The sequence below is a fragment of the Mixophyes fleayi genome, chromosome 7 (genome assembly GCF_038048845.1).
Source record: "Mixophyes fleayi isolate aMixFle1 chromosome 7, aMixFle1.hap1, whole genome shotgun sequence".
NCBI classification, from domain to species: domain Eukaryota; kingdom Metazoa; phylum Chordata; class Amphibia; order Anura; family Limnodynastidae; genus Mixophyes; species Mixophyes fleayi.
The window spans coordinates 37,018,449-37,154,755 of NC_134408.1; the positions used below are offsets into that span (position 1 = coordinate 37,018,449).

General features: G+C 40.6%; 2 protein-coding genes across 2 annotated transcripts in view; both read left to right on the plus strand.

Moving 5' to 3' along the window:
- Positions 1–58,709: 58,709 nt before the first annotated feature.
- LMTK2 (lemur tyrosine kinase 2) lies at positions 58,710–121,562 on the plus strand. Its single transcript, XM_075179673.1, has 14 exons — positions 58,710–59,118; positions 78,442–78,563; positions 80,483–80,621; positions 86,393–86,466; positions 87,310–87,428; positions 88,055–88,142; positions 97,297–97,430; positions 102,270–102,354; positions 103,878–103,999; positions 104,453–104,602; positions 106,065–108,648; positions 109,290–109,422; positions 114,208–114,456; positions 117,967–121,562. Exons 1-14 carry the CDS (start codon positions 59,022–59,024, stop codon positions 117,993–117,995), a joined length of 4,125 nt encoding a protein of 1,374 aa, XP_075035774.1. The 5' UTR covers positions 58,710–59,021; the 3' UTR covers positions 117,996–121,562.
- Positions 121,563–133,211: 11,649 nt separating this feature from the next.
- Positions 133,212–136,307, plus strand: part of BHLHA15 (basic helix-loop-helix family member a15) — a 14,346-nt gene continuing 11,250 nt past the window's right edge. The window contains exon 1 of the mRNA XM_075181493.1: positions 133,212–133,420. The gene's annotated coding sequence lies outside the window, so the exon portion shown is untranslated. The remainder of the gene's footprint in view (positions 133,421–136,307) is intronic.

Sequence of the window (136,307 nt, forward strand, 5' to 3'; positions counted from 1 at the left end):
TGACCATACAGTACTGGTTTATCATCTGGAGAGGGTGTTACGTGCAACACAGAAATGGAAGTTGCTCAATCAATTTATAAGTTCACAGAAAGTGATAGAGAGGAGAGTTTATATATAGAAAAACAGACACATAAAAAGAAACAGCACCCTGCTGTGAACCAGTATGAGAGGTGCTATACTATTTGTACATAAAAGGTAGGAGTCTTAGTTGCACACAAGATAGTGCCACATGCCCAGAGCCCCATGTTACTCCAGGCAGGCCCTGCGCTCCCATTAGGCAAGGTTAGGCACTTGCCTAGGGCGCCGGGCTCTGGAGGGCGCCACAGAATGGTAAATTACTTTAAAACTGTGCGGCGACCGCTGACCATACCTGTCACGGCTGCCGCACAGCATTCAGATGCACGGGGAGGGGGGAAGAGGCTATTGCTCACGACCGCCTCTCCTCCCCTCCACTCACTGAGTGGGGGGGGGGGGGGCGCCGATTTTGTAAAAATGCGTAGGGCGCCATAGACCCTAGCACCGGCCCTGACTCCAGGCACCTCTTCCCCCTATGCCTCTCTGGTGAACCCCCCCCCCCCCCCCCCGATCAGTACATTGCAGAAGAGGGAGGGGAGACAGTTGGCTGGTTCATTAAGGTGACGGGTAGGTAACTAGAACTTTGGGAGTCCTGTCAAAAAGTGCTTCGTTCTTGTCTGTACCAGCATTTGTAGATATCACATGCCTGTCTCCAGCACTCATCAGGCCACTGGTGGCTGCACTTTCCAAATAGAAATCTTAACAGAACCCAGCAAGGCTCAGTCTCAGGCTAGAGATGAGATAACCCCTCTCTCAGGTGTTACCACTATCCTCCAGTACTGATGACACATGTGGTGAATCACCAATCAACCAGCCATTATAACAACCTGCTCAGTGCACTCCTCAGTGGCAGAGTACCAACTGTGTCCAATATAGATACTCCCACTCCAAGACTATACTAGGAAGTATAGCAGCGGAGAGACTGGACACAGGAGTCGAAGATACACTACTACACTGTTCAGGACCTGGTCCTCACTAACTAAAGTCCATATCCTCTTGTGGGGATCCCTGGTTAATTTTGGTAGGGATCTTAGACTCTGCGCCAGTGTATTTGGTTGTGCCAATCCTGCCTGCTAGTTATTGTCATCTGGTCAACCAGTGCCAACACATATCTCTACCTCATTACACGCTATGGGCTGTTTAAACAGTGCCAACACCTCCATGTACCTTATTGCACGCTATGCGCTGATCAACCAGTGCCAACACCTCCATGTACCTTATTGCACGCTACGCGCTGTTCAACCAGTGCCAACACCTCTGTGTACATTATTGCATGCTACGCGCTGTTCAACCAGTGTCAACACCTCATGTGACGATACTGGGTTTTCTGGCCCAATTCTTCCCACTTCACGCTGGTTGGCCACCCAGGGGTGCATTACTATGCCAGGAAAGCCTACCCCAGTACCTTCTAAGGTTTGTATAGCCACTCAGGCAAATGCAGTTAGAAAGTAAAATAATACATTTATTGTAATAAAAACAATCACTAGAATATTATATACACACAGTAAATAAATACCAGACAGGTTTACCACATCCTCTGTCCCTTACCCCACTAGCTTAAGGAGTTACAGTCCCCTGGCTGTCTTGACTTGACGACCCATGGATCTACTGATATATTTCACTGGTAGAGAATGGCAACTCAACACCAGATCTTGCACCTTCCAGGAATCATTTCACAGAATGAACACCCCCTACCCCCCTGGAGTGGCTTCTTATATCTAGGGTCAAATTTTCATAGTGTTTTCCCCCACCCTGGGCAAATCCCCAGGTCTCGCCTTCTTAAACATTAGTAAGTGCTTGACTGGGGGGTTGGAAGGGGAGAGGAGATGAGCTGTTATTTCACAGTGGTTCCACTGCAGTTACCCAGACAGAATGTCTCAGGCAGTCCTGTGGAGGACAATAGGTACTAAATGGCCTTCCTCACCTCCAAATATCAGATAACAGTTAACCCCTTCTGAAATTAACACTTTACACTACTTTGTGATGTTGCAGGGTCCTCAGCTGTTCCATGCTTCCTGTAGAGAAAGGAGGGGGGAAATTAATGCAGCTCCAGCTCCCTCACCTGTATCCTGTACAACATCTGATCCTTACCCATAACCCACCTGGCTTCAATTTGAGAACAATGTATTAACAACAAATACGTTTTTACAATGGGTAATATGGAATGAAGAAGTCTCTTATCTAGGCATGGCTACAATGTCTACTTATCCACATGTAATTAGACACCGCAGTTGTACTCTGTTGAGCTGGGGAACAAAAGCAAGGGTTATAAATAGTACATGCTATAATCCACATTTTGTGAGAAATGAGGGACAGGCTGGTTAAGGTGTTATCAAACTCGTTTCCTCACACCTCCGTGTACCTTAGAGTCTACAAACTTGGTGTACTCCATTTCTTGTTAGCAAACCCTCAAACTTTGTGTACTTGGCTGTACCCTCAGCGCTTTGTCTACAGTGTATTATACCTCAGTATATTGCGATGGGACAAACTCTCTTTGTATTCCAGCCATACATCTTCCGGTGAGTTCCCCCATAGATTCAAAATCCCAAGTTCTCACAGTTCTTGTCACAACCCTGACTATGTTAATAAATATTACATACTGGAGTCACTTTCCTTTTGCCAAATGTTAGCTCTGAACAATTGTTGAGAAGTTTAGTTTTATATATACCCTGTGGTTTCACAATCAGTTTTAAATTCATCCCACTCTCAAATGCAATGAACAGAGTGAAGCTTGCTAATACAACCCACACCTACTTTCCCATAAAAGGTTCTTTGTCAAGACAACAAGCACAGGTTTTCTAAATGGGGGTTTGAGAGCACATTTTGCACAGTTATCTGTGGACTAGTTTTCTGCTATATGTGATGTAAATTTGCAGTGTAAAGCCATGAAGAGGAGTTCTTGTCAGTAATGTAAGAGGGAAGACTGCCCTCATTACAAGGTACAGCAATGTCGCCTATGTCAGAAGCTTCTGTTAATCTTGCCCTTTGGGAAAAAGGTATGTGGTTGCCTTATTAATTTCCAAGGACCACACTACCATTCTACCATTACATTTTAAAAATTCTATTAATTTCAGAAGTGTGAAGAAAAAATCCCACCTCAGTTTAATTTATTCTTGTAACCACAACTGATCACAAAATGGCAGCACACAGCCCTATCAATGTTTTTCTACATCTCAATAAATGTCTTTCTATGGCTCAATATGCATCACCGTCTACTAAGAGAAAGTTAAATGTCCACTGATACAGATTAAATGTCATTTGTCAGGAATCTACAGTCCACCATCCCCCTCCACTATTTTGGTGATGGGCCTTTTCCAAAGGGAATACAGTTTTATAAAGATTTATTTATTTCAAGGTTGACAGAACCATGAAAAACACACACATGATAAGTGAGTACAGACCATAGCCAAGGAACCATTATCTAGTACCATATACAATAAAGTATAAAGCAGGTCGAGAATCAGTCCAGAAGGGCTGTCAACCAGAGATTTAACTACAGGGGAGATGATGTATTCAAAGAGGAATAAGGGGGCATAAGGAAGGGCGAGGCAGGGAAAAGATGATACATGTGATGTATTCCATTCAGAATGTGTCCAAGATTTTGTAGAGGACCTCCTGGATGTTGGGAGCTGATGGTGACCAGTCCACACTAGCTGGCAGGTGGCGCTAATACATTCTTTATTTCTTAGGCCACAAGTGAATTTTATAAAGCTTATTTTCATGACACACTATTATTGGTACCATATCTGGAAAAAAAAGGTAAAATTATTAAAACAAACTTACTTTCACGCAAATAGTGAAACCATAAATATTTATCCCCAAATGTAATAAGAAAATTTCCAAAGACAAAAAAAATGAAAGCAAACATATTATTGGTTGCTATTGGTTATTATAACATGCTGCTTATGCTCTGTTACATGGTCTGGCAACCTCTCTCCCGACATTGGGTTTCTGCTTATTCATTTTTGTATATTGACTTAGCTCAGTTACTATAGTGAAGTGTTGGCAGCCACCACCTGGCAAGGTCTAATAGATAAAATCAAGGATAAATTCATAGGTCGAGATATTTTTGTATCCCTTGACAAACTTATCTCTCTGTATAATAAAACATGAGGCAAATGAGGACGTTACAGGCATTGCTTACCACAGGTGCATGTCCTTTACTGTACCTGCCATGCCGGTACCTGCTCCAGTAGCCTCTTACTTTCATATTGCTTTGGCACCTCGTTACAATGGGGATCCAAAGGCCTGTAGAGATTTTCTCAACCAATGTGCAATCCAATTTCAGTTTCAGCCTGGGAAGTGTGTCTCAGAGTGTGCCAAGGTGGTATATGTCTTCAGCCTAGGTGAAGCTCTTGCCTGGGTTCACCCTTATGGGAAATGGGAATAATCCACCTACTAAACCTGGTTCGGTATACTCTGCTACACTGCATCTGTTACATTTGCAACAGGGAACCGTTAGTTTAGTATACGCTGGCCTTGAAGCTCAGCTGGAGTAGTGAATCAGCAGTGAATTTTACAGCCAACTTATGGCAAGGTCTCTGAGACGAATTCAAGGAAGAGTTGGTATGTCTACATATTCCAGCATCTCTAGACAGTTTCATCTCTCTTTATAATAAAATTGATATTCTTTTCCAGGAACAGCCACAAGAAAGAGAACGTACAGCAATTCTCCAACCTGGCACCAAACTTCCAGATACCTCAGGATGTTCCTAGAGAAGAACCTATGCAGCTGGAACAGGTTCACCTCTCTGAAGAGGACCACTTTTACAGGAAATTGACAAAGACAATGACAAAGCCTAGGTAGATCTGGCAAGGCCATCCTAATCAATACAATAGCTCTCCAGTCAGTTCATTTACTTAAAAATAACTCTTTTAGTATTGATTCTGAAACATACTTTAAATACAATGGATATCTGGAAGGAAAATTGTGATACTCTCCTTAAACCCTGTACTCGCCACAAGACATACACTGATAGGCACCATCGGTCATAATCTCCTTTATGTCCATGAGATAAAGTATGGCTCCCCACTAAAAAGATGACATTCTTATAAGCTCAATCTTTGATTCGTTGGCCGATATAAGATTATAGAACATATCAATGTTAATAGGTAACGTTACCCTCTTTTCTAATGTTTTCCAAGTCTCTCTTCTGAAACCAGTTGTAATTAATCACTTTTTCCATGAAATCATTCCCAAAACTCCTAATGGTCAATTATCACCCGGAGTTTAAAGTTAAACCAAATATTGAATTCTAATATTTCCCGAGGAAGATTATTTTATTTGGGCAATTGGAATGGATATGGTCCTGGACCTCTTCAGGGCTTCTCATGTTTCTGCCCCCATTCTCATAAAACAAAGTTTGGTTTGAAACCCTGAGCTTTGGTTTGTATTCTGACCAACCCGTTGGTTGGTGATCCAAACCCCTGGCCTGTACTTGATTACGCCTGTGTCTCAACCCATTACCATCTTCTGTGTGTACTGTCTGCTGCTGTATAGTGGGGTTTCAACCTGTGGATGTTTTGCAGTAAAGACAGTTACCTCCTTGTGGGGGTATCTGGTGAAGACCAGTCACCCATTAAGACTCTGCTTCCCAGGTGAGCCAGTGACAAAGCTGATCACAGTCAACGACATTACCTACAGTCCATGAAAGCTATAGCACATACCATTAGGTTATTAAATAAGCACAAATGTAAGTAGGAAAATTTGAAAGAGATCAAGTACACCTAATTAAATTAATGTCATGTGAAGATTGTATACTTCTTCTATTTTGCAAAGGCTACTTTTGCTGTGTGTATGCAAAAGGTGGACTTCCACATGTTCTCTCACTGAGGGTGGTAAGCGAATCTGAGACATTGCATTCCAGATAATATCATTTCTTATGCTTGTCTATTTTACTAACTGCACAAATTGATTTCCTAGGAGTGAACATTGATGTGGCCGGGTGCAAGTAGTGTCTTACTAAAGCGAGAAGATATTCTTAACTTTACAAGTTTGATTTAGAAGCTGTCAGCTTGTTGGGCCTGTTTCCAGCCACCTGTTTGAAACCTGTGTGCCAAGCAAAAGATCAAATCGCTCTTCAAACACTTCTTCCTATCAGCCATGTCTTATTAGTGACTCTTTGTGCTTTATGCAGTGACTGGATACATGCATACATGGGAGTAAATCAACCTATGATCCCCTTTCATAACATGTTTTCACACTGGATTTATTCGAATATGATTCATAATGGCCAGCCAAAGAAGTTAGCATGACATGTATTCAAGTTCTTTTTCAGTCTAATTGTTTAGCATATGGAGCAGAGGTAAGCAACCTATTGTCCGACTATGAATCCCAGTATATCCTGATGGAAATTGTAGTTCAATGCCGGCTAGCTTAAAGAGGAGTCCATCTTCATAGAATTCTTTTGTCCAGGTAGATTTGTTTATATACATTTCCATATACATTGCCGTATGATAACAGTCAAACTGTGGTCTGGGCATCGAATACAATTTTATCTACATAGCAGATGTGATGCCATATCTAGGCAGTGCTCTGTATAGCTGCCGGAACCCTCAAAGTGCAGGTAGCTGTACCTCCAATCCAGAACACTGCCAGGTGCAATGTTCTGTGCTTTATATTTTTGTACTCTGGATTCCTTGAGCTTTGCTTGACCCTGACCATTCTGTGGATAGCCGAGTGCCCTGACCTCTGCCTGCACTCTGCCCATTCTTGGATTATTTCCTGCCCTGACCTTTCTTGTATTGCAGCCTATCCTGTCTTTGGCCCTGGATGTTTTCGGCTATGGACATTCACTTGTGGATATCAGTATTATTTTTTTCTATTTTTGCAAAGCATTCAGATTACATTGTATCTCCTCCCTCTTGGCCAGTTATCACTGACGTTATTGCTTAGTGTCCCCCATTTTCCAGTGTCAGTACCTCCAATGATTAATGGCCCAGCTATTATGTGCAGAAGACCTGGGGGCAAAGTACTGGTGAGCATGTTCAGCTCTTAGGGAAATGGAGATGATATAGGTGAGGACCATGACTAACCTTGTTCTAGGGGGTCAATCTATGAACCACTACTTGGCATCACAACAATAGAGCTGTACAATATATATATAAATCCTGCTCTAGAATGATTGGCAGGTCATGGTGTCCTGGCACTAAAACTAAGTGCAAGATAATCTACTAAATATACAGTATATAGGTAAAGTTCCCATATAAAGACAACACAAAGGCGTTGCCACCCATTTTGCAGCCTAAGGTGGCCCTTGTACACTGCCGCTCCCCTTCTCTACCCATTGGTCAATGGCAGCTCACAACAGGAGAGAGTGTGCAATTATCACAGTGTGAGGAGTAAGTGCAGAAGAAGAGCTCCTCCACTATTTCTCCCTTCTCCACTCATGCTGTCACACACCGAGGCTGCTCCTGCAGTGACTCGTGTAATGGGGAAGGTGGGACAGGCCTTTCGCTTCTCTGCCTTTTGGCTAAGATCAAGTGCATTTGTGGCAGAGTTGCACTTGGTCCTCTGGCCAGGGGCTGGGTATGCTGCTTTAAAGGCCTGGGACAATTGTGCCTCCGGAGTGGCGACCCGGGGGTGCCAAAAAATCTCGGGCAGAGAACCTTAAAATAGATATCATGTGATTATGTTGGCACTCACACACTTTTGACCACTTTCTTTAAAGCACCGCCCTTATTTTTTGCCCTGGCCTTTTGGCTGTGCGAGAAAATTTTTACAATAAGCCCAGCCATTAGGCTTGGGCTGTACCCACTTGGTACTATTTAATTTTCTTCACGTTTGTCACCTTCACTTTGATGTTTTTTTTTCACGGATCTTAGGGTGCAGGTAGACCCTTTTGGGCTCTGTCCCCAAAGATCTAGGGGGGGCTGTGGGCCCTAAAGTTCAGGCCCCCTGTAACCATTGTCTGCCACCCCTTCCGGGGGTTGGGCCAGTTGCTGAGCCCTGGGTGAAGTTTTGGTGGATCCCAGGGGCTAAATGGACCCCCCTAATTTTGCAGCAAAGGGGGTCTCAAGATCCTTGCCCTCAAAGGGACCTTTTGGTTTCGGGGGTTGAGGACTAGGGCTCTTCCTCTTTAGAGGAGGACCACGTTCTGCATCCCTTTTACACTTTTTTATGGTTTTGCACCTTTTTTGGGCATTTTGGATCACAAAAGTAATGGGGAAGGTGGGACAGGGTATGTTGGGGGCCAGGAAACATGTTGAGAACCTCAACCCTGCTGCCCTTAGAATGGAGCGGCTTTACAAGGTCCTTATCTGGAAGGAATGGCCCTGTGACACCGTTTCAAGGATGACTAGATCTAAAATACAAGTTGTCCTACATAAAAGAGCTACTAAAACATGCTCCCTACAGTTTCCCTCAACAGAGTTACTACAAAAAAAAAATTACTTCTATGGTTAGGAAAGGGCTACTACGGTGAAAAATATTAGGTGTTGGCTTATATTGGATAACTTTGCAGTTATCCAAAGATGGACTTTACCATCTTACACAATTATGTGATATGCAATGATATGGCTCCATTAAAGATTAGTCATCTGAGATTGATCATTGGCCATGATGTGGAGGATTACGCAAATGGGAAAAGTTTATTTTTATGTAATTGTTTATTGCAAATCAAAGTCATTAGCAGTTGAAAACAACTTTGTTACAGTCTTTTTTATTAAACCATCTTCAATAATAACCCTTACAGTAATCAACATATGTAGTCCAAGGCTACCAATATTATACGTCACAAATTTGCAGTCACCAATACCAAGAAAGTGTGTCCTCTTAGCACATAATGAAAGTCGTATTATAGTGTTGCTCTAAATATGCTTAATAAATCCAGTGGAGGACCAAGGGGGGCGATCGTCCCCCTAGTAGGGGCGGGCTGCCTGCGGCCGCACACTATACACGCACACTGGCCGAACACTATATACATGTGCCTGTCGGCCATTCAGAGTGATCGGGCATCCTTTTCCTGCCCCTCAGCTGACAGACATATGCATATAGTCTGTGGGCGCAGGCAGCCCTCCCCTGCTAAGAGTGAAAAAAGGGGGTTGGCACTAAATCGCTTACCCCTAAACATATTTACAGATATTCCTGGTTGACAAATGTTTAATATGCCCTCTAATGCACACCAATTTTTTTTTTAAGTGTATTAAAAATGCTGGAGTGAAACACATCCCTACTTCTCCAATATGCGTTTTTTCATGGCAGAGCCGAGGGTAAATTTCAGGAGCTCGAACTCTTCAAATATTATTTTCTATAAAACCTGATTTTTAATTGTTTGGGAAATGTTGGGAAGCTGAATGACCCTCCTAAAAATTACCCTTTGGGTCCATCCTATGTTTAGATTTGCAATAGGGGTGTGACCTGCTTAATCAGGGCATGGCCATGGTTAGGCTGAGTGGATCAAGGCACGACCAAGCATGTTCCAATTTTTAAGAAGGAAATGTTAAAGATGTAGGGAAATAATTTCTCATTAAAATTATTTTTATGCGCCTGAGACCTGTCACACTGAACTTTTTACATACAGGGGTGACACCACAATCATCCTTTGAAATCTGTGACAGGATGGACCGCCTATGCCACCCTGTCTGTTGTTGCTGGGAACCGGCTGAGCTTACTTTGCCACCGTTCCCTTTCGTTATCCCAAATGCGCCCTCTTTCCGCAGTAGGAGGGGCTTACACGTGCTGCCACCACTGGACTCCTTACCGGCAACCAGTACCGGGTTTCTTCTGGGTAACTGACGCCACGAGTGTACCCCGGTGTACGTGGGCTGGTACTCCTGACTTCTTACTATGGATCAGGGTTGCTGTGGATGGATCCCTCCTGGCCTATCACACTGACCAGGGCTGCATGGGTAGCAGGCAGAGCGGTGGTACTGGAAAAGTTTGGGTCCAAACCTCAGAGACAGCCGGAGAACGGATTAGATTTAGGGTCTACTCTGCAGGTCACAGGAATACAGCAACATTGAAGATGTTTTCATGCAGGTCTTTGAAGCAAGATGTTTATTTGCTCTCACTGGTTAAAGGTACCAGTGATCAGGTCAGTTGAAATCAGAAGAACAAGTTTCCAATTAAGCTAGGGACTTTTATACAGTTTAGACACCGGCTATTTTAGCATCAGGATATAACCTGTTTACACAAACATGGATTTACATGCATTGCAAAGCCAATAATATTTACACTTAGCTATGAAATTCTTAAAAAACTTGCTGTGATATCCTGCTGCACACGGCGGTCTTTCGGCTTCCATAACCGAGGGACGACACGCTCACCTGTCCCTCACTGATTTCATTCTTTGGCTGCTGGCGTCCTGACTCTGGCTCTGCGCATGCGCGGACCCAATCCTTTATGTCCTCTGCATGCTCACAATTGGTTAACCATTCTGGCTCCAAACTTTAAAAGGCACTTCCCTCTTCTCCTCAGTGCCTGTTGATCGAGTTACCTGCCTGGTTATAGACTTACCGTCTTGCTCCCTGTGTGTTCCATTTTGGTCTTCAGCGCTCCACCTGTCTTCAATGTGCCACTGGCTAAGAGATTTCACTCCACCTGTCTCCACTGTGCCGCTGGCTAAAGAGCTTATGCTCCATCTGTCTTCACTGTGCCGCTGGCTAAAGAGCTATGCTCCATCTGTCTCCGCTGTGCCGCTGGCTAAAGAGCTTATGCTCCATCCGTCTCCACTGTGCCGCTGGCTAAAGGACTTACGCTCCATCTGTCTCCACTGTGCCTCTGGCTAAGATCTTACGCTCCACCTGTCTACACTGTGCCGCTAGCTAAAGAGCTAACGCTCCATCTGTCTCCGCTGTGCCGCTGGCTAAGAGATTATGCTCCACCTGTTGCCACTATGCAGCTGGCTACAGGGCTTGTGCTCCATCTCCTCTGCTGTATCTTGTCTTCCTCACTCAGTTAATTCCCCTAAAGAGTCTCGCCTGACACTCCTGGTGAGGGCCGCGACCTGCGGGTGGACGCAACTAAGACCAAACCACCTTGCGGAGGTCCCTGGTGAAAACGGTCCGTTTGTTAGACTCCACGCATTGCTAGGAGTAGCGTCAAGTTGGGCAGATCAAAGAATCCAATTTACCAAACCGGGACACCTGCATCTTATTTCAGAGCCAGTAGACCCACTAGCAAATCAAAAGGTTTAACTGGCATGTATACTTCAGACAGTCGCCGAATACACATTCCCAAAGAAAAAGTACAAACCTCAAAACAAGCCATTTCCTCACATCACAATACACAAAAGGCTTCGTAAACAAAGACTCATTGTATCAGATATATACATCAGAAAAGGCATTTTCTATAGAAATGTTAAACAGAAAAAACTAATTTTCTACCCTGGTCTCAGAAATTAAAAATTTCCCTTACCAAAATATACATAATATTAAAAATAAGTGCATTGGCAATTTATATAAACAAGCGCCCTGCGCTATTTGCCTTAAATAAATTTATACCATAAGTTATTTATATATGATCCAGTCACAGTAATGTTGTGGAACTTGTTCTCCATTACCTAACTTTCATTGTATAGTGTGCACTACTATGAACATTCCATTGATCTGATTAGGTTTCACTGTGTTCTTCTCTGCCCACCCCAAAACAAGGGGCATAATGGATGAACATAAGATAAAGATTTGATATAAAAAGGTGCAAGAGGTAAGTCTCCCTAGCAATATAAAAGAAAATAAGTAAATCACATTGCCTCTGCCTACCTGTACCAAACGTTTAGGGTATCTAAACTATGGTGGTGATGAGTATGTCCATGCCCAAAATGCCCCCAATGGCCTCTGTTCCTCTTCTTGGAGGGAGGGTGGTTTTCAAAGATAAATAAACACATACCTTTAAGTATAACAGTGATTACTTGTAAACACTTGCATCAACTTTTCAAAAAATGCTTTTTTTTGTTTGAATTAAACAAAAATACTCCCATGAATGCTGCTTGAAAAATGTATTGCAAGTACCACAAACAGGTATACTGTTTTCCATGATAATCTGACTAGCATTAGTGACATATATATCTAGATAGAGCTTCCTAGTGACTGCTATACAATACAAAAAGCATCCTTGTAACCGATAGACAATACAGAGAGCATCCTGGTGACTGATATACAATGCAGAGAGCATTCTACTGTTAGATATACAAGACATCATCCAAGTGATTGCCATACAATACAGAGAGCATCCTTGTGACTGCCATACAATACAGAGAGCATCCTAGTGACCACCATACAATACAGAGGGAATAACCAAGTGCCCACTAAACTATATGGAGGGCATCATTGTGACCACCATACAATACAAAGAGTATCTGTATTGTATCTGACCAACATACATATAGATGGCATCATAGTGATTGATATACAATACAGAGAGCATCCTAGCAGCTGCCATACAATAGACAGAGAATAGTGCCCACTAAACTATATAGAGGGCATCCTATCCTAGTGACCACCATATAATATAGAGAGCTTTCTAGTGACCTCTCTTTGGTTCCACTATACACAGCTCTCACCAGGGGAGGGCATGCAAATTTTAGGCCAGGGGGCAAGACTTGACTCAGCAGCCTATTGGGAACATTTTAAAGGAACAAAAACACAGGTGGACCAGTGACCCAGCCCTAGATAGCCCATTATGGGGCCGGCCCGTGGGGCAGATATCCCCCTACCCACCAGTCCAGCCTGCCCCTCTAACCCACAATCATTTTCTTGCAGTACTGCCAAAAGAAACAGCCTTGAGCAGAGCCAGATTTAGACCTCATGGGGCCCTAGGCAAGATACTGCTTTGCCCTCCCCCCCCCCCTTCCCCGCCCCGAAAAGACAAAGAAAGCACAGTGAAAAATACTTTTTTTTTTTTTTTTTGGGTGTGGACGGGGTGCACCTGATAATTCCATGCCTGGAAATTTAGTTTGCATAACATATATTTATGGTATATGATATTTACCATAGCACTCATGCTAAGTATATTGCTGCAATAAGTATGTTGGGTTTTTTTTGTGTTTGTTTTTACACAACCACGTACGTCAGGTGTATATTTTATTCATTTTGCTGTAAAAGCATGCTAATCTAATATTTTGTCAGCACGCCATACTACTTTACATTGTTATATTACATGTTCAGCGTGCCACATATCATTTTGCCCTAATGGCATGTTCATTTACTAGTTTCTTTCAAATTTAATACATTCCACAGCATTCAACCTACTCTGCATGCACAATCTTACTGTAAAAACAAAAAAAATATGGCAAGTTGACAGGCCTATTAACAGTGGTGTCCCTGTGTTCCTTGGCTGCAAGCATCATCATGAAGTCAGCCTTGCAAGCACCAATTCACAGGGCTAGCAATCAGAATACTTCTCACGTTCTAGAGTACACTTGTCTGTTATTATATAGCTACCCAGGGGCGGATTGGTCATAGACCTTACAGGGAATTTTTCCGGTAGGCCGATGGCCTAATGAAGCCGTACATAGGCTGCTTTTTTTTTTTTTGCTTTTTTTTGTCCATTAATTTTTTTCCTTTGAATCACTGGGCATCCGGATCTGCTTAGTCCTGGCAACCGGAAACTATGCCGAATTGGGGGGGGGGGGCAGGGGAGGGAGCAACCCCAACCAGTCCGAGATGCTGACCCCGTAGTATAGTTGGTGGCTGACCCTTCCCTGGGACCAGCCACCTTCCCCCTAGTAGCTGCGAATGCGATACCTTACTCCTCTATGTGTGGCTGCAGAGGTCACATGGGACGCGCACCACATGATAGGTGCCGTCCCATGTGTGCTGAGAAGCCCACCTACAGTTGATTTGGTCCCGCCCATACGAGGCCTCTTCAAGAATTTTTTCCAGGGCCACTTTAAGTTCCCAATCCGCCCCTGTAGCTACGCTGACTACACTGCACATGAACATGAAACAAATAATTCTATACTAGCACTGATTGCAATAGCCTGTGGCAGAATGAGTTTCAGCTAGACGATACTGATTTGGGACAGGAGTCAGTATTCGGTGACCATTGAGAAATGTTACAGATGACTACAGAAGAACATGGAGCATATCCCAGCTACCTCCCAGCAAAGACCCCATCCCTCACGTTACTCACCGGCCACCAGACGCACTTTTCAGTCACACCACTGTCTGCTCTCTCATCCCCATGGTAACCCCGGTAGAACCCAGTTGCCGCCATCCTGATGCCAGCTCTACACAGTACAAATAACAACTACGGAGGGCATGCACACCGATCGGCCGACTCCACTTACTTATTGGTAGCTTCTACTGTCAATTGACAGTGAAGTCACAGCGCTACAGGATACCGGCTGGATAGGCTGCGTCTGCTGTATGTGAATGGGTGTGATCGAAGCTGCGGCCTCAATCACGTGACTGCGTTTTGATGTTTGCATTTGAGGTGAATGACATGGTCACATAGGTCAAGCATAGGCAGCCTCACTAGAAGTACCTGGCTGGCCAGATGCTGGCCCAAGGCATATGAAATTGTCTCTGAAGACATGGGGAAGCTTCACTGAGGCCTCCCGTCGAAGACGTGATTGTTTTAGCTGGATTTAGGGCTTTTCACCAATTGATATATAGACCCCTTTAAATCTGCCTACGTTTATAAAATCAAGTAAAACAATCCAATACAATGTATTGGAACAATAGTTGTTGATTGTTGGAGCGTACACACTAATGCAATATCAGGCTGTACAGTCGTTTATCGCGTGATTGTCCTGATAATTTTATATTTATTGAATAGGTTTATTTCAAATTAAAACTATACATACAGTCATGGCCAAAAGTTTTGAGAATAACACGTATTGGTTTTCACAAAATTTGCTGCTTCAGTGTTTTTAGACCTTCTTGTCAGATGTTGCTATGGTATACTGAAGTAAAATTGCAAGAATTTCATAAGTATCAAAGGCTTTTATTGACAATTACATTAAGTTTATGCAAAGAGTCAATATTTGCAGTGTTGACCCTTGAATGGTACCAATTTTTATTCATGGCTGTGTTCTTAGGCAATGACTGTACATAACCAAGTTCAGTAAAACATATCATGATGGGTGCTATAGTGCGAGGTTCATTTAGACAGACCACAGTCATTTAATTCTGCTGTGTGGCGGGCTTGTTTTAGGACTTGGAACACCAAAGGCATAATTCCACCAGTGATATGTGCAAAATTTGGGTCCAAGTGCAGAATAAAGCTAATATTTTTGCAGAATACTTTAGAAAATGTTGCTTATCTCTACAACTATGCATTTACAATGTGTTTGGACAACAGACTACTAGGCAATTAAAGTTTCCAGTGAATACTTTGCTGGGCCCCAAGCCTATCTGGGCTAGTAAGGCATGTGTGATACAAGGAAGCATGTGAAAAGTGACTTTAAAACCTTCAGATAGCACAAAATAAAAATTAACCAAATATGTCCATATTGAATATTTATGGTAAAAAATGCATTTCATAAACTGTTTTCTAATCTACCGTTTGTTCTTTTAAATGGATTCACTACTGGGCCCTAGCACTGCCCAGCTTTGCAGGACAGTTAATGACATTTGCTGTTTGATTGCCTCCTTAAGAGCTAAAGCATAATGTAAAAATACAAAGTCACCGATTTTACACTGGTAACAGCATTTTCACACTTTTAAAGTGAGCTATAGATAGTAGATGAAGCACAACAGCTGTTAGTGAGGACAGAATTAATCAGCTCTAGCACAGCAGGGGGAAGTTTAAATACAACCTTGGTTCTGAAATCAAGAGCTCATTACTGTACATTGGTGCAGACAGACAAGTACAGGTGAAATCACCTACATAATATATTATCTTCATATTTATTGCTATTTCAATTCAAACCCAACCAAAGAACACAGCCACTACATACATTTTAAAGAATCAAAGTTGCTCAAAATTCCTTTATGTTACATGGATAGGACACAATACAAGAAGAAAATGTATTTATTACACAGGTCTAGGTTAAAGGGAAATGATATGCAAATTCAAAGTTGGTCACATGGTACACCTGTCAAAACAGAAAATTAGACAGATAAGTCCTGCCACAAATGATTCAAATGGTCTAGAGTTGTATGGTGCAGTATAGCATGGACAGGGAGGTTAGAAGGGGGCCGTAATTAAAACTTGTCAGTGACCGTCTTCTCAGTAAATCGTCTTAATATTGCCAATGCAGAAGTCTCAGCATAGGGCTAGGTCACAAAAGGGTTAAAGAACGTTTTACAACTTGTAACAGCATACATGTAAAATGTTATATTGGACAGAACATATTATATATGCAATTGAGTATGTTCTGTAGTGAGAGTATACTTCCTTATACTGAATATGTATCTATTTCTGACTGAATAATCAGAAAGCTTGAAAATTCTGAACCAGTTTGACATGCAACTGATTTTCTCAGTTTCAGCCACAATCATCAATAAACTGAACAGATTCAAATTTGTGGTTCGATAGTTGCAGTTTGAGTGTGAGGTTGACCGTCCAACCTTCGTCTTTAATTATTTTATTATTATTATTTGTAAACACTATTTTAATTTTTAATTTTAGTTAATAAAAAAGTATTTTTTTACATTAAACTTAAAACACTTCTATTTTCAAAGTTTGCCGTTCCAGTTCTATTACAAAAATGAAAACCCCATTAATATTTGCAAGGTTACCATTGTGTTGTCAGATGTAAGAAAAACAAATATTTTCTTACATGGATGAGTCAAAAAAGGACGTAAAACTCCATTAAAAGGACTCTCAAAATATTTCCATATTTTGGGACCTTGACCACACAATTTTTCACACAACACAGCCCCTCTATAGAACTACTTGCAGGTATCTCACTTCTACACATCATCTAATCAGGATTACTGTCCAATTTAACTTGTGAGTGTCCAAACTGGACAAGATGTGGTTATTAAGCCCCTGGATCACTTCCTGCTTCACTGGAGCTTGTTAGTAAGGTTGGAAAATGACTACACTTTCCCGTGTGCTCCATAATTTACAGGCATCACACTTGTTTTGGGTGGAGACATATGTTGCTGTACTGGACCAGCTGCCTGATACCAGCAGTGTGTGTGGCCAGCTTAAGGTTCTGTATAGTACAGGACTCTGGGGTGCAAATCTCTGCTTTTACTCCACCATTCCACACTATGGACCTGATTCATGTTTGGACATGAGTCCCTTTGCATGCCATATCTTGCATGAAACAGTTCTGTGCATGCTCAGAAACAGGCCTTACGCCAATGGACGCAATTGCATGCAATTTATGTCCAAGAGCAAATTACTCTTACAACTGCATTAAGCTTGAAAGGCGTAATGGGGGTGGGAAGGGGTGGACGGATGTAGGCAATATAAAATACTGGCGTGCCTAGGGCATTGCAACGCAGATAATTCTAGTCCTGGCTAGTCCTGGGTTTCTCTAAAGTACGTGTTTTTATTCGTATCATTTGCAACAGGGCAGATGGAGGTGCTCAAAGTGATGATCATCTTTGTATTAAAAACTACACAGATTCATGCCACTAGATAGCGGAGAAGATGTGTTTAAAAGTAAGAGAGAATATAGAACACACTGTATGTACAGTAGACATTAAGAACATCCTGATTTATGTAGTTAATGTAAAAAAAAGTTTTTTTAAAACACATTTTTATTAATTATTATACTATTATGAGTTAATTTTTTTTTTTGTGGCATGCGTTCTGATGGGACTTTATTTTGTACATATGCTTGTTCGTATCCTGTACTGTGTTCTGTCTTCATATAGCAAGTAACGTTTAGCCACTGCGTACTTACACCCAGATTCAAATTGAAAGTATCTTGAGATTCTCTTGGATTTCAATACAGAACTATGATCAACTTCCGTGCTTGTTTTTCAAATGCGGGTTGTGTCTGGACATGAATCAGGCCCTCTATTTGTAAATTTACCCTGCACGTAACTTAGTGTATACAGCGTCAGACTGGCCCAGCGGGCTACCGGTAAAATCACTGGTAGGCCCGGCTACCTTACGGCCACACCCCCTTTTAGATGTGGGCGGAGCTTACCTGGAGGCCCATTGTTCTAGCAGTCCTCTCCTCTCCGGCATCCCCGCTGCTGCAGATGACTGGCTGTCACTGACAACCAGTCATCTTTCACATGCGATCACAGCTGTGATCATGTGACCCGCCCCCTCCCCCTGTCAGCTGATGTTCCCGCGCCGCTGAAGGGAGAAGAGCAGAGAGGCTGCAGCAATCAACTTTTGGGTAAGTATACTGGTTCTAGTGTGACCATCTCATTGTTATTGCTGAGCCTATTTCTTTTTTTAAAAAATATGTCTGTGCATGTCCCTGTTTTCTCGAGATTAACCAAGTAAGCAGTATAGTTCCTCTTTTTCTGTAAAGTAAATGCAATTTGTATTATCTATTCATATTTCCAGAGCTTTATAAGCTAATATGTCTTGCCTAGAACCATTTCAAGTAGAAACCATGACATTATAACTAAGGTCAGTGAACATATCTTTATGCTAATTGTAGCTCACTAATGCTCACCTACACTGTACCATGATAGGGTTTGGTGCATCTGTTCTGCAGCAAGGTGTCCACAGAAAATTATTTTAGAATTTTAGCAACTATGCGTTAACAATTAATATGTCATCATAGACTAATACTTCAGTAACTACCTATATAATTCTAGACCAGAAAATGCTTACTTTCTTCTTTAAACTATCTCTTCCATTTTTAAGTTGTTAAATTGACAATAAATGATGACAATTATATGACATTAGTGTAAGAAGTAGGTATTCTAGTAGCTTAAAGTTAAACTAATCTGGGAGTGGAATGGAAAGCCAAACTATAGGGAAGGGGTGATGGGACCTTTAATGCTGAGTTGGTTTGGGTCTATAATTGAATGTGGGGCTGAGTGTGGGCTATCTATTAAATATGAATATTAATTATTTAATGCTAGGAATGGTCGTGGGAAATGGATGTATTAAACGTAAATGCTAATAATTTATTGCTGGGACTGTTTGGAGGGAGGGTAATAGGTTTATTTATTAAATGGGAATACTATTAATTTAATGTTGGGGTTGGTTGGAGGGAAATTGATCTATTCATCAAATGTGAGCACTATTACTTTAATGTTGAGGCTGGAGAAAGGCCTAATTATTAAATGTGAGTGCTGTTTATTTAATGGCAGGGATGGTTGACGCTTCTAAATGTACCCATTATTTTTTCCAAATAGGGCCCTCAACATTCCAGGATCCAGACAAGCTGCAACTAAAGAAACCCGCAGCCACAGGTGGTAAAAGTGACAACAACAGGTAGGACAGTCTGTCAAATGATCTGAGTCTAGTGCAGGCTTGGCTAACCTGTGGTACTCCAGGTGTTGTGAAACTATAAGTCCTAGCATACCCTTCCAGCAATAAGCTGCTATATATTGGCAAAGCATGCTGGGGCTTGTAGTTTCACAACACCTGGAGTGCCACAGGTTAGCCAATCCTGGTCTAGTGGGACAATCCTGATTTTTGGTGACTGTTCTGCCCAATCTAAGGGGCAGGTCAACACTGTGTATTCTTTATACACACACTGCATTCTTTATGTACTGCACTAAGGTGCTAGCTGTCCTTTGTGGGCTGACCACTCCCCCTCTAGTGTCTGGTCCCGCCTCTATGATGGTTGACCACACCCCCTTTGGTGGGCCCCTAGTGTTGCATTCCCCGATGGGCCCTTCATGCCCCAGTCCGACACTGAGGTTATATATAGAGCTAGGATAACGATGATCAATTCATTCTGTTGTGGGGTGGTTTGTGTAGGGATGGGAACACTTAAGGCCAAATTCTCCAACAGCAACATGCAAAATACCCCTGCCCCAAAAGAGCTTACAATCTATATACTGTATTATTATTATTATTATTATTATTTATTTGTTAGGCGCCACAAGGTTTCCGCAGCGCCGTACATGGCACAAACAGTACACTATACAGGGTAAAACAATACAGAACAATAAACATAAAGAACCAGAACTTCAGAAACTCCAGGCAGGCAAATACTGTAAAGACGGAGCGGAAGAACAAGTGTGGAGACAGGAGGGGAGAGGGGCCCTGCTCATACGAGCTTACATCCTAAGGGAGGGTAAACAAAATCAGGCACAAGAGGGAGCCAGTGAAGCAAAGGGGAGAGAAGAGGAGCCAGGGACATGGGAGAAACAGAAGAGGTGAGAGGTTAAGTGGATGGTTGGTAGGCCTTAAGGAACAGGTGAGTTTTAAGTGCCCGCTTGAAGGAGCACAGATTGGGTGAGAGACGGATGGAGCGAGGGAGGTCGTTCCATTGAAGGGGGGCAGCTCGGGAGAAGTCTTGTATTCTAGAGTGGGAAGAGGTAATCAGAGTGGAGGAGAGGCGGCGATCATTGGTCGAGCGCAGGGAGCGGGCGGGAGTGTGAATGGAGAGGAGGTTAGAGATATAAGGGGCAGTAGACTGGGAGAGAGCCTTGTAAGTGGTGGTGAGGAGTTTGAAAAGGATTCTGTAGAGGAAGGGGAGCCAGTGTAAGGCAAGCCAGAGAGGGGAGGCAGAGGAGGAGCGGCGTGAGAGGAAAATGAATCTCGCAGCCGCATTAAGTATAGAGCGGAGGGGGGCGAGGTGGGAGCAGGGGAGGCCAGTAAGGAGGAGGTTGCAGTAGTCGAGGCGGGAAATGATGAGAGCATGGATGACAGTTTTGGTGGCATCTTGAGAGAGGAAGGGACGGATGCGGGCAATGTTACGGAGTTGGAAGCGACAGGCTTGGGCAAGGGATTGAATGTGGGGGGCAAAAGAGAGAGAGGAGTCAAGAGTGACTCCTAGGCAGCGGAGTTGGGTGACAGAGGAGATAGTGGAGTTGTTAATGATTATAGAGAGGTCATGATGGGAAGGGAGTCTGGGTGGGGGAAAGACAATGAGTTCAGTTTTGGAGATGTTAATTTTAAGAAAGCGTGAAGACATCCAGGATGAGACGGCTGAGAGGCAGTCAGTTACACGAGAGAGGATGGAGGAGGAAAGATCAGGAGAAGAGATGTAGAGTTGAATATCATCAGCATATAGGTGATACTGAAGACCGAACGAAGAGATGAGAGCTCCAAGGGAGGAGGTATAGAGCGAAAAGAGTAAAGGGCCAAGAACAGAGCCCTGAGGTACTCCAACAGGGAGAGGGGAGGGGGTGGAGGAAGAACCAGACGTGGATACAGAGAAGGAGCGGTTAGCAAGGTATGAGCTGAACCGGGCATGGACAGAGCCAGAGAGGCCGAGAGAGAGTAGAGTTTGCAGCAGGAGGGGGTGGTCCACGGTGTCGAAGGCCGCGGAGAGGTCGAGGAGGATGAGTATGGAGTAGTGATCCTTGGATTTGGCTGATAGGAGATCATTAGTAACTTTAGCCAGGGCTGTTTCGGTGGAGTGGAGGGGGCGGTAGCCGGATTGGAGAGGGTGAAGGAGGGAGTTGTCAGAGAGGTGTTTGGTGAGGCGGCTGCAGACAATCCGCTCAAGTAATTTGGAGGAATATGGGAGAAGAGAGATAGGGCGGTAGTTAGCAAGAGAGGTGGGGTCAAGATTGGGTTTCTTGAGGATAGGGGATATAAGAGCGTGTTTGAATGAGGATGGGACAACACCAGAGGAGAGTGATAGGTTGAAGAGGTGAGCGAGGTAGGAGAAGGCAGTGGGAGAGAGAGAGCGAAGAAGGTGGGAGGGGATGGGATCAAGAGGACAGGTAGAGGGTGGAGAGGAAAGAATAAGGGATCGAACTTCTTCACCTGAAGTGAGGATGAAGGAGGACCACAGCTGGTTAATGGCGGGAGGTGATGTGGAGAGGGGGCGGGAGAGCAGTGGGAGGAGGAGATGTTCTGTCTGATGGCTTCAATTTTGGAAGAGAAAAAGGAGGCGAAGTCAGAAGCAGAGAGGGAAGGTGGTACAGTGGGAGGGGGGGGAGAGGAGTGAGTTGAATGTGGCAAAGAGGCGGCGGGGATTAGAGGACTGAGAAGAGATAAGGGACTTAAAGAAGGATTGTTTAGCGAGGGACAGGGCAGAGCAGAAAGAGGAGAGGATGAATTTGAAGTGAAGAAAGTCAGCCAGGGAGCGAGATTTCCTCCAGAGGCGTTCAGCTGTGCGAGAGCACTTTTGGAGGGAGCGGGTGAGTTTGGAGTGCCAGGGTTGGGGAATAAGGCAACGACGGCGGATAGAAGAGGCCGGGGCAACGGTGTCCGGGGCAGTAGCGAGAGATAGGTTATACAGATAGGACGCCTGATCAGGGCAGGCCAGAGAGGGAAGGGGTGATAGGAGAGTATCAAGGGAGGAGGAGAAGGAGATGGGGTCGATGGCGTCAAGGTTGCAACTGGTGAGGGTGGCTTTAGGCGGAGTGGGAGCAGGGGCAGAGGACATAGTGAAGGAGAGGAGATGGTGGTCAGAGAGTGGGAAGGGAGAGTTGGAGAAGTCAGAGAGATCACAGAGGTGATCTCTCTGACTTCTCTGTACCATACAAACCAGTGTGTATCTTGTCGGATGCCAATTAACCTACCAGTATGTATTTGGGGTATGGGAGGAAAGCCATGTGGACACAGGAAAACATACAAACTCCACACAGTTAGTGCCCTGGTCGAAATTAAACCAGTACTGCGAAGCAGCAATACCAACCACTACGCTCAGTAATCTCAACAATGCCTGTATAGTACTTAGTTCAATTTAGGTGCTGTTTACATAGCAGTGTTACACAAGATTGTTTCTTAATCAAAATCTTTGTTTATTTACATCTTGTAAAGAGAATGTAAAGTTCTTGTGTTTTTGTGACAGGGTTGCAATATTGACAACATCTGTGTTTGGCTAAACTAATCTTACATTTTCATACAACTAGGCAAGGATGATTAAGCACAAAAGACATTCAATACCTCAAATCAGAAAACAAAACAAGATAATTCAGTATTTAGCATATTTTTTGGAGAACAGGAAGTCTGGGACTACACAATAAGCAGAATGTGTATTCACTGAACAATGAAAAGAGAGAAACCAGCAGATAAGGAAGTGAGAATCATATTCATTAGGGCTGTAAGACAACAATGCACGCTAAACATTTAGAATGGACAGGGTACACAGGGGCTAGCACAGTAAAGTTTTTTTGTTTTTTTTACCAATGCAGAAATTGCAAAAACAAAAAGTAAAAGTGCAATTGGCCAGTAGTCCACACCAATGGATCACTGTTTATACACAACCCCTAGGCCTATGGAGTTTGGTAGATCTGGTGGCTAGGGATTATGGTCTAAAGCAGTGATGGGCAACAGGCGACTCTCCGAGCCTTCACTTCCCTCCCCTACCGACTTTATTGTCAGCTTGTAACAACTTGTTTAATATGACTGCTTATATGTTTTTAGAGATAAGTGTTTCTTTGGTAAGTATTAAGGTAATATGCGACCCTTTTGAAGTTAGAGAGCCGCCCACGCAGCCCTGAAGTGTATCAGACTGCCCAACGCTGGGCTAAAGTAGCCCAATTTTTATTCTATTTATTTAATGTTGGGAGTCAGACAACATTACTACACACAACTACTATGAGGTCATATAGTGGCAGGGGAACAGGTTTGTATTTTTAGCTTGTGTGCTAAAACACCTTATTTCACCACTATGCCCATAACTGCTGCTCACTACATATAGAAATTTTCTTATGTGGTTCCACTAAAAAAAGTATATTGAATTCTGCACATTTTTAATATAAAATCTGGAATTAATTAATAAAAATCACACACAGCTGCTGCATGGGGGATTCAGGTAGAGTGGTGTGCTATATTTATATAGCCCTAGGGTATAGTAAGCATACCTGAAGTTATTAAAAAGAGATTACAGATCTAAGTCTCCCTGTAAATCAACACTATGCATGTCTAGAACATCACAACATTTCCAGTTATAATCTGTAAATTAAAAGACAACGTAGCCGCTGGACTTTACTGCTTACAGTTTCTATAGCTGTTTATAGCACGTGAATGCTGTCACTTATCACTGTGACACACCCTCCGTGTTTGCAGAAGAACCTGTGATATAATCCTATACAGCTGCAATCTAACCTGAAGGTTCACCGATGTAGTCACATTCCTGAAATACTCAGCTTAACCCCTTCAGTAACACAGTGAAACCATGTTTTTTTTTTTTCTTTTAAAAGCAATGTCTCTTCAGCTGCAGATTTATAAGCCTTTGTCCATTTGTGTAATATGTTTGAAGCCTCTTATATAGTTTGCATCAAAACTATAATAGTTTGCATGCAATGTAACGCAAAGCAACCAGTGGGATACTTTACTTACTTTGATTTGCACTTAACTAGGGGTTCCCATATCTGGGACTCATCTCTCAACAGATCATGTCTTGAGGATTTCTTTAACCATGCACAGGTAAACTAAGCTGGATAAGTAATAAACTGTAGACTGCTGATTCCCTCAGCTTTACACCATACATTAATAATGTTAATCTTAACACTCTAAAAACATAACCATAATAAAGACACAACAACTTTGTAGTGGCAAATAAAATAATCTTTTTATTTATTTATTTTATTTATTTCTTCCTATAAAGGGTGGCGGCGAGAGCGATTCAATCAGCTAACAACTAATATCTAAAACTGAACAGTGTATGGGCCACAGGCACTAACCACTGGTCCCAGGCACCACAGTCCTTTACGATCGGCCGGTGCTAAATCTGGCGTCATCGTGACCACTCCCCTCTGGGCTCCCCAAGACATACGCGCACAGTGCAGGTCAATGGGTCCTCGCACAGAGGTACCAAGAGCCAGGGTGCTTCGAAAAGAGCAGTGACGTTCGGCCAATCAGCGGTAGCACCGTATGGAGGATGGTTATTGGGTAAGTTATTTTATTTTATTGCTTGTCTTAATTTTGAAAATGTGTTTATATTTGTTATTCCGAGGTGATTCTGGATATGGTTCAAAACCTGACTGCTAATTCTGATATCCAGACCGTGCATTTGTGCAGAACAATTCTACAACTGTGCCCATATTGTACACGTGGAGTAATAGAACAGACATTTGGAATTTTGAAAAGTCGATTTGGATCTGCTTGGATCGTTCTGGAGGAGCCTTACAATATTCTGCTGTGAAAGTGTGCAAAATATTCACAGTATGTTGTATGTTGCATAACATTTGTATACAACACAACCTTCTAGTTGCTCCAGATCCCAATATCCTGGGGGATTCAGAAGTACTGCCTGAATCTTCCAAATCGGTAACTCAAAACATGTCTTCATTTTCTGAAAAGCTCAAGGTAATGTATACATAACATTGCCAATTCTTAACATACAGTATGATGTCATACAAGGGATTTTTAAAAATAAATAAATATTACTTTATATGCAAAAGGTAATCCAATATAATATAATCTACATCCGTTTGAGAACATTGCACAGATATCTCATCAGCATTGATGGATGGATCCTGGAGCAAACCTTTTTTGTTCCCCTTCAGTGGAGTCATCTTAATCCATTTTTTGTGGAAATCTGTACCTATACGTTTATATTTGACACTTCATTTCTATGGTTCCATTTAATGGTTTCTGTCTCATATTTCTGTATTTTAATCAGGTACCTCCGAACATGAATGCTTCCATCGGTAACAGGAGCACAGGACGGATCACAGTTCTTTTTGCCAGGGCTTCATCGGGATAAACAAAAAGGCCATGTTTACATGATTAATATATTGTATGTGAGTGTACACATATATCAAATTATTTTTTATGGAAGTGCATTTTTCACTGTCAACAGGTCACAAATTTGGTAATATGGATTTTTTGTTAGTTATTTCTAACAAATGTTAAAAATGTATAATTCAATTTTAAGTTTGCTTCCGATGAGGTAACAGTTAAACATATTGCCAAATGCAGGAGGTATACAGCTGTACACTTCAGTAAAGTGCATTGAAACAAGTTGGAAAGGAAACAGGTGCTCAAACAGAGTACTATACAGCTAACAAAAAGTAATCTTTTCAGGAATTCTGACTGTACAAACAGGTGGTATAATTATTGACCCAAACAAATAGATTAACTGAAAGACAGTTGTTGTCAGCGTTTATCCTTAACCCTGCATATCTGTGTGTATCTAGCAAAATGAAAACATGAGATATTAGTTCATATGTTGATCAAAACATTTAAGCCTGCATCCCAATGTCAAGGGTACCTTATATATGCAAGTCCTACACTGACCTATAAGCTTTAAATACCATTAAAATGCAGTTAAAATCAGATGCACTCACCTCCCAGGTATAGGGGCTTACATCTAGCAAGGGCTGGCTTGTGTGCCACACCCAAATGTGCCTTAAATAGGCTTAATGGACAACTGCTAAGACAACATAAGGCAATATTTTGAGGAAAAACAGAGAAAGAATAAGCCCGCGCTCTGTATAGCCCATATTCTATATGATACCAGCTGGATGGCAGTATAAATGCCCATATATGTATACAAAACAGAATGACAGTTGTTGTCAGCGCTTATTTATAATACTGCATATCTGTGTGTATCTAGCAAAATAAAAACATGAGGTATTAGTTCATATTTTGATCAAAACATTTAAGCTTGCATCACAGCGTCAAAGGTACTTCATTATATGCAGGCCTGCAATGTTAAGGATAAGCATCATCATTTGTTTATATAGTGCCATGATTCCGCAGCGATGTACAGAGAACTCACTCACATCGGTCCCTGCCCCATTGGAGCTTACAGTCTAAATTCCCTAACATACACCCACACAGAAGCACAGACTAGGGTCAATTTGATAGCATCCAATTAACCTACTAGTATGTTTGTGGAGTGTGGGAGGAAACCGGAGAACCTGGAGGAAAACCCACGCAAACACGGGGAGAACATACAAACTTCACACAGATAAGGCCATGGTCAGGAATCAAACTCATGACCCCAGTGCTGTGAGGCAGAAGTGCTAACCACTAAGCCACCGTGCTCCCAAGCACTGACAACAACTGTCTTTCTGTTTTGTATACATATATGGGCATTTATATTGCCACACAGCTGGTACCATATACAATATGGGAAAAAGATTAACCCACCTGTGTATGATAAAAGAAATCCTGAAAACATAAACTGTTGACAGCTCTCGAAGGACTGAGTATGAGCTCCCCTGCTTTAATAAAAGTGTAAATGGTATTGTCATTAAAAGCCATCATATAATGGAAGATGCTCAGTCTTTGCTAACAAATAATTGTGTCTTGTTCACCATTCTCTTTCATATTCTTGAATAGATATATGTAACCTTATATTAAACCACTGTTCCATATTCCTGCATTGCAAATTGCCTTGCTATGGTCAGTGTTGCTTCCATAAATAATTACATCAGACCTCTTCTGTAATCCATTACATAACTTGTGCACTTACCACCGATCATTGAGTACTCAAACTTCCAAAGGCAATACAAATCACGCTTACTACTGTACCACCGGCTACTATATTACTTTACACTTCATTACTGGCAAAAGCAATTCTAGTTTCATGCAGTTTAATTAGCATCCTAATAGTACCTTCAGCCCATTACATGTAAATAAACATGATTTACATTTAAAGGACTGAAGATAGAACATTAGATTATCTACATATATATTGTTTAAACAATAACATGGAAAACCTGATATATGGCAATTGAAATTCACATAAACTTTATGTGAACTTGGATGGTGCTTGTAAAACCATCTTGATTTAATCCACTGGCAAGGTGTTTGAAAATAATAACATAGTTGACTTTATTTCTTTCGGAATTTGTTTTTTTTTTACATTTATTTATAAATGACCATATTTGGCAATTTACCTGTGCATTTTCAAAATGTAAGAATTTCAAAATGCGTTATGCATATTCTTAACAATAAAAGTGTGCTTAAAAGCTACATGTGTCTATTTATACTCCTCAATAAAAAAAAACAGAGCAAAACATTGGAAATCAGATGTTCTGCAACAATCAAGTTATGCAACTTTTAATATTGTTCTACTATAGTTATGTTCAACTGAATAAAACATTATGCTCTTATATATATTATGAAAGTGTTTCACTCAAGTCATTAATCATGTAAACCCCAATGTTAGAAATGTTGTTTTGTGGTACACCTGTGTAACCCTTTAAAAAATTAGGAGTTGAAAATTGTATTAAACCCATTAGATTATATGATGGTCATATCTTTAGATTATTGTAGTTTTCTAAAAAAAAACATGTCTTCAAAAATATATGTATTTGGACAAATATATTTTTCCTATGCTGCCATTACTGAATGGTATAGATTTGAATGAAGATTTCAACTATTTTAATTTAATATAATATTGCTCCATTTATTTTATAGATTATATATATATAGTAAAGCCAAAATGCAATTTTTAATTTTTGGGCTTGGTCCAGACCATTTTCTTGTACCAGCTCTATGACCATGAATAACTTTTTGTTAAATCACCTGTAATAAGAATTTTGGAATGTACAAAAAACACACAAATTACATGTTTCTGAACTAATGGTTTCTGCATATCCTCACGTTGGAAAAAAACAATTATACACCCAAAACAGAACTTGCATTCAATTGACCATGAGACACATTATAGATTTTCCAAACTAATATCATTTGTAGTTTTTTAGTATAATATTTAGGTACGTGACAGACGTAATTAAATTTTGCACAAAAAGCTTAGCAACAAAATTTCAAAGAAATAACACACACAAAAAAGTTAAATTTACTATTTTATTTAAAATATATTGTTCAAAGATATTATATCCAGTAAACCGTTCAATATTTTTATTATTGCACAACATTTCCCATTTTATAAATATTTAATAATAACTATTACATGTAAAATACAAACATACAAATACAATTATATAACTTAAATTATTTAGCAAACATAATATTTAAAGTTTAAGAAAATATATACGTGTTAATGTCCTGAAAACATTATTCTCACTATTTAATTAAGAGAGGTTTCGCCATTTTTAGGTTTGACTATTACATTGCTGTCAACCATTGTTGAAAGATCTGACTTTGAGGATGTTAAGGAGTTCTCATCCTCTTTCTTGGAAGTTACAGCTAAGAACGTACTCTAGGATACTAAATGTATGTAAATCTTCCCTTAATTGCAGTTGATTGTTTTGTAGGATGTTTGCTATCCTATCCATATTTTAGGACATATCCCTTAAGAATGACTTCATGCTTGAGTGGTTTTGATCATTGAGAACTTGGGCCATGAGCATCTCTGCCAACATAATAATATATTTTTTTATGCAGTTGCTTTATACTCAGGGTGGAAAATTAGGTTTAAACTGAAGGCAAGTTGTGGTTTGAAATTCCAAATTTTGTGTGGTTGTGTCCTTTGGGACAGAATACAGAATTACGTTACAGTCTTCAACTTCCAACTCGCCTTCTTTTTGTAATTCCGTGCTTACAACTGTTTTGGGAGACATTCGTTCAGAAAACACATCAGAAAAAGGACGGGTATCCCAAGGCGCACAGAATAATGGTAATAAATGGTGTACTGAAAAGACCTCTGAATAATATATTACCTAACAAATGACAATAAGGGGCATATTCAATTAACGGCGGGATCGCCTGAAAATCCCGCACTCAATAAATATTACCGTTAATACGGTAATATCTCGCTGGATTTCAGCTCGCAGCTCCCTGAGCTGCGAGCTGAAATCCAGCGAGTAAATTACTGTATTAACGGTTTTCCAGCTCAGGATTACCGTAATAACGGTAATATTTTTTAAGCGCGGGATTTTTGGCGATCCCGCCGTCAATTGAATATGCCCCTAAGAGTAGGTTGACAAATGCGAGGAAAAAATGCAGCAGTAATGAGTACATGCAGTTGGTGAAATTAAAACAAATGTTTTGATTCAGTAGAGAAAATGATGCAAAGTCAAACCAATTGTATTGTCACTCACCGGACTGTGAGTGCCATTTCCCGTGTATCCAGGAACCGTGGCCGTCCGCCATCTTGAGGGTCTGCGCATGTGCAGCCCTTTCAAACCTTCAGTACCTGTTGCTTTTAATTGATTGGATGATCAGGCAACCCTCCCTATTTAAACCACCTGTGATCATTACCTGGTTGCCTGATCTTGGAGTCTCATTCCCCATGAGCCTCTGAAGGTGTTCCTGTGTTCCTCGTGTCTGCACGCAGCTGATTCCTATCCGCTGCCTCCGTTACTCCTACAGAGTTCCTGCTCACTTCAACTCTCCTGTGTTCATCGTACCTGCACTCAGCTGATTCCTATCCGCTGCCTCCGTTACTTCTACAGAGTTCCAGTTCACTTCAACTCTCCTGTGTTCATCGTACCTGCACTCAGCTGATTCCTATCCGCTGCCTCCGTTACTGCTACAGAGTTCCTGATCGTCTCAACTCTCCTGGGTTTGATCGTGTCAGCTCTCCGCTACCTCCACCTCTACTACTGGATACCAGACAGCCTCAACTCTCCCGTGTTCTTCATGTTTCCAGTTTCACTTACTACTGCTTCCTGAGTATTGCTTTGTGGATTCTGGATTACCTGCCGTGCGCTGCACCAACCTGATTACCGCTTCCACCCTCCAGTGGTCTCTCCTCCTGCCGGCCTTCAGCCGTTCAGGTATCCCTGCACGTCTCTCTGACAGCCTGCTCTCCTGAATAGCGATATGCATACTTTCCATTGACTTTGCTTGTGTATTGCATATCCATCTGGACTGAGTTGTGTTCTCCTCCGGAGCCTCCTATCCACTGAAGCTATTGTTACTATTGACTTTGTTTCCTATTGCCCGGATAGTTATTGTGACTTTGTATACCTCAAGCAGTGCTTGTCAGTTATCGTTGTATTGTGGATATCATCGTGGGATCAAGTTCTGTGTGCCCCGTGTATACTCTGCTTTACATTCATCTCCTCGTGCCCCTCCTCACATATATATAGCAGTGGTACAACTTGCTGACACAGACCACTGACTCCTGTTCCCTGTGACACCAGTTTCAAGTATCCTCTCACATAAGCAGTGGTACAACTTGCTATACGCAGACCGCTGACTCTCACTACCTCCTCGCTACTCCTGGACATTCCTCCTCACTATAGCAGTGGTACAACTTGCTATACGCAGACCACTGACTTTCCTCACGTTCCCTTGTCCATCTGGTTCCTCGTGTACATTTATCTACTCATTACCAGCTGCTGCTAGTCATAGACTTTCCTCGAGCATTCTCTCACCATCTGCTGTTTCTCCTGTTCCGTTGTCACCCTGCTACCAGAGAACCATAGCACCAACTCTATTTCTCTGGTAAGTCCATCATCTGGTGATATCCTGGGCAAAGACTCCTAGTGCCCGTGACAGTAAGATCAGGCAATGACAGACCCAGGTGCGGAACCTACAGCTAAAGAGATGCTGCAGCATCTGGTTACCCGTATGGAACAACAGGATGTTCGTCAACAACTTTTGCTGCAATGTTACCAGGCGTTAGCCTCCCAAAGAACGTCTGTGCAAAATATCACAGCTACCGTTGATGCTCCCATGCCTTCCTCCGTTTCCCCAGTGCCATCCCAGGTGTCTACTGCTTCCACGCTTCACCTGCCTACTCCGTCAAAATATGATGGAGACCCCAAAACATGCAGGGGTTTTCTAAATCAATGCTCAGTTCATTTTGAGCTCCAACCTCACAATTTCTCTACTCATCGTTCCAGAGTGGCCTATCTCATTTCCTTGTTCTCCGGACAAGCTCTCGCATGGGCTTCCCCTCTGTGGGAAAGAAATGATCCTTTTATTACAGGATAGTGCCAAATTTATTTCCACGTTTCGAAGTGTATTTGATGAACCTGGTCGTATTATTTCCGCTGCATCCAGCATCCTCCGTCTACGTCAGGGTTCTCATACAGTAGGCCAGTACGTCATTCAATTCCGGATATTAGCCTCTGAACTTCAGTGGAACACTGAAGCGTTAATTGCCGCCTTCTGGCAGGGGCTTTCCGATAAAATTAAAGATGCACTGACTACTCAAGAATTACCTACTTCTCTAGAAGATTTGATTTCTCTTTGCCACCGTGTAGACATGAGATTTCGTGAAAGAGAGTCTGAAAAAACAACTTCATTTAAAGCACCTCTTCGCTCAAGTCCTCAAGTTCGCCCAGCTTCATCTCCGGTGATACCCATGGAGATAGGTCGCTCCAAATTAACTTCAGAGGAGAGGGACAGAAGAGTAAAAAATAGACTTTGTATCTATTGTGCTGATTCCACTCACATGCTCAATTCATGCCCTAAAAAAATTGGGAAATGCCAGGCCCTAACCAGTTCTGGAGAGGTGAAGTTAGGGTCCCTGGAGTCCTCTCCATGTTCTACAAAATTAAAAGTTTGTGCTTTTGATGTTACAGTTTCCTTTGCTACCAAATCCTTTAAGTCCCAAGCACTTATTGACTCTGGAGCTGCAGGAAATTTTATTTCTAAATCCTTCGTGAATCAATGGTCCCTACCAGTGATTACTTTGAAGACACCTATTACTGTGACTGCTATCGATGGATCACGCATTATTAATGGTCTCATCACCCAGAGTACGTCTCCAGTAACCCTTCAAATTGTTGTATTACACCAGGAAGAAATTTCATTTTTAATTCTCCCTGTTACTACCAGTCCGATTGTATTAGGCCTTCCATGGCTTCAACGTCACTCCCCTCAGATTGACTGGCACACTCCTCAAGTTACGTCTTGGGGGTCTGAATGTCATCATTGTTGCCTCTCTCAAGTCGTTCCTCTCAAAATACAGCAATCCTCCATTTCACCTTGTTCACCGGGACTTCCTCCTCAGTATGCTTCATTTGCCGATGTATTTGATAAAACTCAGTCTGAACGTCTTCCTCCTCATCGTTCGTGGGACTGTCCGATTGATCTTCAACCTGGCAAGACTCCTCCCAGGGGACATGTGTATCCACTTTCGTTACCTGAAACTCAAGCTACATCTGAATACATCCAAGAGAATCTCCAGCGAGGATTTATTCGACCTTCTACCTCTCCCGCTGGAGCAGGGTTTTTCTTCGTAAAAAAGAAGGATGGATCATTACGCCCTTGCATAGATTTCCGTGGACTTAACGCCATAACTATCAAAAATCGGTATCCCATTCCACTAATTACTGAGTTATTTGATCGTATCAAGGGAGCCCAGATCTTTACCAAGTTGGATCTTCGTGGTGCCTACAATTTAATTCGAATCAGGTCCGGTGACGAATGGAAGACAGCTTTCAACACCAGAGACGGGCATTATGAATATTTAGTAATGCCCTTCGGGTTATGTAATGCCCCCGCTGTTTTCCAGGGTTTTATTAATGAGATTTTCCGGGACTTGTTATATGTTTGTGTCGTCGTCTATCTGGACGACATATTGATCTTTTCGCAGGACCTGCCTTCTCATCATCAACATGTGGCAGAGGTCCTTTCCAGACTCCGGAAAAATTCATTATTCTGCAAGTTCGAAAAATGTTCATTCGAGTGGCCCCAGATTCCATTTCTGGGATATATTGTCTCCGGAGTTGGTCTTCAGATGGATCCAGAAAAGGTGAATGCTGTGTTACATTGGCCTCAGCCAACTACTCTTCGTGCAATTCAGCGTTTTTTAGGTTTTGCCAATTACTATAGACGCTTCATTCAAGATTTTTCCTCGATTGCATCTCCTATTGTGGCCCTAACTCGTAAAGGGGCCAATACTAAACAATGGTCCTCTGAGGCTCTTCAAGCCTTCCAGTTTCTCAAAGAGTCCTTCTCCTCTGCTCCTGTTCTTCGACAGCCTGATGTGACGCTTCCCTTCTTCCTGGAGGTAGATGCCTCTAATGTTGGTTTAGGAGCCATTCTCTCCCAAAGATCGGAGCAACAAAAATTCCATCCTTGTGCCTTTTACTCTCGGGGTCTTCTGCCTGCGGAGAAGAATTATACCATCGGGGACAAGGAGTTGCTGGCTATAAAAGTAGCATTAGAGGAATGGAGATATTTGTTGGAGGGAGCTCGTCATCCTGTGACAATTTTTACTGATCATAAAAATTTGTCATATTTACAGTCTGCTCAATGTTTGAATCCTCGTCAAGCAAGATGGTCTCTTTTCTTTTCTCGTTTTGATCTAATCATAACCTTCAAACCAGCTGCAAAAAATAAAAAGGCAGACGCTCTATCTCGAGCTTTTGTGACGTCCTCAGACGTTGAAGATGGTCCCAACCACTCTATATTAGATCCCAAATGTGTTTCTCTGGCTGCTTCTTCCACTAAGGTGCTACCATTTGGGAGAACCCTCGTGCCTCCTGCTCTTAGGAAGAAAATCCTTTCGTGGTTTCACTCTTCTCGTTTTTCTAGACACTCTGGTGAACGCAAGACCTTTGAAATTCTTTCTCGAAGTTACTGGTGGCCTTCTATGAGGAAAGATGTCAAAGATTTTGTGGCTGCGTGTGAATTGTGTTCCCAGTTCAAGACTCCCCGCAGAACTCCAGCGGGTTTGCTTCAACCACTACCCATTCCTTCCAAGCCGTGGACCCATATTAGTATGGACTTTGTTACTGATCTTCCTCCTAGTAAAAACTGCAATACTATTTGGGTAGTGGTGGACAGATTTTCGAAGATGGCACATTTTGTTCCTTTGACCGGTTTACCTTCTTCATCTACTCTGGCTGATTATTTCATCAAAGAAATCTTCCGTATTCATGGATGTCCTTCTGAGATTGTTTCAGATAGAGGAGTACAATTCGTTTCCAGATTCTGTCGGGCCCTCTGTAAGACCTTGGGTATCCGATTATCACTCTCATCCTCCTACCATCCTCAATCAAACGGACAAACCGAAAGAGTCAATCAAGATCTTGAGACTTTTATAAGGATGTTCTCTTCAGCCAACCAAGACAACTGGGTAGATTTGCTTCCATGGGCTGAATTCGCTCATAACAACATGTATCATGAGTCATCTTCTAAAACTCCATTCTTTGTGGTTTACGGTCACCATCCGTCTTTTCCGGAATTTCCTGCCCTCCCTCCAACCCAAGTTCCTGCTGTAGAGACTGTTTGTCAGACCTTCAAAAATATTTGGTCTCAGGTCAAAACCTGTTTAAAGAAGACATCTGCCAGATATAAGTCTTTTGCAGACAAAAAGAGACGGGCTATTCCACCACTGAAAATCGGAGATCGTGTTTGGTTATCAACCAAAAATATTCGTTTGAAGGTCCCATCTATGAAGTTCGCTCCTCGTTTTATTGGTCCGTATAGGATCATTCAAGTGATAAATCCAGTTTGTTTCAAACTTCTACTACCTAAGAACCTTCGTATTTCCAATGCCTTCCATGTGTCTTTGCTCAAACCTCTTATCATCAACCGTTTCTCGGTCCCTCCTTCAGCACCGCGGCCAGTTCAAATTCATCAAGAGGAGGACTTTGAGATTACTCACATATTGGACGCAAAAATTTTGCGAGGAGTTCTTCGTTTCCTCATTCATTGGAAGGGCTTTGGTCCTGAAGAGCGGTCATGGATCAAAGCAGAAGATCTTAATGCTCCAGCTCTTCTTAAGAAGTTTTATTCCAAGTTTTCGGACAAACCCGGTTCCAGGTGTTCTGTGCCCACCTTTAAAAGGGGGGGTACTGTCACTCACCGGACTGTGAGTGCCATTTCCCGTGTATCCAGGAACCGTGGCCGTCCGCCATCTTGAGGGTCTGTGCATGTGCAGCCCTTTCAAACCTTCAGTACCTGTTGCTTTTAATTGATTGGATGATCAGGCAACCCTCCCTATTTAAACCACCTGTGATCATTACCTGGTTGCCTGATCTTGGAGTCTCATTCCCCATGAGCCTCTGAAGGTGTTCCTGTGTTCCTCGTGTCTGCACGCAGCTGATTCCTATCCGCTGCCTCCGTTACTCCTACAGAGTTCCTGCTCACTTCAACTCTCCTGTGTTCATCGTACCTGCACTCAGCTGATTCCTATCCGCTGCCTCCGTTACTTCTACAGAGTTCCAGTTCACTTCAACTCTCCTGTGTTCATCGTACCTGCACTCAGCTGATTCCTATCCGCTGCCTCCGTTACTGCTACAGAGTTCCTGATCGTCTCAACTCTCCTGGGTTTGATCGTGTCAGCTCTCCGCTACCTCCACCTCTACTACTGGATACCAGACAGCCTCAACTCTCCCGTGTTCTTCATGTTTCCAGTTTCACTTACTACTGCTTCCTGAGTATTGCTTGGTGGATTCTGGATTACCTGCCGTGCGCTGCACCTACCTGATTACCGCTTCCACCCTCCAGTGGTCTCTCCTCCTGCCGGCCTTCAGCCGTTCAGGTATCCCTGCACGTCTCTCTGACAGCCTGCTCTCCTGAACCGCGGTATGCATACTTTCCATTGACTTTGCTTGTGTATTGCATATCCATCTGGACTGAGTTGTGTTCTCCTCCGGAGCCTCCTATCCACTGAAGCTATTGTTACTATTGACTTTGTTTCCTATTGCCCGGATAGTTATTGTGACTTTGTATACCTCAAGCAGTGCTTGCCAGTTATCGTTGTATTGTGGATATCATCGTGGGATCAAGTTCTGTGTGCCCCGTGTATACTCTGCTTTACATTCATCTCCTCGTGCCCCTCCTCACATATATATAGCAGTGGTACAACTTGCTGACGCAGACCACTGACTCCTGTTTCCTGTGACACCAGTTTCAAGTATCCTCTCACATAAGCAGTGGTACAACTTGCTATACGCAGACCACTGACTTCCCCGTTACCTACCTTCACCTGGATTCCATTCCTTCACTATAGACAGCGGTACAACTTGCTATACGCAGACCGCTGACTCTCACTACCTCCTCGCTACTCCTGGACATTCCTCCTCACTATAGCAGTGGTACAACTTGCTATACGCAGACCACTGACTTTCCTCACGTTCCCTTGTCCATCTGGTTCCTCGTGTACATTCATCTACTCATTACCAGCTGCTGCTAGTCATAGACTTTCCTCGAGCATTCTCTCACCATCTGCTGTTTCTCCTGTTCCGTTGTCACCCTGCTACCAGAGAACCATAGCACCAACTCTATTTCTCTGGTAAGTCCATCATCTGGTGATATCCTGGGCAAAGACTCCTAGTGCCCGTGACATGTATTGTATCAGTGCACTGAGTGTAAAGAAAACAATCAGTACTCTGTACAAAAAATAAGGATGTAGTATGCCACTGCAAAGCAAAACAAACTAACATAATGTCCTCCAGAAAAAATTAGTCCAATAATCAAAAGAGTCCCAATGTTCTAATATAAATACCGATGCTGATACAGACATGAAACCATGTGGTGGTTGGGGGTCAAAGCATAAAGGATTCTGCCTTAGCCAGTATTAGCATCCAGCCGGATGAAATATGATGGTAATGGAAGCTTCTTAGCTGCTTTGAATGAATTCAGTCTCATTAGATAAAACGTGGCAGTATCAGAATGGGCTTCATGAAAAAACTTACCCCCTCGAGGCGCTGTTCATGGGGCTCCCGGTCCTCTTCTGTCACTCCGTCCACAGCATATTTAATAGGTGTTTGCCAGCGGGTGCGTTTCAAATGCCGGAAGTGAAGGTGCACGCAAGTGCACTGCGCATGCGTCCCAACCCGAAGTGTTATTGAACTGGTCCAGAAAGTTCAATAACTTTGAGTGCACCCACCAGCAAACACCTAGGAAACATGTACATACAGATCATTGGATAGTTGTTAAATTTTTATTATGTCTTCTATGGTAAGTATAATAGTTTGTAGATGGTTCTGTACATGACCCACCTCGACCTGAGTGAAATTTCTGTATATTAATACAGCATTATTTAACATGTTATCTATTTTTGACATGGTGGGGATAACCATTGCAGGCTCGGGAATAATTATCTCACTATTGTTTGGACTCTATATCACTGTTATGCCTGGTTTGCAGAACAGTTTGAAGATTCATCCTCTCTTTCTATTGACCCATCGGGCAGTAGCGGATGGAGGCTTTGAGTATTTTGCATCTCATCTAAATACACTGATGCGTCTGAAGTGTTTTCAGTGGTGTCGACTGGAGAACAGAAAGAAAAAAGGGGAAGTGCAAAAAGCAACAGTAGTAGAGCAAAAATGTTCACAGACAACACATGTATAGTGTAAATGATAAGTATATGTTTATAGCCCTTTTGGGGAATAGAAAAAAAGACATCAAAGAACTTGAGAATTTCAATAATAAGCCGCTGGGAGCAGGTTGGACACTTACCCTAACACTGTCCCTAGGTCCTGTGATAATCCACTGTAGGGTAGAGAGGTTCTGAGTTGTATGCATCCAAGTAGATAGCATCTCCCGATGGTGGAACGCATGTGGAACACAAACCGGAAACCGGAAGTGGATGAGTGGCGGCCAGGACAAAAAGTTAATTGAATATGCAGAGAACAATCCTACACATTTCGTCCGCTGAACGGGCTTTTTCAAGGATCTCTTTGCTGTTGAAAACGGGGCTATATATATTCTCAATAGCCTTCCAGTTAAAAGAAACTTTATTGACACATTAAAAGCTAGAGCCATATTCCTCTAGTACCTGCAATGCAGTTTAAAAAAGTAATGATAAGAAATATAAAATGATCATCTCAACTAAGAAATTAACTTAATTCTAAATCAAGATTAAGACCTTTGGGCGCAAGGGTTTGTAATTGAAAAATCCATCTTGATTCCACTTGTGAGATATGTTTGGTAAAATCTTTTCCCCTCCAGTTTTGTTTAACTCTTTGTATTCCTGAAAAAACAAGTCCTGCTGGATTGGATTTATGATGTAATAAATAATGATTACAAACACTATCAGTGGTGAGACATTTTTCTGTTGTTAATATGTTCCAGTATTCTAATTTTCAGTTTCCTTTTTGTTCATCCTACATACTGGAACATGTATATGACACCTTCTGTATTGCAGTCTGGATGAGTTTTTATGGTAAGGAGATTTCAAAGATTTTCTGCCTTTCTGTAAACTTCGGTCTGTTAGGTAGAATCAAATAAATGTCCTTGTCCATCTTTAGAATATGCCAGTGTCGTTTAATGGACTTTTCCAAAGGTTGAGTATGACTGTTAAATTTGGTTATAAAAAATATTAGAAGTGGTTTGGGATGTTTGTATTCTAACAGATCATTTTGGACTAGTAGTTTGACATCCTCTAAAGCTTGATGTACCACTCTTTCGTTATAATTCCAAAAATCTTTCTTTAAATTCCTCACTTTGTCAAATGAAAATCTCTTTTTGAGTGCAGTTTTGTCTAAGTCTCTTGAATTGGCCACTAGGGATATTTCTGATCCATGTAGGGTGATGATTGCTACTTGCCAGTAGAAAGTTGTTCGTATCTACTGGTTTTACATATGTTCTTGTTTGTATAGCATTTTGTTTGATGTATATGTCAAGATCTAAAAAGTTGACTCTTTCCTGACTAGTGTCGGAAGTAAATTGCAGATTGAGAGCATTATCATTAATGTATAGAATACATTTCTGAAGGACCTCATCAGGACCATCCCAGATGAAGAACACGTCATCAATGTATCTATGCCACATGACAAGATGCTTCTCAAAGGGGTTGTTATTCCATATTATTCCATATATAGTCATCTTCCCATTTGGCAACGAATACGTTTGCGTAACTTGGTGCGAAACGCGTTCCCATAGCAGTACCTTTAAGTTGTTTATAGAACTCTCCATCGAACCAAAAATAATTGTGCTGTAGAATGAATTCAATAGCACTGAGGATAAAATTTATTTCACTTTGTGTGATACCCAAAATGATATGAAAATATACAAATGTACTACTCACTTTCTACAAGTGTTAAAGTTTTTATACAATAAAAAAATGAAAATAGAACATTTTTAGTACATATCACAGCTCAATGGATAAACTTAAATTATTATTAGCAGAATGCAATTTATGTGTGATAACATTTTACTTGTTAATTGGATTTTTGAATACAGACATTAAAGAATTTGGTATATTAGATTAATTACAAATAAGTAAGGGTATAGAGTATATTCAATGTTATTATTATTTGAACATTGCTGAGTATCATGATAACACATACATTAATTATAATTGGGATTCTGGTATACATATTGTTGAATATGTGGGGCTACTCTTAAAGGTGCGTTTACAGTTTGTGTTGACAGGTACTTTGGTTCTTTTAAATTACCCTTAATTTGTAAACTGCCCAACCTCTTTCACCCTTAATCCTCATGGGGAGTTAAACATTTTGAAATATAATCCCTAAGGACAGAACATAACAGACTGTCTGTGCTTGCTCTTTACTCTGACATTTAATTTTTTGGGGAAGACCCAAAAAAAAGACAGTCAGACTGTGGAAGTAGAGTGCACAAAAATATTCTGAATGTGGCAGTAAAACATTCACAAGGTTAGCAGTAAAACTGATTGGAACAGCACATTAACACAATATTAAAAAAGACAGGGTGAGTTTACTGAGGGTAGCTCTGCAGAGGAAAATGTACATTTCAGGTAACAAATATGGCAATGTTTTTTGGTCACGTTTCTCTTCCTGTGGTCTTTCCATCTTCATGTCTATGTAGAAAAAAAATAGATATACAATAACCCAAGAGAAATGCAACTTGTAGGAAAAAGATTATAAACGGTTACTCAAAGTGCCATGATAAAGAACAACCACATCTTAGCTTGTGCTATTGGTACAGGTTTGCTTTTAGTTATGTTAAAATAAATATATTTTTACCTTTTTTTTTTATTATTATTATTATTAATTTTTATTTATAGGGCGCCACATGGTGTCTGTGGCGCCGTACAGGGACAAAAACTAATTACAATACAAGGTGAGACAGCACAGTACAGTAAACATAACTCAGTAAGCTCAATGCACAGCTAGTGAGGGCGGGGGGAGTATCCGCAAATGACGGGCGCCAAAAGGAGGGCGCGGAAGACAGGGAGACCCCCAGAGGGGGGAGGAGGGCCCTCGAGGAGGAGGGCAAAGTAGCTGGAGAGCAGAGTTAGAAGTGGTGGAAACAGGAGGAGAGATGGCCCTGCTCAGAGGAGCGTACAATCTAAAGGGAGGGGTGGACAGACAGAGAAACGCAGGGGAGAGAGGGAGAGTAGAGGGACGGAGGCAGGGAAGGGGAAAGAAGGGTGAGAGGCAGAGGATAAGGTAGGTAGTTAAGTGGAAGACTGGAAGGCTTTAAGAAAAAGGTGGGTTTTTAAAGCCCGTTTGAAACTGGACAGGTTAGGGGAAGTCCTGATGGAGGGAGGGAGCTTGTTCCAGTGGAGGGGGGCAGCGCGGGCAAAGTCTTGGATACGCGCGTGGGAGGAGGTGATGAGGGGGGAAGATAGGCGACGGTCATTGGCAGATCGGAGAGGACGGTATGGAGCGTGAATAGATAGGAGTGTGGAGATGTAGGGTGCAGTGGCGTTGGCGAGGGCCTTGTATGTAAGAGTGAGGAGCTTGAAGAGTGAGGAGCTTTGTCTCAAAGTGTTGACTGATTGGATAAGAATTTATATCTATAAATATAAATTAATAAAGATAGATAGATTTTTTTTCTTTAAATTTGAAAGGAAAACAAACATGATATATATTAAGAATGTAAGAATCTCTAACATTGTGTATGTACTGGTTTAAAACTACCAGTCTTTACAAAAATTACTGTTACCCTGTTCGCATATCTGTTTTTGTTTGGAGACAACTTTAAAAAGTTGCTTTTCTTTTCTGTCGGTTACAACAATTTGTCCTAGAAAATTTTAGAAAAAAATATTATATGAATCAATTCAACTCCAAAAAATGATAATTGATTCAAATCCAGATGTTCTACTATCGAATTCATCTAGGGACATTGTAATAATTTTATTTTAACTTTTACAATGCTTTATAGGCTACAAAAACAATAACTTTGTTATTTAAAAATATATAAAAATAAATACTAAAGACAAAAAATGCTTGTGATAAAGTGAAGGTGAAATTCTATTGGATGGTACAAGGACCACTCCCGGTTAAGAAACTTGTTGGCAAATAACCAAAATAATATTAAAATGATCAATAATAAAATTGTTATAGATCGTAATTAGCAGTCAAAAACAACATACAAGTGAGTTGTGAATTATATCTAATGGATGAATTTTTACACTGTACATATTATAATCCTACCAGAGCAGACCGGAGCTGATTTGGCAGAGGTACGATACCACCAGATATGCCGAAAACAACAACAGGAGCTGGTCTCTTAATTTTGTTTCCCACTCCGCCATCTCAGTGTTAAATGGGGGTTCACCACCAGTTCCTTTGGTATGATGAAGAAGAAGGGACAGCTTACAGTGGCTCAGCACGGTGGCTTAGTGGTTATCACTCCTGCCGCACAGCAGTGGGGTCATGAGTTTGATTCCCGACCATAAGTATATCAAGTTGGTTATCCACATATAAACAGCGTAATGACTCAATACTCCATCTACTAGTGCCTCATTTTCAATATTTATGAAACGAGGTGATCTTTTTCTCTTTTATCCTTATTATGAATTACTTTCTTGGACAACAGTAGTTTCCTGGGTGGAGTCCAAAACCTCCTCACCACTACTGAACTATGAAGACATATCTATAAATAGAAAAAAAAATATATTTAATGCATTTTTAATAATTTTAAAATTTCAAAACTACAAAACAAAACTAAAATAAAAGTTTAACGTTTGTCATTGGGGTGCAAGCGAATTATATATTATTTCAAAAATACTACAATCAGTGTAATTTAAAAAAATAAAGGTACACATGGTTCTACATGATTATTTTTTTAAAAATAAAGAACACTTACTTCTTTAGAATTTTAAATACCTACTAGAAACAAATAGTTACTGTATTGTTTTCAATTGACAATACTTGGTATATTTAGAAGCTTAAGAAATAAGTAATTAACAGTAAGTTTATCAAAACCAACTTGAAAAACAATAGAGAATTCTACAGTTCAATGGCATTACAATCACAAAACAGTGGATTCATTAGAACAACAGTGAGATTATCTTTTGTTTACTTTTGGAAGTCGGGTGTGGTGTCTGGGTTTTCAATACAAGGTTGAACATTTCCCCATTGATAACATTATCCTCTTTCAACTAACATTAATTCATTTTAAATGTGTGCTTAGTTTGTATACAATGTACCACATACTATACATGTAATACAATGTAGTATTGATGATTTAATGTACTATACTTCATGTATTAAGATGCGTCTCAGCTAACTTATTTCTATATGTTCGAACTATTATAAAAAGGAATGATAAGGAATGACAATATTGGGGACCAGAATGCAGACATTAATAATTAGGGGCCTTAGTGTGTTTATAGAATGTTTGTGTGAGTGTGGAGCGTCTTGGTGGACTCACTGTTCAACTAGTGCTGCATTGCACTGTTTATCTTAAATAAACTTGCTTCATATGTAAATAAACTTGGTATGTTTCGATCCCTGCTGTGATAGTTCATCTGCATTAAATAATGTACTCTTAAACTTATGCCTGTGGTCTACTACACCCTCTGCTAGGTCCATACTTACCAACTCTCCCGGAATGTCCGGGAGACTCCCGAAATTCGGGTCGGTCTCACAGACTCCCGGGAGAGCTGGCAAGTCTCCCGCATCCCGCAATTGCGGGGCTTAAATTATGTGATTTGCGGTGAATCGAGTCATTTTGGCCTCTCCCCCCCGCGACAAAATGGCATATTTGTCGTGGGCCTCACCCCGCCCCGAGGGTTTATCCTGAGGGAATAAGGACAGTCTTAGGCTGGAGACCACTGAGATGTAGGCCCCATTTATTAATCTGCATCCATAGCACATATGTTCTAACACAGCAATAGAAAATCTCAGATGGATGCAATTTATTATATTCTGCTGCCCAGCGATAGTGGCTGGGAGCCGTAAGGCTTCACTAAGATGGTGATAGCACAGCAGTAGTCTGATAGATAAGGAGAAGCCCTATTTTCCATAAAAACACCAGTTTTTGCCAGTGATAGGGCTTTTCCCTCTTTACGAAATAGCCCTCATAGCCTCAGTAGGCGTCCAGTTGCATGTCACCTTATCATTTGTCAGTCATTCTGTTATTCGGACATAAATTTGCCACACATCTAAGAGCAACATGCAAAATCTCAATTCTCATTTTCTACTAACTCTCTTAGTTATAATGAAAAGGAAGCTGATGGAATCATGAGTATTATCTGTAGGCACTCTAAAGCTGGGTACACAGTACACAGTTTTCATCCAATAATCGGCTAAATCCGCCGATATACGACCGCTCGTTCAAAAGTCGGGTCAGTGTGTGCATGGTCGAAAGTCTGCCCAAATGGACGATTGTCGCCTCATTTGGTTGGTCGTACCGTTTAATATTTTCATTCCAATCTCGTTTCCGTTGTGTAGTGTGTATAAACTTCCGACCGATCCACAACAGTGAGTAGGAAATTACAGTCCTTGCTCACAACAACATGGCTGTAAAAAGTCGCTAGAGGGTCGTCCGCTCTTCCCTTTATCATCCTAAACAAGGCTAGTGTGTATGCAGTCCATGGACCGAGCGATCGGAACATCGATCACATGTAAAATCGCTCGGCATAAAAAGTTGGTTGAAATTTCTGTAGTGTGCACCCAACTTAAATCAAGCACAGAGTTCCAAAACATTGCAGAGCACTGATCTCCAATATTATAATGGGAGTAAGTCAAATCCTTTGAAGGGATGGTGTCTCCTTTGAATCCAAATTGACACCTTGTTCCTTGTATCTTTGTTTCTCTTTACGTCTAATGTATAGACAAACTCCTCTATTGGCATCAAAAATTCTCCCACATTCAATGTTAGGCAGCATCTAGTTTGTTTGTTTGATTGTTGGTTCTTATTGTGGATTGAATTTAGACTTCCTGTGTATCCCTGTTTTCTCAGTACAGTCTCAAGGCTAGATACACACTGAAGAATTTTCCGACCGACGTGTTATCTACAACGACTTTACCTTCAACCAAAGGTCCAATCGCTCGGACGATTAATACATACTAGTCATGTTTTAGACGATTAACGAAAAACCGACCGTCCATCCAGCGACTTTTGACAGACATATTGTCGTGAGCAAAGATTTTAATTTTGTACACACTGAAATGACATATCTGATTGGTTGCTATAGGCAACCTCTCCACTTTTCAAACCCGCTGGGAAACTCTCAGCTTGATACATTTACCCCATGAGGTCCATGTAATGATATCGCCAAAAATTTTAAATAAAGGGCAGAGCATGTTCAATAGTAACCACCAAAAACATTATAAAAAGAGAAGAGAACACATTTTCTTCATTCATTCGTTAGCACATAATTGTGTACATTGTATTGTAAGCATTACCATTTATTAATATGTAACCAGTCATATATACTACACATCTATAGCAAACAGAAAAACGTGGTTAGTCTTGTACAGTACATGGACACAGTTATATAATTATGCAGGCAGATAAATGTAATACACATATTTAGCATTTTAAATGAATTTATATTGAGTGTACAATAAAGGGACGAAGGGTCAAAATTATGGAGGCAGACGTAAGCAATACACATATAAACAAAATATTTTTTTTTTTATATAACACTACACTGACAAAGGTTTATAATTAAACTGCCATTGCTTTACCACTAGAAGCATCTAATTGCCAATTGACTGACGTGTGGACACTGTACCGCGTGGGACAGGTAGGCACCAGAAATTTACATACACACGCCCCCAAAGGAGTCGCAGATCGAAGAACTATCAGCAGTTGCTGTGTATCGATTGGAAATATATACACAATACATGATCGTTAGGTGATTGGGAGGAAAATATTAAACACTACGACCAACCAAATGAGCAGACAATCAACACTTTGGGACCACTTTCGACCATTGTGTCATTATACACACTAACCCGACTTCCGACCGTATGTTGGCTGATTTGCCCGATGATTGGACGAAAAAGCTCCAATGTGTACCTAGCCTAACTTGTTACTAGAAGACTAATTAGAATGTGTATTCTCAGAGAATTCAAACACTTAATACGCCCAGATTAATGGAATAAGTGGAATGTTATTACTTTGCCATCTGTACAGCATTTGGCACACTAAAAGGACTTGGCAAACTTCATACTACATGAGTGTCCCAGTTTTCTATTTTAAAATGATAGGACCTATAAATAAGCTCTCTCTTATGCTGCAGAGGTGAGCATGTGGGCTGCTTTATACAAATCTTAAGCATTTTTGGACATTTCAAATTTTAGGAGTTGAGTTATACTATATACCTAAATACACAGTATCTATAACTTAAAGAGGCGGGACAGGAGGTAGGGCAGAGCGAGGGAATGAAAAGGAGAGGGGGGGGAGCAATTTAATTAGAATAATTTTCTGTCTAAGTGAAGATTTGCAGTTTTGGTGTTTAAACAGCTGAAACAATGCTTGATGTATGAATACAAATCACAGTTTAGTTCTGCACAGTTTCCATTATCCTCCAGAAATTTGTTGTAAATGTCGTAAAATTCTAGAAAAACCTTCAGATTCTGTAAATCGGATTTCATCCAAATAAATACTTCAGTTGCAACATCTGATGGCAATAAAAGTGACACAGCAGGCCAAACTCACTAAGCACTGGTAAGCCATATGACAACTTCATGCCAAGTCACGCAGACCGGAGAGAGCTTATCATCACCAAAGATGGATGATGTAAACAGTGCTACTGCGAGTCGGCCTACTGACATAGAGGTTCTGCTTTCCGAGAGGGTTAACAGACAGGAAGAGGATTACAGAAAGGAAGTTTAAAATTACAGACTATGCCAATGTCATTAAAGAACATAACATGCTAATATGCATTTGTAATTAAAAGGTGCACACCTACAAGCAGTGAAATGGGGAAAATACTCACAACCCGTTTAAGGTCATTATTATTATTTTCACTCTTAGAAGAAAAACGAAAGACATTGTGGTGTAATTGTGGTGGCGCAAGGGTTAATTATTTAAATTTGACTGAAACTTCTTAGTGCAGATTTTGTTGAACTACAGATCCCAGCATGTTCTACCAACCTATTAACCAAGCCTTTTAAAATGTATCTTCCAGCTACACACAGTGGAGGCAGCTAGTTTGTGGCCTAAATAAATATTCATGAGAATGCAGTCTGTCCATTCAATAGGAGCCAGTCACATCACTGAAGAACAAAATATCAATTCATTAGGAACTAATGACATAAAGGAGGTGTGACTTCAATTCAATAGGAAGCGGCGACATGACAACACGCGTCACTGATGTTGCAGGTTCCTAGTGAATTGATAGGCTGCGTTCTCATTAATGTTGGTTCAGTACTCAAAATAGCTGCTTCTGCTGTGACAGAGTGTGTATAGTGGGTGCATGCTATTGTTAATATAAAATTCTGCTGTGTCGCACTGATGCAGTATAACTCCTAAGGGGGGATTTGAAATGTCACATCACTTCCATATACAATATATTACTAATGTAATGCTTGATGTATATCAGAGCTGAAGATATATCTAACTGTGGAGAACTGCAAAGCATATATTAATACTATATGAATTATCTCAAGTTCTGTCAAGGTGTGGGAACTTCTACATATACAGTATATCTGTAATTGTTATTAATAGCGTCTTTATGTAAGATATCTTGAGCCTGATTCATTAAGGAAAGTAAGGCAAAAAATGAGTTTTCTCCTGGATAAAACCATAGTACAATTAAAGGGGTGCAAATGAGTTTATTATTTTGCACATAAGGAAAATACTCTCTGTTTTTTCATGTAAGACACAAATACTTTCTAGCTTTATTTTTACACTGACATTTGAAGTTGAACTAGGACAAGCCCCTCCCCTTACTTCCCTACTCTCCTGGAATTTCCGGGAGGCTCACGAATTTCGGGGAGTCCTCCCAGACTCCTGGAAGAGTAGGCAAGCCTCCCGGATCCTAAAACATATATATCGGCATTGAATATCGGACGCGGGGCTTAATCGCGTCATTAAGCCCCGCCCATGCTATTCTATGGAGTGAACTTTCGGCATTTTAAAGTGGGGGCGGAGCTATGGTGACGCAAAAGACATCCCCATGCCCCCTCCTGCCCATGTCACATGACCTGTTCTCACGGAGGACAGGGTCTGAAAGTGGGCAAGTATGCCCCACCCCACCTATAAATCTACCTCTCCTTCCAATGCAACATGGTATTGCCAAGGTAAAAATGTACTAATTTGTTTGCTTTCCTTTCCTTAATCAGGCCCCCTATGTTTTAGGTATAGAGGCGCTTTAATATAATTTACAGGGACACTTTGCAGATGGGCTGATGCATCTTGCAATGTTTGTCTTAAATAAGTTTATGGGGTAAATGTATCAAACTGCTTTTTTTGCAAATCACAAATTTGCTGCGGTGTTGCAGACTATATTTAAAACGGCAAATTTGCCTTTAATTAAATTGCCGTTTTAAATCTAGTTGGCAAAATTGCCTAAAAACAGCAATTTGAATAAAAACGTAGTTTGATACATTTACCCCTATAGTTTAAGCATAGATAATGAGAATAATTTCCTATCTAAAGAATAAGAGAAGTTGGAATGCACAGTTGGACAATATTGAAAAAATGGCACTTTCCAGGAGTCAATCCTTTAAAACCTGGAACTGTCCCTAGAAATTGGGGACAATTTACACTTAAGTATGTATATAAAAATTTGCATCAGCAGTGTACAAACCTGTTCTTCCAACCCCTGGCTGCCAGAGGTGGTACTTAAAATGACATTCTCCCCTTTCTTTGCATAGACTGACATTTGTATTAATGTAGTGTATTTTTATTAGAGCCACGTCCGAATTTAGCTTTTTTGCCTTCCTTGATCCCTTTCGCCACCCTTCCAATTGCTGCAGTGTTTCATGTCCCCTAATTCCATCATCTCCCAAATGTATTAAAAAAAAAAATGACAATATAAATTAGAATATTTTTTTTTTTAATAAGATGATGAATTAACACCCTAGGACAATATGACCTTTCCATAAATCTTGGCGTGATTAGATCTATCCCCTAGGAATAAGATACTAATTCAGACTAAAGCAGCAAACATTTACTATTTATACATTTATTTCTCTCATTTTACAGCCCCCAAAGATCTGCTGCCAGTGACAGCTGCCTCAATAATGGCCCTCCCCTGCATGACATTTACTTCATACTGAATTTATGTATCATGTTGAGTTCTTGGCTCTTAGAACAGCCTATTTGGCATTAGCCTTTCAGAATCTCCTGAACACATGCTTACACCATAAACCCGCTAATAAGATTGGCATTATTCCCTTAAGCATCTAACAAAGACATCAATATTCTGAAATCATGGTGCCACTTATACAGAATGGGGGATTGCTTTAGGTGGGCTCCCAGCTACCTATATCTTTTTTGTGAATAATGACCAACAATAAAAAAAGATACCTGTGACTCACCACAGAGGTGTCAGGATTTTCTATAGACTTGTTTGATACTTGTGAAGTATTAGAGAAGACTCTGTATCCTACAGGCAGCAGGATCCTCAGCTGCCAGCAAAACTCTGGGACCCTAGTGATTCAGGGGTTCTTGTCCCTCTGCCGACAGTCACAAGTTTTTAGAGACCTTTCTGAATTTGATGGGCAAAAGTGGTATGGCCTTGCCAACAAGGGTGCTGTATGGTCATATCTGGGTATGGCTTAGATGGATTTGGGCATGAATTTCTGATTATCCCATTGAGATTGTTGTAAGATATTAATGATCTGTCATTTAACTTTCTTTGTGAACCTTGTTTGATTAAACAATTGAGGGATAAGGATGCTTCATTAAGATGTTAAGTATTTAAAGCATACTTGCCAACTCTCCCGGAATGTCCAGGAGACTCCCGAAATTCGGGTAGGTCTCCTGGACTCCCGGGTGAGCAGGCAAGTATCCCGCAAACGCCAACTTGCTGTCAAAATGACGCAATTCACTGCGCCCCGCCCCTCCCACCCTCCAACCACGCCCCCTTACCCGGGATCTCCCGTAATGAAGTTTTAATAGGTTGGCAAGTATGATTTAAAAAGTGGACCTGTTAGCAGGGGCGTTTGGTGTTATTGACATACTTCCCTTGCCTCACAAACGCACATTGGCAAAGAAGCTGTGGCATAACTCGGTCTGCAGCCATCATGCACTTAGCCTACAGAATGCAGCAAATTACAAACTCTCTCCCAAACAGGGGGAGGGGGGGGGGGGCAGAAAAACGGGTTTTTCCCCCCAATACATGCATAGAGAAAAAGGCGTCATATAAAAACATCAAATAAAACATGGGAACAGGTGTGCTAATCCAAACTATTTGTATATCTGCAAAATTCTGTGACCCCTCACATATGGGGAAACATCCAATTTTACCTGCTTGACTTTTATTCATATAAATACCATAGGCACACATATACAATTTTGTTTATGTATTTATGGATGCCTCCTATACCTGTCCAATAAGGTGCAGTTTGCATTATATACCTCCCACCCCCGGAAGTCCAGGTTTTAGATCTTGGGTCATCCAGCATTTTGTTTCTAATGGGCACTAGTGCGGATATTAGGTTAAGCTGGTAAACACACAGGGGTATATTTATCAATTGGAGAAAACTCTAATTTTCATGGATTTAGGGATTTTTCCTATTTATCAAAGCCCCCTGGCCGGTGAAGATTATCAGCAGCCAGGGCCGTAACTAGGGCTGTGCGACAGGGGCGACTGCCCAGGGCGCAACCCTGAAGGGGGGCACAATTTAGGAATATTTTAGATTAATTTGGTTAAAATTGAGGGCTAGGGGGGCGGCATTTGTCTTTCTCGCCCAGGGCGCTAGAATTCTAAGTTACGGCTCTGTCAGCAGCTATTAACCCTTTGCCTGAGGAAGCCTATTTATCAAGGACATAAAGTTGCTTTTGTTTTCTATTTTTCTGTTTTTTTTTTTAAAATAACTCTATTATTCTTTTGTTGCTCAATCTGGAACTGGAAGCCCAAGTGCAGTTCTAGTGCTCATTAACAGAGGGACTATGCACTGGTCCGGCAAGTGACAGCTCAGCTGCCCCAATAATATTTTTTGAATAAATTACAGTAAGTGAAGATTTTCTATCGATAGAAAATCTTCACTCGCTGCAATTTATCCGACAACAAAAAAATCTTCATAATGGAAGGGTGTTAATAAATAGACCCCGGAGTTTTTCAGATAAAGAAAGGCAGTACGTGTGACATGTACAAGAATGTAATGATTATGAGAGACAGATCATTGCATAGATTCAAACACTGCATTATATATCTGAAAAATCTGGTCGTTTTGGCCCACGTGACACTAGCCAAAATGTACCTGATGGGTTGAGAGGATTGTGCCTAGGAAGGTGTACGTGGAACATGGACGAGTCTCTTAAGAAGCAAAGTCAGCACATTTTAATTTGGTCTTCCTTAGTAGCTCAGCAATGCAGAAATTAATGGGGAGATATTTTGGCACTTTTCCCAAGAAGATATATGTTCTACAAACCTTTCTCCTGAAATAATGCTACTGTGGGAGATTGCTGGCTGCAAATTACTAGAAACATGTCTCTCGCCGCCTACATGACAGCTGTATATTATTGCCCAGGGAAAATAAGTTACAGAGTAATACAAGTCCAAATAAAGTTGCAAATCACCCTTAGGGCTAGATTTACTAAACTGCGGGTTTGAAAAAGTGGAGATGTTGCCTATAGCAACCAATCAGATTCTAGCTGTCCTTTTGTAGAATGTAGTAAATAAATGATAACTAGAATCTGATTGGTTGCTATAGGCAACAACTCCACCTTTTCCAAACCCGCAGTTTAGTAAATATACCCCTTAGTTATAAATAAAAAAAATACCCTTTTTGAGGTTGTACCATTTTATTCAAAATGGGGTGCATATTTAGAGATACGACGTGTATTAGCGTTACTCCTTGGTACATGTTTTTGAAAAAACACACTTAAAAATATATATAGGAAATAGTGGGTGTACACCAAATGCTTATGATTTTAATAATTTTATATGGATATGTGTCTTATTGTATTATACTTTGTATTATTTATTGTATTGTATGTCATGTTCTATTGCTGTCATTGGTTCTGGTTTTGTACACTGCTCTCATTGTAGAAAGCTTTCTGTGTTAATAAACAATTGTTCTGTACCTCATCCTATTCACAGGAATATGTAATACCTATTTTGAATGAATTACATATTTGTACTTTTTCTAAATCTGCATTAAAAGATTTGCAGAAATAAAAAAACAAAAACTGTCCTCTTTGGTTGTAAAATGAGTGTATTCTGCCTTAGAGGCTTTGCCAGCATTAAATATAGCAGAGCTTACAGATGCTTTTATGTAAGGTCAGAGGCACTAAATATAAATGTTCTGTCAGATCGTCATGGAAACGGGATGACTAAGGTTCATGGCAAGCCTTCTAAAATATAGAAGGAATGTTGAAGAAAAGATTAAATGATGGATTCTGCACAGGTCAAACTAGTCTCCATTGTTCCCTAAGGGTAACCAATGGTTGTGTAACAGCTCCAAGGTCTGCACCCTATTATCTATTTGTAATCCAGGATAAAAGGCTGATAAATAGTCGTACTTGCCTCAAGAATAAACAGGTCGCAAAGCGTTTCATAATAGGAATATATCAATGGAAAAGCTATGTTCCAGCAACATTACTTATACCTTGTCTGTTGGTTTGCTTCCCCAACTCATCACTCACTTTTGAAGTTAAACGAGACCCAATAAAAATATTTTGATGTGTTGTAGAAGCAGTTGGGCTGCATTGTCTTACCAGACTTGAGGTTCCAAATCCAAATTCAATAAAAAAAATTAAAACTAATGTTTGTTTTTTTTTTTTAAATATAGAAAACAAAATAAAATAAACTTTATTTCAAAAACAAACACACATGAAAAATGTTTTATTTAAATGATAAAGCATTATTTCTGCGGGCAGACGCTGCTCTTGCCATTCTGAGATAGCGATAGTGATAGAAGGACAGCAGCAAATACTTTTACCATGGCTGTCCATGTTAAATGGGCTTGGGGACGCTATCCCTGGCAGGGAGGGCTTGTTAAATAGGGAGAAGCCTTAAATACACACATTTTCAACAGATTAGGGTCTTTTCCGTACTTGATACATAGGCCCCTTAGTATCTACAACTGAGAGCTATCATTACAGCAGCCACAATCAGCAGATCTGAGACTGTGGAACTGACATGTCAGTATAAAATACTCATATGTTAGTTTAATTTGTATACTGTAAATATCTTGGGAGAGGTTTTAAAAAAATGTGTTTCATTTTTGAAGGACATTTTAACAGCTAGTCATGGGAATGCTCACAGCAGCACAAATTACTTCAGGAGGTTAATGTACTGAGAGAGACAATGACATTTCCAATTTTGTCACTATATTAGAGAGGCAGGGCTGCATATGACAGGGACTTTGTATTTATGTGAGAAGAATAGAGGCCGGCAGGAAGCCACATGCTGAACATTAAGTACTGACGTGACAGCGCTCCTTTCAAATATTTGTTGTGTCAAAACTAAAATGTATACATTAAACTTATTGGGGTTAGTTCCACTTTAAATACAGAATCTACATTGACTTTCAGCTTAAAACTGTTACATTTTGGCAGTATTGTGGTTAATGAATTCTGGGCAAATATACTATAATGCTTTTTGGGTAGCGAGAAGTCAAGTTAATTTAGGGCAACTTAATGATGTTTTTACTGTAAGCAGTTGCTCAAAAAATGCTTGTGTGTTCAAATAAATTTAAAGGGGGTATTCAATTGTTAGCGTTAACGGAAAAAAACGAGCGCTCAAAAAATCTTAGCATTAATACGGTAATTACCCGCGGAATTTCAGCTCGCCGCTCCCTGAGCGGTGAGCTGAAATTCCACGAGTAAACTACCGTATTAACGCTTTTCTCGCGCAATATTACCGTATAAACGGTAATATTTTTTGAGCGCTCGTTTTTTTCCGTTGACGCTAACAATTGAATACCCCCCTTATTGTTTAACTTTAATGGGTGAGAAAAGACAACTTAACTCCTTGTGCACAAAGCTTGTACATTTGTAACTGTTGTTTTCGTAGACATTGCTCTCCTAAGATTTCATTGGAATAATCCTAATTATTTGCTACAGACACGTTTCAATCTAAAAAATATGCTTTGCTGTACAATAAAGTCTGAGGGGTAAATGTATCAAGCTGAGAGTTTTCCGGCGGGTTTAAAAAACCAATCAGATTCTAGCTGTCATTTATTTTGTACATTCTACAAAATGACATCTAGAATCTGATTGGTTGCTATAGGCAACATCTTCACTTTTTCAAACCTACAGTTTAGTAAATATACCCCCTGGTTTAGCCTCTGTCAGCGTCTGTGAGTTCATTTGCTAATCGGAACAAGGATGAGGGCACAGAGTGGCCAAATGTTCATTATGATCGACCTGGCACATGAATGGCCAAATCTGTGCAATATGACTTATGTGTATGTGGTCAGATTGGTCACAGATCCAGCCAAATATCAACATGTGTAAGCAGTTAAAGCAATGGAAAAAAAAAGTGATGGAAGCAGGGATTTGATAAAACAAGGCAAACTGTAGAAGATATCTCAGGCAAAAATATTTAAAAATTACTTATTTTCTTTCCCACAATACTGTAAATTAGTGTTTTGTACCTTATTGATATATTTAATAATGATTAAATTATCAAGACTTTATTTTTTAGTTTATAAAACGCCTATACAAATGCTTGTGGTAGTTATGACACAATATAAGAAGGGCGACAATTTAGAAAACAAAATTATGAGGGCTACCTCTAAACATAAATGTTTATAGGTAAAAGGCAGGACTATAATTTGATTTAAAACAGATATATAGCTTGTGAGACCATATATATCTGACCAGGCCTCCGAGTGGGGTGGAAAGGTTAGGTTTGCAATGGAGAAATACTCCAAAATAGACAATGTACTAGGCTTGAAATAAACCGATTTGCACCTAATCTTGAAGTATGTCTTCATTCTTTGGACCTATGGTCATGAGTTTGATTCCCGACCACGGCCTAATCTGTGTGGAATTTGTATGTTCTCCCCATATTTGCGTGGGTGTTCTCCTGGTACCCGTTTCCTCACACACTCAAAAAACATACCGATAGGTTAATTTTGTCAGTAGCCAGTTAACCTTAGTGTGTGTCTGACTTACTGGGTGTGTGTTTGGAAATTTAAGCTGGGTACACATCAATGCAATTATCATTCAGATCAACGATAAACAACTGTTTGGTCAGATATTGCAAAAGTGTGCACACTCCCATGATCATGTTTTATTGTACCAAAGCACAATGTATCATTTGATTCGGTTTTCTAAACTTCCTAAAAGTTACAATCAACGTTGGAACGATTTGGGGCAAATGTGGAAGTATGTGTATGCACTCACGACCAGCAGTGTAGGCAGATATCGGTAAAGTGTGTACAGTCATAATCTTTTTAGCAGATGGTTATGAGAGATGAAGATCACAGATCTGAAGGTAAATTGTGTACAGTCATGGCCAAAAGTTTGGAGAATGACACAAGTATTGGTTTTCACAAACTTTGCTGCTTCACTGTTTTTAGACCGTTTTGTCAGATGTTGCTATAGTCTACTGAAGTAAACTTACAAGCATTTCATAAGTGTCAAAGGCTTTTATTGACAATTACATTAAACTTATGCAAAGAGTCAATATTTGCAGTGTTGACCCTTCTTTTTGAAGACCTCTTTAATTCACCCTGGCATGCTGTCAATCAACTTCTGGGCCACGTACTGACTGATGGGCGCCCATTCTTGCCTAATCAATGCTTGGAGGTTGTCAGAATTTGTGGGATTTTGTTTTTCCATCCGCCTCTTGAGGATTGACCACAAGTTCTTAATGGTATTAAGGTCTGGGGAGTTTCTTGGACATGGACCCAAAATTTCGATGTTTTGATCCCCGAGCCACTTAATTATTACTTTTGCCTTATGGCAAGGTGCTCCATCTAGCTGGAAAAGGCATAGTTCGTCCCCAAACTGTTCTTGGAGGATTGGGAGAAGTTGCTCTTGGAGGATGTTTTGGTACCATTCTTTATTCATGGCAGTGTTCTTAGGCAAAATTGTGAGTGAGCCCACTCCCTTGGCTGAGAAGCAACCCCAACATGAATGGTCTCAGGATGCTTTACTGTTGGCATGACACAGGTCTGATGCTAGCACTCAACTTTCCTTCTCCAGACAAGAGTTTTTCCAGATGCCCCCAAAAATTTGAAAGTTGATTCATCAGAGAAAATGACATTACCCCAATTCTCGGCAGTCCAATCCCTGTACCTTTTGCAGAATATCAGTCTGTCCCTGATGTTTTTTCTGGAGAGATGTGGCTTATTTGCTGGCCTACTTGACACCGCGCCATCCTCCAAAAGTCTATGCCTCACTGTGCGTGCAGATGCACTCACACCTGCCTGCTGCCATTCCTGAGCAAGCTCTGTGTCAGGCGCCGTCCCCTGCACAGGGACAGGCGCCTGCTTCCGGCCGCAAGTGTCTGGTTGTTAGGCAACCAGACGCACTTCATGCCTCCTATTGGCGGCGTGTCCCGTTGCTAGGCAACGGAATGCTGTTCCCAGATTCTGGCGGTGGTGTTCAGCGTCACCACCACCAATAGTTAGGACTGCCCCCCTCTCCTATAAATATCTGGCTTTACCACCTAATGAGTGCCAGAGTATTGGTTCCCCATTGCTCCAGCTTTCCTTGACATATATACATATATTCTCCTTGTGCCTTCCAGTGTATTACCCGGCTACATCTCTGACCTACACTCCAGTCTTCCAAGTGCTCCTTGTGTATGATCCGGCAACATTATTGATCTCTCTCCAGTCTCCTGTGTTCCACGTATCTGACCCGGCTACGTTATTGACCTCGTCCAGTCTCCTGTGTTCCACGTATCTGACCCGGCTACGTTACTGACCTCATTTACGGATTCTCCTTTCTGGTAGCACTTGCTCGCATGGCTTGACCTGGACTGCCTGACTCCTCTACCATCTACGCTTCACTGGTCGCTCTCTCTGAAGACCTGGGACACGTTGGACTCCACACCTCATTGCTGAGCGGCGCAGAAACCAGTAAGCAACTGCATCCATCCTTAGTTACGTGACACTGTGTACTGGTGGTGCCCTGATCCCGCAGCTGAATCAACTTTAGGAGACGGTCCTGGCCCAAGCATGGCCGTTCATGGGCGCCCTGTAGCCTTCTTCCCAACTATTCAACCTCTCTCCTTGAAATTCTTAATGATCCGATAAATGGTTGATTTAGGTGCAATCTTACTAGCAGCAATTTCCGTGCCTGTGAAGCCCTTTGTGTGCAAAACAATGATGACTGCACGTGTTTCCTTGCAGCTAACCATGGTTAACACAGGAAGAATGATGATTTAAAGCACTACCGTCCTTTTAAAGCTTCCAGTCTGTTAATCTAATTCAATCAGCAAGACATTGTGATCTCCAGCCTTGTCCTTGTCAACACTCTCACCTTTGTTAAAGAGAGAATCACTGACCCGATGTTAGCTTGTCCTTTTGTGGCAGGGCTGAAATGCAGTGGAAATGTTGTTTTGGGGATAAAGTTCATTGTCATGGCAAAGAGGGACTTAAATTAATTGCAATTCATCTGATCACTCCTCATAACATTCTGGAGTATATGCAAATTGCCATCATAAAAACGGAGGCAGCAGACTTTGTCAACAATAATATTTGTGTCATTCTCAAACCATTTGGCCATGACTGTAGGTGTGCACGTATGAATTGGCATGCACATCCTGACTTTCAGTCATTGGTAAAAATCGCATATGAAGTAAGTGTGTACCCAGTTTTAGACTGTATGCTCCAATTGGGCAGGGACTGATGTGAATGACAAATATTCTTTGTACAGAGCTGTGGTTGCACTGTATAAATAAATGAAGGCAATGATGATGACCTCTACTATTCCACAAATGAATGGTCAGGCTTGCTGAATATGTGTATTTTTGTACTTATCTGATTTATGGAAGAGCTGCTGTTTTTGGACATCTAGAACCATTCAACTCCCACAAGACCATGCAACTGAGTAAATAAAATCCTACTCCTTTAATTAATGACTTTACAATTGTACACACAGATCCATGTTGATTAAGGTATTCTTTTCATTCAGGAAATACAATGGTATATTCTTTATTGATATAACCATCTCATTGTGTACTGAACAAACTGTTTTGGGTGGCGTGTCTATTTCTAAAACAAACTGTTAGCCTACCAAGGATTTCACCAGATCCCATCACTGGTTACTAAATATAAAAAAGGTTTTAATGGTGAGTAATAAGTACCCATTTGCCTGCTATGCTTTAACTGTGGTTATTGTTGTCTATAGAAAATGTTCGTGTTTATCAGTTAGATCTTTATTTTGTGATATTTCCACATTCCAGGGACTGTACCTGCATATTAGGGACAGCTGCCAACTATGCTATTCTACAATCTAGCTCATAGAGAACTAGAATGGCTCCTCAATAATTGGTTAATGGAAGGAAACAACAGTATTGGACGTGGTATAAGTCTATGTAGTAAATAATATTATGCATTCAGCAATAAGGAGCAGCACACAGCATTACTCAGTCTTCTCTCCTAGTGACGTAATCACACTCACCTTGACAGAAGACCCCGCCTCTTACTGTGCTGACAGCTGCGATTGGCTATCCGGAAGAGAATTTGCATCACTATTGGAAAAAGCATCTGCCAATCAGAAGCAGAGATTTCCGATGCTCCCGCCTGTGGTCGCTGCGATGTCACGGAACATGGCGGCTGCTGTGTGGTGAGGCTGCCAAGGAAACTGCGGCTGTATCGGGAGACCGCGGCCTTCTGAACTATGAGAGCTCCGGGGATGAGGTTGATGACTAGGCCCGGGAGGAGGCTCTGGAGGACGCTAGGTGATAGCGGCAGTGAGAAGTCTCGTTGTGAGTGTGTCTAGATCCTGGTCACGGCTGAGACCCCGCTCTCCTGGGGAAAAGGACCCAGAGACTCGGCGGCTGAGGACTCCCGACAGAGCTCGGGCTAGAGGGGCAATGCGACAGCTCGGTGTAATCCCCCTGGGCCTCGGGCTCTTGGTCCTTCTGATGCTGGGTCGTGTCCAAGCGGCTCCACTTCCTGAAACAGGTGCAGGTAAGAGACTGGCCCCCTCCACCAATTCAATGCGTTATCTGCCCCTGTTACCCCATGGTTGGGGATGGCATGGTCACCCCATGGTTGGGGGTGGCATGGTCACCCCATGGTTGGGGATGGCATGGTCACCCCATGGTTGGGGATGGCATGGTCACCCCATGGTTGGGGATGGCATGGTCACCCCATGGTTGGGGATGGCATGGTCACCCCATGGTTGGGGATGGCATGGTCACCCCATGGTTGGGGATGGCATGGTCACCCCATGGTTGGGGATGGCATGTTCCCCCGGCCACCCCATTTTTAATAGCTTGTTCTCACTGCTACTATGTGTGTGTGTATGTATATATATATATATATATATATATTTATATTTTACAAGATTTTTGGCTACTGTGCGGTGTACTTTTAATCCCAACTGAGCAGTGGCTCTTATATCAGTGTAGGAGCCAGGGGCTTATTCACCTAGCTGCTCTATTCCAAAGTAACCTCACACATATGGGGACATTCAGTTTGGCATAAGGTGTCTCTGTAACGTTAGCGGAGACACTTGATGGCTGGAATCTCAGTTCCTTTTTCCCTGCACCCCATAGAGGTATGAAGAAAAATGGGAGGAGATTTCTACCGTCATAGCCATGAAAGTGCGCAGTGTCATGTCCGCGTGCCACATCGCCGGCTATTTAATATCCTCCATTGTATATTTATGCTCACAAAAATGGCAATTACGGTAATGAAAAAATTGGTAATTTTTGCTGGCATTCATAAATAAATGGGCGAAGATCATTACCTAAACATCACGTGGAAACATGATGCAACTACGACACCTGACAGCTAATTGAATTGACCCCCTCAGTGTTTTTTTAGGTTTATCAAAATAAGGGAAAATACTTTGTATAAGTATTTGTCTATAATGGATATGTATTACTAGATTGTAGTACATATGTATTCTGGTTAAGTGTAGATGGAAGTAATATAGTTTATTTTATTGCTATCCAGCATACCTTTTTTTTTGTCCTCTAAATGAACTATGCTTCAGATTGACATGTGAATCTTCATAATCCTTGAACAAGTATGCTAAATAGTTGTTATGCCTCTGTAAAGTGGATTATTTTCATTTCTATATGACCAATCTGGTAGTAATTATCTGTTTACAAGACAAGATATACATGTCAATATGTATGTACACTCTTATTGCCCCTAAAACAATGGAGGTTATTTGAATTTGGTTATACTTCCTGCATTGTCCTATTTGTGGTTAAGCAAATGTGGCGGAAATGTTTTATTTTTAGTTCTCCCATTACATAGTGTTGAAATCCAATGTGTTTCCAAATTCTAACAGGAAACATTTAATTAGTATATAAATGGTGTATTGGACACATCAGCCTTCATTTCCACATTTGTGCTTAATTCATTTTAAATTGATCATGTGTATTTGACACTGTGAAAATGTATTTCAGTAAATTTAGCTAGTCTTGTTATAGCACACCAGCTTTGTTGTGCTGGTAGTCAAGAATGTATTAACATATTGATATTTTCCTTGTCCAGTTATCAAACAGCAACTGCTCTTGTGAGGTTGAAATATTGTAAAATGTTTTTACACAGCCCTTCTATGCAAAATAACTGCTATGGCAAAAAAGCAAACAGGTATTCTAGTAGTTTAAAAAGAGAAATGGCCTTTTCTTGTATTTTTGACATTGAGAAAATACAATATAGATTTAGTCTCTCTGTGGTTTAAGCACTTGGTTAACTAGACAGATCCTGTTTAGTGCTTTTATGTATGAAAGTATTTTATTTTTTTTATACAAAAAAATAAAATTCCTACTGTTTAACTTTTATTGCTTCCATGATCGAGTGAGAGTGACTGTATTTGGTCACTCTGACTTAAAATGTTAAACTCCATATGCATATTATGTTGTGTGCTTTTTGTTTTACTATAATATTCCATTTTAGCTTTATATGTTGTTCACGACTGATACTGAGTGGTTTGACCCCTACTCCTGCAGTTCCCAAGCTGTGCACCGTGGCTTCCTGGGGTGCTGCGACAATCTCCCAGGGGTGCCAGGGCCGGTGGTAAGCAAGGCAGCAGACTACTTGGTAGTTGTTTTGGCTTAGGGCTGCCTAAGGGTGTCTCGAACTGTGAAAGTTTGGGATCCACTGCCCTACTCATTGATTATCAAACCTTGTTGCCAAAAAGTGTTAAGCATCTACAATTAAATTGGTTGAGTTTACATTAAATAACTTTATATATTTAATATATACCAATTGTGTTTTTAAAAGGCTCTTATGACCATTCTCATTTTTATATAGCAGCACACTCTTAGATCAATACTAATTAAGAGCTATGTCACATGAGTAATTTGGAACACATCATTTTGTTTTCTAGCCAAAAAAAAAGCTGCATTCCGATGCTGAGAAGCTCTCAAAGTAACACTCAAGATTCAACTGGTAACAAGGTTTCCCTGTTACATGATCGCTTTTCATCTTTAAAAATGCTGAATGCAGCTTATGTTGGGTCACAGGGAAGCTGTGTTTCCCTTTGAGTACTAGATGTCACTTTGAGATTTTCGTTTTGTTTTAAACCCTACCCTGATTTGCATTGAAAGGTAGGATGACATTCATGTATTACAGGGTTTGTATGATATGAAAACAATTACACCCACTACAAACTAAGAACAATGAATCAAATTTTAAATGCAATTTCTTAAGGCTCAAAAATATTTAGGTGTATTGAACAGTGTAACATTGACTGGTTAAAAAAATCTGAATAGGTGTGTGCTGAATTGTCATGGTACTAAATTCAGAAGTTCCTAATTTTTGAGCCTGCTAAACCTCCAAAGAGGCATACATTTCCCAGGAGCTAATGTTGTTTTAGGTTTGTTTGCCTTGGTTCGGAGCACCTACTGCACAATGCCAACATTTTTTACACATCCATACATAATCCGTTTGGAAGTGGTTGGGGCTAATAACCTGTAGCAAATTCTCAGGATTAGTTGCCCAGCTTATTTCAGGAGATGTGTGAGGATTCTGTGGGAGATGGTGACCGTTCCACTGATGACTGGTACCATCATGAGATGTCAGGGAATAGAAGGAAGTACTAATGCACAGGTTCCACCAACAGCACAGAGTGATGTGAGGCTGTTGCCGAACTGTTTTGGTAAGAGCGTGGCGTCAAAGTGTTCCTCTGTGGCTCCCAGATTGGTAAACCCTATTAGATTGCGAGTTTTAAGTAGTTTGCTACTTGTGCTTTTTTCTTTTTTGGCTTACTAAGTTATGCATTGCATTGCCATGTGGGCTACAATTCTCTGCACTTCCCTGCAGTCATTTGGCATTGAACAGCAACAACTTTACAGTCTTTAAAAACGGTGTAAGCCTTTATGTTTCAGTTTTGTTTTGTTTTTTTTTTGTTTTTTTCAAGGCTATGGCTCTTAGTTTTTATAAGATATATCAACTCTTCAGCCCCCTCCCCACCACTCAGACCAGTGAACCTCAGTGCTTATTAACTCTTCATGTGGGATCTACAAGCCTGAAGGGGATCTGGAGGATTGCAGAACATTTCTTGCTGTAGCTGTAGTCTGCTACAAGTCCTGACATTCTTGTCATTCCTAACAATGATGTTAGGCTGATTGTTTTGTACATTGTACACCAATAAAAAGGCAGTTTCAACAAATATATTTTTCCTCTAGTAATTCTACATTTGTACTAAACAAAAAGTTTGTGTCGGGGTTGTCGTCTTTTCATTTGTTAGAGGAGTTAAAATAATGCTTGACAACAAGTGGCATGGTAGTCAGCAGTCTTGTGACCCTCCTGACCTGTTTTCTAGTGACTGATGTCCTAGTTAACACAAAATAACACAATATGTAAAATAGGTTAGTCAGTGATTGCATCGCCAGCCAAAGTTGACTTATGTTTGAGTTAATAAATTCAGGTAGTGACCGAAATAAAGAAACCACAAAACATTCGTTTAATAGGGATTTGGGCTATCACGTGCGTCCTGTATGGCCTATAAACAGTGGCATAGAGTCTATCCATGTGGAATAGTGCAGAAGGGATCCAGTACCACTCTTCCACAAGAAAGTCACTCAATTAAAACCTGGTTCATAGTGGTGGTCCACACTGTCTCGGACATCATTCCAGAATATGCCATACATTTCATGATTGGGTTGGGGTCTGGCGAGTGAGAAGTCATGATGGATAAGGATAACCTCAGGTCAATGCTTATTGACCCATTGGGCGGCCACATGTGCTCTGTGGATGAGAGCATTTGTCCTCCTGGAAGACACCCTTCCCACCAGGGAGCATGGATTGAAGGTGTTCAATTGACACCAATAAGTAGCTTTGATGTTGCCTTCAAACCAAAACAATTCAGTGTTGGAAATAAGTGGTAACTGCTGTAGTCTTTTAGGTTTGGTGCAACATGTGCACTCATCCATATATGGAGAACATGGTGAAGGATTATTCATTTGACCTGGGCAGTGCAGCATTTTATACATGACCCTGATCGTGCTGGGTTTCTATTTGCTTAATGTATGAGCCACACCTGTGTATAAGCTCTGGCTTTCAATATGCTTTGTGTCCATCATGCAACCAAGTGTATCTTAAGTATTTTGATCCACTACCTGTTCCTTGTAACTGAGATGGTGCAATGCCTAAGAGTAACTTGTTGTGCAATAAGGAAATCAGATGGTCATGGGCTCTTTAAGGTTTTTTTTTTGTTTGTTTTTTGCTGTAATAAAAGTGTGCTGTGCTCCCTTCAGAATAAGTGCTGTAGTGACAAGTTGCAGTAATGGAACTGAACACGCCAACCGCTCCCTGTCCAGATAATAAGATGGCTTATTAATGTCTTTCTATTGCTTTAATCATTTATGTGGTTTGTATGTAGTATTGTCAGCCACTTTAGTAGAAATAGAAATCCATTGTAGCAGAATACAACTGACTATATTATGTACTATAAAGTATAAATAAGATCTCTAAACCTCCTGAGCAAATTCCTTTTCATTAAAATGAAGTAATAGTGGGATAGTTATCAGCAATTACATGACTGAACTTTGTATATTACGAACAGTCACAGGCTAGCCACATAAGCACCATTTGTATCTTATTCTTTCCAAATGAGCAATTGCATCTCTATGCAGTTGCCTTCTATACAAAGGAGACGCATACTAAAGCTAGGTACACACTAGAGACAATTTCACCCGATGTGATATCTGTAACGATGTTATCAAGGACTGAAAGTCCCGTGGAGCATGCAGCTTCATGTGTACACACTATACACATTTTGCCTTCAGATCTTTGCTTTTCATCTGTCATAACCATCTGTTGAAAAGATCGTGGCTTTAAAATCTATGGAGATCTTCCTACACTGTTGGTCGTGAGTGCATACACACTTCCACTTTTACCCGGTATCATTCCATCGTCTATAGTGATTTTTAGTTCAGTAATAAAATCAAATCAAAGGATACAATGTGCTTTGGCACGATAAACCATGATCGTTGGAGTGTACACACTGTGATATTGGACTTAGCGGTCGTTTATTGTGTTATTGCCACAATAATTGGGTGAAAAACCTGTAGTGTGTCCTAACTTATAACATGCATTATCTTAGCAATCTGTTCATGTCTACTGTTGTAGTTTGACAAAAACCTGCACTTCCATCACACACATTTTGTTCTGCCAGAGTAGAAAAGCATTTGCACTGCTTGTGCAATGAAGGACAGCTGTAGGCTGGTTAACTCTACAATCTTTTGTAATGCATTTTTATTTTGGATGAACATTTTCCACCAAAGACAGTTCCTTTTTTTTTATTTTATTTTTTTCCTTACAACTCTGTCTACCTTTACAGTCCACTGCGTTCTCTTTAGCTACAGTGTGAGGTAAATTCAGACAAAATGTGTCCATAGTTTTCCGTACTGTTTACGTGTGAAGAGTTGAACTTTGTTAATTTGCACAGAGCACCTGTAGTGGGTTTTTGTGTGTGTGTATTTTTTTAAATGTTTCTCCAATTACTCCTGGTGGACTTTTATTTCTAATAATCTGTCACTTTGTCAACAAATGTTTTTCTGACATAACTACTGAGCTTTCTTGCCACCACCAGTCTGAGTGCACCACATTCTGGAATTTAGCTTGTTCTGGGTAATGTTCTCTTCTAAACCACGTTAAAACAGTTACTGTATGTAAATAGTTTAGTCTTACAACCAAAAATCTTTTACTTTTTACAGCTGTTCAAAAAGGTTCTCATCTCCTCCCAAAAACACAGTTCTTAGAGGACCTACACCTTCTATTATATTGGTTTGGCTAATCTGCTTTGCACTTAGATCTATGCATTGGATACAGAGAATCTGTTGTATCTGATTAAATAAACACATTTGCCTGGAAGACAATGTTTCCCTTCTGAATAAATATTTGAGGGTCATTTACAATTCCTCCCCCACATACACACACCTTACTGTCTTGGAAGCTTTATTTAAGCAGCATTTCTGCTGCATACATATCTACGTGTTGGTGTATCCACTGTCAATGTGTATGCTGAGGCTCAGCTGTCAGTTCTGGTCACCAGAATGGGGCCTTTCATAGATCATTTCATATTAACGAGTAATGTTCCTCTCTGACAGTTCATTCACCCAACTTGTTCAACCAGTTTTTATGTTTGCAAACTGTATGACTGGATAAATCTGCCCAACTTAGCACCTCTACACAGTTTTCATCATGGTATCTCTAAAACTCTGTTTTTAAAAGAGATGTCTTGTGATAACTTCTCCAATCTCCCTTACTCTCCTGCCAACTAGCATGTCCTGGATACCAGCTGTTCTTATGTTCATAAGATACTCAAACACCTACCCACACCCTTATGATTTACAGATATATACTTGATGGGTTACAACAAACTGGTATCGGCAGACTGGAGGTCAACATTAGGTGAGAGGCAACTTTCTGGAGAGTAGGGGACCCAGGCGGGGGACAGCCTTGGTTCTGCGTGTAAGGTTTGTGGGGAGGATACCGGATGAAAAATAACCTTAGACAGTCTGCTCTAAGTAACAATACCAGTTACAAGTTAGTATTGGGTGGCATTCCCTATATTGAAGATAAAATCCAGGGTTGTAGTTACACTAGGGGCAAATGCACAGATCGGGGTATCAAAGTAATAGGGACATTGACAACACCCCTTCATATTTGAATCGGGTGAGTGTAGGGAATGTACTGTAAACTGTACCTGGACAGTTAAAATCTTTTTCGGTACATTGGGGTACTGGCACTTCACAGGTCATTAAAACTCCTTATTGCATCTTAACATTTGTAACAGACTCTTCACTTACAATGAAACCACTATGTTAAGTTTCCACTCTTTAAATATACATTTCCAGCTCTCTGGAAAGGATGTATTGGTGTACAGTTTTCTTTGTTTGTGGAAGTCGCTTGTCACATACCTACCCCAGTCCTTGGTGGAAAGTGAAGCTACAAATGTTGAATTAGGTCCGATATGTGTATTGAATAGATGCTGCTCACATGCAAGCTATCCAATATGTGTGCTGATGGTTCAATCCCTTTTTCAGGCATCTTATTGCTAAAAACTAGGAGAGAATAGATTGAAGATTCATTCTTGTGTTGTCACAAAATATTGGGCGTGTTAAAGGGAAGTGGGCAGAGTGACTCACCTTTTTACTGTACTGCGTGGTGTTTGCTTCTTACTGAATCATCCGTTAAGCATTTTCAATGTCTGTATATGCAGACATTTCCTGGACTCTATCTTGTGAATTGGAAACATGTATAACAAATACCACACTTCCACAATCTATTTTTGTTTTGTGAGGAGATGTTAAACATACTTCAGCAAATTAACTTTCTTGACTTTGCAGTTGTGTAATTGCTATTGGGAACATAATTTGTTTGAAGAACCTCCCATACTGTTGGTCATCACCCATGGACAGTGTGGGAATTCTTGGTAATTTTGCTGTTGTGTACAACTCCAAGTTGCCTGTACCCATATTTAAAAATTATGCCTGCTCTGAGTGTATTTATCAGCCTGTAACTATAATTCAAAACCCGTATGTTTTTTCCTCAAATACTGGATGATGCACAGCTGATGTCACCCTGTGAGAGTGCGTTCTAGGAGAGATGTGACACCCCATTGCTTAATATACATTGAAAGTGTGTCTAGATAATGCCATTTTTGAATGCGGATATTTACTTCGGTTTTAATACACATAATTTTCGGACCCTCAGATTCCAAAACACATTACTGTATTATTAGTTAAATGGCTATAAAGCAGTGCTGGCTAACAGGCAGCCCTCTGAAGCCTGATCCACAGCTCCTTCCTGCTTTGTCAGATTTGTTTGTTATAGTTTGTAACACTTGTTTTAAGTTCCTGCTGATATGTAAATACTGATAGGTGTCTTTCTTTTGATTAAATGTATTGTTTTAAATTGCTGAAATTGAGTAATGTGTGGACCTTTTGAAGGGTAGAAGTGTATTGTTGCCTATCAATGCTTTTAAAGGCTTAAATCCTATTAACATACTGCATAGTCTTGTATAAAACCAAAAATAGCATTGTAGAATATATTCAGTGCAGACCTTGGGAATATTGACACTTGCAAACACTTATCGTTGCTTTCAAATGGTTACACATTCAAATGTATTTCGATTTGCTATAACAGTAAACACTTTCGGGTAAATTTATCAAGCTGTGGTTTTGAGAGTGCAGATGTTGCCTATAGCAACCAGTGAGATTCTAGCTGTCATTTTGTAGAATGTACTATATTAATGATAACTAGAATCTGGTTGCTAAAGGCAACATCTCCACTTTTTCAAACCCACACCTTGATAAATTTACCCCTTTGTGTTTTAGTGCAATGATTGAATTTGAAGCAACACCACCCAGTTGTTGACATCTTTATCATAATAACTTATAAGTCCCCCAAATTTTCTTGCTGGATGAATTATCGTCAACTTGATCATGATGAAAATGTATGTGGCTTGCCTGTTGTAATACAAGAGCCTGGTCTTCTACCATTGGGTACCACATGTTTGAATTTGAAAGGTTTAACACTTCATCACTTTAAGTCCAATGACACGTTGTCTAGAGAGAATAGCTGACAAATCCTCTCGGGTATGCCAAATTGTTCCTACATGATCATGTCTGTATGTATTAGTGTACCTGGCAATGAACCAGCTTGTCAAGTGAAGGTAAAGTGTTTTAGATAGGTAAAGAACTGTGAGATGGTTGGACAGTTATTCGTAGAGTGTTTATGGGTAGTTTATGCATAGGAATATGTTGTGGAGCGCATGGCTACAAGAGGAGACCTCATTGAAAGAGGAGTGATTGAGGCACATACATTTGACAGAAGTTTCAGTGGCTGAGACAACTTGCCTTACTAATGTTCCATAAGCAATGAGTCAACGTGCAAGGTAAAGCAGGTAAGCAAATACAATGTCCAGCTCTAAAGGTCCTATCTGAAAATTGCAAGCTATGTGGTGCAAAGAGCACAATGGACTACTGAGGAATGTAGGAAGGTAATATGGTCAGATGAATCATCCTTAATAATGTTTGCCACAAACAGACAACTGCACTGCAAAAGAACTATACAGCCCTGCTTGCTTTCTTCCAACAGTGTAGGGTTTTGTAATATTGTGGGGCACATTTTCCTGGCAAGGTTTGGCTACAGTTATTCCACTAGAAGGTCAACACGAACTGCTATTTAAGGCTACTGAATTATCATACTCCAACCACCCATATTGCAGCATCCCTTTCCTGGTGGGAAGGGTGTCTCCCATAATGACAATGCCCCTATCCACAGAGGATTACTGGTTTCATCCTGTCATAACCAATACCCATGTTATTGGCTAAATGGCTTTAAAGTCTTTAATCCTATTTACCTACTGCATAACGTTGTATAAAACCAATAAAAGCGTTGTAGAATGTATAGTCCTGGCCAAACGTTTTGAGAATGACACAAATATTATTTTCCACAAAGTCTGCTGCCTCAGTTTTTATGATGGCAATTTGAATATACTCTAGAATGTCTTGAAGAGTGATCAGATGAATTGTAATAAATTTCAAACTGCCTCTTAGTCATGACAATGAACTTTATCCCAAAAACACTTCAACTACATTTCAGCCCTGCCACAAAAGGAACAGTTGCCATCAGGTCAGTGATTCACTCGTTAACACAGGCGGGAATGTTGCCGAGGACAAGGCTGGATATCACTCTGTCTTGCTGATTGAGTTAGAATAACAGACTGGAAGCTTTAAAGAGATGGTGGTGCTTAAAATCGATTCAGCTGCGGGATCGGGGCACCACCAGGGCAGAGCCTGCTCAAGAATGACAGCAGACAGGTGTGAGTGCTTCTGCACACACAGGGAGATGAAGACTTTTGGAGGATGGCCTAGTGTCAAGAAGGCCAGCAAAGAATTCACTTCTCTCCAGGAAAAACATCAGGGACAGACTGATATTCTGCAAAACGTACAGGGATTGGACTGCTGAGAACTGGGGTAAATTCATTTTCTCTGATGAATCCCCTTTCAGATTGTTTGGGGCATCTGGAAAACGCTTGTCTGGAGAAGGAAAGGTGAGCACTACCATCAGTCCTGTGTCATGCCAATAGTAAAGCTTCCTGAGACCATTCATGTGTGGGGTTGCTTTTCAGCCAAGGGAGTAGCTCACTCACAATTATTCCTAAGAACAGTCATTAATAAAGAATGGTACCAAAACCTCCTCCAAGTGCATCCTCTCCCAACCATCCAAGAACAGTTTGGTGATGAACAATGTCTTTTCCAGCATGATAGTTATCACTTTTGCCTTATGGCAAGGTGCTCAAAGTGGCTCGGGAATCAAAACATCGAAATGTTTGGGTCCATGACCAGGAAACTTCCCAGACCTTAATCCCATTGAGAACTTGTGGTCAATCCTCCAAGAGGCGGGTGGACAAACAAAAACCCACAAATTCTGACAAACTCCAAGCATTGATTAGACAAGAATGGCCGGCCATCAGTCAGCATGTGGCCCAGAAGTTGATTGACAGCATGCCAGAGAGAATTGTAGAGGTCTTCAAAAGAAGGGTCAACACTGCAAATATTGACTCTTTGCATAAACTTAATGTAATTGTCAATAAAAGCCTTTGACACTTACGAAATGCTTGTAATTTTACTTCAGTATACCATAGAAACATCTGACAAAAAGGTCTAAAAACAGTGAAGCAACAAACTTTGTGAAAGATATCTTCCAATCCAAGAAGTTTAGGATTGGTATAACTTTTGCTATATTATATTTGAACTTGGATCCCATATCTTTGAAGATTAGGTCTTTTTTTTTTTTTTTTTTTTTTTTTTCTCAGTTGAGTCTATTAAATCTTTTATTGAGTCGATGCCTGCCTATGCCCAGAACTTAATAGAATTGGATGCTTTTCGATTCTGGAAGTCAATATTACAGAGAAAAGGAAGAAATAGTGAGTGCCTACGTGTTGAGCCCTATTTGAGTCTAATTTTGGATTAAGCCACCCAATATTTGCAGATAAGCCTTGTTATATTGTTAGAGAAGCTTATTATTTTGCAGAATTAATCATGCTTATTTTGGATCTTATTTTTTCTTATTCCAGATAAGTTGAAAGCTTTATTGAGTTGTGTTTGGTAATAATTATTAGAATTTGTAATACATAAATGATTCTTGGAAATGGGAGCATCTTGATTAGGTTGGCCCTACCCAAGAATGAAAGCTGCTGATGTTGCCCTGATTTAAACTCCTCAAGGACTGAGCAAATTATGTGGTCAATGTTGACTTTATAGAGAGAGATCCAGGGGACCCCTTCCCAGAGAATTATGTTTCCCAGTGCCACAGCAACGTTCTCTGCGGATAATACCACATATCCCAATGTGACTAGGAGTTTCCTGTGTTACACAAGAAGTGACCCTGGCATGTCTGTAGTGCCCAAGAAGTGTGCCTGTGGGGATGGGGAAACTAATATGTCTAAACTGCACTTGCTTAGAAATTTCATAGAGAATTAAGCCTGTAAACTTGCCACCAAAATAATTATACCTTATGTCCCCCTGTTATCTATACTGACAGCAAAGTACTAAGGTACGCTAGTGCCGCTCACGAAGAAGTGAGGTCTTCCCATGGGACTTTGTAGTAGAAATTATGTATCCGATAAGATTGTGTTTTACCTCTACCACCGTGATCACAAAGAAGATAAAATATACATAAGTCCGTGCTGAGGTTGACAAGAAAACATAAAATGCAAGACTTTCTTAGGACTCCACATCAGTACTGTATATGTGTATTGAAGGTCTCCCATTACTGTAGCTTGCTGTCATGGGAGAATATTCAGTACTTGGTTCAATCAGCGGTTGAAGTGGAAAGTAAGGTTATTCTTACAATTAAGGCACTATGGCATACCATTCCACATTGACCACTTAATGTAATGCTATATAATGAATACTCTGGAGGGGGAGATTCAATGTAGAGTGATGTCACTTCAATGTTTGGATGCGCATATTTCTGCTTATTGCGGTAAGAAATCTCTGCTCATTTTTCTGGGCACCGCTATGGGACACGAGGAAATGTGAGCCTAGTTTTCTGCGTCTCCGCCGGCTGTTTCAGAGACACATGGCACATTGTGCTGAATTGAGTCTTTCCCTTAATCATGTACTTTCCATACTGTAATATACTGAGTTTATCCTGTTAAACATTATAGTATTGCATTTTTTTCTATCACAGCCAGTGTTATTGTGTTTGAACTGAGTACTTCATGTAAGTATTAGTGAGAGCAGCAAGATGGCACAATGGGAGCCTTTTGTAGACACAACTTGTTTTAAAGAATCTGTAATATTTAGACGAGTGGTAGCGGTGAGTGTTACATATGCCTTACTAGAGACGCTATGTAGAAAATCCTTGTAGGTTAGCATTAGGGTTATGGTTTAATAAATATACCCCCAAGAGTTTATTTTGCAAACTGTGAGTTTGAAAAAGTGGAGATGTTGCCTATAGCAACCAATCAGATTCTAGTTATTTAGTACATTCTACAAAATGACAGCTAGAATCTGATTGGTTGCTATAGGCAAAATCTCCACCTTTTTCAAACCCGCAGTTTAGTAAATACACCCCTTGGGGTTGAATGTGCAAAACAGACTTTAATAGAACAAGTAACGTTAAAGAGGCCAAGTACAAATCCATTTTGTTTTTTTCTATGTGTGATTTCCTCATGTAATCTTTGGACTCCTACTGATGTCTTGTGACAAGTCCCTGTTTGCACAAGTCCCTTTATATATTGATTTGAACATTTCTATGCCTCCTCTTAAAACATGGCATATGAATTAGTTACACAATGTATTAATATTTGTTCTTTGCTCTCTGTTAAATATATCAGTTGTAAGGGTTTATTGTTATACAACTTTTCCCAGAAATTGTTAACTGCACAATGTTTAGTATACATGTGCTTAGGGTACAAATAATATTTATTATACCACAGTAATTTGCTTCAATAACTTTTACAGTTTTATCTGTTTACATGGCAGGTATTGAGATTCTCTCTGCTATAAAGTGGAAAGTTTGTTTTGCACTGTATATTGGGTTTTTAGATTGTCTAATGTCTTAAATCCTACTAAAGAAAAAAAGCTACAATGGAAGGAAGCACAAAAATTAGTGATTTCTACTCTTACAATATTTCCCTTTCAGTTGCTTTTCACAAGTTAATCACTAGGGGCCTGATTCATTAAGGATCTTAAATTGAGAAGTTTCTTATTTCAGTCTCCTGGACAAAACCATGTTACAATGCAAGGGGTGCAAATTAGTATTCTGTTTTGCACATAAGTTAAATATTGACTCTTTTTTTTTTAATGTAGCACACAAATACTTGATAGCTTATTTGTACAGTGAAATTTAAAGTTGGTATTTGTGCGCTACATGAAAAACAGCCAGTATTTAACTTATGTGCAAAACAGAATACTAATTTGCACCCCTTGCATTGTAACATGGTTTTGTCCAGGAGACTACTTACTCAATTTTTACTTCCCTTTCCTTAATGGATCAGGCCCTAGGTGTTCTATTTCTGTACACGTTCACCTCACATAGTTAATTAAATGAATAAATGCTACAAATAAAGCTGGGTACACACTACAGGGTTTTTTTCCAATAATCTGCTCAACCAGCCGACATACGACCACTTGTTCAAAAGTCGGGTCAGTGTGTGCAGTGACACGATGGTCGAAAGTCTGCCCAAATGGACGATTGTCTCCTCATTTGGTTGGTAGTACCGTTAAATATTTTCGTTCCAATCTCGTTTCCGTTGTGTAGTGTGTATAAACTTCTGACCAATGTGTACGAAATTGCAATCATTGCTCACAACAACATGGCTGTAAAAAGTCGCTAAAGGGACGTCCGCTCTTCCCATTATCTTCTAAAACAAGGCTAGTGTGTATGCAGTCCATGGACCGAGCGATCGGTCCATCGATCACATGTAAAAACAATCGGCGTAAAAAGTTGGTGGAAAATTCTGTAGTGTGTGTCCAGCTTAAAGCAGTGCAATGTATGTTAGAGCAGACTTTTCTCATTTTTGCCTGCACTCACTTTAAATACTCTTTATTCCTTTTGTGTTTGTCTGATGAAAATGGTAAGATTAATGTACAACTGTATCCTATTGGTAACTTTTTAGGTTCTTCAGTGTCTACCAAGCCTGCTTAGTTTATATTCAGAGAGAGCTAATTTGACCCAGAATTCCTTTAGCTTCTCACAAAGGCTTCCCCTTTTAGGTGTGGGGTGTAATTCTGTCAACATTGTCACAACCTAATACTGGGCTTAGTTTTGCATCATGGTTGTGGCATGATGTACCTGGTGTGGTGGCAAAGTTCCTATGTACAGATAACCAAAGCTGCAGTATGCGCGGACATTTTGACAGCCAGTTAGGATATTTTAGACCTAATGGGCTAAGCTGACTGCTGACCCCATACACGTGATTGTAAATGTTCATGTGTTGATTGGCACTGGTGAAAATTGCAGGTTGACGACCACTATCCCAACGCTTTCAGTGATCATCTGGTCACATTGGTTGTGTGAGATTCTGCAGTGCATTATTGGGTTGTGTGGCTGCAAAGGCCACCTTCCAGCAAAAGATGGACATAATCTTAGAATTTGCATCTTACCCTATACAGATTGCCATGAAGTCTTATCTAGCATATGGATCTCGATGTACTAAACACCATGGATAGATACTACTTGAGTACCAATAAAGCATGTCCTTCATCATAACATTTTGCTTGCTCTCCCTATGTTGCAGAACACTTAGCGGCACCATTCAATTACGATTCGCGGCTGCACGGGTCCCATTGCCGCAACATTGTGGATTTTGGTGCGCACAGAAATCTGCGATGTTGCGCTACCGTAATGGCGCTTTATATGCGCAAAATTGCAGCCGCGAGTCGAAATTGAATATGCCCCTTAATGTCTTTAGAGTTGTTATGGTAGCCTCATATTACCCACTTGGAGTATCTGTAAATTAACAGCTAGCTGTTTTAAAATGTTTTCATATGAACGTTTTTTGGTTTTCTTTTTGTATGGTATAAAAAGAAAATCTCTAAAGGGTAGCTGAATTCTGCTCAATTATGAAAGTTCTCCACAAGTAATGTGTGCACATGAATGTACTGAAAAGGAGATCTCTAGGTCTTGGGAGGCCCGTCTTCCTTTGTAAAATAAATGGCCATATATTTGGTATCTTTTTTTCACCATTTTATTGTTTTTATTGAGTGACACTGGCAAATACTTGATGGGGATATTATAGTCTTTCATTGTACTGCTTGCTTAGATAATTTTGTTCTGATTTACCATACGAACACCAGGGAGGACTGCAGAATGTGAGTGGCACTAATAGTCTTATCTGTGTCCTGTGATAAAGTAAGTGGACATTGTTTTCAAGAACTTCTCTGCACTGAATCAAGTGTAGTCAAGTGTTTTCCATTTAAAGGCTGATTAACCAATAGTGTTACCTGTGACAATGGCTCCCTGTGTCCAGAACCCACCATCACACACCAGTTTGTCTATTTTAAATGGCAATCAAGAAAAATTGTTCTATGTATTTACCGTCTTCTAAATGGGAGTTATTGCATCAATTTAGTTCATTTTAATATCTGTTAAAGTGGCTTTCAGCGCAGGTGGACATATAAGCCAGAGACACTAAAAGGGGCTTAAAATCAGGTGTTTATAGCTCTAGTGCTAGGGCTCCACAAGACAATATAAGCAAGTGAGTTCTTTAAACTGCCTAATATCACACTTTAATAAGTGAGGACTATACTATGATCTGCCACCATTGCCTGCCAGATACACTAAACATATCTATTAGGAATATCTACTATATAAATGCCTAGTGGCGTGTGTGAAAAAAAACAAAAAAACAAGCTGCAGCGCCACCTGCTGGGCAGAGTTATACACTGACCTATATATTTCTTGAAGGAGAAGTGACAGTTGGGAGTGGTTGGTGGTTGCCGGGGGTGACAGTGGGGAGTTTTTAACACCTTAAGTAGCTTGATGAAGGATATGAAGATGAAGGATGAGGCGATGGAGAAAAATGATGAGGTGGTGACATGTGGACAAAACCACGTTAAAAAAGGACGCTTGCGTCGGGAAGTAACGCTCTTCCCCCGAGGAGGCCTGGGCTAGGCCCGAATGCATGACAAGAACCTTTTTAACACCTTAAGTAGCTTGATTTGGCCTGAGTATCATGCACGGGGTGTGTGTGTGTGTGTGTGTGTGTGTGTGTATGTGTATATATATATATATATATATGTGTATATATTATTTTTTATTTTCTTTTAAAGCCTTTGGGGCCAATTCAATTCTGCTTCGAATAGCGCGGCGTTAGCAGTTTTATCGTTAATATGGTAAAACTGCACATAATTACCCTTAATACGGTAATTTCAATGGTGGATTTTTACTTGTGGTTCCCTGAGCTGCGAGATGAGATCCAGGCTAAAATTACCGTTTTAACGGTAATACTGTTAATGCTGCGCTATTCGAGGCAGAATTGAATCGGCCCCTTTGACTTCAAGTTGAGGGGGATATCGTTTGGATGGTCAGAGAAACTATACTTTGTACAAAGCTTTAATGGGGACAAAAATTCACCTACTCTCATTCTAATATGATGTTTATAAATCATCTTTATAGGAAAGGCACACTCCTACTGTACACTTAGACAGCTTGGTTGGTCTATTTGATGGGACAGGAACCATGCTTCGTTTTTGGGTATTTGATTGCTTTGCACAGGGTTGGAATGGCCTACAGCAGGCCTGTCCAACCTGCGGCCCTCCAGGTGTTGTGAAACTACAAGTCCCAGCATACCCTTCCAGCTATCAACTAGTTGTCTACCGGCAAAGCATGCTGGGGCTTGTAGTTTCACAACACCTGGAGGGCTGCAGGTTGGACAGGCCTGGCCTACAGAGAATCCAAAGGCACCTTTTAGAATGGGAAATATTTTGTAAGCTTATGTGACAGCATTCGGGAATTTTTATTTTTGAAGACCCAAATGAGAGCTGAATTAGCCACAACATTGCATGTTATTAATCCATTGTTTTTCTGATTCTGCCATTAAATAACAAAGTCTGCATTTTCTAGGAGCTCAGGACAATGTTCTATCCTGGTTCTCCTCCTTGCTTCCTTTTATGTGTTTGACAACCACACGGCTCAGTCCTAGGCCCCTCTGCTCTATGGCTTTATTATTTTGGAAAACCTAATGAGTCACTCTTGGGTTTCAGCATTCCTATCTGCAGGTGGCACCCAAATTTCTTTATTATTGCCAGTGCTTTCATTGTCTGTTGGCCCACATTACTGAATGTCTTTGTTAGTCATGATGCAAATGAGTTTTAGCATATAAACATCCTACCACAACAGCACCTATCTCTATTGTGTGTCACATTCCGATGTAATGTGTTTACCATTACAAGCTGCTGGCTACATTGTGTAATGTGGTAACTGGAGGGAAAGCCTATTTCCATGTAATCACCAATTGTTTTGGTTTTTTTAATTTATTCCCAAAGATTGGAATATTTTCCGGGTCAACGTTTCATTGCACTAGAATAAATTTAATGTTCCATTTTGCTTACTTTGTATGTCAGTGTAAAGCTGGAAAACAAACTTAATCCGAGAACCTTCATTATATGGTAATAATGGTAATTTCTTTCTCTGCTGGATCATGGTACCCCCTTTTTAAATTCCAAGATGAAGCACAAGTGTGCAAAATCTGTCACAACTGCTGGTTGTTACTGAGAGTAAGTGTTTGTCCAATGTGAATTTTAATAAGAACGTCAAAAAACATTGCATGTAAAAATAAGATTATAACAGGGAGTCTCCTATTCTCTTACTAAGCAGTATTGCATTTTATATTTTAGGGTTGGGCAAACAGATTATAAATGTAGAAATACTGACACGCGGTACAGCAGAGCCGTGTGAAATTGCAGCTGGAGTTTCATGGCATAATGGTGTCAAACGTCACAGGAAGATAGTCCTCTATCACAGTCTGGCTGAAACCTTTACATTAATGAAATGTGTACAAGTGACTAGAACCATTGGATGAAGTGCTGCCAGGAGAATTAAGACCGCTGTATGTGACAGCAAACAATATATAAATCGCTATACGTCGGCATATACATAAGTAGGAGGATGATGTGCATAGTATAGCTAGTTTTTTTAACGTACATTATAAAATGTATATTGTTCCTGGCTTGCCAAGACTGTGTGGTAGGGACTACGCAGCCTGGTAACTTTGTGGCCTGTTAGTGCAGCTGATTAATTGAAAACCAGATTTACATGCAGACTTGAAAATGATCCTATTGATTTGATTGGATAGTTTTGGAGGCACACATACACAGGTGTCAGAACAGTTTGCTGATACCGGCGCTGGTACGGCCAGCCTAACAGGGTATAGAGCAAAATGTGGAACAGGAGAAATGAATTAATATGCATATTTGTACCTACTACAATTTAGCCAGGTTTCGTTTGGGTAATTCAAAACTACTGCCAGTAGCATCAATAGAGGATGCAAATATATTTACCTAATTCTGTATTAGAGGTTTTCATGGCAACTTTTGTTCTAAATAATCCTCTTCCTTTTTTTTCTGTGATCTTTTGAAGCTGACATAAAGCTCAAGTTTTCATCCTTACGGATTCCATTGTTCTTTGGTTTTGTGCATGATACTAATACTCTAATCTCTTATAAACATGTCAATCCAATATATTTGACCTGTTTGTTGATCTGCTTATTGTACAGTGACATATTTTAATGTCTGGATTCACTACACCATGGTATGTCCTTGCCATGCTACAGCTAACAATGATTTATTTCTGCTTTTGTTTCAGAAGTTGCAAGCGGTGAAGTTCTTTTGTTCCCGGTGCTGCTGTCTGTCTGCAGTTTCATCGCTTTGGTTGTGCTGCTCGTGAGCTGTATATCGTGCTGCAAAGAGGCTGAAATAGATTTCAAGGTGAGAAGGTTTCTGCTCAGGGGCAGTTTACCAGGATGCAGTTAAGTGGTATTTCACCAAGAGCGACCCTAACGTTTATGGTGAGCAACATTGTAGAATTGTTACTGCCGGTACCTTGCTAAATATTAATTTAGCCTGTGTATGTAGAAGCTGAGACACTAGACTGCATACAACAAAATCTAGTCATGGTGATCAAAATCTAAGCACGAATTGCTGGTTTAGCAAGATATCCCAGCGCTCCCTCAAACAAATCTGCTTCATGTGATGAATGGTCTGCAGTACGATAAATCCCTTATGAAGCAGATCTGTGCTCTGTGGTACTGGGGATGCTGTCTGGAACGTGTGGATTAATTGTGTAGTGTTATGTAAAGTAGTTATAGGAATGAATTTGGCTATAGACAATGTGCTGGTTTGAATTTATATCATTCCACTTTATCCCAAATATTGTATTGCTGCTACTCCCTCCTATGCCAGGACAGCATCTCATTTAAGCATTTATTTGTACTGACTGAAACATCCAGGTATTGTTACCTTTATGTGTTATGTTAAAGTTCTGGGCATCATCTGTGTCACCTCCTCTGGGTCACCTTTGCTGGCACTATTGAACACTTCTGCTCTACATGACAAGTAGGGTTGTTGGTAATGAAGAGGTGCTGCCACCGAAAGATGTTTTTTTTTTCCTTTATGTTACTGCAGTCCTTTATGCTGCACTGCAGCTCGGCTGTACGGGCTGGTTCCTGCAGAGCTGCAAAGTGGCATGAAAAGCATTTTAGTTTGAATACCTGTTTGTTTGTTCCCCCTGTTCAAAGTTAAATGCAATATTTCAATTTGTCATTAGATATTTGAAAGCACCTATATGGAAGTGATCTTGTGCTGCTGTATTGAGTTTATGCTTTCTTCAGGCTTCTTGGCAGATATTAGATCACCCCCACCCTTCACCCCCATTGGGGATCACTTAGATGAGTTTCCTCGCATGTTACCTTTCCTCATGTACTGACTAATTCAGTTAAGACCTGTATTAATGATCTTATTTCTGCTTGTTCCTCCTCTAATGTGTGAGGCAATCGCCAATAATTGAATCGCCTCCATTGTGTCCAGTTTAACCCTTTGAGTGGCAGAGTTTTGGAAACATTCTCTCCTTAGCAAGGCCAGGCCAGTGTTCAAGGTCTTTAAGTCTCATTTTGGGGAATATATTGCACTTTGCTAGTATAATTATTATTTTTTTGGGGGGGGGGGGGGAGTTTAGCTTTTCAATTTTCTAAATGTTTCTTTTCTAATGACATGAAATATATCTTGCAGGTTTTTGTTTGATCCTCGCTCCCTCCCTTACCGGCAGTAGAGTATATTGCAGTACATTGAGGTTATATTTGTGCATCTTCCACACCACACATCACAAACAGAACAGATAGTGCTTCCAAGTGAAATATTAAGAGAAACTTACAGTTCCAGAACCGTGTTGGAGACACTATTTTCTGGTACTGCACATGAGCACTTTAGGATTGCTGATTTCCGTCTTATTGAGAGTACCTGGGAAAATCCCAAACTCTGGTATTTCCCCAGGTGTTTGCAAACACTTTAAGTATGCTGTCGATGAAGGGAAAAGCACCCCTTCTTATTATACTGGGGAGAGGAGTGCCTTGTAAATTGTGTGTGTGTATAGAGAGGGAGTTATAGTTGAGTTGGGAGATTACTAATGCAGGTGTGAGATCCACCTGCAATCTTCTGCTTCAGTGACTGTCACATTGTTGTCACTTCTGGCCCTGCTTCATGACCATGTGATCATCGCGTCATGGGTACTCCCAAGGGTTAATCCTGTTAACTATTACCAAATTGAAATGTCTTCTAAATAATTTTAAGTAAATTAAACAGCGGTGGATTAAAATGTTTAACTGTTTTATTTTTTGACTTTTTAATTTTAGGAGTTTGAAGATCATTTTGACGATGAAATTGAGTTTACACCTCCCGCTGAAGACACGCCGTCTAACCAATCTCCCGCAGACGTTTTCACCTTAACTGTCCCGACAATCTCCTTGTCTGTTCCAGCACAGTTGCCCCAAGGTCTGTAAGCAGCACATCCACATACACAATGCAAACGCTTACCATATCCTGCCGTGAGTGGTGTTTACATTAGAATGTTTTTTCGGATATAGGAGTACAGCATTAACAATGCCATTAGTCTTTAGGTATTTTGTTTGTGTTCTAGGCCTCCAACATGGTACAATAAAAGACAGAAAATGCAATGTGCACAGGAATTGCACCATTGGAATAAAACTATATTTATAGTTTTGCATTTAAAACACATTATAGTATATTGGAAACAAAGGTAACATAAGAAATATGCATTTTGTTTTTCTATTTGGTCATTGTAGCCTATGGATACTTAATTTTACATGTCAGATCATTATAGAACCTGCCACTCATATCCCCATTTTATCCAGGACATAAGCCGTCTCCTGGACATAGTTCTAACTTTCTGATTGACCTAACCTGGACTTGATGTAAGAGGTGTCTTAATTGAGCCCAGGTTAATTTGAGTCAAAGTTAATGCCAGGTTCCGGGAGGAGGAGGAGCCGGCTACCTCCTAGATAAACTGGGTCAGGCTGACGTCTGTGTACACCGTCTTGAAAGACCACTTAAATCCTTCCACTGCCAACACATTTGTCACCTTTCGTAGCCACAGATTCTATATGATGATAGAGACACAAGTTTGGGGAAGTGTACAAGGTCTCTGCCAAGACATTGAACATTCCTTGGAGCTCAGTACAGTCCATTGTGTGAAAATGCAGTCACTGCTAAATTAGGCCACCCCACTTATCTTCGTTTTCAGACATAAAGGTCATTTATCATTGAAGCTACTTCCACTAACTCTAGCATTAAATGAGCTTCAGAAGTCGGTGGCTCCCTTAGTAGATAATGTACGCCCACAAATAGTGCTTTTATGGAAGGGCCTGAAGGGAGAAGCTCTGGCTGGAAAAAAAAAATCTTTGTCCACAAAGAGTTTGCAAAACTTCATTGTTAAGATACTGCAGAGATTCTATTTTTTTTTTGGCCTGTATGTAAAACGGGATGTATTAAACATGATAAAACACTGCATATCAGCCAGGTAACACCATCCCCACCTAAGTATGGTGTTAGCATGTTAAGCGGTTGTTAGTAGTGGCAGGGACTGGCATTTTTGTCAGGATCATTGGGAAAATGAATGGTGCACATTACAGACTAATACTGGACAAAAATCTGCTACCCTCTACTTGAAAGCTAAAACTGGGGAGGAAATTGTCTTTCGAGACAATGCTCCAAAGCACGCTGCAGGAGCAACACTGTAGTGGCTTAAAAGGTGGGAAATAATGTAGGAATGTAGGAAATTGATGTCCTGAGTTTTATCACATCTGAAATCTGTGGCAAAACTTCAAGCTTACTGTCTGACGGCCCCAAATAACAAAACATGGCCTGGTCAATTTTGCAAAGTAAGTGTGGCCAATTATTGCTCCATCAGTGTTCAATGTTGTTAGAGACTTTTACAAAGAGACTATTAAGTGTAATACGTGTCATAGGTAGTTCGACTAAGTATTACTCCAAGATATTTAATCTCCCCCATTTCTTACCATGTTTTTGTTTTTACAAAGGTAAACAAAGGAGGTGCTCGTGAGACCTTGCAGTGTAGACTGTAGAACGGGCCATCAATGTAGAGACAACAGGAGCAAATGGGAGAAGAGTGGACGAGGCAGAGCATGTAGAGGCAGTAGTCTCAGGTGGGGTGGGTAGTATAGGCTATAGTAAGGAGAAAGCACTAAAACGTTTGGAGAGAGTCTGGTCAGGCGCGCAGGGCATTTTGTAAGTGTGAGCAGTGCTGGAGAAGTCTTAAGGGTTGGACTGAGGTTATCGGAGGAGAGGAATAGGTCAGAGACAGAACCGAGAAGTCAAGCTGGAGTGCATTTCTTGATGAGTTCAGAGATGTATGATGGGGAGGCACTGCTGGTGAGGGCTTTGTGGATGAGGGTGAGCAACTTGGCTTGAATCCTGGAGATAATGGGGAGCCAGTGAAGGGAATTTCAGAGATGTGCGGCGGAAGAGGTACAACGTGAGAGATCCATCTGTCTCTCCACTGCATTAAGGGCTGATTGTAGAGGGGAGACATGGGTACAGAGAAAGCCAGATCAGAGGGGCATTGCAATATTCGTTGCAAGACATAATGAGCGAGTGGACAAGGGTTTTGGTAATGTCCTAAGAGAGTAAGAGACATATTTATAAGAATGTTTTGAAGGAAGAGGTGATAAAGACCTGGATATGTGGAAATGAATTTGAGGCCTGAGTCCATGATCACACTATAGCAACTGGCGTGGGGAGAAAGTGATGTCAACTGTTGGACAGGCGAGTAAAGGAGTAGTGACACGAGGAGGACGAATACTGATGATAATACACACAGGAGGTGAAGTAGATTTATTGGTTCACCATAAGGAGAGTTGTAAAGAAAGAGACGCAAGAAGACCAAGGCAAAGAGGCATTGGTTGATTAAATTTCTAATCTCTACCCTAATCTGTAGATTATAAATTTAAAGTAGACTTGCATGGTGAGGAGAAGGTGGTATAATATGAATTTATAATGGATATAATTTATATATGCATTGCAGTGAGGTTTTCTCCATTGGCGCTCAGGCATTAAAGGAGCATTTTTGCAGGTGTTGTAGTGCCAGGTTAGGGGGTTCAGATTGCTGGAGACAATGTGTGGTGGCTGCTTGGTTGATGCCTTTGGAAAGTTGGTGTTGAAAGAGACTGCAGTATTAGGGCATAAGTTTCTTGTTAAACTTGAAGGCTAGAGAAGCGCGTACATGTCTATGTATATACTTGAAACATGAACATACATTCACAAGAGATGCAAATTGTTAAGCTTCTTGTATGGTAAAGCATTTTATTATACTTGTTCACTGTTGTCCTGGAGAAACTTTAAGACTTTCATAGATCATACTCCTCTGGACAGAGATTTCATAATGTAGTACTATGGTTTTGATGTTTATGAACATGTGGCCTAATGTTTCCAGAGCGCCCGGGCCCCCAGCAGATGTATGGCATTGAGATTGTTATTACACAATATATTAGTTAGGCAAACCATGCAAGATGTGAGTGGTGTTGCTGTCTTGCATTTGGATGTTAAGTTTGTGCATAGAGGTAACCATAAACCTCAGCTGGCACTGTAATACAAGTACAGCTGACCCAGTTAAATTTTAAATCTGCATCTTTTTTCACTTGCTCATCATACGGAAGTGATGGGTTTCTTTATGAAGTGTGACATTTGTCAAATCTAATACCATCCAGCCCTTGCAGGCTTGGTACAGACAATCGGTGTTTACAGAGTAGAATTATATGCCAGAAAGATCCGCTCTGGCATGTTGTAATCACAATAAATTGGTGATGTTCTGATTTTGAGGGGTTCAGAACTTGACGTTTTAATAAAATCAATATGCACACAGAGTACTGTGTACCTTTTGATGACAACACAAACGTGTTGAATGCATTTTAGTACTTTCATGTATATACTATGAATGTGTTACTATGCACTCTTTTTAGACTGGTGAGGGGCTCTGGAGGCATCTAGAGTGCAGCTATCCTTAATGTTATGCTATAGTTTTAGGAATATTTGAACTTAAAATATTTTAGGTAAGGGTTTGGGGAATAATTATTTCTAACATTTAGACTTGCTGCCAGTAAGACTTAAAAAGCTAAAAAATTGTAGACCGCACTGGGTAAACCCATACAAAAAAATATTTAATAAAGTCAACACAAATGTGACCTATATAAATAATCTATTACTGATTTGTGGTGCACCCTCACATACTATAACATGTATGTCCAAAAAAGGAAAGAGAAAGAGAAAATATGTATAGAGGGGCACTCAAAGGGTTTAAATTGTTAAATGTAGACTATCAGATTGAGAAAAATTCATATATATATAAAACATAACTTTATTGGTATTCATTAAAATACTAGAGTTCCCCATGTATTATTTGGGGTTAATGACAAATCACAAAATTAGCGAAAATATTAAAAAATGTAAATGAGTAATAGTGACCAGAATTAAGGATACTGTTAATAAGCAGTGTTACCTGCTATTCTGTGTTGCTGTCTGTAATATTAATTGTGGGTGAAATACCAGTAAGACTTGCCTGGTGCATCTCAATGCACAGATCTAGCCCCTTGGCAGGCGGGCTGAATGACTACCCCATTGACCAGACGCACTCCTAGGCTTCTCTGACTGTCCAGCCTATGGACAGCCAGAGCAGCCTTTGGATTTTGATTGGGCAAAGGTGCCCATACACACTACAATTCTGCTGGTCGAATCGGCTATATATCGTGGTCGTATGGGTCTAGCAGTATATAAGGGACCAATCTGTGTATCCGGCCAATAAAGCAAAATAAGTAAGTGACTTGCCAGTATCCACGTTTAAATGTGTTGCAATAAAATTTGAATTTAAAGAGGGTTTAGGTTTTTGATTTCTTCCTTTTCTTTGGCAGTTAATGTCATTTTATTTTCAAGATTCCCCAAAACCACCTGTTCGCTTTGTAAATGCGCTCTCTGCTACAAATAGAATGGGTAACACTTTTTGACCTCATCCTGGAATGATGATACCTTTTTTATAGGACAGTTGCAATCTGCCTGGCTAGAGTTGATATAGTGAGCATTTCACATTACATTATTGTCATGTTCTCCCAGTGTTTGCGTGTGTTTCCTCCGGGTGTTCCGGTTTCCTCCCACACTCCAAAACATACTGGTAGGTTAATTGGCTGCTAACAAATTGACCTGTGTGTCTGTGTGTCTGTGTGTCTGTGTTTAGACTGTAAGCCCCAATGGGGTAGGAACTGATGTGAGTGAGGTCTCTGTACAGCGCTGCGGAATTAGTGGCACTATATAAATAAATGGTAAAATGATGATTATGATGCCTTTGAAAATTCATTAAGTTAGATGCTGATATTGGCATATGTGTGGCTCAAACCATCCAGTGTGCAGATGTCCTCTGGTGTGTGTGTGTGTGTGTGTGTGTGTGTGTGTGTGTGTGTGTGTCCCCTCCATGTGATCCAGCCGCAGCGGTCCAGTTTGGCCCCACCTATGTCTGTAAATTGAAAAGTGAACCTGGTAGTCTGGCCAAGAGTACGGATAAGCCTGTGTGACCAGCAATTAGCCTGGGATGCACTTCTGTCCCTCACTGGCTCAGTCAGCCCCTGTCTAAGAGAGCGCTGCCGTGTTATCCTTTTATGTGACTGCATTGGACTACAGGCTACTACTCCGCACTACTCCGCATGACTACAGTGTGCACGTTTAAGACTACTGGCTAAGTCACCTGTTAACTTCTGCAGCTATGGGAGACTCTGTTTCCCCATACTCCTACATCTGGCATTTCTATTCAGCAGTGTACTGAGAGGGAGATATATCTTTGAGTTTATGACTGTTAATACACTGAAGAGAAATTGGCAGTTCACTGTAATATGAGCCTACTACAGACAGTGGGCAGCTTTTTTTTTGTTGAGAAGTATTTTAAACTGTAACTTTAATTTATTTTACAAGTGACAAATAAGGCTAATTACTGGCCATATAACTCAACACTATTTTTTTTTTTCTCCCACAAGCCAGAATAATCATTCTAAATGAAGTCTGTTGTGTTCTCCACTGCATAGCACACATTTTCCTCGTGCCATCATTCTTCCACACATCAAAAGTTTTATATGCAGACAAAATCTATGTAGACAATCACACCATGCTTGTACTTGGTTCATGCTAGGACTTCGAGTCTCTTTGTCTCCTTTATAACAGGAAATCTCTCTTGTTTTCTATTCTATTAGATGCATCAAAGTTCCAAATTGCTCGCCAGAGTCTGAGCTATATTCAGGAGATTGGTAAAGGCTGGTTTGGCAAGGTAAAGTTGTTGGAGCCGGGGGGGGGGGGGGATTTTATGGTTTTTGAAGAGTTTTTTTTGTTATGTGTTTTTTCAATCCCTATTTATATTGTGAAAGTGTAACATCGGTAAAGGTCATTTATATTAGATTATAGGGTTTATCTTTTTGCCAGTGAAGGAAGCGATGTTTCTCTTTACCAGATATACAGCTATTATTATTTCAGTTGCAGAAGGTTTTCTTTGTTTTGCACACATCACAGTCCCAGTTTCAGTTTGTTTAAAATGCAGAAACAAATTCTTTAGACCATTTTGGCAGATATATACATTATCACCTGTCATTCTATATAATGAAACTGCCAGCAGATGTAAAAGGCAAACATTCGTATCTGTTTTTTTTTATTTACAGTGAATAAAAGTTCTTGAGTTCACATGAAATATTTTCTTTGTGGCTATTTTAATAAAGTGGCACCCTCAGATTTTTCTGCATTCAAAAACCGATACTGGTCTGCTAACGTGCTAATAGTGGATGTTGGCTCTTTATTAGACAATTTACAATATATAAAAATTTGAGAGATTGACCTTTGTTAGGGCTGCTTCACTTAAACCTATTGTTTTCTATAAGTGTTGTCATCGCTACTTCAACATTTTACTGATAGAATTCCAGTTAAACTGCTGCTTACATCCAACGGTCTCAAAGAGTGACGAGTGAGTTTGTATGGTCACATCTGCTGAATATAATCTACAATTGAACCGTAGGTTGCTTCATCTGTTACCTCTTGTGGCCTCCCCTGCTTAAGGGAAGTGTGACATTACCTGTTGGTGTGCCTTACACTACCTTGTGCTCAACTGTTGTGTTCTTTTCAGGTTCTTCTGGGAGAGATTTACAGAGAAAACAGTGTAGCTAGAGTCATCGTGAAGGAATTAAAGGCAAGTGCCAGTACAAAGGAGCAAGAACAGTTCATAAAAAATGGAGAACCGTATAGGTAAGTTACATGAACGGAAGTGAACATCAACTGATTAAATAAATTGTAATTCAACAGCTGTTCTCATTGGGCAGCATGGTGGCTAAGTGGTTAGTACTTCTGCCTTACAGCACTGGGGTCATGAGTTCAATTCCAGACCATGGCCTTATCTGTGAGGAGTTTGTATGTTCTCCCTGTGTTTGTGTGGGTTTCCTCCCACACGCCCAAAAAGCACATTGGTAGGTTAATTGGCTGCTGATAAAATTGACCCTAGTCTGTGTGTGTCTGTGTGTGTTAGGGAATTTAGACTGTAAGCCCCAATGGGACAGGGACTGATGTGAGCGAGTTCTCTGTACAGCGCTGCGGAATTAGTGGCGCTATATAAATTTGTGATGGTGATGTGATGATTAGTGTAAAGTACAGCATGCTGAGACTTGTAGTACACCAGCATGGAAATCCACTAGCTGCATAATCTTGCTTTATGCCAACAGGGTGCATGACGAACAATATATCGATTCTCGAGCTTCATTTAAACGATTCAAATTATTTAGCATTTTTATTTAATACATATTGACAAAATAAGTACTATAAACTTTTGTTTAATACGGTTTTACCTTTAACACATTTCTTTGTGTTTTCATTTGCAGCTACCTGCATCATCCAAACATTGTGCAGTGTGTTGGGCAATGCCTGGAGACCATGCCCTATCTCTTGGTATTTGAGTTATGTGACTTGGTAAGTTAGTTACAATGCTGTAAAAATACCTTCAACTTCTCTGAGTTCCGTATAATATGTATTTTTATCTCTTTAAGCTGCGTGAAAGCAACTATAATACTACATGTAGGCAAATGTTTTACTGTTTTGTCTGAATTTTTCAAGTTTGACAAGTTTAGCTGGTAATATTTTCCAGTGACAGTTGTCCCACATCCAATGTGTCAGTTTCTCTACTTCCTTGTTGTAAAAATTATCCAAAATTTAGCATTTTGCACACCTTAAAGGTCATCAATGATAGAAACTAGTGTCTCGTTGCCTTGCTCTGTGCATTAGCATAATCAAAAACACAAAAAGTGAAACACAAGATGCAAACTTTAAATCTGTCAGTACAGGGGAAGATAGCAATAGGTTGGTGTCGCACAAGATTAAGATAAAGGCTGAAATGTGGCCATACATAGTCTGATCTGGCTTTAATCAACCTAGTTATCTGTCAGAAAAGCAGGTGTATAATGGGAACCTTTATATAACACAGAGCATCTACATATGTGTAACTACAGCTACTTTTACAGGTCCATACATACAGTGTTCATCCACATTGAGCATGGTGCTGCGAAATCTGCACTGCTAGTATACATCTTTGGTTTAGAGCAGTGTTGGCTAACCTGTGGCACTCCAGGTGTTGTGAAACTACAAGTCCCAGCATACCCTTCCAGCAATGAGCTGCTATATATTGGCAAAGTATGCTGGGACTTGTAGTTTCACAACACCTGGAGTGCCGCAGGTTAGCCAACACTGGTTTAGAGGGTGAGACCACGCAGCATGTTAGTGATAGAGCGCTCCTTCCTATTAGCCGTACACTGACAATGAGTATATCGGGGCTGGCTTCATTTTCAAGAGGCAAACATTTTAGTTTTGTTAAACACAGTGTGTGGCTGTAAAACATTTGATTGTTATAATTTCATGAAAAGTACTACATTGTATGATGATGGTCTCCATGTCTTGATAGTTCACATGATAGCAGCATATTAAGGTATAAGGTTTATAGCGACATAGATAGGACTTGGGGTTTAGTTAGGTAGGATGGCATAGATGGTAATGGTATGTTGTAACTGAAAATCTTCAATAAAAATACTTTGTCCAAAAAAATAGAGTACTACATGTGTCCTCTCAGTCTTGCTGTACCACATATATAATCAGCAATAACTTCCTATCTGCATAGTCTCACTTCCAGCCAGGTCATGGCAATGTATCTGTAAGCAGACTATGCCTGGCATTTGCACATGTTCCGAGCAGTTGAGTAGTTGCACCTGACATTCCATAGCCGTGAAGCAGTAAGTCATGGGAGAGAAAAGCCTGTGGTGTCAGCATTTCCACATCCATGGCCATGCACAGTTCTCTGTAAATGAGCATCTGCACTTGTAGCACTCCTGCGATACACCTCCACTTGGTATAGTGTACATCCTCGATATGCTCAGAAATATTTAGGAATGACACATGCCTATATTTCAGGTGCTAGTACGGCTCTTAGCCCACCTCTACCCATCAATTTGAGAATAGTGATTGAGTTTACTGTAGCAGGTCTCTTGTGCAGCATTGAACACTGCTTTAAGTAACACTGTTGGGCTGTGTTTCTTACAGGTGTTGACAATACAGTACTGCCATTTATCATTGTTTTGTAGATACAGTATTTTAGTTTAATGTTGTAACCTTGTTTGCGTTGCAGCTATTTTGTCTGCACAGGCCCTGTTTTAATAGTTTTATATAATTCTACTATTGTTTATACACCCTTTTGTTCATGCAAGTTTTATACAATATAGTTATTACCTGTTTGTTATTTTGAAGTGAAGTGTTCTAGTGTATTGTGTAATACCAATGTGCCACAGAGCGGGAAATTAATCCTCCGATTCAGAATGGTAGACTAGAAGGTCACATGGTGTTTGTTTTATTATAAAGTATTAGATGGGACTTGTACTAAATACATGACTAGTGTTCCTTCTGGGCTTCGTATAGTTGTACGTTGCCTGTTTGTCTTCATCGGCACATTTTAAAGAATCCATGCCACTGGATAGAACTGTCAAATGTAGTTTGTTTGCTAACGCTAGTGAGTATAAATATATTAAGCCCCAAATTCAATAAATACACTTATATGCTGACAATTCAGGCTAAAAATGTCACCGAAATACCTTCAAAAAATATTAAATAAAAGCTATGCATTTTGAGAACTAATCCTGTTATGACATCACTCATTATGTAGAGAACTACTTAGAGCAAATGTCATCCTACTTGCTGGAACAAGCTGTGCCCGCTGCCATCTCATTTTATGACTCTCCCAGCAACCAACCAGCTCTGCATGCATTAGTTTATTACTATCAAACTGCAAACCATTTGAGTGGAATTCAGACTTTGTCCTAAGAGCTCCTTGTTACTAGAACGGTCCTTTTTAATGTTCTTATTTAGCACAATTTACCCTTTTAATCAAAGGTCTTTATGTACTTCAGCTAATGTTTTATGTGAGTCTGATATGTACTGCAGCGTAATAAACCCCAATATTTATTCTGTGAGACCTGTAAGCATCTGATGTACACAGCAAGAGGCGCTAAACCATTTATCGATCATGTATGTTGCTGTATCTCTTACTGTACGTGTGGTTTTTCTACTGTTACAAATACAATGAAGTTAGAAAATGATTTGTTGCATTGCAGCTAGCTGACATCTCCAATTCACTTTAAGCAGAGCAAAAGTGGCTGTTCAGGAAGTGTGGGGGAGGCTCTGAAACATCATCATTGTTTATAGGGCGCCACAAATTTCGTAGCACCAGACAGTCATTACAGATGTAACATACATGAATACAATAAGCATAAGCGAAAATGTGAAAAACATTAAATAAGACACCCGAAAACAGTTTTGCGTCATCGCAACATCAAATACAAATAGAGATTAAGTGATGTGCAAACAATTACAGATACTGGTGCAACTTCTGTGCGTGTTTGTAGAGAAACAGAATAGCACTCCCACAGTATTCAGCAGTAGACATGACAAGGGACATACAAAGTTTTCAAACATGAGACATAAGATAGGGATCCCAGATCATGAGCGCTTACATTCTAGGAGGCGTGGAAGAGAGATAGTAGTAGCAAATGGTGCACAAGTGGAACGTGGTGGACGACAAAGTAGAGGGAGTGGACATGAGGGTCTAGGATGGGGTCAGATAGGCAAGCATGAAGAGGAGGGTTTTGAAGGATTGCAGTTGTGGGAGTGTCTGGCAGGGCAAGGCAAGGAAGCGCTATGGGAGAAACATTGGAGATTCCAGTGGTAGGAGGTTATGAGTAAGGAAGGGAGGTGATGTGGTCTAGCAGGGGTGTATTTCATGATAAAGTCAGATTTTTGGGAGGGAGTGTAAGTGAGGGCTTTATAAGTGAGGGTGAGCAGCTTGAATTCTGGAGTGAATGGAGCGCCAATGAAGGGTTTTACAGAGAGGAGGGACGGGAGAGGAAGATTAGCCTGACGCATTCAGGGTGGAATGTATAGGGGAAAGGAAGGTGAGGGGTAATGCCGGTGAGGAGGAGGAGGAGGAGGAGGAGGAGGAGGTGGTTGTAGTAGTCCAGCCTAGAAAAGATGAACAAGTGGACTAGTTTTACTTCCTGAGTGAGGAAGGGGCGCACCTTGGTAATCTTGCAGAGAAGGAGGTAAGACAGCGAGAGGAACTGGATGTGAGTAGTGAAGTTGATGGGCGAGTCGAGGATGACTCCAAGGCAGCAGGTGTGGAGAATGGAGTTGAAGGTGATGTTGACTATGGGGAGATAAACAGGGAGGGGAAGATAATGAATTCAAATTTGGCCATGTTAAGTTTGAAGAAGCACTGGGGCATCCATGTGGAGACTACAGAGAGCAATTGGACACACGGGATAGAAAAGTGGGGTGGGGGGGGGGGGGTCAGCAGAAATATATGTAATGAAGAATTAAGTGAGAGTCAGTAAGTGGGATAGAGATTTGACATACTGAGCAGGTGCTTTTGGTTTATAATGTATGTCTATGGTACGAGTCACGATATGTTCCACATCCTCACCAGGATGATCTGTTAGGGTTGGGTAGTCGCTCCCAGCCTTGAGTAGCTCTGTGTATAATACTATTTTTGCTATTTCCATTGGTTGCCAATTTGTGAAATGTTATAGTTTTATACTTTGTTGTGCAATGCCTTTTTTATACCTGATATGTACTTTATGTGAATTACTTGACTACAAAGGTTCACACGATCCTGTTTTCTACTGAACACGATTAGAAAATTGGGGTAATTAGTTAGGATGTCTTATTTCTCTGTATGTTTGTTGTGAAAATCTTAATAAAAATACTTTATTTAGTTTATAGACATACTTTTTTATATAAAGTGATGACAAAATGAAATGGTAACCTCTTGTTAAATAATCTTGAGGCCAAAGTCAAAGCTGTTGATAAAGTTGTGCTGTTTGGTTTATCTGATCAGCGAGCACTTTACTGCAGAGGTTTGTTTAGGGTTGGAATTTCTGGTTGTGCTCAAACACCTTTGTTTACATCTTCGGTGACCTGCGTCTATGTTTGAATGTGCTGAGCTTATGTATATCAAGTGTTAGGAACACACTTATTTCATATAGATTGACATTGTGTACATTTTTGATAGACAGTCTAATTACAGTATGGGGGAAGGAGTTTGACTTGTCGTCATGTGTATATACTGCTCCCTATTGACATACTTCTGTATCAGTGATTCCTGTCTACAATACACATATCTGACTTTTCAGCTAAAGTAATGTTCTTGTCCTTAGTAGTGCGCCTAATGGCTGACTTAGTGCTCTTATGTAGGCTTACAGGCACAGAATCTCGGCAGCATCCCATGAATCCTTTCTGGAACTTTGCTCTTGTAAAGAAGGTACACAGCTCACTGTAAGCCACCTTAACAACTGCAGGGATGCCCAACTGTGGGAGGTTCTTAAATGTTTGTTTTTTATTGGCCCCCACACCAGTATTTGACAACCTCCATAGATTTAGCTGAGTATCTCTATTTGTGTGTGTGTATATTATACTACAGTTATTAGTAAATTTTGCTTTGCTATAAGGCCTTTATATATCCTACATCCTATCTCAATATAGGGTTGACCCACAGTATGGATTCTAAAAATGACTAATATCATGGGTGCAAAGACCTCTGCTTGCTACCATGGTTTAAATCCGGAATTGTATTCTCATCATCATCATCATCATCATCATTCTCAGTTCCTCTTTCAAAATTAGTATCAATTTACTTAAGTAATCTTTGGTATATTTTGTTTGGTTTTATTTTAGTTTAATACAGTTCGTTCACTGAAAGGCTATGTAACTAGTTCAACAATTGCAAATACCTTTTTACCAAACCCATTCATACCTCTGCTTGCTTTAGGAATTGACTTTAGACCTCCCCTTATGGGACAAGCTTGCACACATACCCCAAAGAGAGAAACAAAAGCTGCCCTCATGTTTACTACTATAGCATTTAAAATATATTGTATGCAAAGTCATCCTAATTGATTTGCTTTTTAAAGCACCTGCTACAATGAAGTGACAGAAATAGAATTAGTTGAACACAATGATAAATAACCCTACAGCACATTGTGTACCAAGCACTGTGATCTAAAGCGCTTGCTGCTTGGGCTCTGTCTGCAGATGGGTTAATATAGTCTGTAATGTAGGGTGTTGCCTGGATTATAATGGGCAATGAAGCCTGATTTACTTGTCGGTAATGTGCTATTTATTCACACCTTAATTGGAAATGTATTTAAAAGGCGTTACTGAAAGTAGGGCTGCCAAGCGGAATCTTAAGTATACTGACTTCAGTTTCAGTACTTTAATCTGGGTTATTATAAGGTGGTAATAAGAAAAATATATTTACCCCATTGAGTTTAAAGGCTGTGTCTATAGCAGCGTATTTAGTCAGAATACAGAAAATCTAAAATATACCTGTTGGGCCAAGCTGATATTTTGACACAGCTGGGCTGCTGCTTGGGAATCCAAGTGACGGGTCGTTTTCCAATTTGGACACACACACGCAACCACGTTAGAAGAGATTTGGCTGCCTGTTGGTCCAGTCAGATGACAACTCACACAGGCCAGCAGCTATCATCTTACATCTTCATTCTCCAATATGCCCGATAAGGATCCCATTAACTTCAATTGAAAGACCAGTTATCACACTTGTTTTGGTGGCACACATGCTGTAGTCTGGCCAAGGGCCTGATATTACCCAGAGTGTTTCTAGCTTTAGATGTTTGTAATTTAGCTAAGAGAGCACATACCTCTATCTTATCATAGTAATCGTTTCCAAATGGCTGCCTGCGTCTTTCCTTTTCCAGTAACTTTTTGCACAGGATGCCTGGTATTATGGTGCCCAGACAGATACTATTCTGTTTACTCTGCCCAATCCCAGTACTAGATTTGTGACTGGCCACTCACATCTGCAGTCAGATTATCATTGTGCCTATCTGGTGGTTCAGCAGTTGTACTACAAGATTCTCTAAGTTCTAGGTCATGGAGTTGATTGTTGTGAGATGCCTTTTCACATACTATCTCCAACAGGTCCCCCCCCCCCCCCTTAATTTATTATAAACATTATTGAAAATTCCCTGAAGACATGTTATGATTTTTTTTGTACTTTTTCTTTTGTGTTCAGTTTGTACCGTTTCTTCAAATAAAATGATCAGTCAGCTAGTTTAGGGTTTAGAAAGTTTGATGAAGATACTGCACATATACCCACCCAATTCATTAGTGTTATTGTTTTTATTTGCAGGAGAATAACAAACCTTTTCTGAAGGCATAGCTTTGTTTTATTTAAGTAGTGCTGAATGGCCTGTTAAATGTTCTATAAAGGAAACCAGCATATCCAATAAATGTGTTCCTTGGACGTGGTGTTAATATTGTGGTTAAATCTGTGGTGCGTGAAATACTCTGCCTAGACTTGGATGTCTCCCTGGTTCACTTTTCACTGAGTGGCCAAACTCTGAATCCTGTGAGAACAATAGGTACTCACTGCCACCTAGTGGTGTAACACCTGAATTCAGGCAGCGTTAAAAACTGTGCTTCCTTAAGTTGCCTTATTTTTGGAGCTGTAATGTTGACAGGACGGGTTGTATTTAAAAGTAAAAGAAAAAACACTTGTTGCACAGGTGACAGGTCCTCTTTATATACAAATACTCATGTCAACTTTTTTAGCTCTCAATCTAAGCCACTTGTACTTGTAAGATTCTAATGCAAAAAAAACAAAACTTTAGTAAAGCAGGACTAGCATGAAACTTTAATATGTTGTGGACATACCAGAGTATTCTTTGCAGGCTTGAATGAGGGGGTGGGGTCAGGGCAGTGGGAGGAACTAAAAGCTATAGTGAGTATCAGTGTCCATGTGTAAGTAGTCACATATCCCTTAGTAATTCATTGGTTGCACTCTACAAGTTTCTAATTGGCCATTGCTGGTTACCAATCAGAAGCAGCAGCACAACCCTTACGTCAGTTCATAATGTGGATGTTTTGCTGGGTCAGTGGTGCAAAAGGCAAAGTGTCAGCTAGTCAGAAGTAGAAGCATCTTGTTGAGTTTGTTGGCCCAATAATATATCTGCAGAAATGGGGCTCGGTAAGGTGTCAGCAGTAACAGTAATACCCATTAATAAGCCATATAAGCATAGTAGTGCACAAAAACTATAAACAATACTGTGGTACCTACTAGTTTGCATTACGACTGCTTCTGTCCTATTACTGGGTATCGTGGGTATTGCTGGCACACTGAGTGCTGCTTGTGCTGTTCACAAGCGATCAGTGCTGGCAGCTCATGGGACAGCATGTCAGGCACTCTGCACCATAGTCCAATTTTAATCAATGGCAGACTCACACATAGGGCATACTGTTTATACCTGTTCAACAATTATATGTGCTGTTAAAGTAGCATGCTGTGTGTGTAACTCTGGTTCAATCAGGCAGGAATTTACGTGGCTCAATGACTTACCCCATGCCTTTATCTGCACTAAACAGAAAACCTGTTAAGCACTAAGTGCATTGTACAATTGATGTGTTCAGCACGTCTCGCCTTTGTGAAAGAGGTTTCCCTGTTTTTCTGTATGATCCTGGTAATGGTTTAATCTTAAGCTTGGACAACCTGTGTTCTCCAGGTGGTTGTGAAACTACAAGTCCCAGCATACCCTGCCAGCTTTCGGCTGCCAAATCATGCTGGGAATTGTAGTTTCACAACACTTTGAGAGACACAGGTTGTCCAGGCCTGGCTTAAACCATAGTTGACTTAGACTACAGCTTTACTCAACTGTGTCTGTTTTATAGAAAGGTTTCTCTGTAAACACTAGGTCAACATTTTATAACCAGGCATATGAAATATATATACCGCAGTAGTATTTTTTTCATATGCCTTTTATAAATTTAGTTGAAAATGTTCATGTTTAATTCAATGCAGCAAGTCTATTTTACACAGGCCTTAAATATTTTTCCTGCCAACACTAACTTGACTGCACATTATACTTCCTGGAAGTCCTTTTTTTTTTCTTTTTTTTTTTTTTAAATTATTTTTTTTTTTTTATATGATTTAATATTTAGACATAAACACAAACCTATTCTTTCAATTAATGTCATCATTTTTTCAGAAAGAAAGATAGGATATCGCTTGCTTCTCCTTTTAAGAGAGGGGAAAATGTGAGGCCTTGGCTTAGAGTCCTTAGTTACCAAGAAACTAGAAGGATCCGTATGTTTAGAATGTCGTCTTTGCAGTATTTTACAGTTCTTTTGAAATAAACACAATACACATCAGTGTGCTATGCCCCCTGTGTTAATTGTTACTCTTGTTTTTTCTTTCTACATGCTGCCACATATTATCATGACCACGCTTTCCTTTCAAGGGTTAATATGCTTGTAAAAAGTAGAGGGGTAAATTGCGATATAAATTCAAATGTTATAATTGCCCATAAAAGGGAAAGTACTCTGTGCTCAGGAAGAATTCTTATTTGAGACATGAAACTTGATGAGTTGTAGACTATTAAGTTGTACAACTTTACTAATAATAACCTTGTTGACTGATTAGATCTAAGTAATGTATTTAGTTGCTGCTTTTTAAGCATCTCTGAAGTGCAATCAGCAGATGAGCAGGCTGCTGATGATATGCTGCTTTCTTTTGCAGGGTGACCTGAAGACCTATTTAAGTAATGAGAGGGAGAAGTTAAGCGGAGACACGGAGATCATGCTGCTCCAGCGCATGGCATGTGAAATCGCTGCTGGAGTTGCCATAATGCACAAACACAATTTCGTACACTGGTATGTACAATGTTTACCTGGCAATGACCACACTTTCTATTAACAATGCAAATGAAAGCACCTTAATATAAGCTTTGTAGCAAATTGTTACCATGGAGCATCTGCAAACTCTGACATCTTATGGGCATTGTAGTTATGTCTCAACTGCTCTCTGCCCCAGGTCAGTGCCCTATGCCTACACAATTTCAGTTGTCCTCAAAAAGGTGAAAAGAGTTTGTGAGAATTATAAATGACTGCAGAATCCACAGGTGCTACATATAAATATTGATATAAACTTAGTTTTAACGTAAAGGTATTTCTTTAATCGGCACAGAACTGCTGAAAGCAGCAGTTAGCACTGTAATCAGTTTGATCTATTACATCACTTTGTCTGGTATGACTTTATTTCAGTATCTTGTCTGTCCAAGTGAACAAGATACTTAATCTGTGCTCTGAGAAAGCACTTGTTGCCATTCTTTACAAATAGCTGACATATGACACTTGGTTTCCACTGGAGTCCCTGACCTCTCGGTTTAAGAAGCCCCACATGATGTCTAGACCGTGCACTGGGTATCTCATGCTAGGAACACTTGGAGCAAACATTTTGTCTTTGGTGTGGGTCTTTTGACCCATGGCATATGGTTATCGGCACCAAAATGCCCAGTACAACATGGCACACTAAATATTAAAAGCTGCCCTTTTTTCCCAATTAAAAGAAAATAGTATTTATATGTACATTGAAACCTAGGCTCTGAAATATTGCTTGTGTGTTGTCTTTCTGCGGCAATAAACGATATACACAAAGCACTCTTTTTAGTGGATTATTTACGCAGTGGTTCTTTTTTTTGTTTTTCCCTTTTTTGCTGAAGTTAAGATAGTTGTCCTCGCATGCAGAGTATGAATGTGGTGGGTATCAATAACTGGGATATACTCTGTTAAAATTAGGCTGGGGCTATTCAGTTTCGCAACTCTCAAATTGTAGAGCGTCATCGGTTATGTGCATATTGATGACTAATCACTTTAGATTGTAGGCTCATTTTACCTTGATCTCTTTGAAAGTGTATGTGTGTATGTAGCAGTGTGGATGACATGTGTTTAGTGGAGTTTCTTATGATGAAGTGCGGTTTCCCTGCAATCTTTCATATATTAGAAAATTGTAACTCAAACACTCACAACTAATATATAAAAGTTCAAGAAAAAATAAAAATTTGTTTGAATAAAACAACCTACACCCTAACACAATTGTGTCCAACACGTTGGAGAACTTTGTATGTACAGTGAGTGGTGCAGTTGTATATAAAACACTGATTGGATGACACGCTGGCCCACACACATAGTTTATACTGGGTCAATTCCTTCAGTTTGTGCAATAATACTGTAATACTGCACCGTGTGGGGGCATTATAATGGTAATTTTCCATGTTGCAAAGAAAATACAGATTAAGCTAGCTCCAAAATTTTATGGGGATGTATCACCGCTTATCAAGGCATCGGCATTACCACGGGGATAAAAATCACCTATTGCCACAATTTGTTAAAATCTCATGGAGGCAGCGGAGTGATGCTAAGCCTGGAGCAGTAAGGTTAACGTGCCAGTCTGAAGAGACGTACACATGCATCACCCAGCTAGCCATGCACGCACTATGGAACTGAAAGTGATCCTTGTTGCTGGGGAATCCTTCGCTGGCGAGACCCTGTAGAATGTACCGGCTGCTGCCCGTATTAGCCATTTGCTGGATGGTGCTCTTTGAACCTTAATAAATAGACCGATTAATCACTAAGGCACTGATGCAGTGTAATTAATGGAAACTCTCTGAACTCTGCAATCAGAAGGCCAAAGTTTTTAAGTCTATAAATATAATGTTGGCACAAGCTTTTAGTGAGTAATAGTCTCCACCCTGACTTGTTCACCGTCTCGCCTTGTGATGTTACATCCATTAATCCAGACAGACAACACTGCAGTGTCCTGTGCTTCTGTGCCATACATTCATGTTTATTAACTGAAGCTAAGGGGTAGGTGTATCAAACCATCTAAAAAAGAAAAGTGGAGGTGTTGCTCTTGGCATCCAATCAGATTCCAGCTATCATTTTCCGGCAGTCCTCTAAGCTTCAGAAGGGACCAACATAACTATCAAAGAAAAAGACCACTACCTGTAATAACCTATCAGCAGGCAGGTGTTACAAGCTATAGCAAACCAATCCGACAATAGAGCTTGGGGCCTTAGGTGAAGGCTCGCAGGACCATGTGTTACTCAACACTGTACTAGATAAACTATCTGGTTGCTATGGGCAACGCCTCTACTTTCCTTTTTTTATTTTTTTATTAGAAGGTTTGATACGTCTACCCCTAAGTGTACTTGCTGCATATGATCCATCTATTAGCTTTGCTTCAAATCCTTTTCAGTGTAATTGCCTGCAGAAATGCTGCATCCCTTACACATCATTGTTTTACCTCTTTATAAATGAAACGTTCATGTTATAATTATCCACCAGTCACTGTACTGCATCACATCACCATTCTGGCTGTGTTTTTCCTCTAAGCATCGTGTGCGCTTAATTAGACATGGCACATTGACTGTTTTACATTACTGCGAGCCTATCAAATGGTGTGCTGACTGGAACACTTCTTGTCAATAGCCATTGATTTGTCCTCATGCACATGAGAGGTAATCTGTTTACTTCTGGCAACAATATCCTGATGCTGTCTGAGTTACAGGCAAATCTCCAGCATCAGTGATTTTGTAGTTGGTGGTAAATGAAAGCAGCTAAGCCACCTCTCTGGATGTCCCATAGCCGCTTTGTTATTATAAACCAAACAGTCGGTTAAACATGGGCCTCCATTATTTCCATGACAATCTATAAGGCCTGATTATGAAATGCTTGTGGAAAGCCTAAATAGAATTTCAGGGGATTTAAAAAAAAATAAAGGTAACCCCCTCCCCCCTCCCCCACCCATCCCACCACATACTCCTGCTATTTACATAATTAAGCTTGAAGAAAGAGAGAGGGTCTCATCTTCAACCTTTTAATAAATTCGTATTGTGTTGATCCAGAGGAAGGCAAAACAAAGCGCTAAGATTGACAGTTGCCAGTGTAGCCTCCAATCAACTTAAATCCCTTCCTATGCTGATGGCGACATCTCTATCTTCCATTCCTGATTGACCCCTTGGTCCTTGGTACAAAAGGTGCATTAGACAAGGCTTTGCCTTAGAGAAAAAAAGAGCCTTTATGTAGGTTAATAGAAACAGTATTTTTTTTTTTTTTTATCCAAACCCTTTTTATTAATAATGTTGCCAGCATTTGGACCCCCTCTAGTTCTGTGCCTTTATAGGTTGGTGTCCAATTTTGAGCTATATATTTAAGATGTTGCAATGTAGAACCACTGTACCAAGATGATCTTTATATTTCTACCTGTAGCTACTGCCTGGCATTGTGGAATACCAGTCACCAGAACACTGAGAAGCACAAAGTCTTTTTCAGTCCCCATTTAATGTGCAATACACATAGTTATTAGCACGGCCTAGCTGAATAAAATAAAATTTTACTGCATTAAGTTTCTTCTGCTATGTCACAACCCAGTTTGCTGTTTTGTCTGAATCTTTTGGAGCAAAGTACTATTCTGCTCCTTGTGCATAACACTATATAGCTTAGTGTTATCGGCAAATATGGAAACCTTTACTTGGCCATCTACAAGGTCAACATAGGAAGCTTGAAAAGGACATGTGACCCCTGTGTTACACCACTATTACCTTTAGCCCAATCTGAATATTTTCCATTTATAACAAGATTTTGTCTTCAGTTAGTTCTCTAACCATGTACATACTTTTTCCCCCTTGGTTTAGTACCCTCATTTTATGTACCAGACTGTTCATTGAAACAGTGTAAAAACATTCACAAAATCCAAATATGTCACATCAATTGCACTACTAAAGTCCAGTTTGAAAGTAGATCTGGCATGTGTTTGTACCAATTGCTCAAGAAAGCTATTTAATCCATTGGTGTATAGAGTTAGCGGTTAAAAAAATATGAATGTATTCCAGTTTCTGTTGTGTAGCTGAAGAGTGAGATTGTCTTCTCGCCTAACTCAAGCCAAAATTAAATTTGTAATTATGGATAGAGCTATGCTTTATCAGTTGCATTGGAAAGACAGGTTAAAGCTGAACAATGTAAATTACCACCATGGTTTGTATATGAAATTACGTCTTAGTGCTTCCGGGGGACTTGGTATTCACAGAGATAATGGGGACTTTCCTAACTAAAGTATGGACACTCTTGAGACAAAGCCATTTATCCTTTAGGGATAAATATGCGTTAACTTGTCTGTAAGTGTTTTAAAACGGAACTGAAAATGGCTGAATATCCGCTGCTTGATCTATTCTTATTATAGGGTTGCATCTGGGCCTTGAACCGGTGTATTGGGTCACTTGGTTTAATGAAGAGAGGATTAGACTGGTATTTCCTGTGTGTCTGTTTTATCAATAGATAAAAGGTTAAATATCGCACCTGAATGCTCTACTGACCATTGTATGTATTTTAGGTTTAACATGTCTAATATATCCTCTGTCTGAACAAATAATTTTTTAAAAGTATTTACTTTAGTTGTCTTTAGTGAAAACTGCTTCTATAAGACCTTACTGAACGTTCTAGTATCTGCTTTATGTGAACTAGTTCTGGGCAAGGTCTGTGGTTGTAACCACAGGCTGATGAATGAGACTGTGGTGGTCACTGTTCTATTTCAGATTTGCATTGTAATGCAATGCCATCTCTGATGAATATAAAGGGTTCGTTAGCATGTGTATTGGTTGACATACTCCTCTGTTTGCACACATCCACTTTTTATCCTGTCTTTTTGTTTTTCAGTGATCTGGCCTTGCGAAATTGCTTTCTGACGTCTGATTTAACAGTAAAAATAGGAGACTATGGCATAGGATTCAGTAGGTATAAGGTAAGTTATGTTATTTTATGCCACTTGCATCACAAAGAACATACACGATCTTGTGTGTTCTTATACAAATTGCTTGAATGATGCCTTTGGCTTCCTAGTGACAAGAGGTACTGATCATCATTCTGACAGTCGGTGTATCAAATCATACAAACAAAAACACAAATGCAGAACAGATATATACGAGGTTGACTGAGCAGTGCAGACATGAGACAGAGTACAGATGGTCCTCCTTGTGTGAGACCACAATCTATAGGGAGAGAATGAGGTTGAGATGATGGGATGGCAGCTGGGAGTAGTACCAGGTGGGGCTACGATGGACTGTAGTGAGAACATGGGTTTTGAGAGAGAGAGAGAGACTTAGATGGATTACAATTGTAGGATTGTCAGGTGGGGAGTTCGATGAGTGGAGCAACAGGGGAAATTCTTGAAGGAGCGAGTGAGATGTAGTAATCAAGAGGAGGTGAGGTGCAAATCGGAGTATGTGAGACAAGTCTTGTGACATGTCCGAGATATGAAAGAAGGTGTTGGGTATGACAATGAGGACAAGTAGTTGGGGTTCTGGATATTAGGGACATCCAGTGTAAAGATTTGCTGAATGGTGCAGCAAATGTAGTTGCGAGAGAGGATCAGTCTCGCCATTGGTTTTAAAACTGCGTTTAATTGTGGCAGATAAATAAGTGGAAGGCCAAGTAGGAGAAGTTTCCAATAGTTAAGGCAGGAGGTAATAAGCGTAAGGGCTTTGGTAACGCCCAGAGTGTGAAAGGGATGTATTCTGGAAATGTTTTTGAAGAGGAGGTGGTGCAACAGTGTGAGGGGCTGAATGTGTAAACTAAAGCTGAGGGTAGAGTAGATGATGCAGAGATAGTAGGCATGGGAAATTGGGAAGAGTGATGTCCATGGTGAGGGAGGCTGTGTGTGGAGGGGTGAGCTGTGACCCTGTGAGGAGGGAACTTGATACATACATGTTGGGTGTTTGGAAGCATTGGAACATCCAAGTGGAGATGGTGGGTAGACCGTAGGACAGAGGATTAACAAGGAGCGATGGGAAAGTAGGAAGCTTTGTCCACCAGCTTGTTGGCCGCAATGTGGATGAAGTAGAGTTGAGTTGGCTGAGTAGTGTCAGAGGCTCTTGTCTCCGTTTCCCCACTAGATTGTAAGTCCTCACTAGCAGGGTCCTCTCATCTTCGCTTATTACCCACCACATCTACACTGTAGGTCTTTGTGTTATGCTTTGTTCCATATCCCCCACTGGTCTGCACTGATGTATTTTATGGCACTCTATAAACCTTAATAATAATAATTGCAGCCATAGCCTTTGAATCAGACTACAGAGACAAGGCTTTCCAAAGTTATGTGCTTCTGGGTGGGGTGTTTTAATTTCATAGGCTTCAGTAATTTAACATTTCTTACTTAACCTTAGCAGAGTAACTCCTGGTCACTATAGAAAATGGCCTGTATTTCAGAGTTAAGTTTTGCTTACTTTAAACTTATTCTTGTATAATTTTTCTCTATTGAATTTATAGGAAGATTACATGGAGACCAGTGATGAAAAGTTTATCCCGGTTAGATGGACAGCCCCAGAGCTGATTACAAGCTATCAGGATAGATTAATAGTTGCAGATCAAACCCGCTCCAGCAATATTTGGTATGTAGTAGGTCCTTTACATGTAAGAGGAATTTATTGGTGACTGATATGTGGTGTTCAATAAATATATAAAGTCTACATAGAAACATGTTGCTGCCATGAGATTGCCCTCATATTTAGTCATGTTATGCTCTCAATCAGTTATACATTGGAAAACTGTCTCTCAGCTAGGTCTTCCAACATACCTTAATAAAATAATACAAAATGTGATCTAAGAAACACTGTTTTTCAATATATGGAAATGTGACCATTTATTTAGTGCACACATTGGAAACTTTGCTCGTCTCAGGGCTTCACTTTAAAAGCTTTTGGGTTGTGGAACTTTCTCATTGTTCTGCCCCACCCACCCCCTTATAAACATAAGCTTTTTTATTACTATGTTTTTAACTGTGATTTATACATTTATTTTTAAACTTAACTTAAAATGTCTTTATATTTTGTGTTTCTTCTTAGGTCTCTTGGTGTAACTCTCTGGGAGCTGTTTGACAATTCTGCAACTCCCTATGCCGATTTTTCTGACAGCGAAGTCTTAACATACGTCATAAAAGAAAAAGAAGTTAAACTTCCTAAACCTCAGCTAGAACAGCCCTATGCAGACAGATGGTAATGGACTTGTCTTAATCTCTGTGTTATGGGTCTCTTTTGGTACTAATGGGCAGATCACAAACCTCAATCAATTCCAGGGCATTGTATAGTAGTGCAGAGATTTCACTGAGTGTCTTGGCCTTCAGTAAGCATCCGTTTGATGCAGTGGTCTTTCCGTTGGACACTAACTGAAGTGCTGGCATATAACGTCTCTTGTACAGTTATTCATGTAGGTTATAATCACTTCGTCAAACATGCTATAATGTATAGCTTACTATATGAATAGGCTAGCATTCATTTCAGTATTGTTTATGTATTGCTTCAGTATGATTTGGCTATTAATCTATGACGTATGTGACCGTGTTTCTGTTGCCACATTTAGTACAATTTATGTGGTCCATGTTTTTATTTATCTACACTAATTGATGGATACCAGCAAAGAATGAGTAGACTGTGCTGGTCTGGATTGACACAGCAGAGTGCATACACGGACATCTACTGTCACAATTTGCAGAGCATTATAACACTTGCAATATCTATAGCACTACACATGTGACTTACTATAGTTTTTGCAAGCTTTGTAACTTAATAAACTTTGCCTTTGTCTAACAAACTGCTAATTTTGAACGTGATCCTCTCTAAAATAAGGTGTTGTTCGTCCACCATCCGACAAATCATACCTCGATCAACGTTGGTGTGAGCTAGCTTTTTTGCCAAAATGAATTGCAATGGAACGGTGGGGTGTAGAAGTATGAAGATTATAGAATGATTTCTGGACATGGGAGATTCCATGTACATGATTTGATCAGCATGAAGCTTCATATATTATTTTTTAACATTTTCAGAATTTTATTTTTTTGAATGAATGTGATACAGAGATGGTTATGATATATAGATATGAGAGGGATAGATATAGGTTTTATTAACATCGTTGCCACTTGTTTCTTATAACCTAAAACGCACATTTTCCTAATTCAGTGAGTACAGGTTAAAGAGGGAAGATTAGTTTTAAGGGGAAAAAAAATAATAATGAAACATTCCACCGAAGTAACAATGGAACTCGTTGCTGCATGAAGTATATAACTCTGTGACATTGAGTGTAATACATTTTTGCAGCCTCTGGGTGTCACTGCTATTTGTAATTGTTTATGGAGGGTTCTTGCCTTCAGAAGTGTGCTCTATAAATTTATGTTTATTAACCGTTACGCAGAGAGAATAAATAAATGACAGTTTCAACAAGGGCATTTGCAGCAAGATGCTAAACTACTTTAAAGAAATAAAAACTGTAAATAACTTTAGTGCATGGTTTTGTGAGACATTCGGGGAAAATGTAAATTATATTAAAAAAAAAAGATTTTATAATGAAATTGCTGTTTATCAGGAGTCATAGTTGAAACCATTTCTAGACATGGTAGAAATGTGGGACATTGCCAAAGGTAGTGTTTTATCTGCTTTTTTTTTTCTTTTCTTCTATTCTAAGGTTTGAAGTCTTGCAGTTCTGTTGGCTACCTCCAGACAAACGTCTCACAGCAGAAGAAGTCCATAGACTACTGACATACCTCCGGATGCAAAGCCAAAGGGAGACTGAAGCGGACTTTGAACAACGCTGGAATTCTCTTAAGCCAAATTCTAGTAATCGACAGCCCGCAGCAAATCTGGCATTTCCAATCTTGGAAAACTTCACTGGTGATGAACTATGCCGTGAGCTGGATGAAGTTCTTACTGTAACTGAAACGAGTCAGGGGCTCAGTTTTGAGTATGTTTGGGAGGCAGCCAAAGAAGATCATTTCGAAGAGCACAGGCACACAGACTCTGATTCTACAGTGAACTATAATAGCATATTTTTCCCTGTGCCTGTAGATGTTCTTCAGAAATCAATCTCTGACTTTGGACAAGGGGAGCAAGCTAGCAAAGAAGATACCCCCGTTGTTCCGGAGGTTGTGCCTGTGTTTGATGCACATAATGTCTCTGTATCTAATGAATATTACATTCAGTTGGAGGAGCAAGGAGAAAGCAGTTTGGACTTTGAGAACAGTGGGCATCACCGGAAACGTAAAGGTGAAAGTCTACAGTTCATTGCTCTGAGTGATCTTAATTCAGCAGGATCCAGTAAAAATGACCTCCGCTTATCTGGGTCTGAGCAGGCGACTATTCCAGAATACCTGCATGTTTCGCGTCGGCCAGATTTCCCGTTCCACAAAATGATCAACCACACTAACTTCTTAGAAAACATCCCTCTGGAACTATCATTTTGTGACTTTGCTGAACAAAATGCTGGACACACTGATCAGGAGTCTCCTCTGACTTATCCAAAGATTGATTTCTTGAACAAGGATGGAAAGCATAGTTTTGACACAGATGCTAGCCTCCAAGACAGTAATTCAGAGCCAAAGCTAGGTTTGGAAGAACTTTCAGACAACTTTTTATTCTTACGGGAGAAAAACTTATTGTCAGACAGTCTGGTGGAAAAAGACCTTATATTTGATCATCCTAAACCATTGCAAAGTGACCTCAGTTCAAAAAATGTATTGGAAAACTCTAGTAGTTTAGATATTGAGCTTATGTTGGCAGAACTTGATACTTCCTTCATAAATATCTCAGGTGCGCAGGTGATGCCAGAGCAGGAAATAACTCAAACAATGACCGAGATAGCGCAGTCACCTTTGGTAGAACAAGAAGATTCTTTTGCATATGAGGATTTACTCAAAGATTTTCTCATAACTCCTGACCTTTGTAACAGAGAGCTTGAAGGCGCAGATGAGGGTGTCAAAAGCGACCCCTTTGATTTAAGAGTTCCAAGTGCAATGGACGAGAGTCTTGATCTGTATAGATCATTTGCTCACAAAACGGATGTTGATGATGAAACGTTTAATGAGCAGGTTTGTCCCAGACCTACTGGTGGTTTTTCCACAGAAGAATGTGTCAAGCCAATAGACCATCTGAATGGAGAACTTGCTGTAAATCCAGTTGTTGTAAAAACTGCTGCTTCATCAGACACAACCAGTCAAGATAGCCTATTAGATGATAGTGTGTCAAACTGTACACAATCATTGGTACCTTCTATAGGAACTCCAGACTCCTTAGACTCTTTAGATGTTCAAAATATGTTAGAAACGGAAGAAGAGCACAAACAGGTACCGTCTGATAAACCTGCTGACAGCGGATACGAGACAGAGAACCTGGAATCACCTGAGTGGACCTCTCATGTGAACGGACCTTCAAGCCATTCTTCAAGTAATGCTGAGGTGGTCTCTATTACAGCTCCTGTCATTATAATATCAGAAGTTGGGCAAAATAATGTTAATGGTAATGAGGGGTATTTGGATGTTAAAACGCAAAGACCTATCATTGATGGTTACAACTCCTACCGGGACTCTGCATATTTTTCTGACAATGATTCTGAGCCGGAAAAGAAGCCTGACAAAGTCTCTGAAATAGACAGTATAATCTTTTCTCAGCCACCAGAAGAAGTATTGGAAAACACAGCTAGAAGTTCTGTGCCTAAAAGGGTACTTGTTCCAGGAGACTGGACTGGTCCTTCGTCTTTGAGTATGGAGGACTCCGAGAAAGCAGAATCTGTTCATGACCATAAGTCCTCTATTGAGGACAGCACATCGGAAAATGAGGAGGAAATTGTAAATCCTTTTGGACCTTCTGAAGTCTTCTGTTCAATGAATACAATCAAAGATATGCCATTTTTGAGTCACAATGACGGGCAAAAACTTAAAGAACCTGATATGGAAGGGAAATACCTAGGAAAGCTCGATTCTTCTGGCCTGTTCGATTTGTCGGAGGATGGTATGGATGCTGATGAAGAGGATGAAAACAGCGATGATTCAGATGATGACATTAGAGCCTTTAATCTCCACAGTTTTAGTTCAGACAGTGAAGACGACACTGTCCATCCAGTTCCTGTTGTTCACATGGAGAAAGATGATGGGAAACACTTGAAAAGTTTAATAAAGTTGCCCAAGCTAGCATCAAACCGACTTTCTGGGAACGAGAGGAAGAGCAGAAAGGCTGTGAGCTTTTTTGACGATGTTACAATCTACCTATTTGATCGGGTAAGTTTTTTTGCTTGTAAAAATAGTCACTGGCCAGCATGAGGCGTAAACATGCGAAAGGAATAATGATGCTTTAGTTCTTATTCTGTAAATGTCACAACACAGATAAAGTGGTCTGTTATAGATTGTGTTGTGAGAATGTCTAGTAAAACGGCTAGTGATCTGTCACAGGTTGGTACAGATTGCACAGTGCCATACAATGCCTTTCTCTAGATTTGGGGAATCCCTAAAAATACCCTTACTCTGATGTACATTTATCCTATCATTTCTACTTTGCCAACAGTGGCATCAAATACTGCATTGTAGTCATACTAATCTTCTGATGAAAAACTTTCCTGGTTGTTTTTAATAATGTCAAGGTTAAGCAAACTTCTCTATTTTGGGCCAACTACATTATCTATCAATATACAATGTGAAAGTCTAGTTCACCCTTTCATTTTTGAGTATATGGTGCTCTTCTACATGTGTCCAGTACGGAGTGGATAAGATGCAGTATACACAAGGCCAGTCCTTTTATAACCAGGCAAGCCTATCAGAGTTCTACAAAGATGTTAGAACTTTCAGAACTGCTTCAGTCTCTCCTGATCTTGAACACCATTCTGTTTACTCACTTTTATCATGTAAAATTTTCATTGCTTTAGGAAACCCCAACCAAAGAGTTAAGCGTCCGAGCTGTGGACAACAGCAGCCAGATGTCCGGTAGCAGCAATCCAGCATCGCCGTCTGCTCATGGATACCGGTTTACAAACTCTGAGAGCTCTACTGATGATGAAGGTATGGCAAGTCTTACTGCAGAACACTATTCTGTCGGCTTATCCGTTACATTTCTGAGTGATGTTCTGGAGTATTACAGTACCAGTACCTGATCAAAACATTCATCTGACAATATTATTTCTCTTTCATCCATCTGGGGGACACTCCTTAACCATGGGGTTGAGTCTGGGGGGAAGAGTCTGGCACCCAAAGAGTTAACTTTTTTCAGCTGACAGCATATCACCCCCGCCAATTCCCACATACCTCAGTTTGAATTGAGTGCCCTTGGAAGAAGGTTGCACCTGAAGAGCTCCAAGAGAGACAGTGAACAGGGTTCACTGGTTATAGGTTTTTTCCTTTTCTTTTGCAGTTTTTTTCTTTTGACAGTGGCGAGAGGCTCCGTGCAAACGGAGCTGACTCATGGGAGAAGCGCCTGTCGGGGGGGTGGTGAGAGGTAAGAAGCGCTTCTCACAGCGGGAAGCAGTCGGCAAGAGACTCTCCCCGCTGATGCAGGACGGGCGCTGCCATTAGGCAGAGAGCGCCTTTACTGCTGAGGTTCCCCGGAAGCCAGCTGGAGTATACCAAGTTCCTCCTCCCATGGGGATGGCAGTGAATTCTTGAGGATGGAACGCTTTGAGTAGCGCTAGCGGGGAACACATTCTAACAGGTTTTCCCCTAATATAAGAGAAAGGGCAAAACGCTGTTAAGGTAAACAACACAGAAGGAGAGCCAGTGCTGTGTGAGCACGTGGAAGATCCCTTTTCTGGCGCCAAGCTTCAAAAGGAGGACAGTTGTAGCAGTCATTTGAAGAGAAGTGCACTGTTGACACATATCTTCCACGCTAAGTATCACTTTGTTTCTTCTGTATATGCATGTGTATTATAAGACTGAGGTGTTGAGAGAACTGTGTTTAAGGAAAACTATAAAGTTCTCCAAACCTGTCTTATTTAATCAGAAATACTATGATATGTTAAATAACCTAGTCTGTATTTTCTGATAAAGGTTGTGGAAGTGTTTGGGCGTGCCAAACATATTGTCTGTTCCAAATGTAATGCTAAATGGGCCCAGGTGTTCTGTGCTAATTGCAGTCATTACTGAAAAACCTGCTGCAGCCTTTCAGCTTGACTAAAAAAATTATACCTTATACACTCTATATAGAGGAAAAGGAACAGAAATACTATCTTTTGACTGGTTCATAGATAAATATGTACCTGTATTTTTGCGGTGTGGTAGCAAAATGTGAGCAAGATAAAGCAACAGGATTTCACCTAAGTAGATTGGGGAAATCACTTTAGCAGAGACACAGAAGGAGATTCCAGTGGTAGGGGAATGTGTTGAGAAGCACCTCTTCCCCTCCCCCCGCTGAGTGAGCACGTGGAAGATCCCTTTTTGGCGCCAAGCTTCAAAAGGAGGACAGTTGCAGCAGTCATTTGAAGAGAAGTGCACTGTTGACACATATCTTCCCCGCTGAGTATCACTTTTATTTTCTTCTGTGTGTATGTGTGTGCATGTGTAGACATGTATATTATAAGACAATGATGTGTTGAGAGAACTGTTGTTTATGAGAAAACTATAAAGTTCTCCAAGCCTGTCTTATTTAAATCAGAAATACTATGATATGTTAATATAACCTAATCTGTATTTTCTGATAAATTGGAGAAGTGTTTGTGAATTTTGAAACGTGATTTAGTTTTTCTTATCTTGTGATGGCAGATAAAAGCAAAACACGTACCAAACATAATGTCTGTTCAAAATGTAATGTTAAACTAACAAGTGAACGGCTGGATCGGGGGGGGGGCTCTGTGCAGCCTGCACTGTTGCTCCTGTGAAACAGCCTATAGACGCCTCCACCATAACGGTAGATCCTCCTGAGTGGGCGGCTGCCTTAACACATGGAGTTAATACCCTTGTAAATCTGTTATCTAAACCAGTTGAGATCCCAGCTACATCTGTGGTTTCTCAGGGTATAACAGTAGGAATGACAGATGATTCATTTTCCCCAGGGGTCGGTGTATTTCCCTCCCCAGCCCTCCCGGGGGTTTCCCAGATGGGAGAGGTGGGTTGGTCAGCGGTGGCTAAAAGCCTGGACCGGCTTACCCATCTACTGGAGAACCCCAGACACAAGCGTAGTGTTAAAAGACGTAGACAAACAGCTAAAGCGCTGTGGTCAGTGTCAGACTCTGAGAGTTCCTCAGAGGAGGAGGGGGAATTGTTGGACGATTCAAATGTGTCCATTATAGAGTCAGAAGGAAACTCTAGGCACCAGGGTATGGATGATCTGGTAAGAGCAGTTCGTCAGACCCTGGGGTTTGCTGAAGTAGAGGAGACGAAGTCTTTGGACCGCTCCCTCTTTAAGAAGGCTTCTAAGCAGGTGGTCAGGTTCCCTCCCTCAGTTAAGTTGAGGGATATTGTAGAGGCCACTTGGAAATATCCAGATAAAAGGTTCTCTATGCCAAGGTAGTTTGGCGTATTGTATCCTCTTCAGGAGGAGGATATGACCCGTTGGGAACAGGTGGCAAAGGTAGATACACATGTGGCGAGATTGGTTCGTCAGACTACACTACCTGTACCCGGGTCAGCGACCTTACAGGACGCGACTGACAAGAAATTAGAATCCCTGCTGAAGTCGATCTTCTCGGCCGCCGGTATTAGCCTCAGGCCAGCATTGTCCTCTACCTGGGTAGCTAGGGCCATGGAAGTCTGGGTATGGCAGTTTGTCTGCCTTGCAGGATTCAGATTTACTGCCTCTGGCCATGCAGCTAAGGGAGGCAGCAGGCTATGTGTATGAAGCGGCCCATAATTCGGCCTCCATAGCTTCGTCTATTTCAGCTACAGCTGTAGTAGCTAGAAGGGCGTTATGGTTAAGGGCTTGGAATGCGGATTTAGAGTCTAAACGATCATTAGAATCCATCCCGTATACGGGTGGGATGTTATTTGGTCCAGAATTAGACTCTTGGATTTTACAGGCTTCAGGGGGCAAGAAGACGTCCTTGCCTGTAAATACTCCAAGACCTAGGGCTAGGCCTAAGTTTAGTTCTTTCAGACAGCCTCCTTACGGGGCGGGTCTGGCAGAGGCCAGACTACCAATCCAGGGGCCTTGGAATCCAGGAGACAGTGGAGAGCTTCTTCCGCCAAGCTGCCGGATAGACCAGCGGCATGACTACCACCCACCTCTGGTTCCAGAGGGTGGGGTGGGAGGACGGCTGCTTGGGTATGCCCAGCAGCAGATAGGGTCCTCGGTAGACGAGTAGGTCCAGAATATCGCGATAGAATTCATGGGACCAGCTCGCTTCAGGTTTTGGAAAAAATTACCTCGCTGGCTTCTGTCAAATCAGAAAGAGCTCAGGGCTGTCGATTTGCTTCGTTCAGATGAAGCTATACAGGCTTAGAATTTCCAGTAAGGGAAAAGGTTTTAGTCACACCCATTCAGGGTGCTAAGGCTAGACGAGTTGTTCAGTCTATGACCGAACTTCTAGAGTCTGAAAGGGTCACAGAGAATCCCTTGTCTAAGAATGAGTTTCTTGAGACTAGTGAGGGACTTAGTACGCAGCAGAAGGTTGTCTCCACAGGACAAGTTGAGGTCCTAGATGGAGTGGACAGGCAGGATCCTGTCAGACAAGAGGCTGTCAGTAGCCAGGTCTTTGAAGCTGCTGGGAAAGATGGTGACATCTTTCGCGACCTTACCCTGGGCAGGGTCCCATCCCAGAGGAGCATTCCCGTGCTAGAGGTACCAGTAGAGGAGGTAGGTCCTCAGCTTGGTGGTTGCTGGACAAGAACCAAACAGAAGAACAAAGACAAATAAATATTTGGACGTAGTGAGGGCATTACGTATATATGTTAAGAGATCTGCAAAGATACGTAAGACAGAGTCTCTATTTGTGTTGTTTGACTTTTCCAAACTGGGATGGCCAGCATCTAAGCAAACTATTGCCAGATGGCTTACCCTGACTATCAGGGAGGCTTATGTCCAAAGTATTAATCTCCCTGTGCCGAAACGTATTGTTGCCCATTCTACCCGGTCGGTTGGGGCGTCTTGGGTGGCTCGTAATGGAGCCACGGCGGACCAGCTGTGCAGGGCAGCCACCTGGTCCTCGGTCCATACCTTTACGAAATTCTACCAATTTAATATATTTGCGTCTGGGGACGCCTCCTTTGGCCGTAGTGTTCTGCGTGCAAGGAGATCAGAGCGGTCCCACCCTTTAGAAGGATTGCTTTTGTAAGTCCCCATGGTTAAGGAGTGTCCCCCAGATGGATGAAAGAGAAAACGGGATTTATACTTACGATAAATCTTTTTCTCGGAGTCCATCTGGGGGACACTCCGATCCCCCCCGTCTTTTCGTTGTTTTGTCTCCACTCCCCCCTCGGTTGATTGGTGTGTCTTGGTTGATTGCCCTATCTTAATGGTTTTTGTAATCAAACTGAGGTATGTGGGAATTGGCGGGGGTGATATGCTGTCAGCTGAAAAAAGTTAACTCTTTGGGTGCCAGACTCCTCCCCCCGACTCAACCCCATGGTTAAGGAGTGTCCCCCAGATGGACTCAGAGAAAAAGATTTATCGTACGTATAAATCCCGTTTTTGGTTACGGACCTGAAGCTGTCTAGCTGTTCATTGAACGCTTTCTAATTGCTATAGTTTAGATTTGGAGGATGAAATCTGGAGAAGTATCAGATATAGATAAAATTAAGCCCTTTGGAAGGGGGCACAGGCTGTGAATAATACGGAATGCCTTAATTTCTAGTTTGGCATTTACTGATGTATGCTAATTAAATCCAGTATGGACTAATTGTTGTTTTGCTTTTATATAGGTGGCAGTTTTGAATGGGATGACGACTTTACGTCTCCTGAACCTTCGTATATGAACAATTCTGCAGCGAACCTGGTTGGTCCCAAACTGTCTATTAATCCCTTAAAATATTTCTCCCCTCCTCCCCCATCCCGGGGGCCTGATGAAAGCTGGACACACGTGCCATCTTACTCAAGATTCTCTATTTCACCTGCAAACATTGCAAGCTTTTCCCTCACGCATCTAACAGACTCTGACATAGAACAAGGGGGTGAGTTATTTACATGCAGTAAGATATAACCCAGCAAATGTTTACTTGATAAAGTAGTATATTTGTAGTTATATATTTAAGAGCCTGTGATTATTACTTTTATGGTGTGTATATCTAGTGACTTAGATTGGGGTACAAGTTGACAAACAGTTTATTTCTCCTTAGCTGTAATGTGAACAAGTTGTAAGCCTAGTGATTTGTGTATGTAAGTAGTGCAGCTTAATGTCCTCTGTGTGCTCCTCTTTACTGCAGATCCAAATTAGTATTTTCGTTTTTTGTTTTGTTTTTAGGCTACTCCTAACTACTCATTTGGTGTGGGTTTTGTATTTTTTGGAGACAATGTCAAATTCTGTTTATGGTTCACAATCTTACTTATATTTTTATTAAGACATTTTCCGTTACAATGCAGATCAAATAACAAAGTTGAGATTACATAGACTAAAAGAAAACTTAGTAGGGAGGGGGACAACCGCAACTTAAACATTATGCCATTGACTCCTTTTGATCGTGGGAGGAAGCTGATGAATATCCCCCCCTCTTTTTCCAAAATACTATGAATTGGGTACATCACAAAAAAGAAAGGTGATTGTGACAGAGTACAAGCAGCCATATGTAAAACAGACCGTCCAATAGAGTCTTGGCCAGAGAAACTAAACAAATAAAATGGAAGCCACTTTCCAATTACTGCAACAGCGATGTACATTTCTTGGGGGAGTAGGGGGAAGAAAAGGGAGGGGATTGAGAAGGGACAAGAATAAAAGCGCGCATCAAAAGGGCAGTGCACTGAAGGACGCCATATCTCCTAATCATAGTTGAGATGAAGCAGCGACTGGTTATGATAGGGAGCCCAAGGAGCCCAGACTTTATGGAAGGAACCGGAGGAGCCCCTTGGGATGCTAATGATGTGCTCTGTTTGGTAAATGTGCCACACACTGCTGCAGACCGATAGGAGAGCCGGTGGAGAAGGTGTCTTCCAGGAGGCTGCAATCTGGCAGGTCGCCGCAGACATGATGTGCCTGAGTAACGTGTGGGTAGGTCAGGAGTGTGTATGGGAAGCAACACATGAGGTCCAAGGGGATAGAGAAACCAATAACAGCAGAAGCTAAGGAGATAACTGCACACCAGAGAGGGAAACGTTTGTGCAGGAAAGTGCCAGTGTGCTCACTTTTCCTCCAGCAGATATCGGCGACCTGTGGACAGATACTATGTAGACTAGATGGGACATAGTACCACCTGTGAAGCAATTTACACACATTCACCTTCATGCGAACGCTGATAGAGCATCTAGTGGTCCATTCAAATATGTCTGACCATTCTTCCTGATCTAGACATTCTCCTAGGGCCACCTCTCATCTAAGTTGGAAACGTTCTTTACCATCGTCCGTGATTGGGAGTAGTGCATTATATAAACATGGAGGTCAGCCTAGCCAGAATATGGGGTTTAGCAGTGAAAGAAATGCCTGAGCTGCAGATACTGGTGAATATTTTGCTTTTTAATATGATAGAGGAGCAGAGAGATTTCCACTTTAACACAATTTGTCTGTTGTTGGCCTATATATTCCTATGTCTTGAGCTTTGGGAAATAACTTCAAAGTTCATGTTAAATATACCAACTTTCTATATTACAACCCATTTCGATTTCTTGGTTGCCTACTGTGCATTTATTATGGTGGATGAATTGCACGTTAAGTAGCAACTGTAAAAATGGTTTATTTAAAATAATAATTTGATTAAATAGGAATGTTGGGTACGGAATAACAGGAATAAGGAAGTAATCTGCCCAGTGTAACGTTTGTGGCTGCTGCTCCTGTCACACACGTGATTGTGCCAAGTGATGCCTGCAGCTGGTCACAGCTATGCATCCAATAAGGTACACGTAACCTTTGCACATGGATGTGAGCGAAAAGTCCACCACTCAGCATAAACACTACATAGCCCATAAGACTAGGTATACGTTCACATGTGAAAGGGGTGTAATGCTCATTACAATATTGTTACAATTGTATAGTGTACTAGACCACAAGTATTCATATGTCAAAGCTTTTATGTAGCAATAAATGAAGGGAACCTAATGTGTCACTGCACCCAGATAAAACATGTAATACGTGTGCCATTCAAGCAATACCACAGTAACAAACAAACCTATCCATTACTACAATACAACAAAAAGGGTTTTTATATTTATTTTTATATTTCAAGTTAAAGGCAGATCATTTTCTTCCCAGATGACCAGCTATTTGGAGAGTTTCTGGCGTAGATGCCGGTTTGCATTATGCAGGATGACACATGATAAGATTACAATTTCAGGGGCAGAAGTTTTCAGCTGGACCGTACAGGGTTATTTCCAGATTAGCTGTAACGTGACATTGAACTAATGTGTGATTGAAGCAGATGTGTGGGGGTATGAGAGACGAGCAGGTGGGACCTGTTGCTGCAGTTAATGTGTTACTGCTGCTAAATATAAGGAAAACATTGACAGCCCAGGAGTGACTCAAGTAGGTGAGCCTCTTGCAGAGGATTACACTAGGTTGTACTGCTTACAACAGATACTCCTGAATGGTTTGATAAACACAAATACCTTACAATAGAAACAAAACGGCAAAGTGAAAATATTAAATGTGATGCATGGCAGCTATTAAGGTCCTGCTGCTTACATTGTCCTCTGTTTAATACATTTCCCTGAGTACGGGCAGCTGAATGGGAGATGGATGCAGTTGCTAAGGGAGGTGCGTGTAGACTGGCAGGCTGCAGATAGCAGCTCCTTCTGCTGGATGCGCTGGGAAACAGGAGAACTGTAGAATAATTCATAACCTGGTTTAAATAAACATGGCTTCAAATTCAGATCTGGTGGTGGGTTGCAAAACACAGTATTTCCCCATTTGTCAAAACACCACCTAAAGGATACTGGGAGGTATTGCACTCTTATAAAATTGTCTTTGTGGGCACATTATTTTTTTTTTTTATTTCATCGATCTCCAGACATTCAACAAGAGCCTGGCTGCTTTTAATTGGAAACTGCTGCCAAGGGCTTCACTGGGTATATATTTGCCTATTGTAGAGCACCTTATGTACTATATATGTAATAAGCATTAAACACAGGGTGTTTCTCATTGACCCGAATTATCCAGGAGAGAACGTTTCATTAAGGGTTCTCTCTCCCAGTCTGGCTTCCTCAGCCAATATTACACAGCAGGAGAGCTGTGAGGATGAAGGAAGCTGGCCCAGGAGAAAGTCATAGCATATGCTGACAGATTTTGGATTGAGCAATCGGCTTGAGAACTTATTATGTGCGTACAAGGACACAGAACAAACTCCCCGCCCCCACTTTTCTGTTACATAGCATGCGAGACACTATGTAATAACCAAATAAAAATGTGTCCAGCCTGGTGACAGTTCCCCTTTAAAGATAATTAAAAATGTTCCTTCTTTGCAATGTTTGTGAATATGACCCTTTAATTATTTACACATTAACATGTGACATTTCCTGTTTCCTGTTCTCTCTCTCCCCAGGCAGCAGTGAGGATGGTGAAAAAGACTGACATTGTACCTAATGAACAAGTGCTAAATACTACTGTTCCCGAAGTGGAGGAGACATGTGCAACATTGTAATCTCTTACGAAGAGGTCTTGTGAAACTCATACAGCATAAAAACTGTGACAGAGGCAAATTGTACGGACAGTGTGAATTACCATTGTGCAATGTGCTTCCACTTCTACTGCCATTACCCTGCTCTTTGTGTGTGTGTAACAGCATTCTACCCGTACAGGTCAGGTCAGGGCTGCGTCCATATTGTCTCTTATATGATGGACCTTGTACATAGACGCATATATCTTTACTGTGTCTGTGCTAATGTAATGATAAATGATATTGTGTATCCAATGACGTTTAAAACACTATGTATTGCTCATTATTGCACTGTAATGTTTCTTGCATATCTATCTGTACAGAGATTTTTAATTAAGAGGAAAAAACACTGCTTGTCATAAATTTTATCTGTGATTGTGTCGATATATCTATTTTTGTTTGCATTGTAAATGGTGTATTAAGCTGCTCCTGGGACTCCCACTCTCAGTATCTGATATGCTGTACCAATTTTTATTTGTGAATGAGTTTTTTGTCTTTGAAAGCAGCAATATTTTCTTGGTAGATTCAAAGATTTGGAATCTCCTTGGCACCTCCGGTGTAAATGTGTATTGTGTGCTCACTAGTAGATCTTTGTAGCGGAGATTCCGGTCACAGGTCTACATATGGGGTGGATGACAGGGGCTCTCTCGGGCCCTATCTTCTGCTACGTGCTTCAGGAATACGGGATTGCAATGATTTGCATTGTCTGTGCTCCTTCATTGAGACTGTCGTAATAATGTGCTGCCTAACGGTGAAGGACAGGACCCTTTATTCCCATTGCATCGGACTCGGTTGGATTTGCTAACTCCAGGGATCTCTCGGATATATTCTGTACATAAATCTTTTGGACACTGTGGGATGACAGTGCACAGGCTCCTTCTAAAGTTCATCTGTTTCCTTCAGTTTACTCTTATAATGATGCAACTTAATGAACTTGACTGACACATTCCTGTGATTGGAATGGTCCTATTTCTGCTGCTATAGGGGTTTGTGAGCGATGTATGCGATCATGGCATTTGTCTGGGAGCCTGTTTAGAGGGTTCATACTGCGGGTCTCCTTCAGTCTTTCTATTTGCAATGTAACTTGGTGAATGTATTGGTTAGGTTTGGTGTTTTTGTCTTTTTTTTTTTTTTTTTTGTATTGATCTGTTCAATAGTCTTAACATAGTTTATGAATTCATTTGCTTTGGATATATCTTAGTGTCGTTCAGTAGATGTCACCCAGAATTCTCGCTTGATTAAACGTTTGTGGCAGAGGTGCCTAAACCGGGCCATACACAAGATTTCCATCTAATGAGGTTCAATCAGGGGTGGACACCATGACCTTTTTCTAGGGCCTCATAACTGGTCCTTGTCAGCTGAGGAGGCCACAAGTTACTTTTTTGGTGAACCACTAGCTTACTTTGGCCAGCTGGTGAGAAGTCTTCTCCCACTACATGGACTGTGAATACACTGCACTCTAACAGCCCAATCACACACTACTCTGCTTCGTAAGCTGTGTAGATACAAAGCGGGGAGGTTACCCTGGTGGGGTCTCCAGTTGGCCGTCACTGTTAGAGTATTATCACTTACAGGCTAAAGATGCAATTAGCCCTAAGACTGCCTGAAAACCAGGAGAGAATAAAATAAGAGATCTATGAATATAAAGATTACTATAGTAGTTTATAGTTACATTCAAGATTAGCTGTATGATGGTACAACAGTTACACTAAAGACATTTCTTCCATGTTTGATTGTTGTACACGACGCGTATGGTGGGTGAACATCAAATAAAATGTTGCAATTTTGTTTAGATATAGTCACAAATGAATAGGGGTCATATCAGGATAATATTGAGCGGTTTATTGTGAAATGTACAAATTCTGAGTATTTCTTACCAAATTAATTCGGCAGGTATGAGTGTAAGTCTGAAGGCTTTGGGGGTTTCTTTGGTTTGATAAAACTCAAATCAAACTGGATTAAATATATTGGACCCAGACCTCTTTTCCATCACTATCCTTAACACTCCTCCCTATAGTATTACCCCTGGAATAATACATTTGATTCTCTTCTTTATCATTGCATTAAATGATTATAGCATGAAGATTTTCTATTCATTTCTTTAGCAAGGATACAGTTTTCTTATAAGGTGTGACTGTAAAGACAAGAGCCACCTTGTCTTCCATATTGCATGATGGGATTTATGTCTGTGCTGGCCTAGGCACCCATTGATTCCTCCATCACTCTACTGACGACTGTCACACCCCACATGTGACTTGCTTTCATTTTATGTGATCTACTAAGTATAGTCTTAAAACTTTGTGAGTTTGTTGCAGGTGATTGCACTATTTTAGGCATTGGGGCAAACGAGTACACGGGTAACTGCAAGGATTGGTGCTCCTAACCCACAGTTAAACATAAAGGAGATCTTTGATTACCCCTTGCAGGAAAAATGTTGGTAGACACCTGATTGGTTGCTAGCACATACTTGTGCACCAGTCTTCATGAATGAATCCAGTATGCTCTAATTGCATATGATCACTACGCAGTCTTATATTTGTTTTTGTTTTTTTTGTGCTTCTAAATGGCGCTATTGCTTACTAGTACCCACAAAAGTGCAATCCAGCAGGATTAAGTTACCACTGTGTTGAATCCTGTTTTTGGTGAGATTAAAGAACGTTGATACACTGTTGCAACCAGCTACTAAGCACTACCTTATACTGAATATCCAGTATGCGTGCAAATATTGAATGCTCAAAGATTACTATTTAGAGCTGGTTAGGGGTAAGATGTTCAGAGACTTGCCTTAGATCAAAAGTGTACGTATTGTATTCAACTTCTGATTTAAGGCAGTGTCAGAAACTGTTTTTAAGGGCTCGTACACACAGGGTTGGAAACCAATACTAGTACAAGCATGGATAAAATCATGTATTGTGCCCCTTTATAGTAGAGCATATGAAAGCTTCCTACAGCATATACTGTACTGTGTACATTATCTATTGTCTTTAGCATTAATATTTCTGGATGCTGCAGGCATTGTATGTGTGTTTGTACAGGTCCATTGGCTTATTTTTCTGACCATCTCCAGGAAGCATGTTTTATAGGCCTTGAGCACACTGGAAACACACTACACTAAAGCCTGTGTGTACGAGGCCTTAATGTGGTGGTCAGTGAGGATACACAAACTTGAATTAGAATGAATCTGCTGACCAGATTGTGTTGCCTTGCACATCGTCTGCATATAACTGATGTATGTACAATCTCATTTATGAATATGAGAGTTTGAGGCTGGGGATTGTTTTTGTTGTAATTTAAAACCAGTATATAAGGTATATGGCAATATCTTATTGGATGAATTTCCAGCTCTAATGGTCTTTAAATGGTGTACATTTTTAATTTGTAAACTTTTTACTGTACATTTGATTATCATGCTTAGTGTGATTCAAACTGCTTGTAATTTAAAACACTATTTAATATTCAGAATAAAAGTTATATATTTATAACCTGGGTGTCTATGTATGTTGCTTTGCCTTCGCACAATGACAGCGACTTCAGATTTGCTGAAGTGGCCTGTTTGCCTATACATACTGCCAAACAAAAACGAATTACATTGTGCTTTTGTGTTTACATTAAACCAAATTTACATTCCAGACATGAATGATTGGGGGATATTTATGAAAACGGTTTCACAGTTTATTATGGAACAAACATCCTGTAGTTGTAGCAAACAATTACACCAGGGGTGCACGACCACCTTTGGTCTGAAGGCCACATTGGGAGATACTACTCATTTGAAGGGGCCACAATAAAATGTCATTTGCTTAAACATTTAAGGTATGTAGAAATGGCTAAAGGAACAGAGGAACCTCTTTGCCGTGCCTCTCAACGTCCACTGGAGACAGCATGTGCACTGCCGCCACTGGGCAAGTGACCGTCCTATGTAAGGGGGGTGTGGTTATACCACATAGGAAGCCACCCATACCCCTCCCCTGTAACACATTTGGCCATGCTCACCTCTGTAGTAACAGCACCCCTTGTTGTAACACATTCTTCCTCTCAGTTTTTTAGTAACGCATTCCTGCCTTACCTCTGTAGTAAAATATTTCCCCTCCCCTAATGCCGGCACCATGCATGGTGCCGAGAAAGACGGTCATACAGCGTTCCAAAAATTCTTTCACAGGGTGTTGCTAGACCTAGAGCCAGCCCAGGTCAAACACTCCCCTGAGCCCCACTACCCCTTCCTCTGGGCCCCTCTACCCAACCCTGGGCCCCTCTACCCTACCCCGTAGCAACACTGCCCATCACTTACCTCTCCTCCCACCTCCCAGGCAGCACGACTTTGTAGGGCAGGGAGTGAATCAGAATAAAGCTTGGTATTTCTGTCCATCTTCCTGTACCTGTCCTACATGGAGGCATGCACAATAATCTTAAATGATTCCACAATTGTCAACTGTGCATAATTTCCAGAGAGTAGCCCAGATTTGAGAGATTTGGCCTCTTTCTGGCTCGGATGCCATTCTTCCATCGCTTATTTTGTTGAAATACACTGAAGGTGCGTATTAAAAATGCAAAAAGGTGTGTTCTAGTTATATTAAGGAACTATGACGTGGGCATTGTAGTGCTCCGAGGTCCACTGAAGCCGTATCCCACGTGCTCTCATTAGTTGCACTATATCTGAAGCTGTGTCCCAGGAAACTGTCTTATAATGTTGGCAATTATATAGTGCAAGTAAGAGGTGCAGACAGCAGACATTGTCCTATCCTAAATTGATGCTATGAAGAATATAGCACTACAATGCTAGAGGTTAGCCCCATATCTGGATGTTTACTAGTCATATAACTTACATATGAGAGTCCAAAGGATTTCTGTAAGGTGTTTGTGGTTTTGTTAATAACTGTATGACATTGTATTGTTCATATTCTGGTAAGAAACTCATTTATTGTGGTTACTTTTGAGATATAGTTATTTTACTTTAATGACAGATCATTTCTTCATGGTGGACAAATATGCATGTATTGATGTTTCAGCTGCCATGTATCAATCGCATTGAATAGGAATAAATGTTTTTTTGAAAAATTGTAACCGCACCATTCCATATCTCTAGGAGACAATTTGGCAGTAGAATCAAATTCCTTCCAGAACTTTGGTGACAAATATTGGACTACTGTGAGGTTGCCAGATTTGATAGTGGGCGATAAAAAGGTAACCGGCGCGGTGTCCTTGATTCTTTCACTCTAGGGCATAAAAATTTGCTTTTCAACTATTAATTTGTGAGATAATAGAATAACAAACATGGCTAATTGTGTTATGTTTTGTGTTCCGACTCCTAAGCTTGACAAGTTGAACTTAAACAATTTTTTGGTAAGAAAAAGGACTTAAAGTGCACCGAACACCTACAGGCAGTGAAGACAGACAATTTGAGGACAGAACCAGTATTCATGAGAATGCAGCCTATCCGTTCACCAAGATCCAATGACATTGAGGCAGCCATTTTGTGTGCTGTATGGATATCCATGAGAATCCAGCCTGTCACTCTGGCAGCCATTTTGCAGGCTGAAGCAGTAGCCATGACAACACTGCCAATTAATTTATTAGAAAATAGTTATATGAATAAGGTACAGACTGCCTATGTGTGGTGTCTTTTTTGTTTCTAGTTAGTTAATAGGCTGCCCTCGCATGAATACTGCTTCATCCCACCAATGGCAGCCTTTGTAGACATCAGTGGTTTTTTAGTGATGATGATCAGGACAAATTAATGTATTAAATTCTCGTCAACCAGCAGCTTTTTGTGTATACATACATATACTCAGTGGTCACTTTATTAGGTACAACTGTATACCTGGTCGTTAATGCAAATATCTCATCGGACAATCATGTTGCAGCAACTCAATGCATAAAAACATACAGACAGGGCCAAGAGGTTCAATTGTTGTTCAGACCAAACACCAGAATGGGGAAGACATTTGATCTAAGTGACATTCAGCAGCAGCTATTTATATAGCGCCACTAATTCCGCAGCGCTGTACAGAGAACTCGCTGACATCAGTCCCTGCCCAATTGGAGCTTACAGTCTAAATTCCCTAACACACACATACAGTGCGGTAAATTTTTGGTGCCAGTTGAGGTGGTCTGAGTATCTCAAACTGCTGATCTGGTATTTTTACATACAACAGTCTCTAGAGTTTACAAAGAATAGTGCAAAACAAAATACATCCAGTAAGCGGCAGTTCTGTGGGTGAAAATGTCTTTGTAATGAGAGGTTAGAGGAGAATGGGCAGTCTGGGTCAAGCTGATGGGAATGTGACGGTAACTCAACCATTATTATCAGAAAAGAGGAAATGACCTAAAGGGGCACTCAATAATGGGTGTAAACATATATATTTTTTATTATATTGATATGTTTGGTATTAGTAAAATAAATCTTTATTAGTATCTGGTTAAAAACAATTGTCTAGTAGCGAAATATTAAAAATGATGATTGAAACATACATTGAAATAAACAGAGAATCTGTTAAGATAGACAGTGATTAGTTGTCTACCCGCCGGGCTACTCTTATATAATTGGGCTTGATTAGATAAATTCTGTCATAGGTCCACTTTATTGAATAAATCTAAACTCTAGACCTTATTCATTACAAAATATAATTCCTCTGTAACTTTAATGAGGTAACACCTCTGCTATAGAATCATATGGATAAAATCCAGCAGTTAATTGTATGAATTCTAATTGACCCTAAGGCACCTTAAGGGTAATAGTAGTTTCTGTAGATTTATAATAATTCAGTTGTAGGATTATGGGGTTAAGTATCCTGTAATAATATTCTTAATGACTCCTCATACTTAAGGATAGTCCTATGACATATCTAAACACAACTCCCTTTGATAATGCCATGAGTGAAAAACATTAAGGGACTTAAATATAATTGCCTTTGAGCCGTCTGATAAATGTCCCTCAAAATTAGGCTATCTGTGTTGGGTAACTCCACCATGCATTACAACAGTGCTATGTAGAAGAGCTGCTCTGAATGCATAGCACGTCGAATGTTTAGGTGGATCGGCTACAGCAGCGGAAGACCACTCCTGTCGGCTAAGAACAGGAAACTGTGGCTTCAGTCGGCACAGGCTGAACAATCGCTGATTGGGCAAATGTTGCCTGGTCTGACAAATCTGGATTTCTGCTGTGACATGTAGATGGTAGGGTCAGAATGTGGAGTAATATACATGAATCTATGTCTTGTGTCAACGGTGCAGGGTGGTGGTAGAGAGTGGTTGCTTAGTACACGTTAGGTTGGCCATGGAATTTAAACAAAGCTGAAATGGTATTAAAGGGCCTGAGTGGTGGTACTGACCATGTGACCCTTTATGGCCACAGCCTACCCATCTTTTAATAGCTTTTTCTAGACCGATAACATGCCGTATCACAAAGCACATGTAATCTCTAGCTTTTTCCTTAAACAAGACAATAAGTACAGTGTACTCTAAAGTCCTTCACACTCACCAGAGCTCAGTCCAATAGAGCACATGTGGGATGTATTAGACCGGGAAATTTGCAGCAACATTGTGATATCAAGTCGACATGGAACAGAATATCTAAGGAATGTTTCCAGCACCTTGTGGAATCCACGCTGCGAAGAAATTCAGCTTCAATGGTGGTAAACGGGAGTCCTACCCAGTACTGGAAAGGTGTACCTAGTGGCCACTGAGTGTATGCATACCCACACACACTGAAATATAAGTGTATCAATATTAGAAGCCGCCATTTAAAGCTGCACTCCCAGTGAGCTGTTGGTGTTTGTGATTGGTTGTCGAGCTAGCAGACCAAGAAGAATATGCGAGCTCCATGCTTTGGCTGGAGTTGTGAGAGGAACCAGCTGCATGGAAACAGCCCCCGGGGCTTTGGGGAGGGGAACCCTGCAGGGTGACTCTTTATTTTAATTTCTCTTCACCGTACCTGGGACTGCAGCTTTAAAAAGGACAAGGCCAAAGACCTACATATATAAGCAAGTACATCATTATTAATATAAATGTATTTTACATATATATTCATCACTCTGTTGTCAATACATGGAATTTTCCTAATGTTTTTCTGTAAAACACGCCTAAAATACATTTCTGTACATTGACAGTAGCGTTCTCTTCCACCCTTAATTGGTTATCATGGTAATTACAATGGGGGTATGTGTGTGTATAATATACACACACAGGTCCAACCTCCCCTAAGATTCTCCCACTTTAGTTGTATTTGTTCTTTGTTGTTTCCTTAAATAATAAAGTGCGCATGTGGTCCTACTGCCCTCTTGATAGTATAAATCCTGTTTATCAGGTAAGAGACTTGTACCTGGATGTGGCCTTTCACTATTGCTGTAATTTGTGTAAGACGTTTATCATTTGTGTGTGTGCGCTGGATAAGGTCATCACAATAGATGTGCATGATTAAATTTCATGCTTAAACTCTTGCATATAATACTAGTTATTCTCCCCGGTGTGCGGGGCACTCATACTGAATTGCACAAGACCTTAAGACTTGGCAATACAATAAAAGGACAAGTGTTGTTCTCCACACCTCAGTTAGAAAGGCAGAGTGTGTAGGTAGATTTCATAGAGGGCTGTTCCCTCGTCCGTAAGGCAGGTCCTACAATATTGGTGTATATAATATGTCATGTCAATAGCTGAAGATTTAAAGGCATTATATAGATGATCACAAATTGTTTTCAAAATGACCTCGTTGTCTACACACAGTGGTGTTAACCATTTTATGGGTTGAACTAATATTTATCAAAATACAGCCAATCCATTCACAAAAAACAGTGACATCGCACCACTTCACAGTGTACAGACCTCTGATAAACATTCGGATGAATTGATCATGCGGAGTATTTTGCTCAATTAGGTCATGTGATTTAATAACTACATTGCTTCTACTCAGGGAGAACTATTAGTGTTAGACTTCTTAAACGTACATGATGGTTGCACTGTTAAGCTGGGTACACACTACAGGGTTTTCGTCCAATAATCGGCTCAACCAGCCGACATACGACCACTTGTTCAAAAGTCGGGTCAGTGTGTGTAGTGACACGATGGTTGAAAGTCTGCCCAAATGGACGATTGTCGCCTCATTTGGTTGGTCGTACCTTTTAATATTTTCGTTCCAATCTCGTTTCCGTTGTGTAGTGTGTATAAACTTTCGACCGATCCACAACAGTGAGTACGAAATTAGTCATTGCTCAGGACAACATGGCTGTAAAAAGTCGCTAAAGGGACGTCCGCTCTTTCCTTTATCTTCTAAAACAAGGCTAGTGTGTATGCAGTCCATGGACCGAGCGATCGGACCATCGATCGCATTTAAAATCGATCGGCATAAAAAGTTGGTGGAAAATTCTGTAGTGTGTACCCAGCTTAAGCAGACTTAACACCGATAACTCTGTTGCAACAATAGTGAAAACAATTGTAAATTATGACAGGAGGAGGTTGAGAGAGTTGAGATTTTTAACATTATTTCCAACAGAATTGATACATGTCTGCTGAAATATCTAGCCCGCCAATATGTATAGAAATAACTATATCCTTATTTTATCTTGTGATGCCACAGAAATGATAATGAGAAATAAATTGTAAACTCTGTTTATTCAAGTAGATTATAACATTATTCACAAATGTATTTTTCAGATTCCAAGTTTTTCTAAGGTTATTATAGTCTTTCAATGTGGCATAAACCATGGTTTTACAGTTAGATATGCAGAAAGATATTTTTTTAAGTCATTAACGTATTTTCTGGTAGTCTAGAACCCATTTCCTTCCTCCTTTTTCTAAACCGAAAAAGCAGTATCAATATAGTGAAATAAAATGATTATGACTCTCTTTTTTAGAGCATTTAAGTTCTCGCCAAGCATGATAAATCTAATCTCATGTGACATCCCCGTAACACATGTTACTTTGTCATTATTTGTTCAACAACAAAAAAAAACCATGAAAAAGCTATGTGTGAAAAGATTATGCACCGTGATTCCGTAGCTTTTAGAACAACATTTCCCAGCAATTATTTGCAGTAGTAATTTTCGCTATGAATTTATCAGTCTCTTACAGTGGTGCTAGAAAGTTTGTTAACCCTATAGTATTTTCTGCACTTCTACATAAACAACTTTAAATGTCTTCATCTAGGTCAGTGTTTCCCAACCCTAGTCCTCAAGTACCCCTAACAGTGCAGGTTTTCCAGGTCACCAGTGAGTGATATAATTATACCACCTGTGGATCTGTTACAATGTGTCAGTCAGTAATGATTACACCTGTGCTCCAGCAAGGAGATATGGAAAACATGGACTGTTTAGGGGTACTTGAGGACTTGGGTTGGGAAACACTATCTAGGTCATAAATAAAGAGAACCCACTAAATCAAATAACACAAAAATATATACTATTTCATTTTTTTTATTGATCAAAATGATCCAACCATAAATTTCTTTGTCAGGAAAAAGTATGTGATTCTGCTTTTAGTAATTGGTGTGACCCCATTGAGCAACAATGACTTCAACCAAATGCTTATAGTAACACCTGACATTTTCCTGGGGAATTTGCTGGTACAATTCTGAATTCTTTCATTCCTATGAAAGCAAGACCCCCTAGTCCAGGGGTAGGCAACCTGCGGCTCTCCAGGTGTTGTGAAACTACAAGTCCCAGCAAGCTTTGCCAGTAGATAACCAGCAGATAGGTGGAAAGGCATGCTGGGATTCGTAGTTTCACAACACCTGGAGAGCCGCAGGTTGCCTACCCCTGCCCTAGTCCCATGGGAGTAAAAGCCCCAAACCATGAAATGGTCACTGCCGAGTAATGTTTTTTGGGAGAGTACCGGCCTTCTCTTTGCTATCCTCCCATGCACACAGTTCTTCAGTATTTGCTTGATGGTAGACTCATAAACACTGACATTATCCAATGCAAAAGAGCCCTGACTTTACCCTGGGTTGGTTTTTTTTATCGCTTGGAATATTGTTTGCTTTGTTCTTATAGTAATTTTTGGTAAATGACCAGTCTGGGGGAGATTAACAATGGTGTTGATTTTGTGTTTCCATTTGTACTCCATCTACATGACAATGAATTGGTTAAACCAAAAGTTTGGTGATCGTTTGTAAATTTTTCCAGCCTGCTGAGCATACACAACACTTCTGAGGTCCTCAGAAATCTGTTTGATCGAGGCATAGTCTGTGTTTACAAACCAGGCTGGTGAAGACAAGTCTTTGGTAGTGAAGACTGCAGTCTCTTCTTTTTTTCGTTTTTGTTTTTTTAAATTGGGCAGTGCCAACCAAACTCACATCTGATTGTCATTTATTGATTGACACTCCTGAATAATTATCCACTTAACTGAACTAGAGGTTCAGATACTTTTCCCAACAACATTTTTTACTGTTGAATCAATAGATTAATGCAAAAGTATAACCGTTTGTGTGTGTGTGTGTGTGAGTGAGATTTAATGGGTTCTCTTAATTCATTTTTATAACATAGATGAAGATCTGAACACATTGAAGGTCACATTTATGCAGAAGTTCAGAAAATTCTAAAAGGTTCACACATTTTCTAGAACCACTGTGCAGGAATTTTGTCTCATTCCTTATAAACTGCTTTAGTTTATTCATGTTTGAGAGTTATTTATACACACTGGGCCATCAATCATTACCCATTGTCTTCCACAGGTGTTGCCCAGACATTGTGGCAGGGGAGCCACTGTAGAAGGCGGCTACCTCGGCTTAACTCCCACCCAGCACCCACCAATGTTTAAGAAGGAGAGACCCAGGAGTTTGCCCAAGGAGAGGAATACGTCATTGGAATTGACCATGAATATAAGTCGTCACTCCAGGTGGGAGGGGGTATTCATTTTGCCGATTAATTCCTGAGAGGTGTGGGGTTGATGGGTGTTGAGTTTCTGTTCTCTATCAGCAGACAAAGTGTCCTGTACCTGGGGAAGCAGGCTGTTGCTCCATCTCTTGACTTGCTATCACCTCACTCCATCGGGAGATACTCGCCAGGGTCTGGGTAAATTGGTGTGCCCACAGGAGTGGGCAGACTGATACCCAGAGCCCCGCCACGCTGGTGTAGAGTTGGCCAAGTGGTGAGAGCCGTAAGATACCAAGACCGCGGCCTTTCTGTTGCATTTGGAACTTTTGCGTGGCAAAGGTGGGTTGCGAACCTTGCTGGGACTCCTATTGATACTGGTGATCCACTGACCTATTTATAGTGTGCAGTTTTATATTCTGTTTTACTATAAGAGAAGTAAAGCTAGTGTAGTATCTTTAGTTCTCTTCCTTGCCTGTGTCATTTCTGAACCTAAGGGGGGCCAGGTAACCAAGTGAACTTTGGTTCTGAAAACCCGGTATCCCTTACACACAGCTCTCCAAAGCTCCATCCACAGCAACTCAAAGGGGTTAAGGTGCAGACTTTGACTTGGAGTTTCCAAACTGATTCTTTTTTTTTTTTTTCCTTGTTCAGTCATTCAGTTAATGTTGTGCTTAGGATCATTGTCCTGTTGCACGATACGGTTTCAACCAAGCTTCAGCTGCTGGACATATGGCCTTATAGTCTCCTCTAGAACACTGTGGTATAAAGAGGAGTTCATGGTGAACTCCATTTTTGTGAAGCAACCAGGTTCTGTTGCGGCAAAAGAACTCCAAATCAGCCCTCCACCATTGTTTGTGTGAGGTTCTTGTGGTGATTCACAGTTATTGGAATTTGCCAAACATGTCATTGTACATTGAGACTAAAAAACTCCAGTTTTGCCTCGTCTGTCCAGAAGACATTGTTCCAGAAGCATTGTGTTTTGTTCAGATGCAACTTTGCTAATGTAAGCTGTACTGCAATATTTTTTGGCGAGAAAAGGCTTTCTCTTTCATGAAAACTGTACTTGTCTACAGTCTTTTTCTGATTGTAGTTTTATGAGCCTTAATAGTTACCACGGTGACAGGCCTGTCAGTCTCGGAATGTAGCTTTTGGCTTCTCTGTAATGTCTCGGAGCATCCATATGGTCTGATCTTTGGGTGAATTTGCTGGGACGCCCGTTCTGGCCAACTGTCTGTGATGCTCACCATTTGTAAATTAATGTTGTCCTTGTAAAATGATGGACTCTCGCCATTGAGTGGAAGCAGATCGCTCCCCCCTCCCTCGCCGCTGTGACTAACAGGATATGGCAAACTCACCCCATGGAGAACATGACCAGTATTATATGTAACTCCTCCAAAACCTTTAACAAAGTCTGGGATCCCTGGATGTCCTATTTCCAGTACCGCTCCCCCTTAACTTAGTTCACACCCTCCTCTTACCCTCCCCCCCCCCCCCTTTCAATCCTACTTCCTTCCCCTCTTACCCCTGGGGTAGTTCCAGCCACACCACCCCCCTCCCTATCTTCTTCTATCCCTACTTCTTTACTCCTCTTTATCTCATTCTTTACCCTTCTCTTAGCATAGGACTCTTGTCCAATGTCTTTTTTTTTTTCCTTTTATTTTTTTTTTTTTTTTATCCTTTCTTTCTTCCTTTTCTTACTCTGTTTCTTTCTTAATTCAAGAAAACTACTGTTCTACCTTTTACCATATCTTTAAAAGGATCTGATTTCTGTCCTCTCCGGCTCACTGAGAGCTCTTCAACTTATGCCCATGATGTAAAATGTATTTGATGCTCACTGTGTTATGTTATCTGACCGTTATTAAACATTCATTTGATGGATTCTAAATTGTTTGGAAATAGTCAAATATCCCTTTTCAGACTTATGAGCAACAATAATTGCTTCCCTGAGATCATTGCGTTGTCTTTTTCCTTGTCCCAATTTTAGCACAAACATAAATTATATGGACCAACCTGCCAAGTGTTCTGCTTTTATATAGAGATGGTAGACCTTCCTGTTGGTCAGCAATGAGATTACTTTATTAGAAGGACCTGGATCAAATTACCTTCTTTATTGATACGGAAGCAGTTAGGCTGGGTACACACTACAATGATGAACGATTATCGTTCCAAAGCACATTGTATCGTTTCAATTGATTTTTAAACTGATCTAAAAATCTCTAACGATGGAATGATGATGTTCCAATTCTGCAGTGCGTATGCACTCACAATCAGGATCTCTATAGAGTTTACAGAGTCACAATCTTTTCAGCCGAAGGTTATGACAGATGAAGAGCACAGATCTGAAGGTAAATTGTGTAAAACGTGTACAGTGTGTACACATGAATCAGCAGGCTGATCGGGACTTTTTTTTTTTTTAATCAGTTGTTGGTAAAATAGTTATAGATAACACATTGTAAGAAAATTTCTATAGTCTGTACTCAGCCTAAGTCATATTTATCAATCAACATGGAGAGACTGGGCTAGATTTACTAAACTGCGGGTTTGGAAAAGTGGAGATGTTGCCTATAGCAACTAATCAGATTCTAGCTTTCATTTATTTAGTGTATTGTTCAAAATAACAGCTAGAATCTGATTGGTTGCTATAGGCAACATCCTCACTTTTTCAAACCCACAGTTTAGTAAATATACCCCCATGTGTCGAAAATATTTTGTTGACAAAGTAAAATTGATTTGGGGTTTATTGGATACACAAGTTTCAAAGAGGGTGTATTTATTTTTTACTTTACCTTATTTTTGTGATAGTTGTATAAAAATAATGACAATTTGTCGATTAACTATTTTTTTACAGTTCACTACCTGCAAAACTGGAATCTTTTTCTTTCTTTATTTTTTGTTTTTGTAAAGCAGACAGCCCCTCCTGATACCATTATAACATTGATGATCCTAAGTCACAGGTGCTCACACCCAGTCCTCGAGTTACCAACAGTTCATGTTTTCCGGATGTCTTTAATCATGCACAGGTGAGTTAATCTCTTTATGTGAGTCAGTAATTATCCCACCTGTTTCTACAGACAGAAATGCTGAAAACATGGCCTGTTGGAAGCTCCTGAGGACTGGGTTTGAGCACCTCTGCCCTGAACAGTCACTTTTGTCCAGCAGGACATCAAGCTGTAAAGTTTTCCAAATTGCTTTACTTGCAGCATAATGCAGTGCATTGTTTCAGTAACGCTGTGTAGATATGTATAATATTTGCCTAGGTGTTCTTTCTAAATAAGAATGGGAACACTTCCTTGCAGAGCTACAATGGGACAACTGGCAGAGCTGAGTCTGTGCCACAACTGGAACAACTTCTGGTGCTTGTTTGGTTTTTGCATGTGAGATGCTGCCAGACCCCACCCCCTTCCCTAACTGTGCACTAAAGCTACGTGTACTATCCTCAGGCTTGCAGCAGCCTGCTTACCTCCCTGTCTCTGGTCTGCACCTGTCTACCCTACCTGCACCCTGTGGACGGTCCACACTGAGGACACCTGAGCGAGCAGGTAATGTGCACAATGTAACTCTGCCTTTACTAAACCAGAAGCTACAAGACCAGGTGCTGTGTTTATCATGTACGCAGGTGGATCCAGTGCATGTAACCTGGAGATACTGCCATAGGTTTAGGCTAAAATAATTATACCAAATTGTCCCAATTGTTTTATGAATGGTCATTAAGGAAACCGATTTGTGTTTAATAGTTTGAGCTTGGGAAAATGATCTGTTCAAGTTGCCTAAATCATGCAGACTTTATTCTGACTCATTTATTTGTTCAGTGTGACTATATTCAGATTTACTAATACAAACACTGTAGACTATGGTGCCTTAACCATATAGTATTCTCTGGCGAATGCAGGAAAGAATGAATGATACACAGCGGAACGTATATTATTTACTAATATTGCTCAAAAGTGCAAATTTGCATTAATTCCAAACCAACTAATCTGCTATTCGTTTTTATGGTCTAACTTGTACTAGAAAGATACATGCTTCATAGGAGTTACTATGGTTTTAGTACTAATTTGCACCTTTGGGCTGTGTTATTGGATAACCTGACATGTACCGTCAGAATACAGGCAATCAGATGGCGAAGTACAGATGTGACAGGTTTTGAAAATAATACTGAACAAAAGAAAGAGTCAAAGATCTGTGTGTGTGTTATCGCTGGTATTGGATGGTCAGGGGCACACAGGCGTAAGATCAGAGTCTCTCTAAGAAGTGGAACTGTTTGGAAAGTTCTGGCCTCACAGTGAATCAAGTTCTGAAGATCGTTGTTCCTTTTGTCCTGCAAAATATAGTTTGGGACATTTTATTTATTGGAGTGCAGGTGCTGTAACCCATAGCAGAGAGATTGTCACATCTACTACTCTTTAGAACAGTGTTCCTCATCTCCAGTCCTCAGGACCCACTAACAGTGCAGGATTTGCCAGGTGACCAGTGAAATAATTATACCACCTGCTACACTGTGTCAGTCAGTAATGAATACACCTGTGCTCCAGCAAGGAGATATGGAAAACATGTACTGCTAGGGCAGGGGTGGGCAAACCAGTCCTCAAGGGCCAACAACAGTTCATGTTTTTAGGATTTCTGTCTGTAGAAACAGCTGGGATAATTACTGACCCAGCCAAATAGATTAACTCCGCTGTGCATGATTAAAGAAATCCTAAAAACATGAACTGTTGATGGCCCTTGAGGACTGGTTTGCCCACCCCTGTGCTAGGGGGTCCTGAGGACTGGAGTTGAGAAACGCTGCTTTAGAAAATAAAAGCGAAAGTCTGGTTGCTGTGGTTATAGCACCTATTAGCAAACTTACAGTACCTGTGCACCAGTATTAATGTCTTTAGTTATTATGGACAAGCAATGTTCACCGTTAGTCTGGAAGATTAGCAAATGTTCTGTCATCTGACCTAATAGTACAAACTATACAAAGCACTATCCTCACAATAGCAAGATTGCGAGGTTGGATGGAATAAATGTATATGAATGGGATGTCGTATCCTTACCATCAGGACTAGTTTTGTGTCTTTTGTTGGCCTTATAAACTGAAAGTCTAAAGTCGTTGTTTTTTTGTCCCGTGCTCTAATCTAACTGTGTACTGTTGTTGTTGAGTGACAGCTCTAAGTGCTGAGAGACTGAATTAAATATCTGACACTCTGACATGACGAGTTAACTAACAAAGTGAAGTATCCCGATCATTCATCACAGCTAAACAGTTCACTTCAATTATCTTAAACCTTCTATGTAATTACTGCGCTCACTTGTCACCCGTCATAAGACTTAGAATGCTGTCTATGTATGAAGATTATATATCATGTCATACTCTGTTCTAACGCAGGGGCGCATGGACAGCCCTGTAACCTTCAAAAGGGTCGCACGTTACCCTTAATCTCAGATGTATGTTAATATATTAGTATGTTAATAACATTCACATCTGACAATAAAGCAGGATGAGCTGATGACCCAACGCTGTTCTAATGTATGGATTGAGTGTGATGATCTTTATACATATATTGTTGGGCACAGTGAGCTGCTCACTACTCCATACATAAATTCAGAGTTGTTTATTCTGTATTTTGTCCAATTAAGTAACTGTTGAGTTACAGGTTTCCTACACCTGTTACAACTCCCATTATACAGAAGGCTTGTTACCTGTTTTGATATATCAGGTGGTTTGTGTGAACGAATAAGCACATTGTGTTGCTGCCACAGATAGATAAATAAATGTGGAGGTTTGATAGACCGATGGGCTGTATTTGTCATACTTTGATGCAGTTGATAAGGGGAATCTGTGATGCCCAAAGATACAAGCAGAGTACAGTGGTTCACTGCAGTTCAATCAAACAAGTAACTTTACATTGAACCGAGGTCCGGTTGTCTCGTAGCCAGCAGTGTTTGGCTGAAGTTTTTAGACAGGTTCAAAATAGTCTGTTAATGTGTTATTAGGAGTTTTATCCCTGTGGAGACCAGTATGACACAGTAACACGCCGCATGGCTTGGGAAGGGCTAAGAAACAGAATTATTTAAACAAGACACAAACCAGAATCTTATCCTTATGCCCATTTCACAATATGTACACATTTTAACATTTTTTTGTCTATGCCTGCATTGTTTTCAGATAAGGAAAGTGTAAAAGTGTATTTTATTTTTGTTTTTAGATTTTCTCTCCTTCCAAGTTTTCCTTGCACAGGTTGAACCTCTCTAATCCGACTCTCGGAAATCCAGAAATCTCAATAAATCGTTACTCTCAGTTCCACCAAGGAGTCAGTTAAATACAAAGGACACACAGTGACTGTGGTTTGGCTGCAGCGCACTCCAGAATATTTTACAATTGTGTCATTTTGCACATAACAACAATAGTCTGAAAACCTCAAATATTAAACAACTTTATACCCC

Bases quoted from the DNA above. Each gene is read 5' to 3' on its own strand.
- LMTK2 (XM_075179673.1), top strand. From the start codon at position 59,022: ATGCGACAGCTCGGTGTAATCCCCCTGGGCCTCGGGCTCTTGGTCCTT. The intron at 86,467-87,309 runs GTAAAGTTGTTG...TGTTCTTTTCAG, and splicing joins GTAAAGGCTGGTTTGGCAAG to GTTCTTCTGGGAGAGATTTA. The intron at 88,143-97,296 runs GTAAGTTAGTTA...TTTCTTTTGCAG, and splicing joins TATTTGAGTTATGTGACTTG to GGTGACCTGAAGACCTATTT.